The sequence below is a fragment of the Lampetra planeri genome, chromosome 11 (genome assembly GCF_965212315.1).
Source record: "Lampetra planeri chromosome 11, kcLamPlan1.2.h2, whole genome shotgun sequence".
NCBI classification, from domain to species: domain Eukaryota; kingdom Metazoa; phylum Chordata; class Hyperoartia; order Petromyzontiformes; family Petromyzontidae; genus Lampetra; species Lampetra planeri.
Window position 1 is genome coordinate 14,797,801 of NC_136117.1, and position 103,057 is coordinate 14,900,857.

A 103,057-nucleotide genomic window follows, 5' to 3' on the forward strand; every position below is an offset into this window, starting at 1 on the left:
CCAAGTCGGCCACGTGACCGTTAAGTCAGTCACGTGACCGCTAAGTCGGTCACGTGACCACTACAAGCCCTAGGTTATGCGCGTCAGTGGCAAAGGGACCCACGTGTGGAGTTGGTCATCATCACCATCATCATAAGCAGCATCACCACCACCACCACCTTCATCACGAACATCATGGCCACGAATTAAAACCCCGATGATAACGATTATGACGACGAGGATGATGATGACGACGATGATGATGATGACGAGGGTGATGATGATGACGATGACGAGGATGATCAATTCGACATCACCACTGGCAGACTGGCGCCCCGTGAGTTTGGGGCGGTGGTGGCCGTGGTGGTGGCGGTGGTGGCGGAGGGCGCGGTGGCTGAGAGCGCGGGGACTCGAATCCGCGCCCCTCCTCTGCCCTCTCCTGCTGCCCGATCCTCGCGGGCTGCCGCGACTGTTGCTGGCGACTGTTGTTGGCGACTTTCATCCGGATTTATTTTGTGGCGAAAACGCATTTTGCTATCTCCACCACGGCCACCACCGTCATCTCCAACGGCGAGGGGCGGGGTGCAGAAGGGTCGGGGGGTAGGGAGGGGTCGGGGAGGGGGGGCGAGCACCGTGGGCTGCGAGCAACGCACACGGACAGACAAAGATCCCCCAAAAAGCCTTAACAGGCTGTGCGGGGCAAGTGCTGTTAACGAGCACCTATGAATTCTGGCACAGCACACGAGGGGGTGGGTGGCCAACACCACGCCCGGCCGCCTTTGTCCCCCCAGTGCTGATGTTTACACACCGCACCGGGTACTCATTTAAGGCTGAGTCGACCTAAGAAAGGCCCTTGACCGGTTCAAATGTTCACCACTCTTGGTGGCCGTGAGCGGAAATCGAACTCGGGTCGCCGGGTTCGTAGCGCAGCGCGCTAACCACTGCACCACCGCTCTCGACAAGCACACGCACGTGTACACACACACACATAACGCACACACACACACGCCGCACGCGCACACACGGCTGTCCGGACTCGCACGGTGCCCCCGCGAGGTCGCGAGGTGAAGTTCTCACCCGGACCCCGTCGCCTCGGAGCTCCGCGCACTCCGTGCTGCCTGCCATGTGGCCCCTGCGGAGGGAGGGGCAACGAGGTTGTGTGTCGGGGAGGGGGGGGGGTACGAGGGTAGAGATTGGAGATTGAGGGTCGGGGGAACACGCGACCGACTTGGCACGAGTTTGTTTCAATCCGACTCCGCTCCAGACAAAATGATGTCCGGTTCGAGTCCCGGGTGACCACCCGGAGCGGGCGGTGTGCATAGCGAGAAGGAGGCAGCCGCCAGCAGTCGCTCGTGTCGACTCTTCCCATTCGAGGGGGGCGGCGGCGTGGAGGGGGGGGGGGGCGGCGTTGTGGCCGCGGGCAGGGCGGGCGGGGTGGAGGCGAGGGGGGCGCGGGACGAGCTTGTGCGGCCACTGCCGGGATCGGCGATCCGCCTGGACCGCGGACCTCGCCACCAGAGCCCCCCCCCCCCCCCCCCCGGTGGCCCCTTCGGCGCCGCGGCGCTAGAACCGGGCTCGTAGTCCACCCGCCCGCCAGGCCCCCCCCCCCCCGCTCAGCGCCGCCTCGGAAGCAGCGACGGCGCCGACCGCGTTGCACTAAAGACAACGTCAAAGTGGCATCGCCTCTGAGTTGCCCCCACCACCTCCCCACCTTAACCACCCACACCACGCATCTCCATCCCTATCTTACCATGCGCTTACAAAACGCAGTGTTAAAGGGACACCTGATACAAACGGGGGTTTGTAGGACGTGGGGGCGGGAGGAGGAGGGGGTCACATCCGTGGGGAGGGCGTGGGAGTCGGGGTTGCTTGCATTGTCGATACACAACGTACGGCTACTGACCATGCAAATCGCGCGGCGCGCACACTCGGCCGCTCCCTCACTCGCGCGACGCGAGACGCACCCGCGCCCAGAGTCCAACCGGGTGCATCTCAGTCTCTTCGTTCTCTCTGCTCGGTTGAGCAGCTGTTTCTGTTCACAAGGGAAGCTCCGTTCGGCATCGATGAGAATCGTCGCCCCTCTCCCCACCCCGCTCTGTATGTGTGCGTGCGCGTGTTTGATGTTGTTGTTGTATGTTGCTGAGTTACATCTTATAAAACACAAACACATATCGACATTGACACCAGGCGCAGGGAAGAGCCCGGCCCGGGAACAGCTTCGCCTCCTCTGGAATTCACCACCATCATCATCAGCAGCATGGCCACGCGTCGGCAGAATCGTCAATTTTCCGTCCGATTTTTGATTTTTTCTGTAGGTGCAAAAAACTCGCACGTGTCCGGTTCCTCCTCGTGACCAGCGATGGGACGAATCAACGAGACGATGAGATGTCCACCTGGCCAACCGTCGTGGTTCGTTCGTGAGGTTTGTGCTCTGGTTTTTTTTTGGTCCGTGATCTGTGATCTGGTTGCGTGAGTTCTGTCGTGGGTGATGATTTGGTGTCGTAGGTGATAATATGGTTTCGTGGGTGACGATCTGGTTTCATGGGCGATCTTCTGGTTTCATGGGCAATCATCTGGTTTCGTGGGAGATCATCTGGTTTCATGGGTGATCATCTGGTTTCATGGTCAATCATCTGGTTTCATGGGTGATCATCTGGTGTCGTGGGTGATGATCTTGTTTTCGTGGGTTATCTGGTTTCGTGGATTATGATCTGTATACGTGTATACCTGTATGTACGTGTATGCATCTGTATTTGCAATGTGGTTGAGTTGGTGGAGCCGTGAAGTGCTCAGGCTCCACCGGTTCACAGTGACTGGGCCTCTGTGGTTTAGCACCCGGTGTGTGTGTGGTGAATCCCGTGGAGATCCAGGTGGATCTGGTAGAGCTCCATGTGGATCCCGTGGTGATCCAGGTGGATCTGGTAGAGCTCCACATGGATCTGGTGGAGTTCCACGTGGATCTGGTGGAGCTCCACGTGGATCTGGTGGAGCTCCACGTGGATCTGGTGGAGCAGTAGGGGTCTCGTTTCCCGTGGTCTGCTTTTGCATTCGACTGAGGAGCAACTCGCGGTGGGTAGGGGGAGAGGGGGCTGTGTCCCCCCTCAAGGCTTGCGGCCGCGGGTGGGTTGGTGGGGGGCCCCGTGAGAGCGGGGTCCAAGTGGGTATGATGGGGTCTGAGGGGGTTCGTGCGGGGTCGATCCGGAGGGAAGGCCGGGAGCGGGGCTTGAAGAGGTTCCCCTGGACGGGGTCCCGAGGGAGGGACTCCGTTCCTTGGAGAGCTGAGGGAGAGAGGGACGGGGGAAGAGGAGAAAGAGGCCCGCACAGATGGATTTACGATTCCAATTTCATTGCATTATTTTAAAACAATTTGTTTTAATTCTCATCAGACCCCGTGGTATAGAGTGTTCTCTCCAACTCGTGCCTGCTCTACCTCCCTGGTCTCTCGATGTGTTGTGGATATGGGTCATTGCCTGCAACGTAGCCTATTATATACGTTTACTTTTTAAGGCCAGAGTGTTGTTGACAAGGAACGTGTAGAGTTATTGTTGTTGACAAGTTGTTGTTGACAAGGAGAGTGCTGAGTGGTTGTTGTTTGTGTTGTTTGTGCACCATTGCCAAAGCAGCAGCATCATGGATGGATGCACACACACACACACGCGGCACGTGTGTGTGTGTGTGTGCATCCATCTCCTTGTTCAACTAGGGAAGCCTCTCTGAGTCTCGTGACTCTCTTTCAGGAGGATCCTGCCAGGTTTTCGCAGTAGTCGGGAAAATGATTGTGGCTGCTGCTGTGTGTGTCATCTCAGTCAGTCGACCCGTGGCACCTGCTGGGTCTACCACGTGACCACCTGCCAGCGGGCGTTCGACACTTCACGTGGCCTCAAGGTGCACATGGCCTGGCACAATTGCCGTGGTGACGTCACCGCCACTTAGTGGCGAATGGCGGTTGTTGTGTGTAATCCCAACCGGAGTAATTTTTGCGGTGTAATTTTTCTAATTTTCGTGAAACTTCCGGACTCTGACGCTGGCACACAATGTGCCTCACGGGATCACGAACGTCTACTGCACTGAGTGAAGCAGATGTGCGCGCAGTCGTAGTATTACCGTGGTTAACACCACGCAGCGCAGTGTTAACCAGGGCGGCCGCTGGATTCGAACCGCGAACCTCTGCAACGACCGCAGAGAACGCGCGGCCGCGAGGCCCCGTCACCGCCTCGAGCACGAACGCGGAGTGCACCTCGTGTTGCTCGCAGCAGACATCGCAGCTGTCGCGATTGGCACCTGAAGACGGGCGCTTGTGTTGCGTTCCACCCGTCGTGATTTATTTTATTTTATTTCTACCTACGTGACTTTACCGAAATAACCAAAGAGTATGGATTTGATTCCTCTTCTACCCATGATGTGTCCCGGTCCCCCCCCAACCAACCCTCCTATCTATCATCAGGCACGAGCAGTGTGTGTGAGCCGATCGGTTAAACACGTGGGAGGGTGGCGATGCCCCCCGAGTTTGTGAATCTCTGGCTCGATACAAAGAATACACTATTTTTTATTTTACCAGGCAAGGCCCGCTGAGCTATGTAGCTCTTCTTTTAAGAAGCGACCTGCCCACAAATGAAAGCTCAACGAAGCAGCTTGTCACGTGGAAATGTAGAGCAGACAAACACTCTATACGCGTGTTTCTAAATGTGGAGGGGAAACCCGGAGGACCCGGAGAAAAATCCACGCGACCACGGAGAGAGAGACACGCAAACTACAAATATAGATCCGGCGTCAGGGTCGGGATCGAACCCATGTCCTCCTGTATACCAGGCGAGGTCGTTAACATCTCCTAGCCACCGTGGCGCCCTGCGCGAGAGGACCGCGGATCATCCATTCTGAGCTATATAAATTATTTACATTATACCGCGGGGAGTCGCATTTTACATTTGTAATCGCCTCTTGTCTGTCTGTTTGTTTTATGCGCGGAGATATATTTGGCTTGCTGGTCGGAATAACTTGGGTTGCATCCCCGGGTCTCCTTAGCCTCAGAGATCGCCTAGGTTGACTCAACCTTAATCGAGTAGCTGGTGCGATGTGTAAATACACATTATCATTGGGGAGACAAAGGCGGCCGGCTGTGGTTGTTGGCCATCCACTCCCTCGTGTGCCTTACCGGCCTTCATAGTTGCTACTCGCTAGCATCACTTGCCCCAACAGTCTTTGAAGGCTATGCGGGGGGGGGGGTCTTTTGTCTTTTGCAGTTCGCAATCTCACTATGCGTCGTTGTGTGGCATTGTCTGTTGAAGAAAATAGAATCGGAAATCCATTCTGTGTCCACGACAAAACTGTCCGCTTTAGTCCATCAGCCTGCTGCTATTGACTTTCCAGCTAACGAGGCCCCATATCTAACAGAGAGGGAGAGTGCTCGCCACGACACATCTGGGCAGTTCACCAACATTGCTTCAAGCAAACCCGGCTCTGCTGATGAGAAACTGAATGTCGAAACCGGTCACAGACGATAGCCCCTCGACTCCCGCCTCCCTCCACCCCACTGCCCGCCCCAGGTCGCCCCCCCCGCACCCCCGCCCCCCCTTTTCTCCTCTCCCCGTAAAAGTGCTCAGGAAGTTTGGTGCAAAATTCCAGCTCCAATAAATCTCCCGTGGCAACAGCAGCGGCAACAAGAGCCATTAGACCGGCAACCGTGGCAGGAAGCTGTTAGCGAATGGGCGATGTGCGCGCGCGTGTGTGTGTGTGTGCACGTGTTTGTCGACGCGTGTGTTTTACGTGTGCGTGTGTGTGTTTGTCTGTGTGGGTGTGTGTGTGTGTGCACATGTGCACGTGTGAGTGTCTGCCCGTGTTTGTCTATGTGTATTTGCACGTGTGTGTGTGCGTGTGCGCACGTGTTTGTTTATGTGTGTGTGCACGTGGGTGCGTGTGTGCACGTGTTTGTCTATACTGTAGTGTGTGTGTGTGCACGTGTGTGCGTGTGTGCACGTGTTTGTCTTTGTGTGTGCGCGCGTGTTGTCTATGGGTGTGTGTGCACGTGTTTGTCTTTGCGTGTGTTTGTCGGTGTGTGTTTCCGTGCGTGTGTGGGGGAGCAGTGGTGTAGTGGTTAGTGCGCTGCGATATGAACCCGGCGAACCGAGTTCGATTCCCGCGCACGGCCAACACCAGTGACGATGATTTGATACCGGTCCTGGACATCCCCTATGTCGACTCAACCTCAAATAAGTAACTGGTGCGGTGTGTAAGCATCGCCACTAGGGAGACAAAAGCGGTCAGGCGTGGTTCTGGCTATCCACCCCCTCGTGTGCCGTGCCAGGTCTTGATAGGTGCTCGATAGCAGCACTTGCCCCAACAGTCTGTAAAGGCTATACTGGTGATCTTTATCAGTGACGATTATTTGAGCCGGTTCTGGGCATCCCCTAAGTCAACTTAGCCTCAAACAAGTACCCGGCGCCGGCCAACAGCCCTTGCCCTAACAGTCTGCTCGAGGCGACATGGGGGATCTTCGTCGTTTTTGTATCTGCCAGGAATCTCGAACACCGCGCGGGGTGTTGACGCGTAACCTCGCCCCTCGGGCGATTCGCGGTGAGCTGGGAGCGCCCATAACCTGCCGGGGTTGAGAAAGGTAACCCGGTATTGGCCAAACATCCCCAAAATGATGGTTAAAAATAAACAAAATATATGTGACCAAGAATTCGTTTTTTTTACCAGAAAATGAAAAAAAATTCCACTTGGCGGAATGAATTGGTGAAAATGGTGGAGTGGGAATATTAGGAATATATTTGTCAACTCGCGTGATCGTTCTGGTTGTAACTATCAGCGAGCCGTCGGGTGGTGCTGAAGCGGGCCATACATCAGCCCACGCTTTGTTCACGCGACGAACCTGACTTAATTGGCGGCGTCGGGTGGAGGAGGGCTCACGACACGAATCGAGACGGTTTTGACGACGCGGTGGCCCCAACCGCGTCGCTCCGCTGCCTCGCGTGCGCGATCGCTCTCGGGAGGGGGGGGTGGGAATCCGCGGCACAAATTGCTCCGCTCGCATCCCGCGCCCTCCGCTCCTCTCTCCTGCTCGCGATGGGGTTTTTTTCTCTATTTTTTTAAACGACAGGTCAGAGGTCAAGTTGGTCTCAGATTGGGTTACCTTCGCGCCCCGCGAATTCCCAGAATGCTTTCTGCGTGGCCACGGCAACCACGAACGGCTGCCCCCCCCCCCCTCTTGGCCAGTGTAAGGGGATGGATGGGAGTTGTGTGGGGATGTGAGGGAGGGGGGAGCCCCCACCTCAATTGTTCCACTTTTCACAGAGACCCAAATCACAGGCCCTGCTCTGGGGTTTTGCTTCGAAAGCTGCCATTACGCGGTAATAGCAGCAGCAGCAGCGGCAGGGATGGGAGACGAGAGGGGGGGCGGTAGGGGACCGACGTCATCGTCATTTTCATGGTCGTCACCATCATCATCATCATGATGAGCATCACGGTTATCATCGTCACTGGCCACGATCACCAGCCTCATCAGATTCATCATTATCATCATCGTGACAACCATCATTATCATGAACATCACGGGGGTCAACTTCATCGTTTTAAGACTCATCATTGTTATCATCATCATCATCACTATAATTACGGTCACCATTATCCCCATCATTAAGACAAAGATCACCCGTATAGCCTCAACATACTTTTGGGGTAAGTGCTATTAACGGCACACGAGGGCGTGGGTGGCCAGCACATGTATCCCAAGTGGCGATGTTTACACACCGCTACACCAGGTACTCATTTGAGGCTGAGTCGACCTAGGTAGGCCCAGGACTGGTTCAGATAATCGTAGCTGGTGTTGGCTGTGAGCGGGAATCGCACTCGTCACGCCAGGATCGTAGCACAGCACGCTAACCGCTACGCTACCGCTCCCATAATTAACGCGCACACACAGAGACACACACAGAGACACACACAGAGACATACACAGAGACACACACAGACATACACAGACACACACACAGAGACACACACAGACACACACAGAGACACACACAGACACACACTCGCATGCGCGCACCTACACGCTCTGAAGAGGACCATCTGAGTTTGATTCCTGGCCACGGCTCATATCAGTGGCGAGCCAAATCTAAACCGCTCCTGTGTCCCTCCGCACTTCTACCGACCAGCGTGGTGAAGTATGGTCAAATAACCCCCATTGCGCAATGGGGGTTATTATGGGTTGACAAGGAGGGGGCGGGGGGCTGTATAGTTCACTGAGAGGCAGCGCAGTTGGGTGGGGGGTGTTGGGGTGGAGTTGGGGGGAGGGGCTGGGGGATGTGGGGGATGGGGGGGCGAGCACCCCCCCCCCTGTTTGTCCTGGTAAATGAGGCGGCACTCAGCTCGCGGGACAAACACGGGGGGAGGGGGATGTGGGGGGTCGGGGGGGGGGGCTATGTGTGCGCGGTGGAAGCAGAGAGAGACGGGGGATCAGGAGGAGGAGGAGGGGGGTTCCGTGAGGGGGGGGGGGGCAGGGTAGTTAGGGGGGGGGGGTAGACCCACAGGGATTAAGATTCCATTGTCTGTTTTTGTGATGCAAATTCCAGCACCGGGGCGCGAATTGCAGCGCGAGCAGCCCCCCCCCCCAACAGCCCCCCCCCCGCCCCTCCCCCAGCCCCCCCCCCAGCCCCTCCCCCAGCCTCCCCCCCAGCCCCTCCCCCAGCCTCCCCCCCCCGGCCCCTCCCCCAGCCTCCCCCCCCCCGGCCCCTCCCCCCCTCTCTGCCACCCGCCCGAGCTGAATGCAGAGTCTGGCCACCCGGCATCGATCCGACAGCGCGGTCCGCAACTATCATCGTCGTCATCATCATCATCCTCGTCGCCATTCAGTCAATCTCTCTGGAATGCTCCATCTCTTCTTTATGAAGAAGGGTCATTGCCCGAAACGTCGCCCATTACACTGGTTTGCATTTAGAGTACGGTGGTGTCATTGACGAATATGTTAAGTTTGCTTGTCGTTAGTGCTGTTGTACGGTATGCAGATAAAGGGGCAGCCCTGCAAGCACTTGCACACGCCCGTGCTGGCCTCCACTCCAGAGCTCCTGTACAGAGTATTCGGCCTACTCTTTCACACTGCCCAGTGCGTCTTGTGAGGGGTACGAGTTGCCAACACGCCATCGACTAAACTCAAATAAGTACCTGGTGCGCCCCGTACACGTCAGCGTCAGAGAGACAAAGGCGGCCGGGCGCGGTGCTAGCCACACGTGTTGCGCCCCGGCCTTCGTGGGTTGCTACTCGCGAACAGCACTTGCCCCGACAGCGCGTGGAAGGCTATAAGGGAGATCTGTGCATGTGTGGGTGATGTGTGTTCTGCGAGTGTGAGACGTGTGTGTGTGCGGGTGTTTGCGTGTCTTTGTGTGTTTATGTTCGTGTGTGGTGGGTGACTTGTGTGTGTGTGTGATGTCTATATGGATGTGCGTGTGCGTGTATGGCCTTCATAGATGCTCGTTAACAACACTTGCCCCATCACTCTGGTATGGCTATACAGGGGACCTTTGTCTTTGTGTGTGCGTGCGAGTTGGCGGTCGGGGTGTCTCCTTCTTCCAGCCGAAACCTCCTTCCCCTCTCGCACTGGCACCCAGACCCCCCCCCCCCCCCTCGTGCCCCCCCCCCCCCCCGTGTCGTCCCCCCCCGTATCCCCCACCCCGTGTCCCCACCCTGTGTCCCCCCCCCCGCCCTCCACGCCCACGTGTCCCTCCCCCGTGCCACCCCCCGTGTCCCCCCCCCCGTGCCCCCCCCCCGCCCTCCACGCCCACGTGTCCGGCTCCCTGACCCTGACAGATCTCCGAGCTCGCTGCTCCAACAGCTGTCGTCGACATTTTGACCCGAGCGGGATCTGAACTCTCCCCCCTCCCCCACAACCCGCACCCTCCCCTCCACCCCCCGTTACCCCCCTCCCCTCCACCCCCCGCGCCACTCCCCGCCCTCCTTAGCACTTCTCCCCTCTCGCCACGACTCCGACCCCTTCACCCCCATCACCTCCACCTCAGCTCCCCATCGCTCTCCTCGAGTTAAACGATGGGGGGGGGGGGGGGTAGCTCAACCCCAGCGTTAGACGAGACGTAGGCCCAGGCTGACCAGCGAGGAGAAGTATGGTCAGCTGCCTTGCACGAGCGGCACGGCGCGGATTGACACGGGAGCTGCTCCCACAGGACACGTGACGAAGTGGTGAAGGCGCAGCGCTGCACACCCCGTGACCCGAGTTGGACACCCGCCCACGGCTAACATTAGTGGCGATTATGTGGGGCCTGCCCGGGGTGCGCTGATTACACATCAGCACCGGGAAGACAAAGGTGGCTGGGCGGGCGCGGTGTTGTGGGGGAGGGGGTGGAGAGGTACCTGCGCCGCGCTGCGCTCGATCCTCGCATCTGCCGGGGGTCCCGGCCGCCAAAGGGGAGCGGGCTCGAGCGTGTGGGGGGTGAGGCTCGTGGGGGTACATCGGCCCCCCATCGTCAGGCGGCAGGAGGGGGATTTGGGGGGGCTGCTTGATTCTGGGATGGGGGGGGGGTCCCTGCAGAAGGGCGGGGCTGGGCGCTGGCTGGGGAGCGGGGTCATGGGGAGGAGGCTGTAGGTGGAGTCGATTCACGTGGCTCATCTGGGGGTCGGCGGGATGGGGCAGTGGGGGGGGGGGGCACAGGAAAGGGGTCATAGGGGTCAAACGGAGGGGAGGGGCACATCGCCTCCCCCCCCCCCCAACATCGCATCGTGATGTTCATGATCACAGATTGTGACGACCCCGAGTCGCGAATCCCATGGGGGCAGTTGAAGCGGTGGGCACGTTCGTTACAATCACACGGCCTCGTTCGTGACCCCACGGCACTATACATGGGCACGAGACGGTACATCGGCAAGTCGTGCGTGGTGGGGTCATGTGTGGGCACTCTCCACCTCTTCCAAGACATCTGCCCAGTGTGCAAGTGTGGGCAAAATATCCCCCCCCCCCCTTCTATAGAAGGGCTCGCAAACAGTGGCGTGAGCAAGCACTTGCAGGGCTGCACCTTCACCTCTTTACCGGTGTCCGGTAAACATCCCCGGTTCATCACACCGCGATTCGAGAACGGATCGATGAATCCACCCATCGCCACATGACCCAGGGCTCAGCGCTGGTGATTAATATACTTGGTGGTTAATTTGCCTCTCACCACCATCATCATCAACGCACCACAGCTGCAGGGAGACCCGAAACCATTCTGGGTTCGCATTCACGGAGGGGATCAGAGTCGCGGGGGCAGTGGGGGGGGGATCAAAGGGTGGTGGCGGAAGGAGTTGGGGTAGCGTTGCCACCTCTGAGCTACACACACATCATAGGAAGATTTCTCACAAAAGCAGGGGGAGAGCTCCATGTGGACGTTGTAGAGATTCCGGGTTCGCACCCAGCGACCGCCCTGGTTATTACTGCAGTGAGTGGTAACTATAACACTACTACTACTACCGTCTGCTTCACTCACAACAGACGTTCGAGATCCCGTGGCGTTATTCGCAAAGAGTGGTCTACTGTGTGCCGGCATCATGGACCAAGTTTTCCTAATTGTCTATAACGACGCCGCAAGTTACTCATTTGGGATCACACGCACACACGCAGCAGGGATAATCGCCCCCCTACTGGCAGACTCGTGCCCAGGGACAGCTGCCGCTGGGGGTGTCCCTAGGCTAGACCACACAGCAGCAATCATCGCCCCCCTACTAGCAGACGGATGCCTCCACGTTACCCTTGAAAAGAGACTCCGCGTGTTGCTCTCTCGAGTTCTCACTCTGGTCACACACAACACACGTGGTGGAGTGTTGTTATTATTAGTGCGCTACGGATAAAGGCTGGAACTTTATTGAAAGATTCGCCAGGGCGCCCACAGATATGATGAAGGAGTCGTTGTGGAGAATGTTCAAAGCAAACTTAACATCTAAACGTCCCTCATTTGTTCTCTCTACGTACAAAAAGTATCTGTTTTTGTTTCACATCCCATCAGCCACACGGCTTTCCTCCCGGGAGTGAGTCCGATACAATCGGCCACAGTAGTTCAACACAAGCGCGACTCTGCAGCGGTGCGGACACGCAGCGTCTCATCAGGGCCCCGGCTCGCTCGCTTGACCCGCTGCTGCCGAGCTGCCGAACGCCGCCTGAGACAAGGGACCCCCCCCCCCCCCATCGCTCGACGCATACACTGAACGTGCACACGCGCGGCGCGGTCCAGACGTCCCTCTTCGTATCGGGTCGGGCTTGCTGGAACCAATTCTGGGGGGGGGGGGGGGGGTCATAGTGGAGGAGGAGGGGGGGGGGGAGATCGGGAGCCGCTTGCGAGCGCGGTGCCCGGGGCTCGAGACTGGGCCGCGGTAATTGGCCGCGGTAATTGCGGGTTGCATGGCGAGGGGAGAGCAGGCCGTCCGAGTGGAGAGGGCACCTGAGCGGTAATTGTTGGTTGTAGGGAAATAGCTTCGCTGGTGATGGCTTCCCCGCCCCCACCCCCACCCCCATCTCCAGTGCTGCCGCTTTGATGGGGTGGGGGGGTGGGGGGGGGGAGCTGTCAGGGTTGGGGGGGGCGCCCCCGGGGAGGACCGGGGGAATCACCCCCGCCTTCCCCCCACCACCACTTTCATCCTCTCCCGGTGATTTCACGAATCGTCGCGTTTCGTAAATCGCGATTCCGTTCAATCGCCGCCGCCGCTGCTCTCGGAAGATCGCGGAGAAACATCGCGGCCTCTGGCGGCTGGAGGCGGTGACGCGAAGTGGCCATCTCTGTGTGTCCCGCCGATCCCACGCTCTTCCTCCGCACTAGCACGCTCCTACTTTCTCGACTGCCGTACTGCAACCTTCGGGCTGCTGCTTGTGACAATTTGGGGGGGGGGGGGCGGGCAAGCGGAGGGGGCCGAGGGGGGATGGGTAGAGGGGGCCCGGCGCGCGCGGTAAGGTGAGCCCCGCGCATAACCCGCATAGCTGCGCCGGCAGTGGGCGAGGTGTGTTTTGAGTCCTGATGGGCTCGGCTCCTCACTTCAAAGGGGCATGGGATGGGGCCCCTTCCGCGACCGATATCGCCTTTCTGTCGGCACGCAGAATCACCACCGCCCCCCCCCCCAAACACCACGGTTACTCCCCCCCCCCGCCACAACCGTACATGGACCGCCTATACCCCCTCCTGAAAAATGGGGACTTGCATCAACACGCCCCCCCCCACCGCCCCCCTACCCCCCCACCGCCCCCCCCACCGCCCCCCTCCCCTTCTGGGCGAGGAGCGCTAAGCCACGTGCGGGGTTCCATCTGAACAGCCACTCGAGCGGTCGCCCCACCGCTACAAAGAATCCCCGCCTCCAGTTCCCTGGCTGCTGGCTGCTGGCTGGGCTCCTTCTCTACCGCACCCTAACCCGCACCTCCGATTAGCACGGTTGGCTACGTACTGTGCGAAAGAAGTGCAACACACACACACACGTCGCTGCTGCGTGCCGGAACTAGCTGGGTAACTGGCTAAACGGGGTTTCCTGCGTTGCAGATAAACATTGAGTTGAATTGAACTGGTGGAAGATTAAGTTTGTCAGACGTTTAATAATAATAATGATGGATAGTGACACCGAAGAGGCGAGGGCAATGAATACAGAAGACCACGGTTCAATTAAAATCGCTCTAACGTTTCAATCCGTGCTCCTTTTAACGTGATTTTCTTCGCCAAAATATTATTTCAATCATTGAGAAAATATTTTTTAAAAACCTCATAATACATATAGTATATTTGGCATTTTACTACTACATAAAAAAAAATCTGGATTACTCTTTGTGCTCCGAGTACAGGAGGATTGTGATACTAGCATGGACAGAGTAGTTGTTTACCTAACGCAGAAGGTACTACTAGATTTGAAAACTAATTTCCATAGAACTGCTTTTTGTGTTTAGTCTGTTGTCCTTCCCCTGCACCTCCGATTAGCACGGTTGGCTACGTACGGTGCGAAAGAAGTTCAACAAACACACTGCGGTTCTCGTTTAAGGCTGAGTAGACCTACGGGATGGCCACGACTGGTACAGATAAAATCGCCACGATAACTCGCGTAAGGATGATCCAAAAATCACGGAGACTTCCCTCCTGTTGCTGCGAGGGATCCGGCCACAGTAATGGGGGGGGGGGGGGGGGGCTGGTGTCTAAAACTCTGGAGACACAAACCAGGGCAACACAAAAATGCCAAACTCGGTTTGCCTTGAGAGCTTCCGTACTGCTAATGAAGTGCTTCCGGAGACAATCGCGCTTAGGGAGGCCACCCCGTCTCCTAGCCCCATGCGCGTGCATGGTTCTTCTTCCGCAATTGTCTCCAGTCGGCGGGCGGGAGCGCACGTGACCTCGTCACTGCACCACTTGTGACGCGGGGGCGGGGCCGGTTACCCATTCCCCTCCCCCACGCCCCCCTCCCCTTCGGGTGTCACTAACCGAGCACAGCGCGAGACCCACAGAGCATTAACACTCCCAGTGCCACGGGAGCAGAGGCGGCGGGCGGGCGGGTGGGGGGAAGAGTGACAGAGATGGGGGAGGGGGGCCAGATGACTCCCAAGTGGGCGATTAGACTCCTCGTCTCCCTGGGGCCGGGCGGGGTAACCCCCCTCCCCCCTCCACCCCCAACCCCCCCTCCCCCCAACCACCCCCACCTCCCTCTCTCCTCCATCCCCCACCAGACTCGGCACCCTCCCCTCCGTCCCACGCGGGATAAGCGAGGCCCGGTCCTGTCACATCCACAATGGGCGGCAATGGGGCAGGGATTAGCGCTGAGTGCGGGAGACGCGAGGGGAGAAAGGGGTGGGGGGATGGGGGGAGAAAGGGGTGGGGGCGGGAGAAAGGGGTGGGGGGGGGGCAAACGAGGGGGGGGGGGGCGAGCCAGTCCTCTGTACACACATAGTGCCCGCATCACCACACGGCCACACCACACGGACACAGGGTGAGAGCATCACTGCGTGGTTGCATAGCTTCACACCACATGGACGTGCATATGTTGAATTTCTTTTGCACCGTACGTAGCCAACCACGCTGACCACACACAATCACACAGTCACACCGCACCACACTACCACTCACACCACACAGCCACACCGCACCACACTACCACACACGCCACACACCACCGCACCACACTATCATACACACCACACACAACCAGACTGCACCACACTATCACACACACCACACACATCACACTACCACACACACCACACAACCACACAGCCACACCGCACCACACTACCACACACGCCACACACCACCGCACCACACTATCACACACACACCACACACAACCAGACTGCACCACACTATCACACACACCACACACACCACACTACCACACACACCACACAACCACACAGCCACACCGCACCACACTACCACTCACACCACACACAACCAGACTGCACCACATTACCAGACACAACCACACAGCCTATCTATAATTTAATTTAAACTTTCTTACACTCGAATACACAGCGCTTATTTGGATAAAAAACAATCATTCGTCAATTACACTATGTCCTCGAAAGGCAACGTATATAAGAGTCGACGTTCCGGGCAATAGCCCTACTTCATAGCACATAAATAGAGGCTGGGGAGGTAGGGTTGATGTCGGATAAGGGGTGGGGGTAGTTACTTGGTTTGGGGGGGCGGAGGTTGTAAGGGGGGTTGGGGGGTGGGGAGGGGGGGGGAGTGGCTTAGGGAGGGAGTGGGGGGGGATGGGAGGGGGTATCTACGCCCTCCCCTCTCGCCGCTGCTGTTCAATGGCCATGTTGTTGCTGCTGCTGCTGTTGTTGTTGTTTTGTGTCTCGCCCATTGAATCAGATCCCGCTCCGTGCTCAGACTAAACACGAGCAACCACGTGACAGGAGGCAGGGGAGGGGGGGTGTCACGGTAGGGGGGGGGCAGGTGGCGGGGCGAAGGGAGGGGGGGGGGCCTGGCGGGGGGAGGGAGGGGGCCAGGTGTGTCGGGGAGTGAGGAGAGGAGGTGGTCCAGGTGTGGAGGAAGGAGGGGGGGCCAGGTGTGCAGGGTGAGGGGGCCACATGTGTGCAGCGGGGGGGGGGGGGGGTTCTGCATTCCACCTGACACCTGGAGGAGGTCAGGTGTGCAAGGGTCGCAGGTCAAGGTAGGTTCACGCGTGCTGATTCCTGATGGACACGGGCGGGGACGGGGGGGACACTGGAAATCGCGTCCTCGTTTACGCGATTCACCCCCCCCCCCCCCTCTAAACAAAGGTAACAATATTTCCAGTAAAAATTCCAACCATACAGGACAGCATCTACCGCGCCAACTCAGTGACACTCAGTGACACTCAGTAGTGACACGGAAGCTCAGCGAGGCTTCCGTGGTTAGCTTCGAGCCAATTGTGCACGCGTCGGACATCTGGTACCACGTGGCACGCACGAGGGAGGTGATGATGAGCGGAAGCCTCGTGTTGTTTGATGATGACGACGATGATGACAGCACAAGTGGGGGGAAGGGGGGGAGAGGTGGGTGTAGGGGGGCACTGGGGACCCCACTAACGATATAACGAGGGCTTCATTTCAGCCGAACCTGTAGCGGTTGGCAACTCGACAACAATGTCCGCACTTGCTGGGGCTGCGGCTCCTCCACCACGCGCCAGCCACCTACTCCAGTCGACACCAGCGACCACAAAAAACAACGTTCGGTTGGAAATTAAGTCCAGAAATTTGCAAAGAGACACACACTCACACACATAACCCCTGGGACCTACATAGAGACCCATACACTCCCACAGAGACCCATTGACTTGCAAAGGGATCCATACACTTACAAAGACTCACCGACTTACACGGAGACCCACTGACGTACATAGAGACCCATAGACTTAGAGAGACGCGCAAATATTGAGTGAGAAATTAAGCCACGGGCGCTACAAAGCGGCTGCGTAGCCCTGTCTTTCACCCCCCCCCCAAATCCCTACCCCCTGCCCGTGCCCCCTCCAGCTGGCCTGGCTGCCCCATAGAGACGTCCCGTATGGCGGGGCAGGCGCGTTCCATCCTCTTCTAAGTCCCCCCCCCCGCCCCCCTCCAAGGAAATTTTCCAACAAGTATCGTGAATTCCCATGGAGTTTGGGAGGATGGAGGGGAGGGGGAGCGCTGGGGGAAGCCACACGTCATCACGGCACAGCTGGCCACGTGGGGCCACGAGTAGTCGGGGGGAGGGGACACCCGGGGGAGGGGGCCCTTTGGAGTGGGGGTGGGGGCATACCGCCTGGGCCCCCTGCTCCCCCAGAGATCTTCACGGACCCCCGACCCGGCAAGATCGCAGGCGGTCTCTGAGTGGGCGCAGGGGGAGCAGGGGGAGCAGGGCACCGCCGGCCCGGTACGAACGCAGCACGGGTCCCAGGGGTGGTGGAGACGAGGCTGGTTCTAACCTGGAGCCTACAACTGATGGGAGTCCCCGTGGGTTCCATCTACCGTGTATCTGTACTTCTGTGTCCTCACCATGTCCCCGTGTCTCCGTGTCTCCATGCCCCCTTGTCTCCGTGTCCCCGTGCCCCCGTGTCTCCATGCGATGTGGAGCGATGAAGCTATCTCTGTCACGCGGACCTCGGTGAAGGCACCAGGCACCCCCCCCCCCAAATGAGTGAATTAGTGTGCCCAGCTGGCGCCCCCCCCCCATGTCACGTGGCTGTGACCCCCCCCCTCCACCCCGCTATCACGTGACGCGCGTCCGCCAACAAAACCAGTTGGGCCCCACGGTGGGGGGAGGGGGGGGGGCGTGTCACGTGACCGAGGGAGCGTGGTCCGGGTGGGATTCCTCATACCTGCCTGTTCAGCGAGCTTGCTACTTACCTCGCCATCTACCTGGCGATGCACCTGCTCGCCGGTCTAGATACCGACATTCTTACCTCTCCGCCTGTATGGCTGTCGACCTAGCTACCTATTTACCTGCATTCCTAACTAAGGGGCCGTCCATAAATGGCGTCACGCGATTTTGGACGATTTTGCCCCCCTCCCGCCTTCGTCACACGGCGTCACAAAAAGTCAGACCCCCCCCCTCAAATATGACGTCACAAAGCTCTGCCCCCCCCCCCCAAATTAAACAAATCGCTTTAAACTATTGACATTGTAGTGCGTATTTAACGTGGCGCTGCACTCTGATGTTGTAGGAGAAAACATGTATTAAGAAGTATATTTAATTAAATAGAACGTGTTTTCTATATTAATTGAAAGTTGCGCATTTGGATGTGACGTCATATTTTATTTCTCAATCCCCCCGCTCGTCACACATCGTCACAAATGTCTGACCCCCCCCTAGGTGCGTGACATGTCTACCGAACTACTTAGCTACCATTCTACCTCACTGTTTAACACCTAACTATCTACTTACCCACATAGCCACTTACATTCCCGCATGCCAACCACGGCACCACACGGCACCACGCTGCACGCGGAGTCGCGTGTGTGCCGGCTTTCGTCGGTGCTGCTCGCTCGCAGCCCTTGCCCCATCAATCTGTTCAAGGCTATATGGGGGATCTTTGTCTCTGTGTCACCAATGACACAGAGACAAAGACACACTTCGAAGACAAAGTTCCACCGTACAGTGTGAACTTAATTGTTGGGCAAGTGCTGCACACGAGGCGGTGTTTGGCCAGGACCACACCCGGCCGCCTTTGTCTCCCTCGTGGCGATGACAGAAATGCACATGAACGCAAACGAACATTCCGTGTGGCAGTGACTCGGTGGGGTGTGTGGGGGGGGGAGGTGGGTGGTAGAGGTGGGCAGGTGGGGTGTGGGGGGTGGTAGAGGTAGGCAGGTGGGGTGGGTGTGGGGGGGAGGCAAGGTGTGAAGACCGCGGGGGCTGGTGGAGGGGGGCGGGGTGCGGGGGCATTGGTGGAGGGGAGGGGTCGGGGTCACACCCACGGGGCGCTGGGGTCACGCATTTCTCACCCCTCTGAACAAAACAGCTGCTCGGGCGGGCTCGGCGCCTCTGTTTAGGCCCAAATTCCCTCCTCATCGTCCTGCGAGGTGGAGACAAAAGGGGGGGGGGCATGGGAGTTTGAGACGGGGGGGGGGCAGTGAGGGGGCAGTGGGGGGGGGGGGGATCAGTGAAAGCTACCGTAGGGAAAAGCGAGCGGGGCCGAGAAGGGGAGAGGGGGGAGAGCAAAGGGGGCAGAAAGACAAAGAGGGAAGGGTGAGGTGGGCTGATGAGACGCTCACCACGCATTGTCAGGCAACATACAAAGATCCCCCGTATAGCCTTACTAGACTCTTGAGGAAAGTGCTGTTAGCGAGTCGCACCTACGAAGGCCGGCACGGCACACGAGGTTGGGTGGCCAGCACCAGGCCCGGCCGCCTTTGTCTCCTCATTACTGATCTATATATCATATATTTACATATTTACTTGTGTGTATCTGTATAGGTATGCATGTATCTGTATGGATGTATATGCATATTTCTGTGTGTGTATGTATCTGTGTGTTTGTGTGGGTACGAAAGTTGGCACAGTAGGGAGCACAGCTGCTGGTGCATCTGCCAGTGATCTCAGTCAGTCAACCCATGGCACCTGCTGGGTCTGTCCAGGGACCTCCTCCTGTCAGCGAGCATTGGAGACTTCACGTGGCCTCAAAGTGCACCTAGCCTGGCACAGGCGCTGTGGCGACGTCGCCGTCACTTCGTGGCATTGCTGGGTACGTGCCTGGTCAGGAGACGGTCCCTGGTTGGACACGGGACCACGACCCAGTGATCGGTGGTAATCGTCATCGTAGTTGTCCGCCATCAGCTTCATGCGGTTCTGTGTCTGCTCCAGGCAACCCGGGGGCGAGGGGGAGGGGGGGAGGGGCGAGGGGAGGGGCGAGTCCATCATTTATTGCAGATTCCAAAACACTGATAGAATGCGATCGTCACTGCTGCAATACCACAGCACAGATTGGTCCCACGTTGGAATCCTCTACCTCCTGCTGCTGCTGCTGCTTTCATTGCTGGGATGGGGCATCCGGCTCTCACTTCACTGCTGCGCCCGACAGAGTTCAGAGTGAAGCGGCGGGCGGGGCGAGTGGCTTGCGCACTGTGCTATGAACCCGTCTATCCTGACTGACATTTCCAGCCACGGCGACCATGAGTGGCGAGAAATATCTTAAAGAAAGCCTTCATCCAGCAGTGGATTAGCAGAGGGACTGCAAAGTACTATTACAGTATCATTCTAATCGATGTGAAACACACGGGATGGAGCCATGGTAACATGGGCGCGTACAAAGACGGGCACCGGGTGGACCTTCAACATCGCAGGCCTTCATCCATCCAGCAGTGGACTGATCATGGCTGATGGTGATGAATGAACACATTTCTTGGCACGTTGTGGCGAGGGGGCGAGCGGGTGGGGGGGGGGCTGTGAGTGGAGGAGTCGGAGGAGGTGATGGGGAGTGGAGGCGCAGCGGTTAGCACTACACTGCGCTATCAACCCGGTGTCCCGAGTTCGATTCCCGCTCACGGCCAACACCGGTGACGCTTATCTGAACTGATCCTGGGCCTCCCCTAGGTCGATTCGGCTTCAAAAAGGTACCTGCTGCGGTGTGTAAACATTGCTATTAGGGAGACAAAGGCGGCCGGGCGTGGTGCTGACCACCCACCCCCTCGTGTGCCGCCCCGGCCTTCAAAGGATGCTACTCGCTAACAGCACTTGCTCCAACAGTCTGTTAAAGGCTATACGGGGGATGTTTATCTTTGGAGGTGGTGCAGCAGCAGCAGCAGCAGCAGGAGGTGGAGGAGGAGGCAGGAAGGAGGAGGGTGCGGCGTGATGCCCGAGGCGGCCTGCTCAGCGTCACGGCGAGCGGGGGGGGGGGGGCAGGGGGGGGTGGGGGGGAGTCGTTATCAGCGCGCGTCTCCGGACCCCCGATAGCGCGGGCTGGCTGATGGAGAGGGGTCGGTCACGTGGGCGCGGGGCGAGCCAGGCGGGGGCGGGGGGGGGGGGCAGGTGAGGCGGGTCGGCGAGGAGCAGGGCCGGGGTTAGGTGAGTCGGTGAGGGTGCCGCAATGGGGGATCCGGGGGGGGGGATAGCCCCGTGCCTTGAGAGCGCGAGAATTGGTGTTGATATTTAGCAGAGAACAATGCGTTGTACTACGTCTTGTTTATGGACGTAGGATGACCGCGTTTAAACAGCTTGATATGTCTATATCGGCCCCTGGGGAGGGCGGCGGGAGGGCGGCGTGAGGGTGGGTGGAGTGAGTATGGGTGAGGAGGGAGTGAGTGAGGAGGGAGTGGGTGAGAAGGGAGTGAGTGAGGAGGGAGTGGGTGAGGGTGGGTGGAGTGAGTGAGTGAGGGTGAGGAGGGAGTGAGGGTGAGGAGGGAGTGGGTGAGAAGGGAGTGAGTGAGGGTGAGGAGTGAGTAAGGGTGAGGAGTGAGTGTGGGTGAGGGTGGAGTGGGTGAGGAGTGAGTGGGTGAGGGTGGAGTGGATGAGGAGTGAGTGAGGGTGAGGAGTGAGTGTGGGTGAGGAGGGACCGGATGGAGCTGCGCGGTGATGGCAGACGATGTGGGGGGGGAGGGGGCAGGGGGGGGGGGTGCAGAACGCGAGGATGACAGCCGGGAGCGGTGATGCCTCAGGGAGCATTAACCCCTGGCCCTGACCCTAACCCCTGACCCTGACACTCATGATGAATGCCCCATCGCCAACAAGGATCCCAACTCGAGACCATCCTCCGAGCTCAACCACAATCGCGTCCACAGCTTAAACCCTCACCCTAAACCACAGCCCAATCCTCACCGCAACTCCCAAACCCCTGCAGCCGAACTTCCACACAAAAACCGCAAATCTCACTTTAACTGCTGACCTCTCACCCACATCCTCAACCTCGGTGCTTAACCCCTCACCCCAACTGCAGCGTTAACGCCCAGACTCGATCGTAATCCCAAGCCGCAATCCCAACCCTTAACCGAAACCCCACATCTACATCCGAACCTCAACAACTCTCACCCTAACCTCAACTCTCACCCTAACCTCAACAACTCTCACCCTAACCTCAACTCTCACCCTAACCTTAACAACTCTCACCCTAACCTCGCCTTAGCCCCCAGCAGTGACCTGCATCATTTAGCCTGGCCGTAACAATGCCCCTTGTCTTAACCGCGAATAGTAAATCTAACAATCACCTGACCCTAACGTTGACACTGAGGTTGACCCTGTCCACCGATATTGACCGAAGCCTCACGTTGCCAATGACCCCGCCCCGGTCTTCACCTAGACGCGGTCATTAACCCTGACCTCTAAATCATAACGGTGTCACACGACACTAACCCATGCAAATGACCCTGACCCTCACTTTAATCCTAGACGAACCCTTAGCCTAACAATGAACCCGACCTCTAAAATTGACCCTGACTATAACACTTACCATGTTAAGATGTCTCTGACCTATGCCCGTGACCCCAAAGCGAATCATGATTCCGGTTGACCCCCGAGTGACCCCGTGCCCCCCGAGTGACCCCGTGCCCCCCCTCCCCCGCGCCACCTGCTGCTTGAGCTGCTGCACGAGGCGGTCCTTCTCCTGCCGGAGGCCCCCCACCTCGTCCAGGGCCTTCTTCTTCTTGGAGGAGGAGGAGGAGAGCTCCAGGAGGGCGATGTTGGCGTCCTTCTCGCTGATGGCGGCCAGCAGAGCCTCCTGCCTGCGGGGAGAGCGGCAGGTGGGGGGGGGGGGGCAACAAGGGGAGAGGGTGAGGGAGAGTGCAGAGAGAGAGAGAGAGTGAGAGTGCAGAGAGAGAGAGAGTGAGGGAGAGTGCGGAGAGAGAGGGAGGGAGAGTGCAGAGAGAGTGAGGGAGAGTGCAGAGAGAGAGAGAGAGAGTGAGGGAGAGTGCGGAGAGAGAGGGAGGGAGAGTGCAGAGAGGGAGTGATGGAGAGTGCAGAGAGAGTGAGGGAGAGTGCAGAGAGAGAGGGAGGGAGAGTGCAGAGAGAGTGAGGGAGAGTGCGGAGAGAGAGGGAGGGAGAGTGCAGAGAGAGAAAGTGAGGGAGAGTGCAGAGAGAGAGTGATAGAGAGTGGAACGGGAGGGTGGGGTGCGAGGGAGCGTGTGGGTGAGCGAGGGACGAGTGTGTGAGTGAGACAGAGAGACTGATGAGGGAGGCACCGTGGAGGAGTGGAGAGGGAGTGTGAAGGAGAGTGTGGGGGGGGGGGGGGGAGTGGAAGATGAGTGAGAGAGAGAGCGGTAAAGATCTAATCTAAAGAGACGAGGTAGACGAGAGGGAGGAGGAGGGAGAGTTCGGGGAGAGTGAAGGCATGGTGCGGTGGGGGGGGGGAGAAGGAGATGAGTCAGACGAGAGGGAGGATAGACGATGCAAGAGGAGGAGCGGAGCGCGCAAGTCGACGAGGAGGAGGAGGAGGTTGTCACGCGTTGGCAGGTGACTTCACTGTCTGCCACAAACACTTTCATCAGCAGCACTGCCCCCAACACTTCAAAGCGCTCTCCGCATTTCCCTGCCCTTGCCCCGTGGCCCAAACGGGGCAAGCGGTGGTGGGGAATCTAGCGGCGCCATGCACCTGCCTCGTGACCTCCCACACCTGCCTCGTGACCCCCCTCACCTGCCTCGTGACCTCCGTCACCTGCCTCCTCACCTCCCTCACCAGCCACGTGTCCCCCCTCGCCTGCCACGTGACCCCCCTCACCTGCCACGTGACCTCCCTCACCTGCCTCGTGACCCCCCTCACCTGCCTCGTGACCTCCCTCACCTGCCTCGTGACCCCCCTCACCTGCCTCGTGACCTCCCTCACCTGCCTCGTGACCCCCCTCACCTGCCTCGTGACCTCCCTCACCTGCCACGTGACCTCCCTCACCTGGGCTCCCGTGGATTATTTGGCTACCACATCCATCTCGCCTCATTTTGTCCTCATGGCCAACGCGTTATTCCTATCAAGCTGTTCATAGCATTGCAGGATTGTAGGGTACAATAATAAAATCATGACTATGACTGGCACACCTTGCACACTCGTGCTAGGTAGCTAGGCCTTACGACGATAATCACTTCTTCAAGCCAGCCCGGGAAGCATTCCGGAAAATGCCGAGTGAGAGAGACAATAAGCCCCACTCCCATTGGACCGACGTTCCACGTAAGGGTCCTTCTTCAATGGCCCCTCTGCTCCGCGTGGCAGTTACAGATGCCATCGATGCGCTTGGAGTGCATCTGAGTTCGTCATATTTAGTGAAGCCTGGGAGTGACAATTATTCTAATGGTCTTCATCGCCGCAATCCAGGGAAGCCGAAGACGCTCGGATGTTTGGCCCCCGCACTCCACGAGGAGTGATCGGAGGGGACCGGAGACACCGGAGAACACCACGGCGTTGTATACGAGGGGGAGACACTCGAATCACCGCCGCACATATAGATGCAATAATCCATCACTGCTCCCGCCGTATGCTGATCACATATGCGGGGTTGAAAATCAGCCGGAGCTATGCGGGGCTGACCACGAGAAAATTCCTCACAGCCCACATTGCGCTCTCATAGCGGGGGATTGGCGAGGGGGGAGGTGGGGGAGGGGGGAGGTGGAACCTGGGCAGTGTCCCATTAGATATGAAGCCCTGATATTAGATTCAACGACAAGTCGTGCCCATATATTTGTCTGTGTAGCTCCCCTCTAGAGAACGTGGGTGGAAATCGCTCGCTCGCGCACACGGACTGCGAGCGAGCGAACCGCGGGCGCACGCGATGCGATGCGATGCCCAGGAGGGTGACCTCACCAGAAGGAGCACGCGTTCGCCTGCGATCAGCATGATTCACCCCTCCATCTCCCCCGCGTCACCCCGCTCGCCTCTACCTCACCCCCTCAGTCTCACCCCGTTCACCCCCCCCCCCACTCCCCCCCACCTCGCCCCCACCCCCACTAATCTCCAGACAGGGGCGGTGTCGGGATTATCTTCGTCTAGGGAATTAGCTGGGATCACCCAGGGCCCTCGACTACTGCCATTCCCGCACCCCGCACAGCCGGGATCCCACGCCCTGCACACGGGGTCACTGCACCCTGCACGGCGGGGTCACTGCACCCTGCACACGAGGTCACTGCACCCTGCACCATGCACTCTGCACACGAGGTCACTGCACTCTGCACACGAGGTCACTGCACCCTGCACTCTGCACACGAGGTCACTGCACTCTGCACCCTGCACATGAGGTCACTGTAACCTGCACACGAGGTCACTGCACCCTGCACACGAGGTCACTGCACCCTGCACGGCTGGGTCACTGCACCCTGCACACGAGGTCACCGCACCCTGCACGGCGGGGTCACTGCACTCTGCCCAGATCTTTCAAGGATTTGTGAGCTCCTCACACACTCCAGCCTGGTTAAACCCAGGATGGATCGTAGGCAGGCCCAGCCTGAATGTTTCCAACCGGCGAAGATGCTCCATTAAGGGGGTCCACGTTTCAGACTCACACACACTCAGACTCACACACACACTCAGACTCACACACACACTCAGACTCACACACTCAGACTCACACACACACTCAGACTCACACACACTCAGACTCACACACTCAGACTCACACACACAGACTCACACACACAGACTCACACACACACACTCAGACTCACACACACTCAGACTCACACACACACACACTCAGACTCACACACACACACACGCGTGCTTGGCACTCCACAGGAAAGGCCCCCAGGACGCGGTGTCAGATACATTTATTTAATTTCAAAGTTGTTCCCCCATCCCCTACGTCCATACCTCCCCCATCCCCATCCTCCACGTCCATACTTCCCCCATCCCGTCCAGCCCCAACCCCCACTCCCCTGAGCCCTCCACCGTTAAACAAAGCTGCTTCGATAGTCACGGACAATCCTCGACCCTGACCTCATCCATCCCAATATTACAAGAAGGTCTATCGCCCGAAACGTCGGATGTTACCATGAATGTTTCCCTTTTGGAACACTGTTATTGACTAATGTTCGGAGTGTCTGTCTCTGTGTGGGTGTTCTTCTTTATTTTTTTGCCCTGGGTTACGAACCCCGGCCACCCGGGTTCGATTCCCGCTCACGGCCACCAACACTGGCGACGATTCTTTGAACCGGTCCTGGGCCTCCCCTAGGTCGACTCAGCCTCAAATGATTAACGAGGTAGATTAATGGGGCTGGGTTTGTTGCTGGTCACCCACTCTGCCCCCACCCCCTCGTGTGTTGCCGTTCCGCTCTTCATGGGTGCTACTCGCTAACAGCACTTGCCCCAAAAGTCTGTCAAAGGCTAGACGGGGGATCTTTGTCATTGTGCTGGTGCACCACTACCGACGCAGCCGCACAAGCGACGTTCGTCTCCACCAAAGTCGTCGGCGAGTCTCAAGCTCCCTGTGTGAGGAACCCCAACCCCGCAGGTGTACTCGACAGTGTCACACTCCAAACTCCGCACAGATAGAGTCGAGAATCCAGCACTCAGCTGACATGCATTACCATTGGTCCCCTCGCAACCCCGAGCCGACAGCACCTGGTATTCCCAGACCGTCTCCCATATAAGCGCAAACCAGGTACAACGCCTGCTCGGCTTCCGAAATGTTGGTGTTGAGCTGATACACTCATCCTCAACGGAGCTGATATCTGATGCTAAGCAGGGTCGTACCTGGTAAGTAAGTACAGTGATAGTGTAATATCAGTGCTTTAAATTCACCTCGGAAAACCTCACTGAGTCTCAAGATTGCTTTCGAGGAGGGTCCTGCTATAAACTTGGAAATTTAGCCAAATCCTCCGAGGAGAGTTCGTCTGCGTGTGGGAGGAGACTGCAGAATCCGGACATAATCCGGCGCGCGCGCTGGCACGCTGACGTGCTGTGTAAGGGGAGAGTGGCAGAGAGTGGGAGAGAGTGGGAGAGAGTGGGTGGGAAGGGGGGTGAGAGACAGGATGGGCAGGGACGTGAGAATGGGAGAGCTAGAGAGAGAGGGTGGGGAGATGGAACGAGAGACTTGCGAGAGATGAGATAAGAGAGTGAGATGGGGAGAGCGGAAGGAGAGAGGTAGGGGCTGTGGACAAAACGAGAGAGCCGGCAGAGGGGAGAGAGAGAGAGAGAGATAAGAGAGAGGGGAGAGAGATAAGAGAGAGTGGGGAGAGTTCGAGAAGGCGGGACGGGCAGCAGAAGTGGAGAGGAGATAGATGGGGGAGAGAGGGGGGGCGTCGACAGTGCGTAGATAGAGGAGAAAGATGGAGGGGAGAGAGGGGGAGAGCGTGGAAGGAGAGCGGAGAAAGAGTGGGGAGAGAGAGCAGAGAGCCAGGGAAGTGATGGAGGGGGGGGGGACCGGGGTGGATTGTCACGGCTCTTGGCGGGATTATGCACCCCCAGCCTCTGAGGACTGCTGCTTTGGAGAGTCAGAGGTCAACCCCAAATCACACGGCGATGTTTGGGTTACGAGATTAGTCGTGAGTGTGCGCGCGTGTGTCAGAGTGTGTGCGCGTGTGTCAGAGTGTGTGCGCGTGTGTCAGAGTGTGTGCGCGTGTGTCAGAGTGTGTGCGCGTGTGTCAGAGTGTGTGCGCGTGTGTCAGAGTGTGCGCGCGTGTGTCAGAGTGTGTGCGCGTGTGTCAGAGTGTGTGCGCGTGTGTCAGAGTGTGTGCGCGTGTGTCAGAGTGTGTGCGCGTGTGTCAGAGTGTGTGCGCGTGTGTCAGAGTGTGTGCGCGTGTGTCAGAGTGTGTGCGCGTGTCAGAGTGTGTGCGCATGTGTCACAGTGTGCGCGCGTGTACAAGTTGGCCTTCGCAGGCACTCGCTCACAGCACTTGCCCCAACAGTCTGTCGAAGGCTATCAAGGGGATCATTGTCTTTGTCTCTCGGGATCGTGAGCGGCAGGGTTGGCAGCGCAGTGTGAACACTCGCGACTCACAGCAAGAACCACGTGTCTATGTTCTCCCTCTGCTCTGCATGGATTTATATCATCCCGCACTGTGCGTAGCCAACCCCGTGCTAATGGGAGGTCCGGAGGAAGAAGGACAAACTAGCACACAGCACAAAGCAGTTTGGAGGAAATGAGTCAGACGCTGTTGCTTTTGTCCTGCTGGTGACCCAAGTCGCGATCGCAAATTAGACTCTACCCTGGTCTCTCGGGTTCCCACCTGGTTCAACAAAATCCACTTTCAACTTCATTTGTGTTGGTGTGCTGCTCGGTATGTGTGTGTACCTGTGTTGCTGTGCACGTGTGTGTCTGTGTGGGTGGGGAGCGGTAGTGGAGCGGTTAGCGCTACACTGCGCTACGAACCCGGCGACCCGATTTCGATTCTCGCTCACGTCTAACACCAGTGACGAATCTCTGAACCGGTCCTGGTCCTCCCCTAGGCCAACTTAGCCTCAAATGTGTACCTCGTGCGGTGTGTAAACATCACCAGCCTTCAATCTCGATTTGAAGTTGCCGTGACTGCAGGGATCCATACTCTTCGGTTCTTTCGGCAAAGTCACGTGGGTATAATTAGTTGTATTTTATACCGACGTCACTTTGCGGAAATAACCAAAGAGAATCACCAGCCTTCAGAGGCGCTCGCGAACAGCACTTGTCCCAACAGTCTGTTAAGGATATAGGGAAGATCTTTGTCTTTTGTGCGTGTGTATGGTGACGTGTGTATGGTGACGTATGTATGGTGACGTGTGTATGGTGACGTATGTATGGTGACGCGTGCTTATATCGGTGGAGGGGGGGGGGGTAGCAAAAGTAGGGGGGGTCATTGGGGGTCCATCAGCCGTAATTAATCACCCATCATCACGTGCTTGGCCCTCATCACGTAGCTGCCGCCAGAGTTCGTGACGCGACCTCTGCCGCCTCCGATCACGTGCCTCCCCCCACCACCCCCCTCATCCCCCTCGTCCCCCCTCATCCCCTAGACGACCCCTGCTTCGCACATATGCGCGGGCATCCTCTGCTAAGACCCCTAATCTCACCCCGTCCCGGGGACCCACGACTCTCGGCTTAGCCGCAGCCGCCGCCGCAGCAGCAGCAGCAGCAGCCACGGCGCTCCTCCTGCCTGAGCGGATTGAGACGTGAGCATCGGGTCGGATCGGGGTCGGGATCGGATCGGGGTCAGGACGGGGTCGGATCGGGATCGGGGTCAGGACGGGGTCGGATCGGAATGAGATCGGGGTCAGGACGAGATCGGATCCTGATTGGGATTGGAACAGCATCGATCCCTATGGGGTCAGATTTTGGTCAGGACTAGGCCAGGCTATAGTTGAGACCTAATCGGATATGGGTCAGATTGAGGTCAGGTTGCGTTTGCGCCAGGTCAGGCAGACATACGCACGTGTTAAACATACACACGTGTTAAACATACACACGTGTTAAACATACACAAGTGTTAAACATACACAAGTGTGTGCACATATTGGGGAGACCAAGGTGGCGAAGCGTGGTGCTGGGCACCCACTCCCTCGTGCGCCTTGTTGGCCTTAATCGATGCTCGCTAACGGCATTTCCCCCAAAAGTCTGTTCAGGATATGGGGGGGGGGGGGGGTTTGTCTGGGTTGTGTGCGCGTGTGTTTGTGTGCTCTGTTTTCTGAGCGCGGATTACGCTGCGAAAGTTTACTCAGAAAAACAACCGCTCCACGTTTTGAGCAGCCGCTGCCTCTCCTCTCCCTCCCTCCCCTGCACTTCCACTCAATCGCTCGGGGAAATCTCATTACGATCAGAGGTCCCACCTCATTCCGACAGAGTCGCTCCCACGTGGCTGCCTTCGCGTGCTCGCAGAGAGAGCGCTTCAACCAATACCGAACTCACCCCACCTCGAACACCACCTTCCCTCCCTCCTCCTCTCCCCCCATTGCCTCTCTCTCTCATCCCTCTCCCCCCCCCGTCTCTCACCCGTACCTCTACTTTCATCACCCATCCCCTTGGTCATCCTTCTCGCTTGCCCTCTCTACTCTCCATCCCATCCGCCCTCTCTCCTCCCATCCCTATTTTTTCTCTCTCCTCTTCTTCCACCCCCCTTCTACATTCCCTCTCTCCGCCATCTCCTCTCTTCTCCTCTCCGCTTTCATCATCTCTACTCTAATCATCCCTCCCCTACTACCCCTCCTCCTTGCCTCTCGTAGTCTTTGAGACTCCTAACTTTCACCCCTCGTCTCTTTTATCCCCACTCTCGTTTCCTCTCCCTGCCTTCATTCGAATGTCACGCAGCATTGCCCGTCTCCACATTCACGTCGCTCGCATCGACGCACGCCATTGCACACGTGACACACTGACCCGGGCGACCCCTGTGAGACTTACACAGGTGAGAGTCAGGTGGGAGGTGAACTACAGGTGAGGGTCAGGTGTGGGGAGTAGGGGTGGGGGTCCTGGCAGAGGTGAAGGATTTCATGCTGAAAGAACCCGCAGGAAAGCTCAGCCACACCGATGCGCTCCCTCTCTCTCTCCCCCACACATTCGCGCGGCTAGCATCAGTGGCGAGTTATATCTGAGCCGGCCCTGGGTCTCTGTTCCTCTTCAGCCCACCCGCACGCGTCCTGAGAACAGCTGATGAGAGGCGAGAGACGAAGCGCGCTCCGTGCCAGTGGAGGCAGAGAGAGAGAGGGAAGGGGAGAGACAGCGCAGGATGACGCGGCGGCGGCAGCAGCGACATCGGAGAGTTCGGAGGTCCCAGCCGGACACGGGCAGCCGGGGAGAGGAGCGGGCAGTGGGGGAGGACTCTGCCCAACGACTCACACAGAGATCCATAGACTCACACATAGACCCATAGACTCACATAGAGATCCATAGACTCACACAGAGACCCATAGACTCACACAGAGATCCGTATACTCACACAGAGACCCATAGACTCACACATAGATCCATAGACTCACACAGAGATCCATAGACTCACACAGAGATCCACAGACTCACACAGAGATCCACAGACTCACAAAAGAGATCCACAGACTCACATCGAGACACACAGACATAGGAATGATTGCACGAACAGATGGGAGGCCTCGTCGCAGGAGTGAGCGGTGGCAGAGCGCCGCCCACACCGCGAGAGTGCGCAACGCGAGAGGATTCGCTCGCTGCTCGTGGACACAGAGAGAGAGAGAGTTCAGAGGTGAATGGGGGAGCGGGGGAGGCGAGGGCGGGGTGGCAGGGGCGGGAGGTAGGGGGGGCTACCCCACTATGGGAAGTGGCGTCCACCCTGACCCTGCCGCTCACCCCTCACCCCGCCCCTCACCCCCGCCCCTCGCCGCAGTCATTAATTAGGGCCGGGATCTTATTTTAACCTTTGATTGGTGATAGCGGGGCCGCGCCGCGCAGATGAACCCCTTCACTCACAGCGCCCATGCCTGGCCCCCTGTCGATGTGCATGTTTGCCTTGCGCCATTTCTTTTTCTGTGTGCGTGCGTCTGATTCTGGCTCGGTAAACGAGGGAGCGGATAGCGTGTGTCATATACAAAGATAAATCACCCCCGTATAGCCTCGAACAGACTGCTCGGGCACATGCTTTTTGCCAGTAGCACCTATGAAGGCCGGCACGGCACACGAAGGGGTGTGGTGGCCAGCACCACGCCCGACCGCCTTTGTCTCCCCCAGTGACGATGTTTGTACACCGCACTAGGTACTCGTTTAAAGGTTGAGTCGACCTACGGCAGACCAAGGACTGGTTCGGACATTCGTCACCGATGTTGGCCGTGAGCAGGAATGGAACTCGGCTCGCCGGGTTCGTCGCGCAGCGTGGCGCCTTTGTCTCCCCAGTGGCGATGTTTACACACCGCACCAGGTACTCATTTGAGGCTGGGTCGACCTAGGGCAGGCCCAGGACCGGTTCAGAAAATCGTCACTGGATGTTAGTGGCCGTGAGTGGGAATCCAATTCGGGTCGCTGGGTTCGTAACGCAGCGCGCTAGCCGCTACACACACACAACACATTAACATAAATAAACATATACAGACAAAGATCCCCCGTATAGGCTTCAGCAGACTGCTGTTGTTCGCGACTAGCACCTATGAAGGCCGGCACGTGTCTCGGCTGTGACCTGGCAGTGGGCAGCACACTGCGCCGCGAACCCGATCAAATAACAATGGCACACGCACACACACGTGTTCACACACGTGTACACACGTTCACATACACACGGTGGCGAGATGCTAACTCCCTCGCCTGGTATGCAGGAGGTCGTGGGTTCGATTGCGACCCTGACGCCTGCTGCTGTGCATTTACTCCCGTGGCAGTTTCATCAGCAGCAGTAGCAGCAGCAGCAGAAGCAGCAGCAGCAGTCAGGGTCAATCCACTGCTGGATGAGGGCTTCCCCAAGGTCACCGCCGAATCCTCGAACTCACACGGCCATCCGATGTCAATAAATATAATCGACAAAGGCCCTCCGCGCGAGCCGTCCACTCGGACGCGTTCCATTCCTTTACCCGCGCGGCAACATCCACGGCCATTCACAAAGCTCCCCAAGGCCGCCTCCACAGCCAACGGCAGCGGAGTCTTCTCTGGGAAAAATAAATAATGGGGCTGGGGGGGGCTTTGTGGGAGAGACTGGGGGGGGTGGGGGTACAGTCCCCGCTGCATCTTCATCACAGATTCTACCGCGAGATCGCTGCTTCTACTCGCCAGGCAAAGCAACCCCCCCCCAGCGCCACCACAACGGCGACCGCCGCTCCCACTCGCATTCCCAAAAACTTCCAAAAACTCACAACCTCCACCACCCACCCCGACTCGTAATAAGAACCAGAGGCGGTTTTAATAAAAAGTACCGAGGCGAGCCAGGCAGCCTGCTGTAAATTTGGAGCAAGGGGCTGGCGACAGCGGCGTTTGTGTTTGTGGCAGTGTTTGTGTTGTGGCAGTGTTTGTGTTGTGGCAGTGTTTGTGTTGTGGCAGTGTCTGTGTTGTGGCAGTGTCTGTGTTGTGGCAGTGTCTGTGTTGTGGCAGTGTTTGTGTTGATTAGAAGCGCGCGACACGCGCCCAGTGCCGCCGCCGTCGACGCCGCCTTTGTTCTCGAGAGAAGTTGCTGATGCGCAGCGCGTAACTTCTTGTCACTGGGGGGGGGGGGGGGCGGTGTGGGGGCTGGGGAAGGAGGGGGTAGAGGGGCGGGGGGTGTTGAGGTTTCCGCTGCAAGGATGTTCCTGTTGGAATCACCAACCCTGAACTCGTGACCCCCGCGTGCTCCACGGTGGGCAATGCGGAGAGGCACGAGGCCACGTGGATGTGGAGAGGTGCCCCCCCCCCCGCCCGTCGCCCCTCCCTTCCCCCGCTCCCCACCGTAAGCCCCCCCCTCCTCTCCACCTTCAGCCCCCCCCCTCCTCTCCACCTTAAGCCCCCCCCCTCCCCACCTTCCCCTCGCGTCCCGTGGGAGTCTCCGGGTGGCGGAGGCCGAACCCCCGGACGAAGCAAAGTGGCGCGCGGGTCACGTGACGACAGGTGCAGCGACTCGGAGCGAGTGGCTGAGTGCGTCACTGAGTGTGCGTAGGTCAGCTCGGCCTCAAACGAGTCTCTGGTGCGGTGTGTGTAAACATCGCCACGAGGGAGACAAAGGCGGCCGGGTGTGGTCCTGGTCAACCGCCGACTCGTGTGCCCGTGCCGGCCTTCATAGGTGCTACTCGCTAACAGCACTTGCCCCAACAGCCTGTTAAAGGCTATACGGGGGATCTTTGTATCATGCGTCTCTGTGAACGTGTGCGTGGCTATGTGGGAGTGCTGCTGCAGTGGGTGGCGCGCTGCGTGGCAAAACTGCCAACCAGAGTTCGATTTCTGCTCACGGCCAACGTCAGCAGTCCTGGGTCTCCCCTAGGTCGACTCAGCCTCAAATGAGTACCTGGTGCAATGTGTAACATCACCACTGGGGAGACAAAGGCGGCCGGGCGTGGTGTTGACCACTCACCCCCTCGTGTGCCGTGCCAGCCTTTATAGGTGCTCGTTAACAGCACTTGCCCCTACAGTCTATTAAGGCTATACGGGGGATCTTTGTCTTTGTATGTGTGTATGTATGTCCGTGTGTATATATGTGTATGTATGTATGTTCGTGTGTGTATGTATTTCCGTGTGTATGTATGTCCTTGTGTATATATGTGTATGTATGTCCGTGTGTATATATGTATGTGCTTATGTGTTGGGCGCAAAGTGTGTTTCGTGTTAAGGTGTCCGGCGCAATGGGAGTCCGTCCAGCATCCTCAGATCGCATTAGGCTTGAGCCGCTTTACTGAGATCACGACTGGCAGGGGCCTAGCCGCCCCGTGACAGAGACGCGCGCGGCGTCTGAGCGCTCACTTATCACGTGAAGCAAGCGCCCAAGCAGGGGGCCACGTAGACCATCGGTGGAATTCAGAGACCATCACAGTCCATCAGAGACCACCAAAGACCACCACTGTCCATCAGAGACTACCACACACCACCACACACCACCACACACCATCACAGCCCATCACAGCCCATCAGAGACTACCACACACCACCACAGCCCATCAGAGACTACCAGACACCATCACAGCCCACCAGAGACAGGCAGAGACCATCACAGCCCATCAGAGACCACCAGACACCACCACAGCCCATCAGAGACCGTCAGAGACCGTCAGTGGTGAGCACATTGCTATGCACTCAGTAACGCGGCTTCGATTACCGGCAGTGACGAATGATATCTGAACCATTCAGAGTGAGCTCCCCGGGGTCGCTGGGGGGTTCGGGGCGGTGGAGGGGGGGGGGCAATACCATATTTTTCACATTTTGTTATCGCTTCTTTCCTTCTGCCAGATTTCACAGCAGTTACACAATCCACATCAGACCTCCGAGGGTCCGATCTTGAAGCCTCATCCCAATATTAAATCGTCTCCCACCCATGGTTCCTCCCTCGGGGGAAGCGCTGGGTGTGAGATCTGGAAAGGAGATACTGCCCCCCCCCCTTTACACCCACCCACCCCCGCCCCCCTAGCACGGGCGTCGCACGCGATATCGGGGCCATCGCCCATCTCGCCGTGCGGTTGTGGCCGAAGCTGCCAGATGAGTAATGCCTTCCAGACCGTGATGAAGATGGTGGTGGTGATGAACGAGCTGGCGGAACATTGAGACGCATTCCTTGTGCCACGCGCGTTGGCTCCATCGTCAACATCATCGCGGCAGTGACCAACATCAGCGTCCTTGATTATCAATAACATCATCATCGTCGCGGCGTTCATCATCACAATAGCGTCTACATCAGCAGCATCGTAACGGAAGCGCTCATCATAATCATCATTGATCATCAAGCGCCACATTCATCAAGCGCCACGTTCTACCATATCTCCGTGTCCTCGGCATGATGATGGCGGTGGTAGTAGTAGTGGTGGTTGTGGTGGTGGTGGGAGACAAATGCGGCCGGGCGTGGTGATGGCCACCCACACCCTCGTGTGCCGTGCCGGCCTTCATAGGTGATCGCTAACACCACTTGCTCCGACAGTCTGTTGGGATATGCGAGTGATTTTTGTATTTTTCTTTGATGTTGGTGGTCGTGGTGATGATGGTGGTGATAGTGATGATGGTGATGGTGACGACGCGCACCAATGCGGCCACCTTACTTCATCTCGAGGACCTCCTCGAGCTGCCTCCTGCGCTCGGCCCGCAGGCTCGCCAGGTGCGTCTCGCGGTCCCGCAGCGCCTGCTGCGTGGCGCCCAGGCGCGAGCGCGTCGCCTCCAGCTCGTGGCGGCATCGCTCCAGCGTCACCTGCAGCTCCTCCACCTGCACCGCGGTGACGGCCACAGAGATGGGGGGGGGGCGGGGGGGGGGGGCGACACACGGGGGCTGAGAGGGGTCTACGTGGGGTTGTTAAAACTACAACTAGACGATGTGTATTTAACCAGGTGAGCCCCATTGAGCTGTATAGCTCTTTTCATCAGAGCGACCTGGCTATCACAAATGACAGCTCAACGCAAGTGGCTCATCATCACGTGGACATTCATAGCAGGAAAAGACTCGAAGCGCACGCCGTTTCTAAATTCGATGGGAAAACCCGAAAGACCCGGAGAAAAATGCATGCGACCACCTGGGAGAGAGATACATGCAAACTCCAAATATACAGCAGGCGTCAGGGTCAGGATCTAACCCATAACCTCCTACATACCAGGCGAGGTAATTAACATCTCCTAGTCACCGTGGTGCCCCTTGTTTAAAGGGGGTGCAAGGGGTCCCTCTCCGCGTGGGGTGCCACGTGTCGGGGAGCGATCCGCAACTTCCCAACTGCCTGGTAACGGAGTAACGGGGTAACGAAGTAACGGGTGATCGGGTAACGCGATCATCGGGTAACGGGGTCACGGTGTAAGGAGGTAACGGGATTTTATTTGGCAGGATAATTCTGGACTCGGAGAGAGCCGCGTTGCGATTGATTTTCGGCCGATTGCGATCTCGGCGCGAGGAGCAGCTCTCGGATTGAACTCTGAAGCGCACCGGGAGTGAGACGTTACTTATTGATGTATCTCCACTACACGAGTCACGGAGTGTCCCCCTGTGCATGGGAGCCAGCTCCGGGCACCGGGCTCCGGGCTCCGTGAGACTGACAAAGGAAACTCCGAGATCGTTCGCGAATCCCGCTCGGGTTGTGATCACTGATCGTGCTGCTGATGATTCGGATGAAACCAACGCTACCGCTGATGCTGCCGTTGATGCTGCTGATGGTGATGATGGTGATGATGGTGCTGATGGTGGTGATGGTGGTGGTGGTGGAGTCACATTGACGCGAGTCGCGCGCCAGTAAAATCACAAGCACGCGGCGGCCTGACCCCCACGAGCGGCACGTCACGCCGCGGCTGCTACCCCTCGCGGTACACAGGGAGCGGGAGACAAAGGGGGTCGCGCGCATTGACACAGCCCTGGGTGGGGGATGCTCAGGCAGCAGTCACTGCGCGGCAGAGGCGAGCACGGGGAATAGGGGGGGGGGGGACAGGACAACTCGACCATGGTCAGGGGCGTGGAGCGGTGGCGCAGCGGTTAGCGCACTGCGCGATCAACCCGGCCTTCCCAGTTTCGATTTCAGGCCACGGAGAGCATCAGTGGAGAGTGATTCCCTGTACGTATGTTGAATGTATGTTGTATGTATGTTGAACTTCTTTCGCACCGTATGTTAACCGGTCTTGGAAGCGCCCCCCCCCCCCCCATTCCCTTCACGTCGCTCGTGGGGGTTGTTTGACCATACTTCGCCACATTGGTCACTGCGGATCGGTGGAGGCGGAGGTGGGGGCAGGACCGGTTCACATCACTTTGCACTTTTGTGCAAACGTGGCCAGGAGCCGAACTCAGGTGGGCTTGTTTATAGTGCAGTGCGCTAGCCACTGCGAAACCAACTCCACCCCCTGTCACTCACCCCTCATAGCTCCACCCCCTGTCAATCACCCATCATAGCTCCACCCCCTGTCACTCACCCATCATAGCTCCACCCCCTGTCACTCACCCATCATAGCTCCACCCCCTGTCACTCACCCATTACAGCTCCACCCCCTGTCAATCACCCATCATAGCTCCACCCCTGTCACTCACCCATCATAGCTCCACCCCCTGTCAATCACCCATCATAGCTCCACCCCCTGTCAATCACTCATCATAGCTCCACCCCCTGTCAATCACCCATCATAGCTCCACCCCCTGTCAATAACCCATCATAGCCCCACCCCTTGTCAATCACCCATCATAGCTCCACCCCCTGTCAATCACCCATCACAACGCCTCCGCTGGTTGTGAATGCAATTACTGAGATAATTGCCGACACGAGACGAATTAGCGTGCTCGCGGGGTGTGTGTTGAGGGTGTGTATATGTGCGTATGTGTGTAGACATCTGCATATGCTTGTTTGTCCTTGTCCCTGTGTCTGTGTGCCTACTGTATCCGACAGGCACACAGACACGTGTGTGTATGCATGTGTGTCTGTGTGCGCGCGTGCCTGTGAATGCGTGCGGAGCTCTCAGATCCTTGAGAGGTCTGGTCACCATCCCATCAGTGAGCTCCTACGGCAGGCAAGGCTGCGTTGGCTGGGCCGCCCGCATGCCCAGCCACCGCATGCCCAGCCACCGCATGCCTAAACAGCTTTTGTTCGGCCGGGTAGAGGGGGCTAAACGGGCGCGGCACGGGCTAGAGAGGAGATGGAGTGATGTGGTACAGGAGGACGTGGAGCTGAGTGGACTTGCCGATGACTGGTACCAGCGGTGTTAAGATCAGTCTCTCTGGAGGAGGCTCGTGAAGGACGCTGCTACTGGAAGTTGAAGGCAGTCGTCCTCCAGTAACAACGGAGGGCAGAGGAGCGACGCTCACAAGAACGAGCAGAGCGCTAAACACACAGCGAGGTGACACAGTAGGGAATCCAGATGGCGCATCTACCAGTCATCTCAATCAGTCAACCCATGGCACCTGGGTCTGTTCCGTGACCTCCTGTCAGCGAGCCTTCGACACTTAATGTGGCCTCAAAGTGCACCTGGCCTGGCACAGACGCCGTCGTGACGTCACCGCCACTTTGTGACGAACGGTGGCTGTTGTTGTTGTTGCTGTTGTGTGTGTGTGTGTCTACGTGCGTGTGTGTCTGCGTGTGTGTGTAGGTCTACGTGTGTGTGTGTCTACGTGTGTGTGTCTACGTGTGTGTGCGTGTGCCTGTGCGTGTCCTGCATGCTGGGGAATGACCCCAACATTCCCCCTCATGCCCTCGTGACCCCTACCTGGGCCGCTGTCGGCTCATAGCCGCCGCGCTGCGGGGGACCCAGGGCGCCTCGCCTCTGCCCGTGCGTTTGGGGTGGTTTGGAGGGAAGGGGGGGGGGGGGCGGGGAGGGGAGGGGCGCCCGCGGGTTCAGGATTGTCCACAACACGCGACAATGAAAGCAAAACAACAGCAAATGAACAAAATTAAACAACAACGAAAGTAAACCAAGCGGAGCGAGCGGCAACTCTACCTCCATCCTAGCGGGCTTCGGCAAGGATGGACTCGATACGCGCCCATTGTAAAGCGCGAAACGTGCTCCGTTATAACGCGAAACACACGCCGTTATAACGCGGAACACACTCCGTTATAACGCGAAACGTGCTCCGTTATAACGCGAAACACACGCCGTTATAACGCGAAACGTGCTCCGTTATAACGCGAAACACACGCCGTTATAACGCGAAACCTGCTCCGTTATAACGCGAAACACACTCCGTTATAACGCGAAACGTGCTCCGTTATAACGCGAAACACACGCCGTTATAACGCAAAACACACTCCGTTATAACGCGAAATGTGCTCCGTTATAACGCGGTTTCTGAGGGGTCGATGACGAACTACTTTCTTGAGCTGAGCGGAGTGATACAGTAACACGGCGGGGTACCTTCAGTTCTCTGTCCCGCCATCTCACTGCGTGTGTGCGCGTAGCGCTGCGTGTGTGTGCGTAGCGCTGCGTGTGCGGGTAGCGGTGCGTGTGTGCGCGTAGCGCTGCGTGTGTGCGCGTAGCGCTGCGTGTGTGCGCGTAGCGCTGCGTGTGTGCGGGTAGCGCTGCGTGTGTGCGGGTAGCGCTGCGTGTGTGCGGGTAGCGCTGCGTGTGTGCGCGTAGCGCTGCGTGTGTGCGCGTAGCGCTGCGTGTATGCGCGTAGCGCTGCGTGTGTGCGGGTAGCGCTGCGTGTGCGTGGGTAGCGCTGCGTGTGTGCGCATAGCGCTGCGTGTGTGTGGGTAGCGCTGCGTGTGTGTGGGTAGCGCTGCGTGTGTGTGGGTAGTGCTGCGTGTGCGCGCGTAGCGCTGCGTGTGTGTGGGTAGCGCTGCGTGTGTGGGTAGCGCTGCGTGTGTGCACGTAGCGCTGCGTGTGTGCGCGTAGCGCTGCGTGTGTGTGGGTAGCGCTGCGTGTGTGGGTAGCGCTGCGTGTGTGTGGGTAGCGCTGCGTGTGTGTGGGTAGCGCTGCGTGTGTGCGCGTAGCGCTGCGTGTGTGTGGGTAGCGCTGCGTGTGTGTGGGTAGCGCTGCGTGTGTGTGGGTAGCGCTGCGTGTGTGCGGGTAGCGGTGCGTGTGTGTGGGTAGCGCTGCGTGTGTGCGCGTAGTGCTGCGTGTGTGCGCGTAGCGCTGCGTGTGTGCGCGTAGCGCTGCGTGTGCACGTAGCGCTGCGTGTGTGCGCGTAGCGCTGCGTGTGTGAGGGTAGCGCTGCGTGTGTGCGGGTAGCGCTGCGTGTGTGCGCGTAGCGCTGCGTGTGTGCGCGTAGCGCTGCGTGTGTGCGCGTAGCGCTGAGTGTGTGCGCGTAGCGCTACGTGTGCGCGGGTAGCGCTGCATGTGCGTGGGTAGCGCTGCGTGTGCGCGCGTAGCGCTGCGTGTGTGCGGGTAGCGCTGCGTGTGCGTGGGTAGCGCTGCGTGTGTGTGGGTAGTGCTGCGTGTGCGCGCGTAGCGCTGCGTGTGTGCACGTAGCGCTGCGTGTGTGTGGGTAGCGCTGCGTGTGTGGGTAGCGCTGCGTGTGTGTGGGTAGCGCTGCGTGTGTGCGCGTAGCGCTGCGTGTGTGTGGGTAGCGCTGCGTGTGTGTGGGTAGCGCTGCGTGTGTGCGGGTAGCGGTGCGTGTGTGCGCGTAGCGCTGCGTGTGTGCGCGTAGCGCTGCGTGTGTGTGGGTAGCGCTGCGTGTGTGTGGGTAGCGGTGCGTGTGTGTGGGTAGCGCTGCGTGTGTGTGGGTAGCGCTGCGTGTGTGCGCGTAGCGCTGCGTGTGTGTGGGTAGCGCTGCGTGTGTGTGGGTAGCGCTGCGTGTGTGCGCGTAGCGCTGCGTGTGTGCGCGTAGCGCTGCGTGTGTGTGGGTAGCGCTGCGTGTGTGTGGGTAGCGCTTCGTGTGTGTTGGTAGCGCTGCGTGTGTGCGGATAGCGCTGCGTGTGTGCGCGTAGCGCTGCGTGTGTGTGGGTAGCGCTGCGTGTGTATGGGTAGCGCTGCGTGTGTGCGCGTAGCGCTGCGTATCTGGCCCAACGTTATCGCTGCGCCATTTATTTATCGGGAAACTGTTTTCGCTTAACGCGGCACTCTTCGGGAAGGCGTCTACCGCGTTAGACGATGTCTGTCTGGCAAATTAATTAAGCAGAGAGGGACGGGATTCGTCTAATAATTATAATCAATCTGTTTCGCGTGACCTACTTTTCTCCACGACGACGCTCGTGAATTCTCAGTGCGGTGTGTTACAGGGGTTTGTGTCGAACTTAGGCCCCCAGGTCTCACACAGGCAGAGGGCACCTTGACCATGAACATCTTGCAGTGTTGGTTTCACGCGAGGTTAACTCCGCTGATCAGACGCTGAATGTCGAAACCGGTTCAATGCCCGTTGAAACGATGCACTCCCAGAGGGCCGTGTCGCTGATGGGAAGTGTAACACACACGCGAAAAAAGTTCGCGTTTGTTTTTTACGTGGAAGGTTGAGAGACGTGGAGGGGCATCGTCTGGTTATTTAAATTGACGGTGGGGTGGATGCGGGGGATGAATGGTCGCGTGATGTTTACGCTGAAGTTAGAAAGCACCTGGGCTGGTCCAGGTTGGAAGCGGGGAGGGAGGGACGGAGGGGGGCTGATTGAGGGGATGGGAATTGAGGACTTGGTGGCAAAACTCGCTCCCACTCCACGCTCAAAGAGGCCGCGCCGGGCCGCACCTGCACAGCTGCTGCGCGCGCACGCCCAGGTGTGCAACTCTTTCACCAAAGACAAAGGTCTCCCAGGTACCTGCACGCGAGCTGCTGGGGCAAGTGCTGTTAGCGACCACCGATTAAGGCAGGGTAGCCGAAGACACACCCGACCGCCTTTGTTCTCCCGAGTGGCGATGTTTACACACCACACCAGGTACTAATTTGAGGCCGAGTCGACCTAGGGGAGGCCCAGGACCGGTTCAGATCATCGTTACCGGTGTTGGCCGTGAGCGGGAATTTAACTCAGGCCGCCGGGTTCGTAGCGCAGCGCTAACCGCTACACTACCACCCCATACATAGACACGCGCATGTACGCATGCATGTTGAACTTCTTTCGCACCGTACGTAGCCAACTGTGTCAATCGGAGGTGTATAGACATAGACACATGGATGGATACACGTAACTTCGATACATCCACGCACACAAACACACGGGCACGCAGCCTCTCACTGTTGACCGCCTTTCTCTGGCGTGACCCCTACCCTCCATCTCGACCCCTCCCCTTGACCTTTCGACCCCTCCCCAAAACTCTCTCCCCGTTCCTTAAACCCATCCCCTTTCCCTCGACCCTCCAACAACTTCATCTTGAACTCTCCCGTTCCCTTCAAACCCTTCTTCCCGTCCATTGACCCCCATCCCCTTGACCCTCTCCTACCCCCCTCTCTCAGCCCCTCCCCTCCCCCCCAGCCCCGCCCCCCTACCTGCTTGTGAGCCGCGCTGCGCCCCGCCTCCTCCTGGGCGAGCGCGAGGTCCCGCTCGGAGGTGGCGCTCGCGCTCTGCCGCAGAGCCTCCTCCAGCTCCTCGATTCGCTCCTCGCGGCGGCGCAGTGCGTCCTGGGGGGGCGGGCGAGGTTGTGGTGGCGGTGGTGGCGATGGTGGTGGTGGGGAGCGGTGTTGCAGCGGTTAGCGCGCCACGCTACGAATGTCTCCCCTAGGTTGACTCGGCCTCAAACGAGTACCTGGTGCGGTGTGTAGTAAACCTCGCCACTATGGAGACAAAGGCGGTCGGCGTGGTGCTGGCCACCCATCCCCCCATGTGCCGTGTCGGCCTTCATAGGTGTTACTCGCTAACAGCACTTGGCTCAACCCTCTGTTCAGGCTAAACGGGGGATCTTTGCCGTTTTATCGTGACCGAGATGATATCAGCGGTGCAATCATTAATTGGGGTAATCATGATGACAGCGACAATGATCGCGATCATTATAATCAAGATGACCTTCATCAACCAATTGGCACTGCATGTCCATGCCCGAACGAATGCCCGAACGAATGCGACCATGCCCTGCCACGTGGCCTACCCCCCCCCACAGCCTCCACGTGCCCTTCCCTGCACGCGCCGTGGCCCGAGGCTACTCCAGCCCCTTATAAACATCTCGAACACGTTTTCTGAATCTCGGCACCACGGGCTGCCCCCGTTTCTCCTCGTTGCAGGCTGAGATACTGGACTCATTTACTCCGCCAGACACGGTGGGGGTGCTGGCGCGGGGGGGGGGGGGATGAATGTGGTTGGAGTGGGGGGGGGGGCCTGTAGGGGGCGAGCAAGGGGTCAGCTCTGGGGTGGGTGGGGGGGGCGTCTGTATTGTCATTCCATTGCGTTGTTGGGGGGGGGGGGTGTGCACAGTCTTGTCAAGGGGAATCTAAGTCCGCTTTCATCAAGGGACCCCCCCCCCTCGCATGAGCGAGTGGATGAGGCCACTCCGCACAGAGCCAGCGCCAGTACCGCACTCACCCGCAACCCCATCAATCACGGGGATACTAACCCCTCCATCAACACGTGTACCATCACCACCTACACCACCACGTGTACCATCACCACCACGTGTACCATCACCACCTACAATCCCACCACCACGTGTACCGTGACCACCTACACTACCACCACCACGTGTACCATCACCACCTACACTCCCACCACGTGCACCATGACCACCTACACTACCACCACGTGTACCATCACCACCTACACTCCCACCACGTGCACCATCACCACCTACACTACCACCACCACGTGTACCATCACCACCTACACCACCACCACGTGTACCATCACCACCTACACCACCACCACGTGTACCATCACCACCTACACTACCACCACCACGTGTACCATCACCACCTACACCACCACCACGTGTACCATCACCACCTACACCAGCTATACCAGCAACGTCGCAACATTCACCAGCTTCATCACATAACCACCACCTCCACCGCCACCTCCACCACCATCATCATCACCACCACCTCCAAATAATTACCTATTTCGCCATCACATACACTGAACCACCTGGTGGACACCTTCTCAGGAGGGGTCTCCATGAGTGAGGTCACCTGGTGGACACCTTCTCAGTCGTGGTCTCACCTGGAGTAGCTGAGGGCTCTCGCCTGGGACGTTGTCTCTCCTCCTCGGGTCCTCCTGCCCTCCTCGTCGCTTCTCCACTTGGTCCCGTTGCTTCAGGTTGGAGCTCTTCTTGTTCTGCTCCTTCAACAGCCTGCAGACACACACAGTGTGCACATGGTGCGGCCACGTGACCCTCACAACAGCCTGCAGACACACACAGTGTGCACATGGTGCGGCCACGTGACCCTCACAACAGCCTGCAGACACACACAGTGTGCACATGGTGTGGCCACGTGACCCTCACAACAGCCTGCAGACACACACAGTGTGCACATGGTGCGGCCACGTGACCCTCACAACAGCGAGCAGAGCGCCGGGCACAGTGGGGAGCGCAGTCGTGCATCTGCCCGTGCGGCGTGTCAAGATAAGTACCCAGGGAGACAAAGGCGGCCGGGCGCAGTATTGAACACACCACGCCCTTCGTTCGCTGTGAGAGTCTGTGTGAGTCTGTGTGAGTCTGAGGGTGTCTGTGTGAGTCTGTGAGAGTCTGTGTGAGTGTCTGTGTGAGTGTCTGTGTGAGTGTCTGTGTGAGTCTGTGAGAGTCTGTGTGAATCTGTGTGAGTCTGAGGGTCTGTGTGAGTGTCTGTGTGAGTCTGTGAGAGTCTGTGTGAGTGTCTGTGTGAGTCTGTGTGAGTCTGAGGGTGTCTGTGTGAGGGTCTGTGTGAGTCTGTGGGAGTCTGTGTGAGTGCGTAAGTGTCTGTGTGAGTCTGTGGGAGTCTGCGTGAGTCTGTGCCGGTCTGTGTGAGTCTGATGGTCTGTGAATCAGCGTGAGTCAGCCTGTGGGAGCCCGCGTGAGTCTGGCATTGAATTTCAAGCGCCGCTGGGCGTTGAGGTTCCCGCAATCGGAGATTGCAGTCGAGGTGGGGGGGATAACAGAGGGGGGAGAGGGGTCAATGCCTCCGGGTGGCTCCCAACCTCCCCCCCCCTCCCACAACGCTGCCCCGAGGCCGCGAGGTACAAGTGTGGTGATCATGAAACACGGACTGAGGAATTGACCGACCATCTCAGCTGTTGCAGGATGCTCCTGAACGTACATACACACACGTGACTGGGCATCGTCGTGCTAATGAATGTCCACCAATGACTCTCTGTAATACAGTGGCGAATATTTGAACCGGTCCTGGGAATCCCCTGCGTCGACTCATCCTGAAATGTCGACCCCGTGCCGTGAGTAAACATGAGCAGCGGGGAGACAAAGGCGGTCGGGAGTGATCTCGGCCACACTGCTCCCTCGTGCGCCGTGTCGGCGTTCACAGATGCTGCTCGCTGACAGCACTTGCCCCAGAAGTACGTGAAGACTATACGAGGGATCTTTGTATTTGTATGTACGGCACAAGAGATGACCGGGGTCAAACAAATGACAAAGGCGAACTCACGCCAGAGCCTCTAAATCCAACAATTCACTTTGGCTCCCCCCCCACCACGCCCCCCACCCCTCCGCCCCCCCTCCTTCCTCCTGCCCCCCTCTAACCGCACAGCTGCTTCCATTTCCCCGCAGCAGCCACGGCATTCTGCTGTGTGGTGAGTGTGGTGAGTGGTGAGTGTGGTGTGTGGTGAGTGTGGTGTGTGGTGAGTGTGGTGTGTGGTGAGTGTACTGTGTGGTGAGTGTGGTGCGTGTGGTGTGGTGAGTGTGGTGCGTGTGGTGCGTGGTGAGTGTACTGTGTGGTGAGTGGGCTGTGGTGAGTCAAGTGAATGTGGAGCGCCGCTGTTCATTCCCTCGCCTGGTATACAGGAGGTCGTGGGTTTGATCCCGACCCTGACGCCTGCTGCTGTGTGTTTGGAGTTTCCGTGTCTTTCTCTGCCCGTGGTCGCGTGGAGTATTTGGCTGCTGCTCTACATTCCCACGTGATAAGCCACACTGTTGAGCTATCATTTGTGGCCACGTCGCTTCTTAAAAAGATCTACATTTCTCAGTGGGCAGTGAGTGTGGTGTGCTGATTGTGTGTGGTTAAGGTGTATAATGTAGTGGTGGTGATGGTGGTGGTTCTGATGTTGGTGGTGGTAGTGGCCCGTGGTTGGTGACTGTGGTGGAGGTTGAAGTTGGTGACGATGGTGGGGAGGTTGATCTTGATCGTGGTGGTGGTGGTGCTTGTGAACTTGTTAATGTTGCTGTTGACGGTAGCGATGGCACCGTGGGGAGGAGGTGGTGGGGGGTTGTGGGGGAGGGGCGGGGGGAGGGGTCCGCTCTCCTCTGACTTCTCCTGTCACCCCACTCCCCCTCCTCCTGCTCCCCGCTCTCTGCTGCGCCCGTAATTGTTTCCTGCAATTTCGAGAGCGAGATGCGGGCAGGAGCGGCCGCTCATAAAATCAAACCCCACTCGCGCTGCGGGCCAAGGGGTTGGCAGAGAGAAAGGCGGGGGGAGGGGGGTGAGGAGGGAAAGGAGGGGGGAGAGATGGAGATGGGAGAGGGGCTAGAGAGGGAGGAGAGAGAGAGAGATGGGGAGAGAGGGGGAGGAGAAGGGAGCGGAGAGAGGAGGGGGGAGATGATGGGAGAGAGGAGGAGAGAGGAAAGAGGGGGAGGGGAGACAGGCTGGGGCCGGTGGGGTGGGGGGCACTGCGACATTGTTGGTTTGGGGGGGGGCCTCGATAGAAAGTGGCGCCTGGGAAGGAACGAGATTGGGGAATACTTGACAAGGGGATGGAGGGGGAGGGAGGAGGGGTGCACGGGGGATAGAGGGCGGGGAGGGAGGGAGGAGTGGGGGGGGTGGATGGAGGGATGGGGAGGGGGTGAGGGGTGACCCTGGAGGTGCGCATTGTCCTGGGAGAGAGACTGTCCGCGGCGCGTCGGGCAAGGGCGGAGAGAAGAGCAGAGACACGGGCGGACGCGTTTGGCGAGTTTGGTTTCGAAGCGCAGAGCAACGTTATCCGGTCAACAATCACCACTAAATCGATCTCATAATCACAATTCTCTTCGTTTATCCAGGAGAGCCACACTGCGTCGGCGCAGTCGTTTTCAGCAGGGTCCTACTGCTGCTTTGGAGTTTATATTTGAAGAAGTGTTCAGCCGATTAGTGATGAATGTGTTTTATTATTATTATACCACGTGGGAGGAAACCGGAGCACCCGGAGAAACCCCAGGCCACGCGTGAGGGGGCAACGCTGTATCCCCGTACAGATGGAAACAGGTGGAGATTAATCCACACTTTGCTGTACCGCCTCCTCCTGGCGAGTCAGATTATTGCACCTCCTCGACGCCCACGGGAAGGGAGTTTTTCAATATTCGTGCGGTGATCCACCAACCCTCGCTGCTGCCTCCACAGCGCTGGGTCACAGACAGCTACGTGCAGCGTGGCCACCACCATCACCACCGTCACCTCCATCACCACCACCATCACCACCGTCACCTCCATCACCACCACCATCACCACCACCATCACCACCACCGCCGCTACCATCACCACCATCACCACCACCGTCACCACCACCACCACCGCCGCTACCATCACCACCGTCACCACCACCGCCGCTACCACCGTGACCACCACCACCACCGCCGCTACCATCACCTCCATCACCACCACCATCACCACCACCATCACCTCCATCACCACCACCATCACCGTCACCACCACCACCATCACCACCACCGTCACCACCACCGTCACCACCGCCACCATCACCACCACCGTCACCACCGTCACCACCGTCACCACCACCGTCACCACCACCGTCACCACCACCATCACCACCACCCTCACCACCTGCATCACCACCACCGTCACCACCACCGTCACCACCACCGTCACCACCACCATCACCACCTGCATCACCACCACCGTCACCACCACCGTCACCATCGCCACCACCACCGTCACCACCATCACCACGACCGCCACCACCACCGTCACCACCGTCACCACCTCCGCCACCACCACCGCCACCACCACCGTCACCACCGTCACCACCTCCGCCACCACCACCGTCACCACCTCCGCCACCACTGGGCGAAGCAATTGAGTGCGCGACTTGCAATTGCGAGGTTCGTGCTAAATCTCAAAGTAACGCTCGCAGAGACACCGCTCATCAGATGGGACTCACCGAGACACCGCTAATTGACCATCGACTGAAGCATGGACCCCCCCTCACCCCGGCCCCGCCCCTCTAACCCCCCCCCCCCGACCCCTCCACTAAGACTCCGATAGGCAGCTGCTCTGGGTAAGGGTAATGGGAAGTGCCACTCGCCAAATTCCACCCAAATGAAGGTCAAATTCTTTCTTTCTCGTACATTCCGGCTCCCTGCCGGCTCCCACCCACACCCTGCATCGGAGCCCCCTGTTTGACGTCATCAGCAGGACTCGCCGTCATGATCTATCCACTGCTGGATGAAGCAATTCCCCAAGCCGTCGTCATCTCTAATGACGCTACGAAGCGACAAACCGAAGGCAGTCACGCAACCTAAGCCCCGGTCACTCCACGATGTGAATGCGCACGTGACAACCCCTCCCCGTGACATCGCTCCGATCACATGACCCCCCACCCCCGCGCCCCTCCCTCTCCGCTCCGCGACATGACCCCCATAGCATGACCCCCGTGACATCACGATCCCAGTGCGGGTGCGTCCTCGTGGATCGCTGTTCCCGGATCGTTCCTGTGAAGGACTCGGATAGAAACCCGGAGCCAGTCCAGAACTCACAACGCCACTCGTGGTGCCACCACTCCTCACCTCCCCCCACCTCCCACCACCTCTCCCCACCTCCCCCCGTAACTCTCGCATCTCTGACCCCCCCCCCCTCGCACCGCTCCCGTGCGGTGACGCGGCGCAGCGGTAGCGCGCTCACGGCTCGTTCCACAGATTCGCGGTTCGATTCCAGCGTCTGCCCCTGGTTAAACTGCGGTGTGCACATTGACCGCGAAAACTGCGGCTACGCGCTTGACTCACAGTGCACGTTAAAGATCCCGTGACGTCACTCGCAGGGGAAGGCCGCTCTGTGCTGGCGTCACGTTCCAAATTTGGACAAATTACACCGCAAAAATCACTCGAATGGAATCAAACACAGCAGCAGCATGAGCAGCAGCATGGGCAGAATGCATGGGCAGCAGTAGCAGGAGCAGCAGCAGCAGCCGGAGCAGCAGCAGCATGAGCAGCAGCATGGGCAGCAGCATGGGCAGCAGTAGCAGGAGCAGCAGCAGCAGCAGCATGAGCAGCAGCAGCATGGGTAGCAGGAGCAGCAGCAGGAGCAGCAGCATCGCCCCCCTACTCCTGCGAACACTTGGCAGGACCCTCCTGAAAAAAAGAGTATTGAGAGTCAGTGACGCCTTTTTAGAGGCAAACAAGCGGAATGACAACAATGATGATGATGATGCCATGTGAGGAAGTCTACCGACTCTCTGGCTGCCGGGAGGGATCGACAGACGGCCACCTCCAAAGGACGTGCTGGCTACTAGCGATACACATAGAGACACACATCGTGTAACTCCCCCACACCATCACCACCACCATCACCACCACCCCCATCACCACCACCACCACCATCACCACCATCACCACCACCCCCATCACCACCCCCACCACCACCACCCCCATCACCACCACCACCACCACCCCCACCACCACCACCCCCACCCCCACCACCCCCACCACCACCACCACCACCCCCGTGATCACCTCTCGAGCTCCGCTATCCTCACGTCCTTGTCGCGCGCCTCCGCCTCCACGCGGCGCAGCGTGTCGAGGAGGCGCTGCGTCTCGGCGGCCGCGTGCATCGCGCTGCCCCTCTGCTGCTGCTGCTCAGACTCCAGCTGGCGCAGCCGCTCGGTCTGCTCCGCCAGGGAGGACTCCTCGCCGCCCTGCACAGCAGCAGCAACGCCCAGCACAATTGCTCACTCGTTCGCTCATTCGCTCGTTCAGCGCTCAGCACAATAATTCATTCACTCAGCGCCCAGCACAATCATTCATTCACTCAGCGCTCAGCACAATAATTCCTTCACTCATTCATTCACAGTGCATTGCACACTCACTCAGCACACATCTGTCAAGGCCGCAATGTTCATTTAAGGCCGAGTCAACCTTGGGGAGGGAGGTTGTGGACCGGTTCAAATATTAGCCGTGGTCAGGAATCGAACTTGGGCTGGGGGGGGGGGTGTGTCAAGTTCGTTGCGCAGTGAACTCACCACCACACTACCGCTCCCCACACGCAGATTATCACAGCGCCTCTGCCCATCATGGGTGGTGGACTGGAGACGTCTTAAAGGAACACGGTCTGTCATTTAACACGGATCCACCGGAACTGGGGGTCCTGGATCCCCACCTTCAACTCGGCGCCTCGAGGTTCCCTCTAACCCCCCCCCCCCATCTCTCCTCGCGCTCATTAACCCCGCGAGCTCCCGACAGCCCCTCGTTATCTCTAACGAGCAGGCCAGCGCTAATTGCCAAAGCGTGGAGCCACAGAGGATTGGGGGGGGGGGGGCTAATTGCCTCCATCCCTGCCCCCCCCCTCTCCCTCCCTCCAGGATCTCGCATCAGAGGGGACCGCGTCCTGTGCGCGTGACGAGGCGGGGGGCCCCACGGGGAGCGAGGAGAGGCCTTGGGATGTGGCTCGGTGGCTTTGTCGGGGCGGCGGCGGTGGGAGGAGGAGAGGGGTGGGTGGGTAGGGGGGGTATAATGGGTGAGTGGGTAGGGGGGGTATAATGGCCGAGTCGGAGACACTGAGCTTGAGGGATTAAACTCATTCTCTTTGTGATGGCGACAATCGCCAGCGACACAGTGGGCCTGGACGAGCGGCCTTTCGGGCAATGGCCCTTCTTCACGGCACACGGAGTGCGTGAGTCGAATGCTCCGAGGCCGCGTCCTCTCCAACGCGTTCTTCCGTTCACCTGGCCGCGGTCTTGACTACCGGACACCGTGGCTGCTGCCGGGCCCCAGTGACACTCCACTGAACAGCCCAGGACGGGCGCGCGAGACAGAGAGGCGAGCGTGTGGATCAGGGATCGAACGCAGGCGACACGGAAGAGCGATTTGACGGCCGCTCGTCAAGACTAATGACGATAGTCGCAGCCAAGCGATGGAGGAACTCGCTGGGGAGGGGGAGGAGGAGGAGGAGGAGGTCGCGTGGCGGGAGATGGAGCGATGGAATCGTATCGCGTGCAGGGGCCGGGCGGGTCGCTGCGTCGCGAGGTCGAGGCGGGGTGCGGGGATGAAACGGGACACGCCACGTTGGGCCCAACGCTTTCATCCACGGCTACAAAGCGACCATGATGACGATAATAACAACAACAATAACACCACTACACTTGCTGAGACTTGCTCCTCTTCGTCCTCCGTCCTTACATCTCACTGCCCCCCCCCTCACCCCCCCCCCCCCGTTACCCCCCACGTGGGTCGCCTGGCACGCACCTGTGCCCCTTCACCCTCCCCCGGCACCCTCGGGCACCGCGTTTGAAGTCTGTCCACGTGGGCAGCCCGTGAATCACGGGAGGCAGGTGGCCGTGCCCGAGAAGAAGGCGTTCATCATTCTCCTGGGTTTGGTGATATTAGAAAAATAAATTCCTCTCTTCTAAGGCCGCAGTCATGATTTAGCTACCCCCCCCCCCCCCCGTGCTGTCCGTCTGCTGGAGGGAGGGGTGAGAGGGAGGGGGCGCGGGGGGTGTGCGGTGGGGGCTGTGATGACGCCAGTTTTCACAAACAGCCGTGGAGCGGCATGAACCAAACAACTTGAACCACACAGAGAGAGAGCGGCTGCCTTCATTAGGGAGGCGAGGCTCCCGGTAATGGTGAAGAATATTCGCGAACCGCGCGGCGGCGGCGGCGGCTGCTGCGGAGAAATCACTCGCACATGGTGGACCCCCCCACTGCCTCCCCCCCCCCAATTACCGCCGGGGTGAGGCCGGGTCGCGTCCCCCGTTTCACGTCGAGTTCAAACGCAGCGCCCCGAGCCACGAGCTGGGCTCGGTGGAGATCGTTCGGGGGCCTAAGGAGCACAAAAATACCCCTCCGGGCCCCCACCTCCGCCCCCCCCCCCCCACCTCCATCACTTCACCGTCGCCGTCGTCACCGTCGTGAGTGGGAGACGCATCCAGCCGCGAACCGTCGCAGGGTGTCCGATTGGATCGGACACGCGGCATCACACACGCGGCATCACATCACACACACTGCATAGCACACGTACCATCACACACGCTGCATCACACACGCTGCATCACACACGCGGCATCACATCACACACAACATCACATACACCATCACACACAACATCACACACGCGGCATCACACACGCGGCATCACATCACACACAACATCACACACGACATCACACACGCGGCATCACACACGCAGGATCACGCACGAGCCATTACAACACCACACACGCTGCATAATGCACGTACAATCACATCACACACAACATCACACATGCAGGATCACGCACGCGGCATCACACAAAGACAAAGGTTCCCTGTATATCCTTAACAGGCGTTTGAGGCAAGTGCTGTTAGCGAGCACCTACTGATATTTACACACCGCACCAGGTACTCATTTGAGGCTGAATTAACCTAAGGGAGGTCCAGGATCGGTTCAGATAATGTTCAGACCATCACAGACACCCCATACATCCCACTACGAACATACACCATCACATACATCATCATATACCATCACATATACCATCACACACCATCACATACCATCACATATACCATCACACACCATCACATACCATCACAAACACCATCACATACACCATCACAAACACAATCACATACATCATCATATACCATCACATACACCATCACATACACCATCACATACCATCACATATACCATCACACACCATCACATACCATCACATACATCATCATATACCATCACAAACACCATCACACACCATCACATACATCGTTATATACCATCACAAACACCATCAAATACCATCACAAACACCATCACATACACCATCACATACACCATCACATACCATCACATACCATTACAAACACCATCACATACACCATCACAAACACCATCACAAACACCATCACGAACTCGTGGGTGTTCCGGGGAGGGGTCCCGGGGGACGGGGTGGGAGGAGGGGGGGGTCATGGGGGATGGAGGGGCGGGGTAGGTAAAAAGAGGGGGGGTCACAGAGGGGCGGGGTGGGTGTAAGAGGGTCACGGAGGGGCGGGGCTGGTGGATAGGGGGTCACGGGGGTGTGGGTGGATGGGGAGGTCACGGAGGGTGGGGTTGTAAGAAGGGGGGTCACGGGGGTTGATGGGGGTCACGGAGGGGCGGGGCGGGTGGGGAGGGGGTCACGGGGGTGTGGGTGGATGGAGGGGGGGGGGTCACGGGGGGCGGGGTTACAAGGGGGGGGGGGTCGCGGGGGGGCGGGGCACCTTCTTGAGCGCCGCCTCCACGCGGCTCAGGTCTTCCCTGCGGCCCTCGAGGCCGGCCTCTAGGGCCTTGAGGCGCGCCTCCTTCTTCATCCCCACGGAGGCGAGCGCCGCCGAGTACTGCTTCAGCTCCTGCAGGGCGCACTGTGGCCGGGGGGGGGGTGTGGAGGGGAGGGGTGGGGAGGGGTGACGGGGTGAGTATGGGGGCGAGGGTCGGGGGTGAGTGGTGAGGGAGGGATAGGTGAGGGGAGAGGAGTATGGTTAGGGGTCAGGTCGGGGCTTGAGGGGTCAAGGGGCGGGGTAAGTGTGACGGGGTCCAGGTTAGGGGTGGGGGTTACCGTTGGGGTACTGTCGGGATGTATGATCAGTGTCGGGGATATTGTTTGGGGTTAGGGTTAGGCTGTTTGGGATTGGGTTTAGGTCCGGGTAGGGGTTTGTGTTTGGGTCCGGGCTCATGTTGAGGAGGGTTGAGTTGGGGTGAAGTGTCGGGATTGGGTAAGGGGTAGAGTTCGGGGTTAGTGTTGTGGGTTCGCGTTAGAACCGGGTTCATGTTGCTGCTCGGGTTAGGCTTGGGGTAACGTCTCCCTTCGTAAGCCTCGGGGAGTGTGCCGATCACTGTCAACACCCAGCCACAACCACAACCACCGTGACCCCTACCACAACCACCATGACCCCTACCACAACCACCGTGACCCACACAACACCCACGCCGCACCCACCCACCTCCAGGCGAGAGAGTCCCGACTTGGAGTTGAACCTGACCAGCAACTCTCTCTCGAACACAAACAACGACTGCCTGACCCCCCTCCTCCTGCTCAAGGTGGGGGGGAGGGGGATGAGTCCCTCCCCTCGTTCCTCCACATCGATCCATCCGCTTCTCCCCTCAATGACGGTGGGTCCAGCATGATAACAAAACTCGCCGTTACTCTGGCCGTGGCCAAGTACAACCACGAAGCGAGTGCACGCGACCCCCCGCCACCCCAGCACCCCCTTCACCCCCCGCCCCTCAGGCAGGTGACGACGCCGCTGGTACCTACAGAGGCCTCGGTACCTACAGAGGTCTCGGTACCTACAGAGGTCTCGGTACCTACAGAGGTCTCGGTACCTACAGAGGCCTCGGTACCTACAGAGGTCTCGGTACCTACAGAGGTTTCGGTACCTACAGAGGCCTCGGTACCTACAGAGGCCTCGGTACCTACAGAGGCCTCGGTACCTACAGAGGTCTCGGTACCTACAGAGGCCTCGGTACCTACAGAGGTCTCGGTACCTACAGAGGCCTCGGTACCTACAGAGGTCTCGGTACCTACAGAGGTTTCGGTACCTACAGAGGTCTCGGTACCTACAGAGGCCTCGGTACCTACAGAGGTCTCGGTACCTACAGAGGCCTCGGTACCTACAGAGGCCTCGGTACCTACAGAGGCCTCGGTACCTACAGAGGTATCGGGTTCCCCACCACGAGATTCCATGCGGCAGATGTCACCCCCCCCCCCCACTGTGGGCGTGGGGGCAGTGGGGGTGGAGGAGGGGGGGGGCGACCTCTACAATCGCCGTCGTGACTGTGCTTGGGCACGCGGGGACAAGGGGCGGCACGGGGTGATGATGGAGACAACGATGTGGTGGTGCTGATGGCGACGGTTGTGATGCTGCTGCTGCTGCTGAGTATGATGATGGTGATGCTGCTGCTGAATATGATGATGATGCTGCTGCTGAGTATGATGATGGTGATGCTGCTGCTGCTGAATATGATGGTGATGATGCTGCTGCTGAGTATGATGATGGTGATGCTGCTGCTGCTGAATATGATGATGGTGATGCTGCTGATGATGACGATGGTTGTGATGCTGCTGCTGCTGCTGAGTATGATGATGGTGATGCTGCTGACGATGACGATGGTTGTGCTGCTGCTGCTGCTGAGAATGATGATGTTGATACTGGTGGTGGTGGTGGTTGTCACCTCCTTGTCGGCGAGCTCTGCCAGCAGGGTGTTGGCGCGCTCTTTGAGCTCCTTGCTCTCGCGCCTGTGAGCCTCCGCCTCCTCGTGCTTGTCGCGGTCCTCCTGCTCGCGCTGCTGCTTCATGCGGTCAATGACGCGCTCCTGCAACGCAAACACGACACACACACACAATGTACACACACACACACAATATACACACACAATGTACACACACACACACTGTACACACACACACACACAATGTACACACACACACACACAATGTACACACACACAATGTACACATACACAATGTACACATACACAATGTACACACACACAATGTACACACACACAGTGTACACACACACAGTGTACACACACAATGTACACATACACAATGTACACATACACAATGTACACACACACAATGTACACACACACAGTGTACACACACACAGTGTACACACACAATGTACACACACACAATGTACACACACACACAGTGTACACACACAATGTACACACACACAACACAATGTACACAACACGCACACCTAGGCGAGGTCCAGGACCCGTGTAGGTAATGTTGGGTGTGAGTGGGCATGGAGCTCGGATCGCCGAGTTAGCTCACCCTGCGCCACCACCGCAACAACAATGACAGCAACAACAACAACAACGGGGGGTGGGGCGGTGGTGAGGGGCGGTGGGGGTGCGGGGTGGTGTTCGCCTTGTCTGAGAGCGCCTCCTCGAGCGTGGCGAGCGCTGTGTCCGCGTTGCTCGAGTCGGCCTGCAGCGACTTGACGCGCTCGCGCAGGCTGCTCATCTGCTTCTCCTTGTCACGCAGCTGCTCCTGCAGGTTCTCGATCTGCGGAGCGGGGGGACAGCGGGAGGCAGAGAGAGACAGAGTGAGACAGGGGGAGTCAGGGGGAGACAGAGAGAGACAGAGTGAGACAGGGGAAGACAGAGTGAGACAGAGTGAGACAGAGAGAGACAGAGTGAGACAGGGGGAGACAGCGGGAGGCAGAGAGAGACAGAGTGAGACAGGGGGAGTCAGGGGGAGACAGAGAGAGACAGAGTGAGACAGGGGGAGACAGCGGGAGACAGAGGGAGGCAGGGGGAGAGACAGTGTGAGACAGAGTGAGGCAGAGAGAGACAGAGAGAGACAGAGTGAGACAGGGGAAGACAGGGGGAGACAGAGAGAGACAGGGGGAGACAGGGGGAGGCAGAGAGAAACAGAGTGAGACAGAGAGAGACAGAGAGACAGACAGAGAGACAGAGAGAAACAGAGTGAGACAGGGGGTGACAGGGGGAGGCAGAGAGAGACAGGGGGAGACAGGGGGAGACAGAGAGAAACAGAGTGAGACAGAGTGAGACAGAGAGACAGACAGAGAGACAGACAAAGAGACAGAGAGAGACAGAGTGAGACAGAGTGAGACAGAGGGAGATGGCAGGAGACGTCGCGAAACTGAACGGAAACTAGAAGCTCGCATCACGCACCGCACAAGGGACTCGTTTGAGGCTGAGGCGACTTAGGGGAGGCCCAGGACTGGTTTAGATAATTCGCCACTCGGATCGCTGAACTTTTCGTAGCGCAGCACACTAACCACTGCACTACCGCTCCCCACAACACACACACACACGTGTACACACACACGTGCACACACACACGTGTACACACACACGTGTACATACGTGTACACACACACACGTGCACACACACACGTGCACACACACACGTGCACGCACGTGCACACACACACACGTGCACACACACACACGTGCACACACACACACGTGCACACACACGTGTACACACGTGTAAACACACACACGTGCACACACACACACGTGCACACACACACACGCGCACACACACACACACACGTGCACACACACACGTGCACACACACACGTGCACGCACGTGCACACACACACACGTGCACACACACGCACGTGCACACACACACACACAGTGCACGCACGCTCACCTTCTTCTGCAGGACGTTGATCTTGCGCTCCTTCACCTCCATCATGTCCTTGAAGTCGCGGATCTCCCCTCCCAGCGACCCCTTCTCCTCCGCCAGCTCCTGCACCTGCTGCACCTTGCGCGCCACCATGCTCTCCTTCTCCTCCAGGCGCGCGCGCAGCGCCTCCACCTGCACGGGGGGAGCAGCCGGGGGGAGCGGAGGGGGGAGCGGAGGGGGGAGCGGAGGGGGGAGCGGAGGGGGGAGCAGAGGGGGGAGCGGAGGGGGGAGCGGAGGGGAGCGGAGGAGTAGGAAGGAGCGGAGGGGGGAGCGGAGGGGGGAGCGGAGGGGGGAGCGGAGCGGGTGGAGGAGTAGGAAGGAGCATGGGCGGCAGTGGAGAGCAGCGGATGCGGAGGGAGCGGAGAGGCGGAAGGGAGATGAGGGGGGAGGGTCGGGAGGCGTAGTGGGAGCAGAGGGAGCAGGAGGGGAGGAAGGAGGCCCATTGACGCACACACAGACACAGAGGCTCGCGTAGGGACGCAGCGGTGCAGCATTGTACCGGCCCCGTCACAAGGGACGACATTCTTGAACCCCTCCGCGCAGTTGCACCGCCTGCACACCTCGGCCTGCAGGATGGCGGCCCGCTGCTCCTTGGCGGCGAGGGATTCCTTGAGCACCTCGATGTGCTGCTTGTTGTCCGAGTTCTGGTTGGTGAGCGTCTCCAGCTTGGTCTGCAGGCCCAGCTGCTCCGTGTCCTTGCGGGACAGCTCGCCCTTCAGCTGGTCGATCTGGGTCGCGCCACACAACATGGGACGCACGCGTCGAACGTCACGTCACACACACGTCACACACGCGTCACGTACACGTCACACACACACGTCACATACCACACACACACACACCACACACACCACACACACACCACACACACACGTCACACACGCGTCACACACACACCACACACACACCCCACACACACCACACACACACACCACACACACCACACACACACACCACACACACCACACACACCACACACACACGTCACACACACACGTCACACACACGTCACACACGCGTCACACACCACACACACACGTCACACACACGACACACACAGACACATCACGCAAGCACACACACATCACACACACATCACACACACCACACACACGTCACACACACCACACACACACACGTCACACACACGTCACACACGTCACACACACACGTGACACACACGTCACACACCAGCAGATGCCCGGTTGTCATTTCAGTGGCCAGGATGCAGGGAGTCTGAGAAGCGGATCGCTGCCCGCCTCACCTCACTCTGTGTGAGGCTGCGGTGAGCAGTGACGCCTCACCAGGCTGCGGTGAGCAGTGACGCCTCACCAGGCTGCGGTGAGTAGTGACGCCTCACCTCGCTCTGTGTGAGGCTGTGGTAAGCAGTGACGCCTCACCACGCTCTGGGTGAGGCTGTGGTGAGTAGTGCATGCCTCACCACGCTCTGCGTGTTGCTGCGGTGAGCAGTGACGGCTCACCACGCTGCGGTGAGCAGTGCATGCCTCACCACGCTGCGGTGAGCAGTGACGGCTCACCACGCTGCGGTGAGCAGTGCATGCCTCACCACGCTGCGGTGATCAGTGACGGCTCACCACGCTGCGGTGAGCAGTGACGGCTCACCACGCTGCGGTGAGCAGTGACGGCTCACCACGCTGCGGTGAGCAGTGCATGCCTCACCACGCTGCGGTGAGCAGTGCATGCCTCACCACGCTGCGGTGAGCAGTGCATGCCTCACCACGCTGCGGTGAGCAGTGCATGCCTCACCACGCTGCGGTGAGCAGTGACGGCTCACCACGCTGTGCACGGCTCACCTTGCTCTTCATGAACTTGGAGTGGCTCTTGTAGGCCTCCATCTGCTTGAGCTCCTCCTGCCGCTCCTCCATCGAGAGGGCCCCGCTAGAGCGCAGCGTCTGGATCTCATCCTCCAGGTCGCGCAGCGTCCTCTCCAGAGACGCGATCTTTGTGTCCTGCGAGTACAAGAACATACACAGATCCCCCGTATAGCCTCAACCGACTGTTGGGGCAAGTGCTGTTAGAGAGCACCTGTGAAATCCGCTATGGTGCAAAGCGGTGTGGGCAACGTCTCCCCAGTGATGATGTTTACACGTCGCACCAGGTACCCATTGGAGGCTGAGTCGACCTAGAGGAGGCCCATGACCGGTGTGAACATATGTTCCGAGATGCATGCGAAGGTGTGTGTGCAAGTGTGTGTGCAGGTGTATATAAAGGTGTGTGTCCAGGTGTCTGTACAGGTCCGTGTAAAGGTGTCTGTGTCGTCGTGTACAGCTGTGTGTGTGCACGCGTGTCCTTATGTGTACAGGTTTGTGCCCCTGTGTGTGTACAGGTTGTGTGTACAGGTGTGTGTACAGGTGTGTGTACAGGTGTGTACAGGTGTGTGTACAGGTGTGTGTACAGGTGTGTGTGTACGCGTGTCCTTGTGTGTGTGTACAGGTGGTGTGTCCTTGTGTGTGTACAGGTGTACAGGTGTGTGTGCACGTGTGTGTACAGGTGTGTGTGTACAGGTGCACTTGGCCTGGCACAAACGTCGTGGTCACGTCACCGCCACTTAGTGGCGAATGGCGGTTGTTGTTGTGTACAGGTGTGTTTGTACAGGTGTGTGTGTACAGGTGTGTGTGTGTAGGTGTGTGTGTGTGTAGGTGTGTGTGTGTAGGTGTGTACAGGTGTATGTACAGGTGTGTGTACAGGTGTGTGTGTACAGGTGTGGGTGAGTGCAGGTGCGGGCCGTGCCTTCATCTCGATCACGGTCTGCAGGGCCTTGGTCTTGGCCGTGTCGGAGCCGAGGTCGGCGCGCCGGTGGAGCTCCTGGGGGGGCACGCGGTAGAAGGTGACGCGGGGCGGAGCTCCGCTCGTCATTCTCACATCATCACGCTTCGAGGACGACGGTGATGATGACGACGACGATCATGATCATGACGATGATTAGACTGATGAGGAAGGGGAGGACCGCGACCGGAGAGCGTCTACACGAGCGAGCTTCTCCCCTCTCCACTGCCTCTCCCTCCCCCTCCACCTCTCGCTGCCCCTCGCCCCTCTTCCATTCACGCCGATCACCTGATCCCGCAAGGGAGACGCTGCCTCGGGGAGAGTTCATTCATAATGGATGCGGAGTGGGGGGGAGAGGATGAGTGTGCCAGTTCTAGAACCTTCTCTCTTAAGTTCTAGAGCATTAACTCTTTGGGTTCTAGACTCTCGCCCCTGGGTTCTAGACTGCCACTGCTGGGTTCTAGAACCGTCATGCTTGGTTTCTGCGACGGTCACTCCTGGATGTTAAAGCCCTCACGTAGAAAAAAAAGGTTCTAGAACGGTCGCATTTAGTTCTATAACATTCATTCTTTGAGTTCTAGGTCGTCACTCCTCGCTGCTGTAACTTACACCCTCAGGTTCTAGATCCGCATATTACAAACACAGCAGCAGCAGCAATCATCCTCCCCCCTACTGGCAGCAGACTCATGGCCGAGGCCACTCTTGCAATGAGACTCCCTACTCGGTGCGGGTCCGTGGGAGGGTCGTCTCTTACCATACTCGCCCACGCCGGCTGGTGAATGCGGGGAGCATAGTCGTGGTGGTGGCCATGCTCCACGTGGCTGTCTGTAACCCAGCACTGTGGAGGCAGCAGTGAGGGTTGGTGGATCACACACAGATTTTGTGAAACTCCCTTCCCCGTGGGCGTCGAGGAGGAGCCGCGCCCTCGCTCGCCGGAGATGGGGTTAGGGTTAGGGTTAGGGCAGTGCAGCAAAAAAACGTGGACTCCGTCTGTTGTGTGGGATCGAGTTGTCCCCCCTCGCACGTGCCGGTTTTCTCCGCATGCTCCTGTTTTACTCCCACGAGAAAATACGCGTTCATTGGCCGATAACACCCAGATATACATAGAGGACCGCAGAGCTGGGGAAATTGTTTGGCGCCGGCACCTCGCATGCGTGGCTGCTGCTGCTGCTGCCTCCCCGCTCCTCATCTGTGCTTCTTCCTCCTCGCATTCCTGAGTCCCCCTCCCCTCTCTCTCTCTCTAGGAGAGCGAGCGGGCACTGCGTGGCGCGTCACGAGTTCACATCGTTCATATTATTGTCATTCGTATCGTACGACGAAGGATACCGCTGCACTGCCTTACACTGACCACCGCAAGCCCGCAATACAGCACTGCAATGGGTAACACTTTCTGTGCTGCTATTTCCTTGCCACCAGTGGGGGTCGTTGGGGAATTTCACAAATGTCCGCGCGATCGACCAACCCTGGCCACCCGGGTGTCTAGCGTGACGCTTCACATTCGCAGGGCCCCTGAACAAAACCCCTGAAGTCCAGAGGGATCTCCGAGGTCCAACGAGCAATGGGCCATTGGTGTTCAACTCCTGGTGCGCTGCACTGTGGAGGAATTGGTGGAAATTCCACGTTCCATTGATGCGGGCGACTCTGTCGCCTGGATACGCCGCTGTTGGTGAGTCAACCTCCGAACCGGATTTAAATTCGCAACCTTCCGATGCCAGCTGTTGGGACTGCCTAGAGCATCGGCTCCTGCCCAAACCAGTGGCGTAGTCACGGCGTTATCAGCTCAGGGGGTGCGGTAGTTGGTCAGGTGGGGCCCCAATATTTAGATTTGTCTCGGACGGCTCGCACCTCGGCTGTTATATCTCGCAGCTCGTCTTGCCGAATCACGCAATGACTCACGTTGCTGTTCTTTTACACTGTTGTTGAGAACATATCTCACGGTCAGTTTGACACGTAGGCTGTCGCGACCAATATAATCCATAATAGAACTTGTTTGGGTTAAATCGCGTAAATAGAAATGTGCCATTAAACCCGCCACCTCCCGATATTGCCAATGAGTAAGGTTTGTCACGTAAACAGAACGTGCCGATTCGTTACTAGTACAGCACACCGGTGTGTTGGAGAGTAAACCCACAACATTTACAATTTAATAATTTATTGTGTCGGGTGGTGGCGGGTTTAACGACACATTTATATATACGCGATATCTCGTGGTGGTTGTCAAGGGGGGGGGGGCAACTCGTAGCTTTGGCCATGGGGGGCTACTGGCACAAACCCACGTCTAGCAGCCGCTAATGCTGAGCCCCTGACTCGCTGTTCGCTCCCTTGGTCCACGCGTTCCCCACTCCCACGTCTCCGCGCTGTCCCGTGGTCGAGACTAATCACGGAACGGCAGCGAGAAGGAGGGGGACGCGCCCGAGGCAGAGAGAGAGAGAGAGAGAGCGAGCGAGGACACCCTCGGCGGAGACGGAGCGATGGAATCGGCTCGCGTGCAGCGGCTCGACGGATGAGCTTACGAGACGAGTGGAGGGACACGAGGATTGGCTGGTAGCCCCCTTGATTTGCTGACTCACAGGGCTGGCTAGAGCAGGGGTCGGAAACCGACATAACGAGGAGGGAAATTTTTTTTTGTCCGAATTTGGTAAAAAAAAGTCAGAGCCGCAATGCACCGCGTGGGGAATTCGCGACGGCTGCGGTCCTCACTAAAGAACGGTCACGAAGCGGCTCCTTGAAGAGCCGCACGCGGCTCCCGAGCCGCAGGTTGCCGACCCCTGGGATCGAGGATTGTCTGCGAGCCCCCTGGAGTTGCCGACCAACAGCACTGGCTGGAGGATCACGGCACTGGCGGTGGCACTGGCGAGCTGACTGCTCGCGCACTGGCTGCCTGGCTGGAGGGGAGACCTGTGGCCGGGTGGGAGGGGAGGGAGGGGGAGGGAGGGGGCTTGTAATGCCGCAGTAAATGGCATTAAGCTGAAGAGACGGCCTAGGTCTGGCTTTAATTAATCAGCTCGGGCGAAGTTAAACTCTGAGCGGCTTCTAACGCAACGTGACGGCCAGATGGAGGCCGCGGGGCGGGTGGGGAGGGGCCAGTGGGCGAGGGGGTTGGGGGGCAATCTGTAGGTGGGGTGGTGAAGGTGGGGGCCGAGCGCAGGCAGTGGTGGACGATTTGTGTGCGTGTGTAGAGCGGTCCTGGGCCTCCCCTAGGTCGACTCAGCCTCAAATGAGTACCTGGTGGGGTGTGTAAACATCACCACCAAGGAGACAAAGGCGGCCGGGCGTGATGCTAGCCACCCACCCCCTCGTGCGCCGTTCCGGGCTTCATAGGTCCACTCTAACAGCACTTGCCCCAGCAGTATGTAACAGGCTATACGTGGGAACTTTGTCTTTGTTGCTGTGTATGTGTGCAACGTGAGAGAGGTATAGTGTGTGGTTAGGTGAGTATGTGAGCGTGTGTGTAGGTGTGTGTCAAATTATGTGTGTGTGTGTGTGAGAGATTGTGTTTGGGACTATGTAAAAGTATCCGTGAGAAAGAGTATGGGCATGTGTGCGTAATGAGTGAGAGCGTGCGAGTATGTGTGTATGTGTAAAGGTGTGTGTCTGTCAATGTTGTGCCTAGGAATGGGTGTTTGATTGTGTATGTGCAAGAGTGGGGAGTGGTGGCGCAGTGGTTAGCGCACTGTGTTACGAACTTAGCGTCCCGAGTTCGATTCACGCTCACGGCCAACAACAGTGATGATTATTTGAACCGGTCCTGGACCTCCCCTTGGTCGACTCAGCCTCAAACGAGTACCTGGTGCGTTGTTTAAACAGCGTCATTAGGGAGACAAAGGCGGCCGGGCGTGGCGCAGGCCACCCACCCCCTCGTGTACCGCCCTGACCTTCATAGGTGCTCGCTCTAACAGCACTTGCTCCAACAGCCTGTAAAGTCTATCGAGAGGATCTGTGTGTGTGTGTGTTTATGTACGAGTGAGTGTGTGCGAGTGCTGATCTGGCCACGGAATTGCCAGTGTCATGACCCGCTTTGGCATTAAAATAACCTAATGAGATGACCCTGTCCCGAGTGGCCACTTTAGCCAACACGTGCAACAGGAGATCATGGAAGGCATCTGACTCCTCATCCTGCCTGCGTCCCTCCACGGACACTCACCTTCTGTGGGGGCATAGGCCAGCACCACTACAATTCCTCACCTCCTGTTGATGGGGAGGTGAGCCCACAGCACTCTGGGCTTCCCACACCTCACTGCCACCCACCCAAGCTTCTTCCTTCACTTATTCAGATTGGCCACCCCCTGTTGTTTGATGCTATCCTGTCCCGAGTGGGGACTGTCCTATCCCTCGTGGTGACTGGAAGTAAAATCGCCGAGGTCCAGGCGGCAATAGTCCACCGCCTGCCAATGGAATGGCAGCCTCTCTTCCCCATGCTTGCCGCTTGCTTGTGGAGGCTCCCTGAGTAGGGATTCTGGTCACCTGGATCTGCCAAGGGGTGTTTGGCCATGAGACACCACGAACACCTGCACAGACCCCATATCCTCTGTCCATCAGCAAAGGTGCAGGGAATTTCAGCGAGACCTACATTGACTTGGCCAAGGCATATGATACTATCGATTGGCCAGGGCTTTGGGTTATTCTTTGTGATATCGGAGTCCCTGACCCTCTGCTCACAATCATTAAGGGCTGGCAAGTCCGGGTAAAGCTGCGTGGCTTAGAGTCAGAGCCATTGCCTGTTCACTTTTGGGTGCGACAGGGATGTCCTCTGACGCCATACACTTTCACATATTTTAGACCACATAGTACAGATACAATGAGAGGCTGATCGATGTCCAGGTACGGTCAAGGGATGGGCTCCTTATTGTTCAACCAGGTTAAAAATACCAATGTCCTGGTAATGAATTGCTGCTCACTCTGAGGAGTTGGAAACTCTGCTGAAAGACCTGGAGTTCGAGCCACGAAGACTAAACACCTGCCTGGGTACTCTGTGTCCTCGAACTCTCCGCCCCCTCAACTCCCCGTGATTAATGAGGCTTTGCAGAAAGGTGGGAGTTCTCATACTTGGGCGGTGTGCTCATGACCGGCTCCAGTTTGGCAGTGGAAGTCTCATCTTGAATCGGACGGGCAGCATTATCTTATTATCAGTTACATAACGCCATGTGGAATGTGTCTCGCCCATCGCTCCACACGAAGCTCCGTGCCATCTTGGCCACAGTCCTGCCCTTTCTTCTCTGTGCGCCTGCGAGTAACTGGATCGTGTGCGGAGCTCACAGATCCGTGAGAGATCTGGACACAATCCCCATCAGCAGTGAGCTCCCCTGGCAGTCGAGACTGCGTTGGCTGTGTCGTATAGACCGGATGCCCAGCCACCGCAAGCCCAAGCAGCTTCCGTTTAGAAGGGGTGAGCTAAACGGGCACGGCACGGGCTGGAGAAGAGGTGGTGCTGATGATGTACATGAGGATGTGGAGCTGAGTGGACCTTCCGATGACCGGTAGGAGCGGTGTCAAGATCGATCTCTGCGGAGGAGGCTCGGGGAGGACGCTTCTACTGGGCAGTTGGGAGGCAGTCGCCCTCCAATAAACATCCCGGGGCGGAGGAGCGACGCATACAACAACGAGCAAAGCAGCGGGTGGCTAAAAGTCGGCAATGTGAAACAGTGGGAAGCACAGCTGATGCACCTGCCGTTCATCTCAGCCAGTCAACCCACGGCTCCTGGGTCTGCCCCGTGACCTCATCGTGTTCGTAGCGAGCCTTGCACACTTCATGTGACGAGATCAAAGTGCACCTAGCCTGGCACAAGGGCTGTGGTGAAGTCGCCGCCACTTAGTGGCAAATTGCAGTTGTTGATGTCTATGATGTGTTACGTAATCGTGTGTGTGTACCAGCGTGCGTGTCGACTCAGCCTCAAATGAGTACCTGGTGCGGTGTGTAAACATCGCCACTGGGGAGACAAAGGCGGACCGGGCGTGGTGCTGGCCACCCACCCCTCGTGTACCGTGCCGGCCTTTATAGGTGCTCGCTAACAACACTTGCCCCTACAGTCTGTTAGGCTACACGGGGGATCTTTGTGTGCGTACCAGTGTGTGTGTGTACCAGTGTGTGTGTACCAGTGTGTGTGTGTACCAGACTACCAGTGTGTGTGTGTACCAGTGTGTGTGTATACGTGTGTGTGTACCAGTGTGTGTGTACCAGTGTGTGTGAGTATCCCAGTGTGTGTGTGTACGTGTGTGTGTACCAGTGTGTGTGTACCAGTGTGTGTGTGTGTGCATGTGTGTGTGTACTAGTGTGTGTGTACCAGTGTGTGTGTACCAGTGTGTGTGTGTGTGTACCAGTGTGTGTGTGTGTGTGTGCCAGTGTGTGTGTACCAGTGTGTGTGTGTGTACCAGTGTGTGTGTGTGTGTACCAGTGTGTGTGTGTACCAGTGTGTGTGTGTACCAGTGTGTGTGAGGGGTCGTCACATTCGTCTCCTAGCAACACAAGGGTGGGTACCCCCAACCCTCCTGCACCCCCCTGACCCCTCACCCCCAGCCGCTCAGCTCGTGCCCCTCAGCACCAGGCGCGCAGCGACACGAGGACTCGCGCACGGGAGGGAGACCTCCACTCCCCGTCGCAACTCAACTCCCTTCCTGCATTATTGATGTGAGAGAGGGGGTTAGGAGTGGGGGTGTGAGGGGGTGGAGGTTGTGGGGTGTGAGGGGGTTGGGGTGCTTTAGGGGGTAGGTGTGGTGGGTAGGGGAGGGGGCGTGAGGGGCTTAAGCTGGCAATACAAGGGGGGTATCGGAGTGTAGACGAATACCCGGAGACTACCCCCATGCATGCGTGGGGACATCACTGTAACATCCCCAGAAGTCATGTAGACCCCCATACTGTGCCACTGTCTGTTGTGCCCGTCTCTCTCTCTCTCTCTGAGCCCAGGAGGGTTTAGCAGTTTCACCGATCTCTGCGTGATCCACCAACCCCCGCCTCCAGGACGCCGGCTCGCACGCGAGCATCGCCACCGCCGCCACGGTGAGCGGAGTGACGTCGCGCGGGGGGGGGGATCCCCTTCCCTACCCCCCTCACTCACCCCTGGTGCGACATCTTGCAGTGGGGTCCCCGTTACAAAGGGACCCCCCCCCCCCCCCCGTGTAGGAAATCCTCCCCCGTCACATTCTCTGATTCTCCGATTAGAGAACGCGGTGCGTGGAGAGGGGGGGAGGGGGGGGCTCTAATGCGGGGGGGGGGGGCTGCGATGGGCGTCAAGAGAGGGGGCTCACAAGAAAGCGGTGAGAGGGAGCGGAGGCGCAGCGGTTAGCGCTACGCTGCGCTACGAACCCGGCGAACCGAGATAGATTCCTGCTCACGGCCCATACCAGTTGACGGCCATCTGAACCGATCTTGGGCCTCCCCTAGGTCGACTTAGCCTCAAATGAGCACCTGGTACCGTGTGTATAAACATTGTCACTGGGGAGACAAAGGCGGAACGGCGTGGTGCTGACGACCTACCCCCTCGTGTGTCGTGTCGGCCTATAGGGAGGATCTTTGTGCGTTGTATTTGGACACCCCGCCACCTGCCCCCACCCCCCCCGACCCCCCCCCCCCCCCAAAGGGCCCCCTGTATCCCATCTTAATCATGAACCGCCTCAATGAATCCCCGTGATGAGCCAGAAATCAGCCGCATGGCGCGCACCACGTGGGGCGATGGCGCCCCCTCGTGGTGCGATTTGGCCCCGCGCTGCTGGGGAGAGATCTCCTGGTGGTGGAGGTGGTGATGGCAGGCGAGGATGATCATCGCACACCCTACATCGTCTACACCACAATCACCCTCCCCATCACCCTCCCCATCACCCTCTCCCTCACCATCACCCTCTCCCTCACCCTCCCCATCACCCTCTCCCTCACCCTCCCCATCACCCTTCCCATCAACCTATCCATCATTCCTTCCACCGAGGTTGGGGTCGGGGGTCGTGGTGATGGTGGGTGACCCATGGCCCCCCCTCCGCCCAAGCCCCACCTCTCGGCACTGCTGGTTCTCCCTCTCCCGCTGCTCCAGCATCAGCTGGAGGCGCGAGATCTGCGCGTCCGCGTCCGCCAGCTGGTGCCGCGCCCGTTCCTCCCCCTCGGTGGTGCCGCCGTCCCCCTCGTCGCAGAGGGGGTCTACGCCGACCCCCGAGGACCCCCCTCCGGAGCGACCCCCCTCCTGGATCATGTCGAGCAGCTTGCGGATGGACTCGTCGCGCGATCCCAGCGTCTGCTTCTGCGTCTCGATTCGCAGCTCCATCTCCTCCAGGGTCTGTCGCAGCAAGTAGAGCTCCTTGGCCTGCCGCTCGTGCTCGGCCCGCAGCCTCTGCACGCTCTCCTCCGAGGGCAGGTCCCCCGCGCTGGGGCAGGCAGTCACGGGCGGCAGTGGCAGTCACATGCAGGTGCAGGGAGTCACGGGAGGGTGGGGGAGGGCAGTCGTGGCAGGAGGGGAGAAGACGGCGGTGGCGGTCACGGGGGAATTGGTCACGTGGGGAAATCACGGAGGTGGTGGCGGTCACGGGGGAATAGGTCACGTGGGGAAATCACGGAGGTGGTGGCGGTCACGGGGGAGTTGGTCACGTGGGGAAATCACGGAGGTGGTGGCGGTCACGGGAGAGTGGGTCACGTGGGGAAATCACGGAGGTGGTGGCGGTCACGGGGGAGTTGGTCACGTGGGGAAATCACGGAGGTGGTGGCGGTCACGGGGGAATAGGTCACGTGGGGAAATCACGGAGGTGGTGGCGGTCACGGGAGAGTGGGTCACCTGGGGAAATCACGGAGGTGGTGGCGGTCACGGGGGAGTTGGTCACGTGGGGAAATCACGGAGGTGGTGGCGGTCACGGGGGACAGGCTGGCGATCACGTTGGGGAGGCGGGGGCAGGGGGAGACGTCACGGCGAGTGCTGGTGGGGTGGCATTGGTGGGGAGCCGTTAGGTGCATCGGTGTGTCCAGGTGCAGTCCGCTTGCGTGCGTGTGGATTCAGGTGCGACCACGCGTGGCCAGGTACTCTCAAGAGCTCACAGGTGTGTCTGGCGTGTTCACAGGTGTCCACGCGTGGCATGGGTACGCGTGGTCAGATGCTTCCCAGGTGCCTTCACGTCCCGCAGGGGACGTGAAGGCCATGCGTACACAAATAAAAAGATCCCCCGTATAGCCTCGCTAGACTGTTGGGGCAAGTGCTGTGAGCGAGCACCTGTGCGTATGCACACACGGCTCGCGTCTCACGCGTTGCGACTGTGTGCCGAGGCGAGGTGGGGGGCGGGGGGTGGGGGGCGGGGGGGCCAGGTGAGTCTCACCTGCCGCCGGGGCCCGAGCAGCGCGCGCGCCCGTCCGCGGAGAAGAGCGGCGTGAGGTCGCGCGAGGAGCGGAGCTCCTCCTGCAAGGCGTGCACGGTCATCTGCATGGTCTGCGCGCACACACACAGGGCATCGACATCGTCAGCAGCAGCTTCGGTAAGCATCATCAGCAGCATCGTAATCAGCAGAGGCATCGACAGCGGCAGCATCATCAGCAACAGCATCGACATCATCAGGATGATCGTCATCAGCGTCAACGTCTATTTCACTGTTATTACCGTCATCATCGTCATCATTGTCAGCATCATCACCAGCAGCAGCATCATCGTCGTTAAGGCTGAGTCGACCTCCTCACGCACGCGATTCGCTCCGCGTGTCGCGATCTCTAGAGTCGATTAATTATTCGTTGATTAACCGATGGACGATGATGACGATGATGACGATGATGATGCACCGTGCTGGATATGGTGCAGTACGCCGCATTGGGCAGCAGATGGCAGTGTTGCGCTGTGCTCAAGTGTTGCTACCTCTGCCCTCTCTCAGGATTACGAAGGAAGGAGGTCCATTGCCCGAAACGTCGTCTATTCTATACATTTCCTTTGAAGGTTGCAATGTCGTTGACACGGAATGTGTTGAGTTTGTAAAAAAAAAAAGTTGTTTGTGCTTTTGCACCACAGTCAAGCAGCGGGAGAATCTTCCGAATGACCACGTGCGTTCGGCATTGCAGTGACCGATTTCTCCGGAATTTAAGACGCACCCCAAACATGAACCCGGCGTCAATAAAGTCACACAAAGTTGGTCACACGCAGCACGCACATCTACCGGATTATAAGACGCATGCCCAAACGTTTGCTCTCACATACGTGTGTGGGGGAGGGGTGCGTCTTATAATCCGGAGAATATGATCAACAATGTTTACCCAGCTTAAATAGACACTCCAAGCCTGGGGCGTGTCATTTAGACGCTGTTTTCTCGACAGACCTGTTTCGTGAGAATTATTTTATTATGTTTTATTTTTATTATTTTATTACTTCCCTTCTACGTGACTTTACCGAAAGAACCAAGAAGATGAATCCCTGCAATCACGAAAGGTTTAAATCGAAATATGTAAAGCATCACACGCGCTCATGGTATGGTTTGGGGGAGTCGGCCAAAGCACCCACTGGAATGACCATCCAGTGCAGGGGCGAAAGCTGGCAATTGCACGGCTGCGCCTTTATCTAATGTACACGTGTATTGCATACACAATGCTCCCAGCATTAATTATGGGGGTCAGAGTAGGGCGTTGGGTTTATGTGTTTGCGTGTGTGAGGTGAAGATGTAGGCTTGTTCTATGTCTCCCGTAGGTCGACTCAGCCTTAAATTAGAACCTTCAGAATATGTGTGAACATCTCAGTGAGGAGACAAAGGCGGCCGGGCCACCCCGTCGTGCGCTAATTCGTCCTTAACAATTCTAGACAGCAGCGACAATAACAACAACAACAATAATAACAACGATTTACAGACCCCGCAATTAGCGGCTCGCGGTTAATTGACCCTACTTCACCACCAGCCGCACCACGCCCATGGGAGTCTCTGTGCGACTCGTCAGAAGGAAGTCATCTCGAGACGCGGTGACGTCGGTGTCACTGGACGGGGGTCCGCGGGTGGGGATGGAGGGGGGGTAGTTGGGGTGGTGGGGGGCGATGGGGGGAGGGAGAGTTCAGGGTGAGCGAGGTGAAGGGGGTTTCAGGGGTTGGGGATACGGGGATGTTTCAGGGCAGGAGATGTTGGTGGCATTCCGAGGATGGGGGGGGGGTCAGAGGATGGGGGGGGGGTCAGAGGATGGGGGGGGGGTCAGAGGATGGGGGAGGGGGTCAGAGGATGGGGGAGGGGGTCAGAGGATGGGGGGGGGGGGTCAGAGGATGGGGGGGTCAGAGGATGGGGGAGGGGGTCAGAGGATGGGGGAGGGGGTCAGAGGATGGGAGATGGCGTCACAGGATGGATGATGAGGTGGGAGGTGTTAAGGGCGGGGGGGGTGTTGAGAGTGGAGGTGGGGGGGGGGCGCCGAGGGGATGCTCGCGCTATAATTGGGTCGGGAGAGCGCGCCCAGCGAGCTCTATAAATAGAGGCGAGGGGAGGGGTGCAGAAGAGGGGGGCGGGGGTGGGGGCACGTGCCAGGGATGTGCAGGACCCCAGGAGGGTCTCTGCAGCCTTTGCGCCTGCGCGTGTCTCGGTGCGTCTCTCTGTACGCGTGTTTACATGTGTGTGTGTATGTCTTCGTGTGTCTGTAGATGGGACGTTTAAACATCAGCACTGGGGAGACAAAGGCGGTCGAGCGTAGTGCTGCTGGCCACACCGCTTCCTCGTGTGTGCATGCGCGCGTGCTGGCCACCCATCCCTTTGTGTGCGGTGCTGGCCTGCCTCGGTGCTTGCTAACAGCGCTTGCCACAACAGTCTCAGGCTACACGGGGGATCTCTGTTGCGTGCGTGTGCGCGTGCTGCTGTCATTTATTCGCGAGCGGGGAATCGAACTCGGATCGCCGGGTTCGTAGCGCAGCGCGCCAACTGCTGCGCCACCGCTCGGCCTTCACGGGTGCTACTCGCTTGCAGCGCTCGCCCCAACGATCTGTGCGGGCTACCCCTGGGGGGGGGTCTCTGCCTCTGATCCACACTCTCCGTGCTCACCTGGTGCTCGTCCTGAGCCACCCGGAGCTGCTCGCGGAGCATCGCGATGCGAGCCGCCTCCTCCTTGCGCAGAGCCCTCTCCCGCTTGAGCTCGGGGCTCCAGAACGTCTTGATGGAGTTCATGGAGGAGCCCAGCTTGTTGTCCTTGGCGTCCAGCTCTCGTCTCAGAGCCTCGTTCTCGCACAGCAGCTCCTTCAGCTGGCCCTGCGCGCCCGGCCGGACCACGTGCTGCTGCTGCTGCTGGTGGTGGTGGTGGTGCACGGACAGTCCCAGGCCTCCGGGTCCCGCCAGCTCCCCCAGGGCTGCGTGCAGAGCTTCCACCTGCACACGGAGGTCGCGTTGTTATAAACACGCTTTGCTGGCTGGAGGGAGGGAGGGACTGACTGTCACGTGCAAGGGACGTGGGGGCTGCTGGTGATTATTATTATCATTAGCCTGGCCTGGAGCGGTGTAGGTGAGGGTTGGTGGATCACCGCAGATATGTTGTGAAAGCCCCTTCCAGCGGGAGTCGGGGAGGTGCCGTACCCTGGCTCGCCAGGAGACGGCAGTGCAGCAATTGAACTAATCGTCATCTGTTTATATCTGTACGGGGATTGAGTGTCTTCTCCGAGTGCTCCGGTTTCCTGCCACTTGTTTCATAAAAACTCAACAATATTTGGATGAGCGGGCAATAGGCCCACTCGCCCACACCTCTCCCACCCACACACACCCAGCCCACTCACTCACCCAGCCCACTCACTCACCCGCACCTGTCCGACCCACACACACCCAGCCCACTCACTCACCCAGCCCACTCACTCACCCAGCTCACTCACCCGCACCTGTCCCACCCACACACACCCAGCCCACTCACTCACTCACCCAGCCCACTCACTCACCCAGCCCACTCACCCACACCCAGCCCACTCATCCACACCCAGCCCACTCACCCGCACCTGTCCCACCCACACACACCCAGCCCACTCATCCACACCCAGCCCACTCACTCACCCGCACATGTCCCACCCACACACACCCAGCCCACTCACCCCCACCTGTACCACCCACTCACTCACCCAGCCCACTCACTCACCCAGCCCACTCACCCGCACCTATCCCACCCACACACACCCAGCCCACTCACTCACCCAGCCCACTCACTCACCCAGCCCACTCGCCCGCACCTGTCCCACCCACACACACCCAGCCCACTCACTCACCCAGCCCACTCACTCACCCAGCCCACTCACCCGCACCTGTCCCACCCACACACACCCAGCCCACTCACCCGCACCTCTCCCACCCACACACACCCAGCCCACTCACTCACCCAGCCCACTCACCCACACCTCTCCCAACCACACACACCCAGCCCACTCACCCACACCTCTCCCAACCACACACCCCAGCCCACTCACCCACACCCAGCCCACCCACACCCAGCCCACTCACTCGAACCTGTCCCACACACACACCCAGCCCACTCGCCCACGCCCAGCCCACCCACACACACCCAGCCCACTCGCCCACACCCAGCCCACTCGCCCGCACCTGTCCCAGCACACACCCAGCCCACTCACCCGAACTCCACCCGCTCGCCCGAACCTGTCTCAACCACACACACCCAGCCCACTCACCCACACCTCTCACAACCACACACACACACCCAGCCCACCCACACACACCCAGCCCACTCACTCGAACCTGTCCCACCCACACACACCCAGCCCACTCACCCACACCTCTCCCAACCACACACACACACCCAGCCCACTCACCCACACCCAGCCCACCCACACACACCCAGCCCACTCACTCGAACCTGTCCCACCCACACACACCCAGCCCACTCACCCACACCTCTCCCAACCACACACACACACCCAGCCCACTCACCCACACCCAGCCCACCCACACACACCCAGCCCACTCACTCGAACCTATCCCACCCACACACACCCAGCCCACTCACCCACACCTCTCCCAACCACACACACACACCCAGCCCACTCACCCACACCCAGGCCACCCACACACACCCAGCCCACTCACACGCACCTGTCCCACCCACACACACCCAGCCCACTCACCCGCACCTGTCCCACCCACACACACCCAGCCCACTCACCCACACCTCTCCCAACCACACACACACACCCAGCCCACTCACCCACACCCAGCCCACCCACACACACCCAGCCCACTCACTCGAACCTGTCCCACCCACACACACCCAGCCCACTCACCCACACCTCTCCCAACCACACACACACACCCAGCCCACTCACCCACACCCAGCCCACCCACACACACCCAGCCCACTCACTCGAACCTATCCCACCCACACACACCCAGCCCACTCACCCACACCTCTCCCAACCACACACACACACCCAGCCCACTCACCCACACCCAGGCCACCCACACACACCCAGCCCACTCACACGCACCTGTCCCACCCACACACACCCAGCCCACTCACCCACACCTCTCCCAACCACACACACACACCCAGCCCACTCACCCACACCCAGCCCACCCACACACACCCAGCCCACTCACACGCACCTGTCCCACCCACACACACCCAGCCCACTCACCCACACCTCTCCCAACCACACACACACACCCAGCCCACTCACCCACACCCAGCCCACCCACACACACCCAGCCCACTCACACGCACCTGTCCCACCCACACACATCCAGCCCACTCACCCGCACCTCTCCCAACCACACACACACACCCAGCCCACTCACCCACACCCAGGCCACCCACACACACCCAGCCCACTCACACGCACCTGTCCCACCCACACACACCCAGCCCACTCACCCACACCTCTCCCAACCACACACACACACCCAGCCCACTCACCCACACCCAGCCCACCCACACACACCCAGCCCACTCACACGCACCTGTCCCACCCACACACACCCAGCCCACTCACCCACACCTGTCCCACCCACACACACCTGGCTCGCATCTGGCCCACCTGCCCGCTGGCCGCCGCAATGTTGGGGCTGCTGCCCATGGTGGTGACGCGGCCGCCGTACGAGAGGCGCGCCTGGAGCGCTCCGGGCCCTCGGCCCAGCGTCACCACGCTCTTGACGGGCAGCGGCGACGCGTGCAGGCCCGTCATGTCGTGCTCGCCCAGGTACATGGGCCCCGAGGTGGCGTAGGCCGCGTTGAGCGACTGGATGTTCTCCATGGAGAGGGTGCGGCCCGAGCCCGCCCCGTCGCCAGCGCTACCCGCGCGGCGGTGCCCGAGGCGGGGAGACCGCGGCAGCCGCGGGGAGCGCGCCGGGCTCTGCCCCAGAGAACGCCCGCTGCCGAACATGGCTACGCCGGGTCCCGCGGAGGGTCCCGTCGAGGGTCTCGCCTGGAGGGTCCCGTTGAGGGTCTCGCCTGAAGAACCCCGTCGAGGGTCCCGTGGAGATTCCTCCCCAATTCCTTTTGCTGCTGCTGCTGCTGCTCTCAGCTGCCTCTGCTTTGCCGATCCTTACCCCGTCCTGCTGCTGCAAACCTCGCTCCTCCTACGGTTGCTGCGCTTCCTCCATCTGCCGCTGATCTCCTCCTGCTCCTCCTGATGCTCCTGCTGCCCCTGCTGCTGCTCCTCCTGCTCCTCCTGCTGCTCCTACTACGGCCCCTGCTCCTCCTGCTGCTCCTACTACGGCCCCTGCTCCTCCTGCTGCTCCTGCTGCTGCTGCCCCTGCTCCTCCTGCTGCTCCTACTACGGCCCCTGCTCCTCCTGCTGCTCCTGCTGCTGCTCCTCCTGCTCCCCCTGCTGCTCCTACTACGGCCCCTGCTCCTCCTGCCGTTACTGCTGCAGCCGCTCTTCCCGGCGCTCCTCCTCGTGTTGCTGCACTTCTACTCTTCCCGCTGTTGCAACTCCTGTCTCTGCTCTTCCTCTGTATGTTCTTCTTGCTGCTACTGCTGCTGCTGCCCTCCCTATATTGGCCCTGCTTGTTTCTCTTACTTCTGCAGCTGTTGCTGTACCTGATGTTACTGATCCCTTCCTGCTGCTGCTTCCCCTCCTGTTGCTCCAACTGCTGCTTCTCTCGCTGCTCTTTCGAGCTCCTCTTCTACCTCTGCTCCTGATTACCCTGCTGCTGCTGCTGCTGCGGCGGCGGCGCCGTCTCTTCCTCCTCCTGCGAATGCTCCCCCTGCTCCTCCTGCTGCTCCTGCTGCTCCTGCTCCCCCTGCTGCCACTCCGCCCCGTCTCCCGCTGCGTCTCCTGCTACTGAAGCCGGAGCCTCGCACCCGCACGCCTCACGGGCGGGGGGAGCGCCGGGGGTGGCGCGCCGGGAGGTCGCGGCGCGGGGTCGCGGTCATCCCTGCTCAGCCACGCACACACACGCACGCACACACAGGCACGCACACACAGGCACGCACACACACGCACACACACGCACGCACACACAGGCACGCACACACAGGCACGCACACACACGCACACACACGCACGCACACACAGGCACGCACACACAGGCACGCACACACACGCACGCACACACAGGCACGCACACGCACGCACACACACACAGGCACGCACACACAGGCACGCACACACAGGCACGCACACACAGGCACACACACACAGGCACGCACACGCACGCACACACACGCAGGCACGCACACACACGCACACACACGCACGCACACACAGGCACGCACACACAGGCACGCACACGCACGCACACACACGCACGCACACACAGGCACGCACACACAGGCACGCACACGCACGCACACACACGCACGCACACACAGGCACGCACACACACACGCACACACACGCACGCACACACAGGCACGCACACACACGCACGCACACACAGGCACGCACACACAGACACGCACACACAGGCACACACACACAGGCACGCACACGCACGCACACACACGCAGGCACGCACGCACAGGCACGCACGCACAGGCACGCACACACAGGCGCGCACACACAGACACGCACACACAGACACGCACACACACGACTTAATAGATCGTTGGAGAAAGTGCTGTTAGCGAGCACCTATGAAAGCCAGCACGGTACACGAGGGGGTGGGTGGCGAGCACCACGCCTGGGTCATCGTTGTCTCCCGAGTGGCGATGTTTATACATCGCACCAGGTATTTATTTTGAGGCTGAGTCGACCTAGGGGAGGCCCGAGACCGGTTCTGATAATCGACGCTGGTGTGGGTCGTGAGCGGGAATCGAACTCGGGACACCGATGTGCGTAGCGCAGTGCGCTATCGATCCCCACACACGCGCGACAATAATCAACAAATATGGCAATCGTCATCAGCTACATGTTCGATTCACTGCTGGATCAACAATCCGCCCAGCACCAGCACGCACATCAATGGCAACGCCCGACGCTCCATCATCATCATCATAATACTTACTACGTATTACTGCGTTATTACTGCTTCACGATTGCTGTAGAAATAAATCGTCACGTTCCTTCACGTGACAATTTTATTAATTTACTGTGTCGTTCGGAGGGGGCGGGGGGGTTACGACACATTTTATTTACGATATCTGACCCAAACAAAAATTATGAATCAATCAGTTATTCCCGCTCCATGTACTGAGAGAAGAGAGGCCACGCGCATTTCGACGCGACGAAAAGATTGATTAAGTCACGGACTGCTGGAAACCGATGTCACGTGACCCATCCAGCGGTGGATCGATCATGGCTATGATGATGATGGAATCAATCGATATATTGCCCTCTCCAAAACCGATTCGCTGTGTTCAGCACTGCCACAGAGACAGTGGGGGTCAGGAAGGAGCGGGGGATAAACGCGATGTCGTCTGGATGGGGGGTCGGCAAGGCTGGACAGAGCGAGTGGCTGGGTGGGTGAGGGGTGAGGGGAGCTGAGTGGACCCCCCCCCCGCCCGCTGCCCCCCCCCCACAGGCCCCCCTCAGTCTGTGCCTCCATCATCCCCCCCGCGCTCAAGGGCGTCCGGTCCACGCGTTGAGGTCAACGGCGCGACCCCTTCCGTACACCCCCCCACGATCGTGTGCATTCCCCCCATGCCCCCCATGCCCCCCTCCTCCTCCATGGGCCGTGTGCTCCCTGCTGGCCCCTCCCCTCCCGCTGGCGCGATGCCCGCGCGTGAGTGGAGGGGCGCGCGCGCGCGCGTCCCGTGGTGATGAGCGGCGCTCTCATCGCTATAACGACGCGAGGGCGAGGGGGGGAAGAGGGGAGGGAGGGGGAAGCAGGGGGCATGTCAAGGAAGGAGGACGAGAAGGAGCTGATGGAACAGGACGATGGTGGTGGTGATGATGATGAGAAGCGAATGGAGGAGGAGGAAGGAGCGTGATGATGGTGACAGTGATGAAGAGCGAATAGAAGTCTCCTCCTATTATATCGGGAAGATGCAAGGGGAGGGAGGAGAACGAAAATCGGACAGGCAATGGAGGGGGAAGCAGGAGGAGGAAGAGAGAGACAGAGAAGCATTGAGGAAGCAAGCAGAGGATGAGGGTGCAGGTGATGATGATGATGATGATGAGGAATCGTGACGACGAGGCGAGAGGGCGAGTGTGGGGGGAGGAGAGCGATGGAGGCCGGGCGCGCCTCCGACACGCTCCCGTGCCGCGCAGCGCGCGCGCGCCGCCCGCATGCGAATTGCGGGCGCAGCCACACGGCACATTCGCCTCGGCGCTCTCCTTTGTCTCGCGCGAAACAAACCGAACACACGGCACCCCGCGTCCATTACACAACAACAACAACAAATCGTCAACATCAACAACAGCAGCAGCAGAGTCTAACATCGCAGCGCAGGGAAGATGATACACACGGGGCCTTCCGACACATCCCTGCTCCCCCCTCCCCTCGCAGGGAGCCATCCTCCTCCCTCCGCCCCCTCGCGATGCGCGCCGCGCGAGACGCGATGGAGGTGCTGGAGACGATGGTTGTGGTTGATGGTGGTTTTTAGTAATGGTGGTGATGGTGGTTGTAGTGGTGGTGATGATGGTGGTGGTGATGGTGGTTGTAGTGATGGTGGTTGTGGTGGTGGTGATGATGGTGGTGGTGATGGTGGTTGTAGTGATGGTGGTGATGGTGGTTGTAGTGATGGTGGTGGTGATGATGGTGGTGGTGATGGTGGTGATGGTGGTGATGATGGTGGTGGTGATGGTAGTGATGGTAGTGATGGTGGTGATGGTAGTGATGGTGGTGGTGATGTTGGTGATGGTGGTGGTGATAGTGATGATGATGGTGGTGATAGTTGTGGTGGTGATGGTGGTGATGGTGGTGGTGATGGTGGTGGTGATAGCGGTGATGGTTGTGGTGGTGATGGTGGTGATGGTGGTGGTGGTGATGGTGTGGTGGTGGTAGTGATGGTGATGATGGTGGTGGTGGTGATGGTGGTGGTGATGGTGTGGTGGTGGTGGTGATGGTGGTGGTGGTAGTGATGGTGGTGGTAGTGATGGTGGTGGTGATGGTGGTAATGATGGTGATGATGGTGGTGGTGGTGATGATGGTGGTGGTGATGGTGGCGATGGTGGCGGTAGTGATGGTGGTGGTGATGGTGGTGATGGTGGTGGTGGTGATGGTGGTGGTAGTGATGGTGGTGATGGTGGTGATGGTGGTGGTAGTGATGGTGATGATGGTGGTGGTGATGGTAGTGATGGTGGTGATGGTGGTGGTGATGGTGGTGGTGATGGTGGTGGTGATGGTGGTGGTGGTGATGGTGGTGGTGATGGTGGTTATACTTCACTCCGGCACGCCGCGCCGGTTGGAGCCGCCGCACTGCGCCGAACCGGGCGCCCGAGGTGCGTGTGGGGGGGGGTGTGGGGGGCAGCAGAGGAGATGGGGGCAGTCGAGCACTCGTTGATGTAGCTGCCCGGCCTATTCCTATCGCTACCCCCTAACACCAACACCATGCCGACCGCTAGCCCCTAACACCAACTCTTTTCCTAACCCGAACATCATCAACACTTTCCCTTCCACCAACACTATGCATAACCCTTCCCATATCCACAGCGCTTACGCTTCCCTAACAACAGCGCTAACCGTATCCCCTGGCCCTATTGCAAACCCCTGTCCGCTGAGCTTGCCCTAGCGAATCCGAGCCACCCGGCCGAGCTGCACGAGCCATCATCCCGGCTCGCATCAGCAGCAGCAGCACCGTTGTGTTGTATCATCATAAGCTACAGCAACACAATCATCACTTGCATCATCATCACTAGCATTATCATCATCACCGCCATTGTATTATTGTAGTATCATTATTCGCAAGAGCAGCGGAAGCAGTGAAAAGCATCTTCAGCATCAGAAACATCAGCAGCAGCAGCACCACCACCATTGCATTGTATCATCATCTGCAGCAGCAGCGGCGACGGTAACAGCATCATCATCATCAGCAGCAGCAGCATCGTTATCATCATCACGATCAGCATCATCATCACGATCAGCATCATCATCAGCAGCAACATCATCATCATCACACGTACCCACCCGGGACCGCACACCGCGTACGCCCAGCCTCCTCGACGACCCCCACCCATCCCACCGCGTACCCTCCACTCTCTGCCTCCCCGGGGCCTCGACCCCCCCCTCCCGATCGCCCCCCCCCCTCTCCACCGCCTCCTTGCTCGCTGCTTCACCGGTCCGGTGGCGCTGCTGCGCGGTGGAGCGTCTCGTGCGCGACCCCCTCGATGCGGACCCCCCCCCCCCCGGTCTCTGTCGTCTACGCCGTGCGGAACGGGCGGGCCGAGCGGGCGGCCGAGCGGCTGATGGAGCGGCCGAGCGGCTGATGGAGCGAGCGAGCGGCTGATGGAGCGAGCGAGCGAGCGGCTCCTCCTTACCCGCACCGGGCGCTCCGTGGCCGCGCCGTCGTGCTGGATTCATGGTCCGGCCAGCTCGCCTGACGTCACGGGCCAGCCAGTGTCGCGTCACATTGAGCAATCCGCTTGCCTTGTGTGTGTGAGTGTGTGAGAGTGTGTGTGAGTGAGTGTGTGAATGTGTGTGAGAGAGAGAGGTCTCATTGGTCGGGATGAAATAATGAATCAATGGAGAGATATTATAGGCTCGTTGGATTTTTATTCTACTCGTGACCGTGTTGTAAATTAAAATCATAATGACGACGGGTGATGATGTTGATGGATGTAATTTTGAACGCCTTCTGTTGTATTCTAGAGTCGTGTATAACGCATTGAGAGATAATCTGGAGATCTTACACCGTAATTGAAAAAGCGAAACATCCGAGCTAATGATTACTCTGGGTTGTTTATTTATTTATTGTAATTATATAATATTGCGTTATAGTGGGGTCCCCCATACCTTCAAAGTGCGGGGTCGGGGAGGGGGGCTATACGCATCTGGCAGTTCACTAGCATTCATTCTAACGAGCCTGACTCCTGCTGATGAGACACTGCGTGTCGAAACCGAATAAATGCTGCTGAAATGATGCCCTCCTTGACAAAAGACAGTTGAGTCGATGGGAATGTGTAACATATATTTTCAAAATCTGGAAAAACAGATATGGAGAGGATCCGTATTGCTTATACGAATATTATTTTAAGAAATAAGTTTTGCTGGCTGGCTGGCAGGACGTCACGTCTAGAAGAAGGGAGAGACGGACAGTAGGTCGCGTCGAAAAGTCGTGTGGGCTGCTCGTCTGTTTTAAAACAAATTATAACGCATTCGTAAATAACACCTTGGTCTTAAAAGGGGGGGGGGGGGATATAGGAGGCGACGTTTCGGGCAATGGCTCTTCTTCATTGATTGGCGGCGAGACCCTGCCTGCTAGTCGTCGTCTCGACCACCGCATCATCATCATCAGCGGAAGAGTGCGCAAAGAGGGATTGGAGCGGTGCGTGCTGGGACATTCCCAGCTCGGCGGCGGTTGTGGACACGCTGCACGTGGCCGTCTGCAATCCAGCGCTGCGGAGGCAGCAGCGAGGGTTTGTGGGTCGCACACAAGAGGTGTGGGGAAATTCCCTTCCCCGAGGGTGGGCGTCGAGGAGGTCCCCATACCCCGGCTCGCCGGGAGAAAGAAGTAAAGCAAGTGAACTAATCGCCATCTGCCTCCATCTGAATGGGGATAGAGAGCGTTGCCATCTCGAGCAACATGTGCGTTTTCTCCGGGTGCTCCGGTTTCCTCCCCACGTGGTATTTTTTTTTAATAATAATAAACACTCATCATTAATTGGCTGAAAATATTTTACGGATAGAAACCAAACGTGGCAGAAGCAGGACCCTCCTGAAAAAGAGCCCTACGACTCAGCGTGGCGCTCGTGCATACACGAGTACATTACAGAGAGACAAGATGAGGAACACATGGACAATATGTATTTAGTGGGAGCTGGCTGGCATTCTATCGTACGAGTTGCCACGATCTTACTCGTGAGCAGCTAAAAGCCACTCGTGGCATAACGTGGTTGGCATTGACTCTGGTGGAACCAATGACTTTGGGCCCCATGTCCAGCTCCCCTCCCCCGCACCCTTCCCCCTCCCCCGCACCCATCCCTCTCCCCCGCACCATCCCCTCTTCGTAGCCCGGCGCCTGGGCCCCTCCCGCCGATAGGACCCGGTGCAGTTGCATTGCCTGCACACTTAACAAAATAAAATTGTCAAAGTCGCTGGGGCCTTAAAAGGCACCGTATATAATAGGCGACGTTTTGGGCAATGAGCCTTCTTCATTCCTTGTGCGCCACTGTCAACGCAGCCTCACCAAATAATTTGGTTCATTCCAAGCGGAATAGTTTCCTTTGCCGTTCCTTGCTCAGCGTAACCATATTGGGTCTGGAGCGTGTCCTGTGCCAGCAGCAGCAGCACTGCATAGCGCCAACACGAGAATGCGTGTTGCTGAACCTTGTACAGCAAGCAATACGATAATACACAGAGCGTAACGGCAATAAAAAGCGTCATTATATAGAGCCAGTTGTAAATCCACCGCTGGATGACGGCATCCCCATGGCCCGTTGGTCATTTGGCGTTGTTTAACCATACTTCACCACACTCGTCAGTGCGGGTTGGTGATGGGGACCTCAAGGATCGCGGCCGATATTGTCCGTGGCCCGCAATCGAACTCAGGTGGCCGGGTTCATAGTGAAGTGCGCTAACCACTGCGCCACCATTCCACCCCCTGTGTGTACAAGGTCTACTTAAAACATATTTCAAACGGGCTCACGAATCTACTTGCTACACTGCTATCTGTTGGCCACCTCGCAACTCAGCAGGGCTTGGGAGTCTCACAAATCTCTCCGTGATCCACCAACCCTTATCTTAAAAGCGCAGGCTCACAGGTGGGGCTGTATGGATGAACGGCTCCGGTGGCTTCTACCGGAGCAAGAGCCCGTGGCATTAGAGGTAAGCTGTTCAGGATTAAAAAACCCCTTTCAGTATAGGGCCCTGCTACATTGGGACGTTTGGCCAGTCCCGCTAACGAGAGTCTCTGGCTCTGTGTGCGAGAAACCCCGGAGACAAGCCCAGCGCCGCGCCGCTCCCCCCGGGGGGAGGCTCTCGGCACCGCCTCCCCCTGGCCACGCCGCGCAGCCCCCAACGCCGACAGCGCCTGGGCAAGAAGCCCCTGCGTGGTTGGTCACCCATCCAAGCAGCCCTCTCATGGCTCGCACCCGCTTAGCTTCAGAGATCTGGCGAGAGCGGGCACGCATCCCATGCGATTGTGTCATAGCCAATTGCTCCTCTTCCAACGTTGAATGATATACCCTGTGACGGTGTCATAAGTTGAGGCAAGGGTTGGTGGATCAAGAAGAGATTTGCGAAATGTGATTTTGCTGTGTGTGTGAAATGCCATCGTCACCATCAGCCATGGTCAATCCACTGCTGGATGAAGGCCTCCTCAAGCAGCCGCCACCCGTCACGATCCTGCTCATGTAATATCCTGCCCGGCACTTGCACATCAATGGATTAAATAGCTCCATCTCATCAGCTCATGCCCTCTCGCATGCATGACATTCCAAATTCAAGAAGACGGTCAAGGTTCAAATCAACCGCCTGTGCCCGGTGGCCAGGAGATGGCAGCACAGCAATACTCTGCAATGTTTATTTATTCAGCATCCACATTTATTTGAGAACTGATCATTATTGTGTTTAGTTTGTTGTCCTTTCCACCGCACCTCCGATTAGCACGGTTGGCTACGCACTGTGAGAAAGTTCAACATACGTGCATTCAACAGCATCTCAATACGAAAGGGAGTTAAAAGTATTTACATGTTTAGGTAGGGCGCTATGCATCACGCTTCATAAAATAACTATTTAAACTATTGCATTTTACCAGGTAAGGCCCACTGAGCTAGATAGCTCTTTTTCAGAAGCGACCTGGCCACAAATGATAGCTCAACAAAGTGGTTTATCATGTGGACATGTACAGCAGCCAAACACTCTAAATAAACACCGGTGGACCCGGAGAAAAGTCCACGCGACCACGGGGTGAACACGCAAACTCCAAATATAGCAGGCGTCAGGGTCGGGATCGAACCCACGGCCTCTTGCATACCAGGCGAGGTAGTTAACATCTCCTAGCCACCGTGGCGAGAAAGGGGCCGTCACAGGCAGGGAGACGAGGGAGGTTTCGAGGCTGGACTTGAATCGGGACAGGGAGCCGACAGCACGGATGACTGCGGTAAGAAATCCCAGACTATACGGGGGGCAGTAGCAGAAAGGAAGGAGCGACTTTCCGCGCAGGGAACCTCCAGTTTGTGGATCAAAAACCCTCCCCAGCCATCCGTGATCTCGACTCCCCACCACTAACTATTCAAGTCCATGCTCAATATTTTACTCTTCAAGATCTCCACAGCGACGCTGATCAAACATGTTTAAATCAAACTCATATATGTTTCTAATTAGTCTAAGTTAATATCATGTACAGTGTTTTAAATCGCTCTATTTTGAGCCACCCATTGGTGAAGTGTCCTGCACGGTGTCCATGCCGCAGAAAATCAACACAATCACTGGGCAAGGGAACCCAACACAGAGGAGCAACTCTCATTGGTCCGCGCGTAACGAATCTTTCGCCGGGGCGCGTTCCGATTGGTCCGCGGTAACGAGGCGTCACCAATCGCGGCGCGCGCGTGGGTTTTGAAGTCGGCGCCGCCGTCCGGGGCAGGGGGACGCGATTCGTGTTAAAATATAAATAAAATACCGCAAAATGTCAACAAAATAATCACGGTGATAGTAATAACTCACTGCCGGGCGTGAGCATTTATTTATAATTTTAATTGTGTATCACGGTCGTCGTCACCGGCCATGATCTACCCACTGCGAGGTGACGGCCGCCCCAAGCCGCCGCCACTGCCCGCGACGTTTCTCATCCGCCTGGCGCCTTCACCAGGGGCCATCTAATCGCTCCATCTCCCCGGTAAGGCTCCACTCTCTCTCACACGCGTTACATTCCTTGGCTAATAACTCGCTGCTGTGCTTCTGTTGTTGTTGTCGTCTATACTGGCGTTTATCGCCGCTGTCATTGACGGTCACAGGGCGTCTCGTGTTGACAACGAGGTGAGGCACCAGCACGAGCAGGTTCGCAATCGTCTCGCGAACTTAATTATCAAACTCTTTAATTGCAAAGTTGTGGGGAACGTGCGTCCGAGGGGGCGATCGCCTCTGAGGTGGAGCCATGGAATTATTTACACGCGCTGTAGGAGCAGTGGCAGCCGGGCAGTGTGAGGGGTGGCGAGGGCCGTCATCCAGCAGCGGATATATCATAGCCGATGATTTGGCATCGCCACCACCACCACCACCATCGCCTCCACCACCACCACCATCGCCACCACCACCACCATCGCCACCACCGCCGCCACCATCGCCGCCACCACCGCCACCACCATCGCCACCACCACTGCCGCCACCATCGCCGCCACCGCCGCCACCACCGCCGCCACCACCGCCACCACCACCATCGCCGCCACCATCGCCGCCACCATCGCCGCCACCACCGCCACCACCATCGCCACCACCACCGCCACCACCATCGCCACCACCACTATCGCCACCACCGCCACCACCACCATTGCCACCACCACTGCCACCACCATCGCCGCCACCACCACCACAATCGCCACCACCACCACCATCGTCATTGGAGCCGGGCAAGGCCGTGGAGCTGCGGCGCTGTCGCGATTCGGATCAGGCGATAAACGCGGCCGTTTTCGCGGTTTAACGTTCACATCGTGAACGTTGTTTACCTGCCTAAGCTGCGATAACAAATAATAGTGTTATTACTGCGGTGTTGTGTTGTACACAGTATTGTTGGCATTGATCTTGTTGAGCTCATTGTCTTGTTGGCAGCACTGTGGTGGTGCCACGGTGGTGGCGGCGGCGGCGTTGGCAGCCCTCATGCTCTTCACGAGTTGTTGTCAACACAACACACCACACCGCTCACCCCGGGCGCCATGCCCTTAGGGGATGCTGCTGCTGCTGCAAAGAATGGAGACGCAAAGCGCTTCGGCCAGGTGACGTGGCCCGAGTCGCACTCGTGGGATCCGGACAGAGACGCATACCTGTCAACCCGTAACTGTCAAGCCATACCTGTCAACCCGTACCTGTCAACCCATACCTGTCAACCCATACGGCTGTACCCGTATTCTTGTACAGTTAAATGGAGTAAAACATCGATTGTGTCTATTTGTTTGTGTTTCTCCCTTGTGATGGGACTTTGTAGGATGAACGTTGAGATGTGTAAGGGCACGGGGTGACTAATAAGATCTGAATTGGTCTGTAATGAGGTAGAGACGGGGGTTGACAGGTGTGGAGACGAGCAGTTGAGCAGGAGCTAATAGTAATAATGGTGCCAATTATTTTTCCAGGAAATCTTCACCAAGTCTTAAGATTATTTTTCAGGAGGGTTTCCAATTGGGATGTTTGTGTTTGGCTTCGTATGGGAGGGGAAACATAAAACACACCACGCATACAAGGAAGGACGTTCGGAGCTCCGCACAGATGGATTCACAAAGCCCAAGCCTACAATACTTAATAATCCCAGGCAGTCACTCATCCAAGTACCAACCACTGCTTAGCTTTCGAGCTATGATGAGATGAGGCATATACTGAGTGATTTTTTTCGTAGACCTCACCCATCTCATTTCGGCACACCTGTCCCTCTTCAAGTTACTGCGGTGTGATGAACTAAACATTACTCTGTGCCGTCTGCTCCATTGGGAACATTAAATATCTCCTGACGTCGTTCTGATGAGCGGGCCGTTGTGTGCCGGCGTCGGTGTCCATATTTGCCATGTTCGAAAATTACACCGCAAATAACTCAAATAGGATTATACGTAGCAATCATTGCCCTCTTTGGATGGACTCATGCCCCAAGTCATTCTTCCAAATGAGGCTTATCCTGGTCTCTTGAGTTTATCACCTGGTTATGCAAAAGTAACTTATTAAGTCCAGGCTCAAGACTTGACTTTTTCTCCCTGTCTCTATAAAATAAATGCGCCCTTTGTTTTTCTGTGCAGCGTCGAGATGCGGTGCCATTTAGACTCTGCTGTATACATTCACATAGTAATTATTTGACCCTTCATCCAACCCGAGGGGTGTGCGTATGGACGTATGTTGAGCTTTCGCAAAGTAGGTAGCCAATCGTGTTAATTGGCGGTGCCGCGTGTGCAGATGGAGTACACGGCCGTGGAGTACCAGGCGATCCAGTCGGCGCTGCGCAAGCGCCTGGGCACCGACTACATCAGCCAGCGCCAGGGCCCCGGCGGACAGAAGGTGGGGAAGTCCCTTGAGGCGTGTGGCCTCCTCCCGGCTGGCTCACCTCCCACTCTGGGCTACATGTGCTCTTGCCCAGTGTCTGTGTTTGCACCTGTGTTTATCTGATTGTGAGGGTTGTAGGCATATTTGTGTTCTTTGGATATTATCGTTCTGCTGAAATGCTGAGCTGTGGGTGAGTGTGATTGTTGGGTCCCCCACGTGAACTTGTCTTTGGTCCAACCTCGTGCACTTTCCCTGGCCCCTGTGTTGTCTCAGCTTAACTATGTCGAGGGCCACAAGGTGGTCAACCTCGCCAACGCGATGTTCGGCTTCAACGGCTGGTCCCACTCCGTGTCGCAGCAAAACATCGGTGAGCCCCACGGCGTTCGGCCACCGACTGCACGGGGAAGCGCCGCTTGGCTAATCTAATGGTTAAAGTTTCGTTATTTCCACCTGCCACACTGCAGGGCCCATAGATTGTTTTACTGCAGGCGGTCCAAAGGATTGATACGCACACGTGATTCACACACGCAATGTGGGGCTGCAGCAATGGCACACCGCATGACAGTGTTGAATCGGTGTGTGGCAATGCAGTGAGCTGAGTTAATCAATATCCTCTCCCTCTCAGATTTTGTAGATTTTGTCGACGGAAAATACTATGTGGGCGTCAGCTCTTTTGTCAAGGTGGAGTTAAAGGTAAGATGTATTTACTGAAGCTTATTTCTTATGACACCGATGGCAACAGTGTTTGTGTGTAATGGTCGTGAGGGACTGCCTGAGGATTGTTCAGTGGTGGCGGGGAGGTTTTGCTCCCAGATCCTCTGTCATCCAACTTCCATTCAGATGTCACAGACATGGTGGTCAGTTGGTTGGCGGTCAAGGATACAAGGTTGAAGGCTACGGGGTCAAAGATTATCGTCTGGATGGTCGATAGGTTGGAGATCACATATGATGATCACTGAATTGGAGGTCGTTGGATTTGTGGCCATGGCAATAATGGTCATTGGTTTGGATGTCTTGGAAAAATGTGTCACCAAGTTGGTGGTCACAGACAGCGGTCACTAGTTTGGAGGTCAGCAAAAATTGTCATGCTATTGAAGGTTTGAATGTCACAGACAATGTTCACCAAACACGTAGGCTTTCGCGACCAATATTATTCATAATAAAGGTTTTTGGGTTAGATCGCATAAGTATAAATGTGTAAAAACCCTCCACCACCCGAAAAGGCCAATCAGTAAGGGATTTGTCATGTGAACAAAACGCCAAATAGTTACTTCAGCCCACCAGTGTGTTGAAGAGTGAATCCATAACATTTACAATTTGAGTACGACGTTTCGCTGGTAATTACATCCAGCATCATCGGGCGATTCGCCAGAATATTCTGGCAAATCGCCCGAAACGTCGTACTCAGATTGTAAATTTTGGGGATTCACTCAACACACCGGTGGGCTGAAGTAGTAACTATTTGGCGTTTTGTTTACGTGACAAATCCCTTACTGATTGGCCGTGTCGGGTGGTGGAGGGTTTTGTCACATTTATACTTACGCGATCTAACTCAAAAACCTTTACTATGAATTTTCACCGAGTTGGAGGTCACAGACGTGATGATTGCTGGTGTCACGCTGGATTCTGCCGATCGTTCTCTTTCCCACGTGATGCCTCTGCCGGCGCCGTAGGACGGCGCCTACCACGAGGATGTTGGCTACGGGGTGAGCGAGGGGCAGCGTTCCAAGGCGCTGTCGTTGGAGAAGGCGCGCAAGGAATCTGTGACGGACGGACTCAAGAGGTCGCTCAGGTGCGGCTCTCTCTATTAACCTGATCTCGGTGGACACGGGGACAGCCGGGACGTTGGGGTCGGGGCTCAATTCATAATGGTGGCTTTGGTTTACTTTTGGTTCGTGTAGGGTTCGCACCGAGGTTACAATTGAGCAGAGGTGTCTATTTTAAAACTTTCCAGAAAAAGTTTAAAGTGTTCATTCAGTAGCTCTGTCCGTCTGTCTGATAACTCGCAACGATCATCCTATATGAACGCAACATACGTTTAAAGTTATGTTGCCAATAGGGACTTGTCCTATAGAAAACCCAGGGTTAGGTCTGTAGCGGTATCAAGCACTAACACACCCCGTCTGCTGGGTGGATGCACGAGTGTGGCCGCCTTGACAATGGGAATTTTAGCCATGCAGGGATCCGACTTCAGCTTCTGTTCTGCCACGCAGGCCGGCTCCAGACGGCCCTCACGCTGCCTCTGTTCCCTCTCTCCTCCAGGTCCTTTGGTAACTGCTTGGGTAACTGCATCCAGGACAAGGATTACCTGAAATGCATCAACAGGCTGCCCAAGCCCGTAAGTGATAAATACAACCTTTATAACCAATTAAGTAAATACAGTGTGGATTTGTGCAGCATTTACGTGTGGCCGAATCTGAAGACGCCGTACAGAAAGCCCTTGGCATATATATTTTGTAAAGAGAAGCAGCCAGGCATAACCAGAGGGGAGCGGAAGGTCTTGAGCCTGATGATAAACTGGTAGGGAGCCGACAGCACAGGTGGCACCCCTCCCCTCATTAATAATCATGAGCGGGTGACGTCACTCCACGTGCCGCACCCCTCCCCAATAACCATGAGGGGGTGACGTCACTCCACAAGGGGCAACCACCCCCCTCATTAATAATCATGACCGGATGACGTGAGGCACCCCCCCCCCTCATTAATCATGAGCGGGTGACGTCACTCCACATGGGGGGGGAGGCACCTCCCCCCCCTCCTCAGCGTCAACTTACAACCCTCACTATAAGGGCAGAACCTTCGCGTCACGTGATCTCCGTAACGCTATTGAGACATCGAAGTAAAAAGGACGTCATGATGAACAAGGGATTATAACCTTTAAATGGAATAAGTATCACCACGGCCTTACAAATTGCACACGAATGGATGCAATGAATATGAAGTTGCGGTCTGCTTTTCGCTTTATTGTTTCAGATTTACTGCAATACACCCGTCCTTGGATGGGTTATAGGCTAGGGAGCCGACAGCACAGGTGGGGCGAAGGAAGTTCCAGGAAACTAGCCTATTAATGAGGGGGAAGGGGTGCGGCATGTCGAGTGACGTCATGCGCGTTACACACAAACAGACATTTTTGGCTCATTGTATTCGTAATGGGGACAGAAAAGGAGAATGAGCGAGGGCAATGAGAATGACGTAGTTATTTAAAATAAACGATTAAAAACACTGAAACCATGAAAAATCACAAGACAAGTCTGGAGCATATAATCCAACTCTATGGTTATTACTGCACTCGCCCTCTAACAGTTGCTCGTCATACAAAACCACCATCACTGCATGGTCAAGTGCCCTACTGTGACTGCCTGGCGTGTCTGCAGTCACAAGTTGCCATATCTTTAATCGCTGTTTAGTTATTGAGATTCGGGCGTGCGATTATTTTTTTCAAATAACATTTTCAAGGATGCACCATGTGGGGCATGGTACATCTGCTCAGATTGTTTTGAGGACACGTGGCACTGCTTTTATTTTGTATGGCAGCCAGCGCCGGCGTACGGCCCCGCCGATATCAAGAACCCCAACCAGGAGGCGCAACTGGAGCTGGCGCGCGTCTCCGGCATCAACCAGTCGTGGCGCCGGCAAGCGGCCCGGCACATGGCTGCAGCGCAAGCTGCCGCCGCCGCTGGCGACCCCGGACCTGCCGAGAAGACGGCAACGACGGCAGAGGAGGGGTCGGTGTCGACGGAGGAGGAGCAAGGAGAGGTCCCGCCGGGAGGGCCGCAGCCCACTGCCCCGTGCAGGAAGTCGGTGCCCGAGCTGCTGAGCGAGGACAATCCCGACCAGGGGTGCGTGAATCCTCGCCGGTGCCGTATTCACCTTGTGCCACACAGGGACAGCTGCCACTTGGGGGGTGGGGATCCCCTTGGCTAGACGGCAGCATGGAAATCGGAATGGTTGATATGAGATTCGATGAATGGCTTCGCAATTGAATCCTTCCTTGCGCGTGAACCGACTGCAGCGAGTGGCTGGAGTTAGCGTGCGTGTGTGTGTATGCGCGCATGCGTCTGCGGACTCCTCAGGGCTCCTGGAAACCCCACGAGCACGCACGACATTCGCTTGCTGCGTAAACAACTCCAGCAGCAGCAGCAACAGCGCTTTCGGCAGAGCATGGCGAGCAAAGACCAGCGCGGAGAATCGGGAGAGGCGGCCGCGACAGGCAATCAAACCCCGTTGCCCTCACCCCAACACTGGCGCCCACACGCGCTGCCCACGCCGTGCGGGCTGTGCAATACGTGCAGCATGGGTATCGCATGGCATGTGCACAGTGCCCCGGTTTCTTTGTGCCCCCCAAAACGAATTCTCTCTGTCTTTCTCCATGTCTCTACGTCAGCCTCTTGTGTTTTTTCTGTCTCTTGTTTCTAGGGTTCCTCTTCCCCCATCTGCACAGGCGCTCCATTTAACATTGAGATAGCCCTGCTCACACACTACACGCACCATCTCCACACACTACATACACGCTGCTGCCCCCCATGCAATACCCACACACCCTACCCATAATCGCTCATACTACCCACTGAAATGGTTGCTTTTGCTCCGATTTTTCTTTGTTTTGCTTTTTGTCATTTTGGTGACCCAGGTCATGCTCGCAAATGAGACTCGATCCTGATCTCTTTTGAGTTCTCGCCTGGTTACACAAAATCAACTTGACTTGAACCCATACATTTAAACCGATAAAGGTTATACTTGAACTCTATCCACACACCCACCAACCATGCACACAGTCCACCCTCTAACAACAACACCACTACACCTTTAGACGAGCACTTAACATCCACCTTGCCATCACTGTTAGCCTGGCGCCCTGACTCTGTATCCCATGTCGGGTCACCCTACAGATAGCGGGAAGGTACCCACGGGAGCTGATGGCGGCAGCAGCAGCAGCGTGGTGAAAAAAGCAGAGAACATCACATCTGGTGAGTTCACACGCGCCTTTGAGCTCCCCACACTCATCACCGTACACCGTTTCTCCATTTCATTACCTGCATGTTTTAAAACATGCCACTGATAAGCACTTTACGATTCTGAGTTTCAGATTTGTAAAACATTTTTTTTCATTTTTTTGCTTCAATTCCATGTGGACAATTTCCATTGGGAACCCACAGAGATCAATGTAAGATGACTCCGTGTTTTTTAATCCTCTCTGTAAAATGAAATCTTCGAATGACTGCTGAGGTTCTTTCCATCGCCGCTCATCCTCGTTAGTTGCACTGCATCTTCTCCCGACAGTGCTGGTTGTATGTTGCAGTCGTTGACGACTGTGCTGAGACCATGAACTCGCTACACGTGAGTTTGGTTTAATCATGGGCGGCTGAGACCCGGCTTCATTTGGAGCATCTCAGCGGTATTGACTGATTGTTCTAATGTGGTCAATATCAGCCAACCAATCAGCTTGCTGAAGTTCAGATTATGCTGTGAAATTAAGCGGTAGTGTAATGCCGGCAACGTGGTAACGAGCACGGATCAATTGTCACGTCCGAACAGTCGACCGAGAGCTGATGGAGCTGCTTCAGGGAGACATGTGCGGGTACGAGGAGCCGACCGACACAGTGGGGCCGAACGCCTGCCCCTTGCCCATCTCGCCCAGCCACCACGCTATGGTGACACGCAGCTGCACGCCAAAGAGGCCCGACCGCCGCCGCCCCGACGGACCGCCGCAGCAGAACGCGAACAATGGGTGCACGGCCGACGGCAGCCCCAGACACAGGCCAGGTGAGGGTGGAGGGTGGAGGGTGACGCCGCGGGGTCTCGTGCGTTGACGAGCGCCCATGCGCAACCCCGCCTGCCTCGTGCTCAGCCGCCATCCCTTTGTGTTTCCGTACAGACGTGGGGGCGTCTGGCCGCACGAGGCACGTGGCCAAGAGGCCGCGCGTGGAGCCTCTGTGAGCGAGGGCGGTGAGGCCGGGGCAGGCCGGAGCAGGCCAGAAGGGCAGGATGCGCCCGCGACGCTGGGAAGTGGCGCTCACGTGGACCAGCATCAGCAACCACAAAAGTTTTAATAATGAACTCTCAATCTCTGTAGATAAATTATCCGGTTGGTGGATTAACCGTGCTTGATAATAAAAAATACAATTTTTAGCTGCGCGTTGGTTTATTAGTTGCTGCTCACTTAACAAGAGCTCGTGACTTGATGCCCATGTGATCGCAAAAAGACCCTGATATGAGTTTAAACCGATAGACATCGTTGGGCAGGGTGTTCTTTCCATAGTGTATAGCTTTTATAGTATAAGACATTGCTTTCACAATGTGTCAATAAAGTTTTCATTTAAACACAGGTATATTGTGATTAATGCCTTTAATTCCGAGCGAGGTAAAATGTGGTGGGTTGCTTTGAGAAGTGGTCACATCACAGTGATTAGCGCTCTGCGCGATGAACCTGGCAACCCGAGTTTGTTTCCTGGCCACGGCTAACGTCAATGGCGAATGAGATTAATTGATCCGGTCCAATATTTCCCCCTGAATCGTGCTTGGATGGCCGACAGCAGAGGGTATTGCTGGGAATATCCATTGTTGTACTGTATTTATATGCATCCACGTGTTATGTTTCTCACGGTCGCCAATCCGATTCGTGTGCGGTGTGGTCAAACAACCCTCCATGATCGACACATCGTGGGGAGGGGCCTTCATCCAGTAGCGGATTGACAAAGGTCATCAAATAATACCACACGCCTTGGCTCTTGACCTTGCCCCCGACCTTAATCTGCGTGTTTGTGATCGTTTGGCTGTTGAGCGGTGTTTGCGATGAGTCATGTCGCGAAGTGTCATGTTTAAGTGCAGTGTCGATCTCCGTTATTGTAATCCACTCTTAGTCACAAAGGCACGGGTGCTCGTGTGTCATCTGAGCTTTTTACCACGCGATGTGTTCATTGATCAAACGTGACGTGCATATTCTCTCTCTCCGAGGCTATGTGCGAGCTGACGAAGGGGCGCGATCGACCGGCAACCTGTGAATTGACCTGTGACCCAGCCGCTATCCGCACACCCCCTGCAGCCAAGCAGACTTCCTGTGTCCCGTCGCTTGGCTTCTGCCTCCACCGTGCGGTGCCTCCCACCAGAGGTAGAAGGAGAAACTTCCCAAGGGAGGAGAGGGGGTTGGGCAGTCCCAATATTTCATGTTTTTAAAATAGAACCCTACATAAACAGTAAAAGTCAACCCCGAGACATTTCCCGTGAGAGACAGCCGAGACTGGTAAATATCAATAAGACACCAATTTTCGGGGTCTCGAGAGGGGCCCCATTGGCTCCCCCCCTTCCTTAGATCCACAACTGCCTCCAACACACCCCCATAGCCAGGCCCTGGTGCCTTCGGGAAGATTACTCGCTTTTGTTTTACATAAATATCCTGAACAGCTCGGTATCCTTTTTCCATCGTTTTCCTCCTATAGCAAAAAAAATAACCATGTAATTGCTGTTAGCCAAATATCCCACTGTAGTAGGACCATTCTAAAAATGTCTTTAAATGTGGTGTGGCTCTCCTGGGAAATAATAATTATATTAAAATCATTCACAAGTGTAGTTTTAATAGGAACCAGGGTCCCAATTGTGTTTGCATAGCTGTGATTATTTTCAGTACATATTTTTGTTATAATTTAGATTGTCTCTGTAAACCCAAGATGTGGCTCTGCACTTGTTAGTCGTGGCTGGGAATCGAGCTCCCGTCGCTCGGTTCACAGTGCAGGCCGTTCACCACTGCACCACCGCTGCCCCCACCGTGTTTCGTACATTCAAAGGCGAGGCTGAGTGCACACAAGATACATTTATTTTTAGTAGTTAATATAATACAAAATAAAGCACATCTGATGGCAGCTCACAGATGGATTGCACATCCTTCGGGTAACATTTGTCCTGTAAGAAGGAACGACAATTCACGGCCGTGCGTAAAGCTGACAACCAGTCGCCGGCCGCAGCCATGGACCAAGTAGTGAACTGCAAAGGCATTGCTCAATTTTCAAAGTACAGTAGTGCAAAGGCAGGTATGACTTGGACTGCATTCAATTGCTGGACTAGCAACGAGGTCACTAGGAAAGCAGCAGCTTGGGTATTCCCAGCTGGTGCTGCCGCTTGCTGGACACGTCTACTGCCCAGCAGCCGTCGCCTCATTCGATTCGCAGGCCCGATACTTGGAGCTGTAGCTGCCGACCGTACCCGAGTACCACCGGTTGGACGGGGGTTAAGGCTTGGCGAGCATGCACAACGCGGTGCACTTGCGGTCACTCGCACTGCCCGCCGTCGTCTGCCGGTTCCGGTGTCGTGAGCGCCACGTCACCCTCGCCCAGCACCTGCAGCGTGGCCCTGAGCAGCGTCACGAAGTCGGCGAGGAGCCGCGAGTCCGGCGGCCCCTGTTTGACGGCGACGTCGAGGGTCGCCCGTTCCGCTTGCGCCATCTTGGCCAGGAACAGCGTCCCGTCGGCGTCGTGCGCAAACACGAACGCCTTCCAGGGCGCCGGTCCGGCGCCGCTCACCGCCATCACTTGCACTCCCACGGCCCTCAGCCCGGCCTCCACAGCCACCGAGTCCACCCGGCTGCCCGTTGCACCAGCATCCTTGCTCTCGGGAAGCCGGCCGTTCACGGCGACGCCGCCGGTGTCCGCGGCATCGGGCGGTTGCGCCGTCGGCGCCGAGCTCGCGCCCCAGACAACCGTGAAGGTCTGCGCCGTCTCCCACTTGAGCCACAGAGCCTCAAACTGCGCTGGGCTGAGGGGCGAGGCCACCAGCGAGAGGGGCGTAGCCCCGGTCGGGCCCTCGAGGGACAGCCCCGAGAGGTCTGGCGAGGGGAACAGCGCGACGCGGCGTTAATTCTCAATCGACGTGTGTGAAGCAGCGGCGGCGGCTAACACGGCGAGTGCTTGGCGGGTCGAGCGCTGAACCTGGGTGGGTGCGCGGCCGTGTCTCGGAGGTGTCCTCGTCCTCCAGACGAATGAGCAGGGCGGCGGTGGGTGGGGGCGTAAGCAGCGGCGCCAGCGTGTTGAAGCGGGGCAGCACGGCGTGCAGGGGCAGCGAGGGCGGCTCCTGCGGCAGGGCGCAGGCCGCCCCCCCGTCGTCCCCGCTGGCGCCACCGGGCCCGAGTACGACGTGGCGCGTCCACTCGGGCCCCGCCTGCAGCAGCCGGTAGTAGATCAGTGCTCGGTCTCGCACCGCCATATTCGTGTCCTCCTCTTAGAAGCCAGCGGAGTGGGGAGGAGGAGGAGAGGTCACGGGAGACAGTTAAATTTCAGCCGTGTCTGTCCGGGTCATCGACCCAGAATATATTCCGCAACCAACACACCACATCCAGTATACTTATTGGTTTGTCTGTGGCTACTAAACACGTGCCACCTACTCCAGTCCACCATCAACCCGAAAAAATAGATTTGTATGAATACATGCAAAGGTGTGCCGTTATGTGTGGTGATTGTAGCATTTCATGGCTGTACTTCTAGAGCACAGCGAGTGTATCGGCATAGGAGCACGTGCACGTGCAGATATGATAACGAGTGCGAGTGTAGCAGTGTGCGCGTACTTGTGCAGCGGTGCTAGCATGCGTAATTATAGGAGGCTGAGTGTACTCGTACATAGGGAGGGGCGTAGCAGTGTGCAAGTGTCCGTGTGCTAACGAGCGTGCGCGTGCCCTACCAATGCAGTGCTGCAGCAGTCGGCCCAGCATGTCCTGGCACTCGGCGGGACGTGACAAGAAGAGGCGCACCGTGGCAACGAGCATCTCCATCCTCACCAAGGCAACCGTCTCCACGGACAAGCCATCGATGTACTCCTCGAGAATGTAGGGGGCCTCGGGGACCTCACTGCCCAGCTGCCCCAGTAGCCAGACGAGTGCCCGCTTGCCCTGCGGCACACGGACACACGCAAACCTCAGTCCCGACAACCGCAAAGTGGAAATCTGGTAGTGCGGGCTGGGATGCCGCGGGAGTGGAGAGGAGGGTGAGGGAGGCCTCACCTCTGAGTCCGTCACGATCTCCTCGCAGCCCGGTAGCACGCGGCACACGGACGGCGCACACGACGGCCAGTGCCACACCAGCTCCCGCAGGGCTTGGAGCACCGCTGGGTGGACATAACCACACGTCCAACAACGCGTTTGGCGATTTAATTCTGACTTAGTGATATCAGGCCAGTCCCTGAAGCGAGTTCAAACTCTGGTTGTGTGGCTCGTGCAAACGGTGGCAAAGTGCACTTGGCATGGGCCCTGGTGTGAGAAATGAAATTGGGCCCCTGTTGGATTTGCTCCCCCCCCCTCTGTAGCCCACGCCTGGGCTTCTCTGGCCCATGGGCCCCGGTGCAGTTATACCACATGCACACTACTGCAAGACCACGCGGGGATCTGTGTGTGTGTGGGTGCATGCCCCAATTACCGGATGTGATGTGCTCCTGGCTTAGACCGACCAGAGCAATGAGGATCTTGAGGCATTGCTCGCTGTACGTCCTCCCAATCTGCCCTGCACGCACACAGGCAAGGCTCTGTGAGTGTGCGAGCGTAGCACGCCACGTGAACGCCGCCGCCACCAGCTTCACGAGCGAGCGCGGCCGCAACGTCTCGGCGCCCACGCCACGTGCCTATGGCGAGGATGGTGGCCTGCGCCAGGTGGGCGCACACGTCCGTGCAGTAGCCCCGGAGCTCCTCCAGGATCTCGGCCACGGTGTGGTCGTTGGCGAGGTGGCTCAGCAGCTCCACCTTCACGTGCTTCACGTAGGCTGGGTCCTCGTGCCGGCAGAAGAACCTTTTGTAGTGGCCGCTGAACATGCCCGGGTTGCACCTGCCACGTGACAACGAGTTTTGTTACTACGCGGGGCAGGAGGAGGCGTCTGCATTAGGGTATGGGTGAGAGCTGGACTTTAAGCAGCTGGAAAAGGAGCTTTTGGTTGTTTAAAATACAAGCACGTGCAGAGGATGCTCTGAGTTTAATAGTACAGGATAAGCGACTTGGAAGCTCAGAGTAGAACATGGCAGGAAATTGTTTTAGATATTAACCTGTAAGAGGAGGATGTTGTGATGAGTGGAACACGTGTGTTGGGTTGAAGAGGACCGGTTACGAAGACAGGCATTGTGTAACAAAAAGCAGGTCGGCGACGAAGGGGAAGACCTAAAGTGGTGATGGCGACTGTAAAAGCAGCTCTTGGAGGATATGCCAGCCGTAAACAAGTGGAATCGAGTAAACAAGCCAGATGGTGATTATCAGACTGCAAGAGCAGACCTTGGAGGTCAGGCATCAAATATCCAACAACTGTGGGATCTGGCAGAATAAAGCAAACAATGGCAAGGTGTGATCTTCAACTCTTGATCTGGGTTGGATCACGCAGGCAGGTCCCCGAATGGGGCATAATGGCCGGCATCGCCCTTCCGTTCTGTGCGGTGGGGGGTGACCACCGGTGTCGCGCGCGGTCCGCTCACCCGAGCAGCTCACGCACGTGACACAGCGCCGCGTATCGCATCTCGATGCTCTGGGCCCCGCACGCCGCCAACAGAGGCGCCCCGACTCTGGCGAGGACGTCGCGCTTCACCGCCTCGCCCAGGCCGCCGGTGTACGCGATGAACAGCTTCCCCGCGGCCAGTGACACGCCCGGCGAGCGGGCCGGCTCCAGCAGGCCATCCAGCCGGTTGAGCACTTCCAAGGTCTCGCCCTCCGATCTGGGCTGGTAGCGCAGGAGAAAGGAGAGCACCGCCGCCTGGCCCCACTCGTCGCACTCCGGCAGCCTGGAACACAACAGCGTCGCATTGCTGAACAATCCAGCGAGTGGCTCAGTGGGTGACTTAATATGTGGCGCAGTGAGTGGCCCATTGATTTGGTGGGTGAGTGACTCAGTGATTGGCTGAGTAACTTAGTTATTAAGTGGATGGACCAGTGATTGACTTAGTAGCCAAGTGATTGGTTGATTGAGTGGAATTCCTTTTTTCTTGGGGCCCATCTGGAGTTTTGGGCCCAAGACAAACGTCCCATTGCTGCCCCCAACCCCCGCCCCCTCCACCAACGGCCAATATCTAGATGAAGTGGCGGTTAAGCGTGGAATGTGTTCCGACACCTGTTGACGAGGTGTTGAGCGATGGGCCGATTAATGACGACACCTCCTTCTCGCTGCAGGATCTCCTCCAAGGCGTGCAGGCAGTTCACCATCACCACGGGGTCCTTGTCGCGCAGGAGCCCATACAGCTCGTTCACCAGAGCGGCGTCTGTACACAGTGAGCTGGGTCAAGTCCTGCAGCATGTTCACCGGTGTCGTGGCGGCTATGTCAGCCGGTATTACTTGGTTCACCAGTGTAGTGAGATCTCGATACGCAGCTACGTCAGTCTGCATAGCTTTCTCACCAGTGTTGTGTCTAGTCTACAGCGAGCTATGTTGGCCTGTATTACACATTGGCGAGTGTGGCATCTCAACACAACGATGTCAGCCCATACAGTTGCTTCACCAGCAGCAGGTCCAGTACAACCTGAGACGATTGTTGTATTTATGTTCAATCAGTTTAATGGCGATGTGTTACCTGCAAAGCCTGTGGTGGTTATAAAAAAAGTGTGGTGAGATGTGGTGACATGTAGATATGGTGCAGTGAGGTCTGGTGATGTGTGGGATAACGAGGTGAGGTTCGGCGTGGTCTGGCACTACGTGATCTGGTGATTTATGGTGAGCTGCGGCGGTCTAGTGAGATGGAGCAAGGTGCTGGATCGTGCGGAGAGGTGCATCCCGGTGTGACGAAGTGTGGCGATATCTCGTGACGCGAGGTGTGATGAGCGTGTCGGCCGCACCGATGTCGGGCTGCAGGCGGTGCAGCTTGGCGCAGCCCAGCACGGCGGTGCGGCGCACGTAGGCGGCACGGTCGCGCAGGCCGCTCGCCACTGGGCCCTGCACGTACTCACCCAGGTCCGGCAGCCTGCACCGCCACACACCACACGCGGTGAGCAGGCTCACCGCATGCAGTGAGGAGTCTCACCACCACAGATTTGCTCACCACGGTGGTGAGCGATCACACCCCCCTCACAGGGTAATGTAACACACGACACTAATGGAGCACTAACACAACACGCTGGGCGAGTTGTCACCATGCAGAATTGGTAAGCTATCCCACACCACACGGTGGTCAGGTATCACACCATGGAGGTAAGCTGCCACGTGACATCAGGTGGGCTGTCGCACTACAGATGTAATCACCGACACAGAGGTGAGCTTTAACACCCCACACGAGGAGGTGTGTTACTACAAAGATGTTTTCACCAGTGGTGAGCTATAATATATACTGAGTTGTCATACCACACAGCATGGACAATGGTGGTCACGGTGCTGGGTGCACGATTCGGATGATGCTGATGATTCAGATGAAGCTGGTACCTGATTCAGATTACATTGATGCGTGAGATGCTGATAATTGTGATGACTGATTCACGTGATAATTCGTCAGACGATGAGAGGTGCATTGACCAGGGCAGACGCATCCTGGGTGACGATGCAAGCGATAAAGCGCAGATGATTCCGATGGCGCTAACGATCAGGGTGAATGATTTGCCCGACCATGGAGCGGCCCACCGCACCTGAGGCCACAGAGAGAGCGGAGGGCCATGCCGCGCACCATGGGGCTGGGATCCGCGCAGTCCTTGCGCAGGGAGTTGACGGCCAGCAGGGCCATGTCGGGCTTGCGGGCCGCGTACTCGCACAGGTACTGGTAGGCGAGCTTCTTGTGGGGCAGGTCCGCGGCCGCGCTGGCCCTCAGCACCTCCATGAAGACGGAGGACATGTCCCTGCCGCGGGCCGTCTGGGCCACCACCCGCCTGAGCGCGGCCATGTAGCGCGCGGGGTCGCTCTGCACCGCCGGGTTGCTCAAGGTCCGCTTGAGCTCCAGGGCAACGTCCTCGCCCGGCAGGTGCGGCATGGCGCTCGTGGCCTGGTGAGGAGGAGGAGGAAGAGGGCCTGAGCTCAATCACCCTTGGGGCAGCTCAGGTGAGGCCTTCGCCCTTGTGAGGGGGGCCTTCGCCCTTGCGAGGGGGCCTTCGCGGTCACGAGGATGGCTCGTCTCTCCGCGGTGGTCGTGCACGCCAGGGTAGGTCTTCGGTCACTTCACGGCCGGGCCCTTCATTCACTCTCGAGACAGGCGTCCACTCATTCACTCTCGAGACAGGCGTCCACTCATTCACTCTCGAGACAGGCCCTCACTCATTCACTCTCGAGACAGGCGTCCACTCATTCACTCTCGAGACAGGCCCTCACTCATTCACTCTCGAGACAGGCCTTCACTCATTCACTCTCAGCGGGGCCTTCACTCATTCCCTCTCGAGACAGGCCTTCACTCATTCACTCTCGAGACAGTCCTTCACTCATTCACTCTCGAGACAGGCCTTCACTCATTCACTCTCGAGACAGGCCTTCACTCATTCACTCTCAGCGGGGCTTTCATACACGAGCGGCGGCGTTTTCAATCACTACCAGCAGCATGTCCTTGCTTCACACATCCACACACCGCGCTCACTCGAGTCTACACATTCACTCACTCGAGTCTACACATTCACTCACTCGCTCACTCGAGTCTACACATTCACTCACTCGCTGTATCAAGACGGGCAAGACTCGGCGGCCTCCACTCACCCCCCACTCCCTCCCGGGCCTTCTTCACGCAGTCCCCTCCTGTGGGGCCTCACCACCGACTCCCGGGGCCGACCTTCACTCGGGCCCAGTCTCCCCCGTGCCTGCCCGGGCAGGGCCTTCGCTCCCTCTTTACCCACGAGGCAGCGGCAGCAGCAGCAGCGGTAGCAGCATCATCCCTTCCTCTCGTCTCTCCTCCCCGCCGCCGAGGGCCTTCAGGCCTTCACCCTGGTCCGGGCCTTCCTCCGTGGCGAGGCCGGCGGCTTGGGTCGCGGCACGACAGCGCCGCCTGTGGAGCCGCGGGCGACATCGCGGCTCGCTGCTCCCGGCCCGTCCCCACGTGGGGGTCGTCCAGGCGCGAAATCGCAGCGAGAGAGAGAGAGGCTCGTTCGCCAGAGTGAGCTGCGGCATTAGTCTGTTTGGCAGATGTAGACGTGATATTTGCTGCTCTGTGTGTCTTCATATTACCACGGCCTGTTTCAGTTTCATTTATTTGGTATAGCCATGTGAGCCATTCGGCTCTTGAATCGGGTGCAACCGCTACAGGGTTTTGGTAGTATATGTTGTTTATACCATTTATTGTGAATATTCTGTCACAGTTCCTATGATCACTGTTTCATTGCTTTCATGGCTTTATTTTGGTGATTTCGAAAAGTGTATTGGTTTAGCCATGTTTGTTTGTTGTAGTACAGAGTTAGACTGATGGCCTTAATCTAAGTTGTCTTGTGGTTGTTGTTGGTTGTTTGACTTGCATCCCACTGGGATTTTTGCACACAGCGTTGGTGTACGGTGTTTTTTCTGCAATATTTTGCTGTCTTTTCTTGGATTTTCTGTTTGCACTCAGTCACCTATTCACTTTAAGATGTTTTTTTTGTTTGTTGCGGTTGCACCCGATTCAAGAGCCGAAT

At 57.8% G+C, this 103,057-nt stretch overlaps 4 protein-coding genes across 4 annotated transcripts in view; 1 reads left to right on the forward strand and 3 right to left on the reverse strand.

The window, feature by feature from the left end:
* The window catches only part of LOC144721441 (protein Wnt-5b-like), a 19,846-nt gene extending 8,768 nt beyond the window's left edge, over nucleotides 1-11,078 (reverse strand). The window contains exons 1-5 of the mRNA XM_078599055.1: nucleotides 10,984-11,078; nucleotides 10,339-10,367; nucleotides 4,145-4,260; nucleotides 2,815-2,981; nucleotides 1,057-1,111 (exon numbers count right to left, since the gene is read on the reverse strand). Of these exons, the coding sequence (XP_078455181.1) occupies nucleotides 1,057-1,111; nucleotides 2,815-2,981; nucleotides 4,145-4,260; nucleotides 10,339-10,367; nucleotides 10,984-11,078 (462 nt within the window). The remainder of the gene's footprint in view (nucleotides 1-1,056; nucleotides 1,112-2,814; nucleotides 2,982-4,144; nucleotides 4,261-10,338; nucleotides 10,368-10,983) is intronic.
* An 8,420-nt stretch (nucleotides 11,079-19,498) lies between these two features.
* Nucleotides 19,499-75,467, reverse strand: LOC144721379 (ELKS/Rab6-interacting/CAST family member 1-like). The gene is made up of 19 exons (XM_078598945.1): nucleotides 74,864-75,467; nucleotides 71,886-72,206; nucleotides 69,219-69,328; nucleotides 67,916-68,282; nucleotides 60,691-60,774; nucleotides 59,901-59,975; nucleotides 58,964-59,119; nucleotides 57,710-57,877; nucleotides 57,114-57,281; nucleotides 55,852-55,989; nucleotides 55,143-55,283; nucleotides 53,192-53,332; nucleotides 49,472-49,653; nucleotides 43,828-43,957; nucleotides 42,168-42,299; nucleotides 38,525-38,581; nucleotides 35,407-35,567; nucleotides 22,441-22,594; nucleotides 19,499-19,736 (listed from the first exon to the last, which is right to left on the reverse strand). Exons 1-19 carry the CDS (start codon nucleotides 75,206-75,208, stop codon nucleotides 19,533-19,535), a joined length of 3,234 nt encoding a protein of 1,077 aa, XP_078455071.1. The 5' UTR covers nucleotides 75,209-75,467; the 3' UTR covers nucleotides 19,499-19,532.
* Nucleotides 75,468-84,897: 9,430 nt separating this feature from the next.
* On the forward strand, nucleotides 84,898-93,870 carry RAD52 (RAD52 DNA repair protein). The gene is made up of 12 exons (XM_078598947.1): nucleotides 84,898-85,206; nucleotides 86,136-86,299; nucleotides 87,459-87,560; nucleotides 87,819-87,912; nucleotides 88,171-88,238; nucleotides 89,219-89,337; nucleotides 89,808-89,883; nucleotides 91,080-91,384; nucleotides 91,619-91,755; nucleotides 92,435-92,512; nucleotides 93,081-93,308; nucleotides 93,421-93,870. Exons 2-12 carry the CDS (start codon nucleotides 86,240-86,242, stop codon nucleotides 93,480-93,482), a joined length of 1,329 nt encoding a protein of 442 aa, XP_078455073.1. The 5' UTR covers nucleotides 84,898-85,206; nucleotides 86,136-86,239; the 3' UTR covers nucleotides 93,483-93,870.
* Nucleotides 93,871-95,333: 1,463 nt separating this feature from the next.
* Nucleotides 95,334-102,462, reverse strand: AP4B1 (adaptor related protein complex 4 subunit beta 1). Its single transcript, XM_078598946.1, has 11 exons — nucleotides 102,153-102,462; nucleotides 101,105-101,454; nucleotides 100,325-100,449; nucleotides 99,606-99,753; nucleotides 98,977-99,279; nucleotides 98,142-98,341; nucleotides 97,940-98,023; nucleotides 97,528-97,631; nucleotides 97,209-97,416; nucleotides 96,464-96,751; nucleotides 95,334-96,360 (listed from the first exon to the last, which is right to left on the reverse strand). The coding sequence occupies exons 2-11, from the start codon at nucleotides 101,440-101,442 to the stop codon at nucleotides 95,807-95,809; spliced, it is 2,352 nt and encodes a 783-aa protein (XP_078455072.1). The 5' UTR covers nucleotides 101,443-101,454; nucleotides 102,153-102,462; the 3' UTR covers nucleotides 95,334-95,806.
* Nucleotides 102,463-103,057: the final 595 nt, after the last annotated feature.

Bases quoted from the DNA above. Each gene is read 5' to 3' on its own strand.
- LOC144721379 (XM_078598945.1), bottom strand. From the start codon at position 75,208: ATGTTCGGCAGCGGGCGTTCTCTGGGGCAGAGCCCGGCGCGCTCCCCG. The intron at 55,990-57,113 runs GTGAGCGTGCGT...CCCGCTCCGCAG, and splicing joins TCAACGTCCTGCAGAAGAAG to ATCGAGAACCTGCAGGAGCA. The intron at 38,582-42,167 runs GTAGGGGGGCGG...ACGCACGGGCAG, and splicing joins GCAGCGCGGCTCACAAGCAG to AGGCGAGGCGCCCTGGGTCC.
- RAD52 (XM_078598947.1), top strand. From the start codon at position 86,240: ATGCCCTTAGGGGATGCTGCTGCTGCTGCAAAGAATGGAGACGCAAAG. The intron at 87,913-88,170 runs GTGAGCCCCACG...TCTCCCTCTCAG, and splicing joins CGTGTCGCAGCAAAACATCG to ATTTTGTAGATTTTGTCGAC. The intron at 89,338-89,807 runs GTGCGGCTCTCT...TCTCTCCTCCAG, and splicing joins GGACTCAAGAGGTCGCTCAG to GTCCTTTGGTAACTGCTTGG.
- AP4B1 (XM_078598946.1), bottom strand. From the start codon at position 101,442: ATGCCGCACCTGCCGGGCGAGGACGTTGCCCTGGAGCTCAAGCGGACC. The intron at 98,024-98,141 runs GCACGTGGCGTG...GTGTGCGTGCAG, and splicing joins GGCCACCATCCTCGCCATAG to GGCAGATTGGGAGGACGTAC. The intron at 97,632-97,939 runs GTAATTGGGGCA...ATGTCCACCCAG, and splicing joins CCAGGAGCACATCACATCCG to CGGTGCTCCAAGCCCTGCGG.